The sequence below is a fragment of the Antechinus flavipes genome, chromosome 1, assembly GCF_016432865.1.
Source record: "Antechinus flavipes isolate AdamAnt ecotype Samford, QLD, Australia chromosome 1, AdamAnt_v2, whole genome shotgun sequence".
Classification (NCBI taxonomy): domain Eukaryota; kingdom Metazoa; phylum Chordata; class Mammalia; order Dasyuromorphia; family Dasyuridae; genus Antechinus; species Antechinus flavipes.
Genome location: NC_067398.1, coordinates 697,009,060 through 697,139,108, shown reverse-complemented (window position 1 = coordinate 697,139,108; position 130,049 = coordinate 697,009,060). Strand labels below are relative to the sequence as shown.

At 41.6% G+C, this 130,049-nt stretch overlaps 5 protein-coding genes across 6 annotated transcripts; 2 read left to right on the top strand and 3 right to left on the bottom strand.

Annotated features, from left to right (window-relative positions):
- The first annotated feature begins 16,935 nt into the window (after positions 1–16,935).
- Positions 16,936–78,305, top strand: TMEM116 (transmembrane protein 116). Of its 2 annotated transcripts, XM_051972802.1 has the most exons (11): positions 16,937–17,037; positions 19,625–19,671; positions 20,995–21,058; positions 45,328–45,459; positions 65,054–65,158; positions 67,979–68,022; positions 68,400–68,483; positions 71,641–71,779; positions 75,108–75,252; positions 76,079–76,152; positions 77,629–78,305. In XM_051972802.1, the coding sequence occupies exons 1-11, from the start codon at positions 16,990–16,992 to the stop codon at positions 77,833–77,835; spliced, it is 1,089 nt and encodes a 362-aa protein (XP_051828762.1). In that variant the 5' UTR covers positions 16,937–16,989; the 3' UTR covers positions 77,836–78,305. The 2 variants fall into 2 exon arrangements, with proteins under 2 accessions (XP_051828763.1, XP_051828762.1); XM_051972803.1 differs by lacking the exon at positions 76,079–76,152 and having other exon boundaries at positions 16,936–17,037.
- Positions 78,306–80,561: 2,256 nt separating this feature from the next.
- Positions 80,562–85,537, bottom strand: LOC127545481 (disintegrin and metalloproteinase domain-containing protein 1-like). The gene has a single exon (XM_051972800.1). It carries the CDS (start codon positions 83,147–83,149, stop codon positions 80,957–80,959), a length of 2,193 nt encoding a protein of 730 aa, XP_051828760.1. The 5' UTR covers positions 83,150–85,537; the 3' UTR covers positions 80,562–80,956.
- Positions 85,538–91,269: 5,732 nt separating this feature from the next.
- Positions 91,270–103,232, top strand: LOC127548511 (disintegrin and metalloproteinase domain-containing protein 1a-like). The gene is made up of 2 exons (XM_051975958.1): positions 91,270–93,343; positions 103,024–103,232. The coding sequence occupies exons 1-2, from the start codon at positions 91,270–91,272 to the stop codon at positions 103,230–103,232; spliced, it is 2,283 nt and encodes a 760-aa protein (XP_051831918.1).
- Positions 103,233–103,313: 81 nt separating this feature from the next.
- On the bottom strand, positions 103,314–111,318 carry LOC127548503 (disintegrin and metalloproteinase domain-containing protein 1a-like). The gene is made up of 3 exons (XM_051975947.1): positions 111,300–111,318; positions 103,695–105,973; positions 103,314–103,554 (listed from the first exon to the last, which is right to left on the bottom strand). Exons 1-3 carry the CDS (start codon positions 111,316–111,318, stop codon positions 103,531–103,533), a joined length of 2,322 nt encoding a protein of 773 aa, XP_051831907.1. The 3' UTR covers positions 103,314–103,530.
- An 832-nt stretch (positions 111,319–112,150) lies between these two features.
- LOC127548498 (disintegrin and metalloproteinase domain-containing protein 1a-like) lies at positions 112,151–114,622 on the bottom strand. Its single transcript, XM_051975938.1, has one exon. The coding sequence runs from the start codon at positions 114,620–114,622 to the stop codon at positions 112,151–112,153; it is 2,472 nt and encodes an 823-aa protein (XP_051831898.1).
- Positions 114,623–130,049: the final 15,427 nt, after the last annotated feature.

Genomic DNA, 130,049 nt, shown 5'->3' with positions numbered 1-130,049 from the left:
ATCCTGGAGAGGGAGGGGGCGGTGCAACCTGGGGGAAGGGGAAATGGGGTCTGGAGGAGAGGAGAAGGGGGAACAGGAGGGAGGAGGGGCGTCCTGGAGAGGGAGGGGGAAAGGGGGCAGAACAGCTTCTAGAGGGAAGCCACCTGGGGAGGGATGGGAAGAGGGGAGGAGCCTGGAGGGATGAGGAGGGGTGGGGGCAGAGCAGCCTAGAGAGGGAGGGGGAGGAGTGGGAAGAACAGCCTAGAAAGCTGGAGGGGCGGGGGGGAGGAGCAGTCTGGTGAGCCTAGGAGGGCGGAGTTCCAGTCGGAGGGTCCGCCCCTTCCCCCTCTCAAACACGCAGTCAGCCCCTCTCTTAAGAAAAGCTGGAGGGGCAGGAGGCCCGCTGACTTCCGGGGTGGCAGAGATCCGGACCTCGGTGCCCGGACCCCAGAGCAAAGGGGGCTTCCCCGGGAGCGGCTCCTAGCTCTGGCTCCGCTCGCCTTCAGGCCGCTCTCAGCCAGGCAGGCCGCAGCCAGCCTGGTTCAGCGCAGGCTATAATTTAATGCAGTAAATACAGCGTTAGAATGACAGCCCCCAGCAGAAGGCCATCATTCCTTCATTCATTCTAGGTAGCTAGGTGATGGAAGTGTACAGAGCTCTGGGCTTGGAGTCAGGAATTATTAATCATTATTAATATCAAACTCATACATTTTTAACATTCATTTTAAACTTTTGAGTTCCAAAAGAACTGAGCTTAAATCCGACCTCAGAGACTTTTTTTCCCTGAGGCAATTGGGTTAAGCGACTTGCCCAGGGTCACACAGCCAGGAAGTGTTAAGTGTCTGAGGCTGGATTTGAACTCAGGTCCTCCTGACTTCAGGCTGGTGCTGTATCCACTTCGCCCCCTAGCGGCCCCTCAGAGACATTTTTCAGTGTGTACTCCTGGGCAGCTCATTTAATCACTGACCACCTCAGTTTCCTCAGCTATAGAATGGAGGAAATAGTAGCATTTATTTCCCAGGGTTGATGTGGAGATTAAATGAGATTGTAACTGTATAGTGATTAGCGTAGTACCTGCACATAGTAGGTCCCATATAAATGTGACATTATTATTATTATTATTATTATTATTGTTATTATTATAGCATCTACCTCCCAAGGTTATTGTGAGAATTAAATGAGATGTTTGTAAAGTGCTTTGCAAACGTTATGTAAATGCTCATAAGTGTATTATGTATAATTCCATATGCTTACATTTTTATATATTATATAATTATATATTATATATAATATAAATATAAATAATTTATAAATTACATAAAATTTTATATATAATATATAATAAAATAATATATGATTGTATATAAAATATAATTTTATATAAATCACATTAACTGTTCTTTTATTTAACAAGCTAGAAACCCCTACCCTGGGCCAGGTATACCCCTAATGTGCTGGGTGCTTTGGATAGGAGACAAAAATGAACCAGTTCCCTGTTCTCGGGCAGCTTACCTTCCATTGGAGGGCAGACACGGCTTCATTTTTGCTCACAGAACCTGACATTCAGCTGACATTGAATGAATTCTTTCTGGATTGTACTTTGGGAGAATTTTGAGCGTAGAAAAGTTTCCAGGAAGGGCATTGTGGGAGAATCACTATTACTATTTGTGGATAATGAACCCAAAATTCAGAGGTAAAAGAAGTTACTTACCTGGGTTACACATCTGGACTCTAACTTGAGTCGAACCTTATATATACCATTTAATTAAATAGACATGTATAGGTATTTACAATAAGTCGTTCCTATCTGTCTACTATGGACAAAGGGAGAGACAGGGTGGTAGAATGGACTCAAAGGTCTCTATAATCCCTTCCAGCTCCATTATCCTATGTTGCTGTCGTCTAGGGATATGTAGTCTAATTAGGAGGAAGGCAAATAACTATCATGCAGAGCAGAATGAGATCTATACCAAGGAGAGATCCAGACAAAGGATTTAAGAAATACGATGAGGGAGAGATCACTTTGACTTGATGCTGGCCACAATCAGAGAACCAGTTGGTCAGTATGTATTAAGTAAGTTCCTACTAGGTGCAGGTACTAGAGATGCCCAGAGAAAAACTAAACAGACTCTGCCCTCAAAAAACTTGCATTCTAACAGGGGAGACAAGGTTTATTTGTGTAAGACACATGTGTCTTGGGAGGCTGGCCAACGAGTCCCGTCCTGATGAGCTTAAAGAGCAGGCTCATCTTCACGTGGACTTGAACTACAAACAGTTCCAGTCTGTAGCAGGAATCTTGGCGCCGGGAGTCTGCCTTCTCCCAAGTAGGAGCCTGGCTCCAGGGGCCGAATTCTCGGCTCTTTTTGCTGGCTCAATTTAATTCCAGCTGGACTATGCTCCAGCGGATGCTGCCAAGTGCCTTTATGCCAAGTTGTCATAGCACTTAGCAAAGTGCCTGGGTGTGAGGTGATACCTCAAAGTTGTTTTGATCTCCATTTTTCTACTTAGAGTATTTTCATATGGTTATTGGTTGTTGGATTTCTTCCTCAGAAAAGTGTCTATTCATATTCTTTGGCCATTTGTCATTTGGAATCAATTGGGAAATAGCTCTTGTTCTATTATATATTTATATACATATTCATTGTATATAAATATATAATAGAACAAGAGCTATATTTCATTATATCATATATATCATTATTATATTAAACATTAAATATATTAAATATACAATTATATAATATATCATTATATTAATGATTACTAAATATTAAATTATATTAAATAATCATTATATATAATATATACTAATACTTTGTATTATATATTTATAATATGATTCAGTTCCCCTATATCTTAGAAATGATACCTTTGTCAGAGAAACTTGCTGGAAAGATTTTTTTCCCCCTGTGTACCTGCTTGCTTTTTAACTTTAGCTGAATTGATTTTGTTTGTGCAAAACCTTTTTAATTTGATATAGGTAAAATCATACCTTCTTTCATCTTCTCTATGTCTTACTTGTCATTTCCCTTAGCTAGAGATCTGTCAGGTAATTTCTTCCTGGATCCCCCAATTTATTTATGATGTCAGGCTTTTATTTAAGTCACACATCCACTTGAAGTATGTGTGTGTGTGTGTGTGTGTGTTGAATGTTGTATTATCTAGTGTGAGTTGCTGGTCTAGATCTAGTTTCTGCTGGATTACTTTCAAGTTTTCCCAGTAGCTTTTGTCTTGACCCGGTAACTGGAATCTTTGGGTTATCAAACCCTGTGTTACTATGTGCCTTATCTGTTCCATTAATCCCACCTCTATATTTTTTACTCACTTCCAAATTATTTTGAGGATTACAAGCTTTGTAGCATAGTTTGAGATCTGGTATCGCTAGGTTTCCTTCCTGTAAATTGAAGATAATCAGTTCCAATGGAGCAGTAATGCACTGAACCAGCTACACCCAGCAAAAGAACTCTGGGAGATGACTAAGAACCATTACATCGAATTCCCAATCCCTCTATTTTTGCCCGCCTGCATTTTTGATTTCCTTCACAGGCGAATAGTACACTATTTCAAAGTCCGATTCTTTTTGTACAGCAAAATATCAGACAAAATAAAGGGATGCAATAGACACCAGGAATGGTAAATATGAAAGAGAGTTGGGAGAGCATATATAAGACCAGTTCCTCAGTGGAACTCACAGTTACCCAGGGTGCAACCCAAGAAGTTGGGTCATGTCCTTAGCTGCCAGGCTAAATCCTGAAAGGGACTTAGTCCCCTAAAAAGAGTTAGTTAGCTGTGAGGAGAAGTGGGGTTGGGAAGCATAATGGAGTTAGGAGAGAGACTCCAGGACATAGTGGAAGGGGAAGGGGAAAGACACCACAAGGAAGAGTGCCATGGAGGATTGATCCAAAGGAGAGCAGCAGCCATGGGATGGGCCATAAGTAAATTTATAGGGAGAATTTTAATTTCAGGGAAACGACTCTCACAGAGGGTAGGTCTCAGGGGTTTGACATTGCTTCGATTTCTGACTGGGTGAGCTCCCCAGAGGGTGGGACCTGGGAGCTAAAATGAACCCTATCAGTGCTTTCTCCCATCTTGCCACAGGGATCAATTTTTCAGCTTCTCGCTGCCCAACAATTAGAACCCATGAGCTGTAGTTTTAGAAAAGTGGGCTCCAAAGGGTCCTCTTTAGAATTATGTAATTCTGGATTTTGGGTGTGAGTATTGACTTAAGGAGGTAAGCCAGAGGACGTGCAGCATGTAAGAAATTTAAGGTGATTTTTTTTTTTTTTTTAAGGGAGCTAGAAAAATCAAAAAGAGCCTCAGGGAGGAGATAGCCAGTAGCAGACCAGCTTGTATGGATTCCAAGAGCCAATTCTTAAATTGGAAATCGCTAAATGTCACAAACTGGGACTTGGTCTGTTGTTTTCTTGATCATCCAGACCTAAAAAAGGGGTGTGTATAATGCAAATTAACCTTAAAAGTATGTGGCGCTTTTTGGAGAGCATGTTGTAACACATTTACCAGCACACTCTTGGAGGTGTCTGGTGCTGAGCTTTGAAAGAAAGAAGAAATTTTAAGAAGTAGAAGTAAGGGCACGTCCAGATATGAGGGACAGCCTATGCAAAGGCACAGAGGTGAGAGATGAACCGCAAGAAGGTCAGGTAGGCTGGCCTTTAGGCTTCCTGAAATGGAACACTGAATAATAAGCCAAGAAAAGGAGGCTAAAGCCAAGTTTTGCAGGGTTTTAAATGGGGAACAGGGGTAGCTAGGTGATACAGTGGAGAGCGCAACCAGCCTTAGGCACTTAGCAACTTGTGACTGCAGGCAAGTCATTTTACCCTGTTTATCTCAGTTTCCCCTTTTATAAAATGAGCTGGAGAAGGAAAGGGCCAATCACTCCAGTATCTTTGTCAAGAAAATATCCAATCTGATCTCACACTGGGCAATCACTTCACCCTATTTGCCTCAGTTTCCCCTTCTGTAAAATGAGCAGGAGAAGGAAATGGCCAACTACTTCAGTATTTCTGCCAAGAAAGTCCAAAATAGGGTTCAAAAGAGTTGATTTTAATATCAACAACAATAAAATGACAAGCAGGGTTTCTAAGAGAAAAACCTGGAGATTGTTCAGCTAACTAGGAAGATAAATGAAAGAGAAGAGGGCTGTGAAAAGCTAGAGAGGAGAGGGTATGGAGGAGACTGGAGTGTCCACTGTGTTGAATATTGACCAGAAGGAGCCAAAACCCAGTTATCTAGTCCTGATCTTGGGGACGTTATGAGCAAAGGTAGTGAGTAAGACAGCAAGGGTGGCAGGCGATAGACTCCTGAGTTTAAATCTTTCCCAGTGTACTTTAATGTGTGATCCTAAGCAAGTCACAATCTCTTAGGCTTTTAGCTTCCTCACTTATAAAAAGAAATGGCGGTCTCCAAGAAGCTTCTGGCTCTAAATGAAGGAAGGCCCTTAGGGCAATAATGTTTAGAGGTTAGAAAAGAATCCTGAGATTTAGCTCTGAAACAAAAGAGAACATGAATTCCAGTGTCATCATGTTGTTGCTGAGTTGTTTGTCACTCACGTCCCCATGACCCCATTAGGGGTTTTCTTGGCAGATTCTGGAGTGGTTTGCCATTTCCTTTTCCAGATCATTTTACAGATGGGGAAACTGAAGCACACAGATAAAGTAACTTGCTCGTGGGCCCCCAAATTTGATTGGCAGCCAAGAAAACGTGGACATGCCGGGGCTACCTAGAAAAGTTCTTAAACTCTAGTTGATGTCTCAGTCAAGAACATGGCAGGTGTAAACTGTCCCGATCTGGCCACTCTTTGAACAATCTGAGGCCTTGTTCTCGGCAGAGACAAAAGAGATCTTTGTCTGAAGGCATCTTTCATCAGTTGGCAATGGTTATTAGCGCTCTCACTCTTATTATAGACCTGATGAGCTCTTCCCGTGGGAATCACTGACTCAGGAACTTTGCCCATGGCAGATATATACCCCTATAATGAACATTTAGGATCCCCTTTTCTCCCAACAGTCTTCCTCACTTTTGTGTGTCGTACAGCTAAAAATACACTGAATTTGGAAGCTATCAGGAGAAATGGGTTTACATTCTGGCTCTGCTAGGATAAGTCCCTTACCCTGGCTTACCCGCAGTTTCCTTGTCTGAAAAAGAAGGAAACTGGATTGGATAACCTCTAGATCCTTCCAGTTCAAAATTCCATGAATAATCATGACAACAAAAACAAAGAAATTGGATTGGATAACCTCTAGATTCTTCCAATTCAGTATCCCATGAATCATTATGATAATAAAAATAAGGAGATTGGACTGGATAAAATTTAGATCCTTCTAGTTCAATATTCCATGAATAATAGTCATGATAATAAAAATAAGGAGATTGGATTGGATAACCTCTAAATCCTTCCAGTTCAATATTCCACGAATAATCGTGATAATAAAAATAAAGAGATTGGATTGGATAACCTCTAGATTCTTCCAATTCAGTATCCCATGAATCATTATGATAATAAAAATAAGGAGATTGGACTGGATAAAATTTAGATCCTTCTAGTTCAATATTCCATGAATAGTCATGATAATAAAAATAAGGAGATTGGATTGGATAACCTCTAGATCCTTCCAGTTCAATATTCCATAAATAGTTATGATAATAAACATAAAAATAGTTAATATTTAAGTAGCACCTACTATGTGTCAGCCTCTGTGCTAAGCACTTTACAAATATCTCATTTGATCCCCTTGTTCATTTTTCCTAGATTATTTTGAATTCGATGCAGCAGACATTTGGGTGCCATATCTTGGGGGACAATCTCTCACAGGACTTGGTTTAAGAGTAGAGTATGATCTCCATGTAAATAAGCAGAGAATAATAAGAGCCAGGAACTTCTTCCATTCTCCCCTATAGCAAGAGTTCTGGGACTGGTAGATAAGTGTTAGGAAGTTGTCTGTGGATCACAGGACTTGGCCTGTAGCTAAACAGCACACACTTGAACCCAGGTCTTCTTGAGTCTAAAGCTAGCCCTCTTTCTATTTCCCTCACAAACAACTGGTACAATAGAAGGTGCACTGGATCTGGAATGGATTCTGGCCTCGATTTTCTCATCTGTAAAATGGAGAGATTGGATTTGATGTCCTTTAAAGACTAAATATTGGGGCAGCTAGATGGTGCAGTGGATAGAGTACCTCCGTACTGATGTCAGGAGTTCAAATCCAGCCTTAGAAACTTAATATTTCTCAGCTGGGTGACCCTAGGCAAGTCACTTTACCCCAATTGCCTCAGCAAAAAAGAAAAATAAAATTGGTAAAATGGATAGAATCAGGGAAACATCTTCCTCAGTTCAAATCTGGCCTCAGATGCATACTAACTATATAACCCTAGGCAAGTCACTTAACCCAGTTTGCCTCAGTTTCCCCATCTGTAAAATAAGCCAGAGAGGGAAATGGGAAACCAATCCAGTATCTTGGCCAAGAAACCCTAAATGGTTCATGAACAGTGAGACATGACTGAAAATGACTGTACAACAACAAAGTCTTGTCTCTTAATCTGTGCTCCTAGGTAAAGAGCAAATGACATTTATTGAGTATGTCATAGTAAGGATTCCTTTTGCAGCTGGATTGGACTAGGTGGCCACTGAGGTGCCTTCCAACCCCAAATTCTGGGATTTGGGGACTTGTCTCAGTTACCTAAACTCAGCCCCAGTTTCCTCTTTAAAATGATAGAGTTAAACTTAATGATCGCTGCAATTATCTTCCACTTCTAAGTTTATGGTCCTTGATAGTGTAATTTGAATTTTATAAAATATTTCTAGGTTTGAGAAATGCTGTCTTTATGTAAAGTGTGTGTATTACACTATTAACTCTAATCCCCTGCTGTCCTACCTCAATCAATGTACAAGAGCGAAGGAAGACCTACACATATCTATTGAATCAATCCATCAGAAGCATAAACCAAATGTGACAAAGGTTTCGATATTTGTATGGACTAATCAAAAGTATACAACTAGGTGTAATTACCTCGGGAGAACTGAAATCCTTTTTAAATAATTGGATGAACCTGAAAGGGCCATTGGGATTGGCCAAAAGATTGATGCTCACTGACACTAATGCATTGTTGGTGGAGTTGTGAACTGATCTGGCCAAAGGGCTGTCAAACTTGTGCATACCCTTTGATCCAGCAGTGTCTCTACTGGGTTTGTATCCCAAAGAGATCTTAAAGAAAGGAAAGGGACCCACATGTGCAAAAATGTTTGTGGCAGCCCCTTTTGTAGCGGAAAGTGAGTGGATGCTCATTAATTGGAGAATAGCTCAACAAGTTATGGTATATAGCAGGATGATTTCAGAAAGGCCTGGAGAGACTTACATGAACTGATGCTGAGTGAAATGAGCAGAATCAGGAGATCATTATGTTTCATAATATATTTCAACAACAATACTATATGATGATCAATTCTGATGGACATGGCCCTCTTCAACAATGAGATGAACCAAATCAGTTCCAATAGAACAGTAATGAACTGAACCAGCTACACCCAGGGAAAGAACTCTGGGAGATGACTATGAACCATTACATCAAATTCCCAATCCCTATATTTTTGTTCACCTGCATTTTTGATTTCTTTCACAGGCTAATTGTACACTATTTCAAAGTCCAATTCTTTTTGTACAGCAAAATAACTGTATGGACATGTATACATATATTGTATTTAACTTATACGTTAACATTTAACATGTATTGGTCAACCAGCCATCTAAAGGAGGGGGTGGGAGGAAGGAGGGGAAAAACTGGAACAAAAGGTTTGGCAATTGTCAATGCTGTAAAATTGCCCATGCATATATCTTGTAAATAAAAAGCTATAATAATAATATAAAAAAAACAAGTTATGGTATAGGAATATTATGGAATATTATTGTTCTATAAGAAATGCTCAGGAGGATGATTTCAGAAAAGTCTGGAAAGACTAACATGAACTGATACCAAGGGAAGTGAGCGGAATCAGGAGAATACTATGTATAGTAACAATAAGATTAGGTGATGATCAACTATGATAGATCTGGCTCTTCTCATAATGTGGTGATCCAAGACAATTCCAATAGACTTGGGATCGTATCCAGAGAGAGTGAGCTATGGAGTCTGAAAGCAGATTGAAGCACCTTATTTTCATCTTTGTGTTTGTTTGTTTGCTTGCTTTTTCTTTCTCATGGCTTTTCCTTTTTGATCTGAGTTTTCTTTCATTACATGACTAATGATTAAAATTAAATTATTTTGCATTAGATTTTATATTACATGATTCTACATTACATGACTAATAATTAAAATTAAAATGATATAAAATGATTGTACATGTATAACCTATATCAGATTAATTGCTATCTTGGGGATGAAGAAAGAAAGGGAGGGAGAAAAATTTGGAACTCAAAATCTTGTACAAATGAATGTACATGTAATTAGAAAAAAAAATACTATTGAAAAGTGAAAAAAAATGCTCAACTTTGGATTTCTGTCTCTGTTAGAGAAGGGATTCTTGCAGGAAGGCAAATAAAGCTTAAGGAGAGGAGCCTTGACAAGATAGAATCTCCCTTCCAGCCCCCCCACTCTTGTGTTTGTTCTTTGGGACAGCAAAGTAAAAAAGGATTATATACACCACTTTCAAATTTACCCTATTGGCCAAGTGACAATTTTATGAACTTCTGAATATTGGCAGATTTGGGATTCTGAGTCAATAGGTTCCTCTGAGCCAATGGCAGGGAGCCTCCAAGCAGCAATGCATGATGGGAATAGCATCTGCACCGGGATCTGAGAGGTACCCTAAAGACAACTAGACACATATAGAAAAAAGCAATTCTGGAATTCTATAGGGAAAATGCCTCTTAGAGTCCAGTGGAAAGCTACACCCAAGGGAGAAAAGGACTTCCAGTAATCTGAAGCTGTTAATTTACCTCTTAGCTACATGAACTTTCTAAATCTGAATCCATCTTGAATAGAGACTTTGGATATGCAAGGGAAGAGAGTGCCCTAGTTGGGGAGGATGTTTCTATGATAATTGCTATTATACTTGCTTAGTAAATACCCCTTTCTAAAAAATGAAATCTGGCTGGCTAATTAAAAACTATCAGGGAGCATATCAGATGGGGGCTTGTAAGTAACAATAGAGGATAAGGGAAAGGAGTAAGCATTTATATAGTACCTACTATATACCAGGCACTGTGCTAACAGTTTTTACAAATAGTCTCCCAGATCATTATATACCTCAATAACGATACTGTTTGAGGATGTATTCTGATGGAAGTGGATCTCTTCGATAAAGAGAGCTAATTCAGTTTCAATTGATCAAGGATGGACAGAAGCAGCTACACCCAAAGAAAGAACACTGGGAAATGAACATAAACTGTTTGCATTTTTGTTTTTCTTCCCGGGTTATTTCTACCTTCTGAATCCAATTCTCCCTGTGCAACAAGAAAACGGTTCGGTTCTGCAAACATATATTGTATCTAGGATATACTGTAACGTATTTAACATGTAAAGGACTGCTTGCCATCTCGGGGAGGGGGTGGAGGGAGGGAGGGGTAAAATCGGAACAGAAGTGAATGCAAGGGATAATGCTGTAAAAAATTACCCTGGCATGGGTTCTGTCAATAAAAAGTTATTTAAAAAAAGAGAGAGAGAGAGAAAAGAAAGAGGATAAAGATTTAAAAAACAACAACAACAAAAAACAAACAAACAAAAAAACAGGTTCAGCTGAATGATTAGACTGAAAACCAAATTGCAGAGGTTTAAAAATGAATAAAAGAAGTGAAAATGAATGTAGGTTTTTTTTTTATCCAAGAAGAAGAGAAGAGATGTAGGAAGTTAATTACTAGGGATAGTAGGACTAAGTGAAGATTTTTATTTTTTTTTAATTAAGATGGAGGAGACATGCATGGTAGGAGAGAAGTTAGGAGATGCAGAAATATTGTAATTTTATTCATTTATATTTAGGTGCACATAAATAATTTTTCACTTAAAAGTATAAATATTGGAGATTTTTTAAAAAAGAGTATGAATGAAAGATATGAAATCTGCAAGAGAAGACAGAAAGGAAAGTGATCAAGGATGTCTGTATATGTGTTTGTCTTGTCAAGTAAAAGGGCCACTTCTTCAGAAGAAAAAAAAAACAAATAGTCTCCCATCTGATGCTCATAACAACCTTGAAAAATAGATGCTACTGTTATCCCCGTTATGTAGCTGCTGAAAACGAGGCAAACAGATTAATGATTTGCTCAGTGTGGTGTCTGAGGGCAGATTTGAACTCAGAACATATCCACTTCAAGCCCAGTGCTATATCCCCAAACCCTTAAGAGTTATCCCTTGACCCCTGAGGGCAGATGTAGTTTACCACTGTTTGGGGATCCAGCCTTTAAATATTAATGATAATCTGGGGAAAGGAAGCTCAGTTTAAAACATCTTGGTAATTATTCATTCTTTGTATTTCCATCCTCATTTTACACATGAGCAAACTGAGACCCAGAGAAATTAAGTGATTTGTCCAATATTATAGTTGGTAAGCAACTTGTAGCATCATTCGAACCTAGCTGGCCTGATTCTAAATCTAGAAATCCTTTCACTGTGCCACAAGACCTGCTTCTTTCCTACTTTTCCAGTTTTATTCCTTTATGTGTATTCTATAATCCAGGTCTACTGCCCTACTGGTTGTTCTTCAAAAAGAATCCTTCATTTCCCATCTCCACACTTTTGCTCTGGCTGTTCCCTACACCTGGAATGCCATCCCTCTGCCTCCTGGTTTCCCTGGCTTCCTCCAAGACTCAGCTCAAGCAGGACCTTCTCCGGGAGTTCTTTCCCTATGTCCTCAGGTGCTAGTGTTACCTCCTCTGCACTAACCTTCCTACTACTCTGTATCTTTGTGTTGTCTTTCACTTTAGAATAGCACCGATGTTCATTCCATTAGAGTGGAAGCGGTTTTGCATTTGTTTTTATCCACCTAAAATTTAGCCCATTTAGTAAATCTAAAGGATTTCAACAGGTAGAGGAAAGAAGAGGGAAAAGAGAGTGATCAGAGGCCAGAGAATAAACATATTTAAGGGTGACTAGCATGTTCAACCAGATTTTAATAAAGCCTGAGTTCAAATGCTGCTTCACTTATTAACTGTCACCCAAGTCACTTGGGTATCTAGGGGAAATCATAATGCACAGATCATCAACCTCGAGTCAAGGAGGCTCAGTTTCCTGAGTTCAAATACTGTCTCAGACATTTACTAGCTGTGTGACCCTGGGCAGTTCCTTCACCCTGTTTGCCTCAGTTTCCTCATCTGTAAAATGAACTGGAGAAGGAAATGGCAAACCACTCCGGTGTCTCTGCCAAGAAAACCCAGTGGGCTCACGGAGATTGGACATGACTGAAAGAACTGAACCACAGCAATCAAATCACTTAACTGCTGCCTGTCTCAGTTTCCTAATCTGAAAAATAGGAATAATAAGATCACCTACCTCTCAAGGTTGTTAGACTGTTATGAGGATGAATCGAGATAACATTTGTAAAATCTTCTGCAAATCTTAAAACATCATATAAATACTCCATATTATTATTGTTGTTGTAAGAATCAACTCGAGAAATCTGTAAGAGGAATGGAGGAGAAGTAGGGTAGTTTTTGACTGCAGAATTAAGGAATTCTGACAAACAGAGTAGTTTAAACTTTGTAGTTAGGTAATGGGGAGCCATGGAAGATGCTTGAGTAGTCAGGAAATGAACTTAAGCAATGAATGTATAAGGAAGAAGAGTTTGACAAACGAAGAGTAAACACAGAGAAGCAAGACCTGTTGTATATCTTTTGATTGAGGGGTCCTTGCAGGTAGGATTTTAAGATCACAGATTTAGAGATAGAAGAGCAGTCAGTCCATCCCCCTCATTTTAGATTTAAGGATGCAGATCTAGAATCCCCAAGTCCCCTCAAAAAGTCACCAGCGAAACCAGTTTTTTGACTTCCTCCTGCTTTCCACTGTTCCAAGGAGTAATGGACACCTAGGCTAGAGTGATGGTAATGAGACCAGTGAGAAGGGATCTGAGGCAAGAGAGATTGCTGGAATCAGAGCCAATTAGCTATAACAGGGGAGGGAGAATGAAGGGTTAAAAATAGCATGAACTCAGGGTAGCTAGGTTGCATCGTGAATAGAGCACCAGCCCTGAAGTCAGGAGGACCTGAGTTCAAATCTGATCTCAGACACTTAACACTTCCTAGCTGTGTGACCCTGGGCAAGTCACTTAACCCCAATTGCCCCGGGGGGGGGGGGAAGCATGAACTCAAATATGAGTCCCTGGGTGATGGGATGTTGGCAACAGAAGGTGGAACAAGTGGGAAGGGAAGGCATTCAAGGCAGAGGAAAGGAGTGAAAAAATGCAAGGAAGCAGGAAATCCCAGGATGTGTTTGGGGAGCAGATTAATCCAGCTTGGTTTTATCTGAAAATCATGAAGGAGGGTCAGAGGAGCTGATCTCTGAGGGCCTTGAATGGCAAGCCCCCCAAAAAACAACTAGATTTTATTCCATTTAGAAGAAAAGAAGTAATCATTTATTAAGCACTTACTATATACAGGGAACTGTGCTAGGCTCTTTATGACTATCACCTCATTTGATTCTGGTAACAACCCCAGAGAAGTAGGTGCTATTTTAATCCTCTTGTCACAGTTGAGGAAACTGAGGCAGACAAAAATAAAGTGTTTTGTCAGGGACACATGCTATTATTATTCTTATTTGACAGATGAGGAAACTGAGGCTAAGAGCAGTTAAATGACTTGCCAAGGGTCACACAGATATTAAGCTAGCAAGAAAGAGAAATGGGATTCAAACTCAAGTGTACCTGATCCCAGGTGCAGGGCAGCATCGGCTGAACTACTCAGCTGCCTCTGCACAGGGACGATCACTATGATTGGTATAAGGATGTCCTAATTAAGGAATATTGCAAAACGCACCTTCTTTACAATTTATAACCTTCGCAACGCTTTCTAGGGCACTGAGATATTAAGCAAGGGTCAGGTTACATGGGATCTGTCACAATTAGGATTTGAACGCAAGTCTTCCCGGCATTGAGGCCTGCTAATTAGCATCAGTTAATTTTTTGGAGAGGGCGGGGGCAATTGGGTGGCTCGGGAATATTTTCATGTGGAAAATGGCACTTGTGCCGAATTTCTAAGGGATTTTGAGAGGCGAAGTGAGGTGAGGATACATTGTAGGCATGGGGTAGAACAGTGTAGATGGGAAATGGAGAAGCTTGTGTGAGGAATAGTACGAAAGACATGACGCCCATTCTGCCGGCGCAAGAGGTGAGCTGGGACAGGGAAACAGAGGCTCAAATCTCCTGCCCTCAGGGAGCATCACTTCCATTTATTTATTCCCCAAACAAGATAATTCTTTCTTTTTTCCCCCAGTTTTTGTTTATTATAGCTTTTTATTTACAAGATATCTGCATGGGTCATTTTTCAACATTGACCCTTGCAAAGCATTCTGTTCCAACTTTTCCCCTCCTTCCCCCCAGCTCTCCCCTCAATGACAGACAGTCCCATACATGTTAAATACAATATATGTATACATATCCATAGTTATTTTGCTGCTTATCTTGCTACAAGAAGAATTGGACTTAGAAATAAGGTAAAAGTAACCTGAGAAGGAAATCAAAAATGCAGGTGGACAAAAACAGAGGGATTGGAAATCTATGTAGTGGGCCACACTCATTTCCCAGAGTTCTTTCACCGGGTGTAGCTGGTTTTATTTATTATTGAATAAATGGGACTGATACGGTTCCTCTCACTGTTGAAGAGAGCCACGGCCATCAAAATTGATCATCATATAGTCTTGTTGAAGTGCATGATTCCAGTCTCTTTCTTCTACTGAACCTCACATTCTGCATTAAAATTATTTTTCTATTTGTCATATCTCCCCTAGTGGGCTGGCTATAAGCTGCTGCTTCTTTTTGAGACGATCAGCATGAAGTGACTTGTCCAGGATCACACATCTTGTTAAGTGTCTGAGGCTGGGTTTGAATTCAGCTCTTCCAGACTCCAGGGCCAGGGCTCTCTCCACTGCTCCACTGACCGTAAGCTTCTCGAAGGCAGGGACATGCCCAATTTTTTAAATACCCCCCACAATGCCTGGTCTAGAGTAGATGCTCCATAAATATTTATCCAACTGATGTGTCTTTTCTCTCACTCTTCACTCACCTTTATTCCGATCCCCAAATTCAGAGTGTTGACCTCCCTCCTTCAGCGAGGAGCAAGGACTGAGCTCAGAGACCAGTTCTGGTACCCAGGTGCCCCTACCTCGTCCCATCTTGGTCACACGGGCGATGGGCAGGATGCGAATTCGGCAGCTGCTGTCTCCAGAGCCAGCGTCCATCCCCTAATACCATGATGAGGTCTGTTCCTCCAGCTATCCCCATGCTACAGAAACACATCCTTCCAGATGTGGACAGGACTGGGGGCGGCCGGAGCCCAACAAAGGAGGCTAGAAAAGAGTCAGGAATGAAACAAGTTTAATTTCAAAGTTCGGAAACTGCTTGCAAGCAGAGGCTCGTACTGGAGCCTGCTTCTAGTGGGGATGGAGGTGAAGAGGTTGGGGGGGGGGTAGGACCTGGGAGAGGGAGGAAATGAGGCAGAGTTGGGGAGACCTTGATACTTATCCCAATGACTGTGTTTTTGAGCCCTAACCCCGACATTGAGGGTAACAGCAATATTGTAACAACTTTGATTCCTGACAGGGCTTCCCGACCAAAACAATTCTGGCTTTTTGCTGTGGCCAAAATCATCCTGAGGGGAGCGCAGAGGATTGTTGTTATGTCAAATTCAGGGAAACCCATTTTCTCCCTCACTTGTGCCTTGGCTCTGGAAAACAGGGTATCCCCTACTATCTTGCCAGTAGTCTCCATGAGATATCCTTGTCTTCATGGGTTAGAACTGGAACTCTTAACTCCTCCTCATATTTCAGAAAGAGAAACTGAGGCACAAAGAAGGGAAATGACTGGTGAAAGTCACTCAGGCTATTGGGTCAGAGGAAAATTTGAACTCTGGCCTTCTGACTTCAAAGCCAATGTTCTTTCCCTTCTTCCTGCTTCAGGGCTCAGCTTGGGGGCCACTTCTTCCATGAAGCTTTCCCTGATCCACCCCTTTCCTCTTCGAACTTGACAAGGTAGAAATGTATAGGGCTTGCAATCCGAGGTCTTGGGTTCTAATTCTGCTTCTCAAATTTATTCCCTTGGATCTAACAACTATGTTCTGGGGTCTCTGCCTTTCCACTGTAGGGGAATATTCCATGGATTCAGCCTCTCCAGGGGGCCTGATGTCCCCAGATCCAACTTCTCTGCACCTCCTTTCCCTGATTTGAATTTGGAGCAACAAAAAACCTTGCCTGCTTCTGAGTCCTGGTGACTCTCTTTTTAGGGTTTCCACTGAGCATGAGCGCTCTCAGTTGTGGGAGCTCTGTCACTGCAGCAGGCTCCCTCTCTGGTGCTGCCTTCTTTCCTAGTGATCTACCCCTCCCCCTCCCACTTGAGATTTCATTTTTTCCATTCAGTTTGTCTCCTCTTATTCCCTCTTCCCTCCCCCTCCTCCGATCCCACTCTTCTCACTATCTTTCATCCCTCTTCCCTGAGTCTTTGTTCTCCTTTTACTTACTCTCCTAGACTCAGTTATTTAGATGAGTTACAAGAGGTCTACTCTGAGCCTCAGGCTCCTTATCTGTAAAGGGAAGGATATTGGATGGCCTTATCTCCAGGGCCCATGAACAATTCTACCATATTGTGCATCAAAGAAATCAGAACTCAAGTGAGGGAGAAAATGGGTTTACCTGTGCTTTCCTCCTCCCCTTCCTCCACACTCTCTCTTTGACCTCAAGGAGCCTGGCTGGAGGGGTAGGGGAGGAGCTCTCCAGGGCTGGACTAGGGGTGGAGTCAGCTGGCTGAGGCTTCGAGGACTCAGAGCCAGGGGAACTTGACCAGAGAACGCTGGGACCCGGGGCCCCATGGCCCTCCCATCCGAGGCCAGCTATCTGGAAGACAAATGGGACGTGGTAAGGACGCCGAGGGGACCCTGAGGGAAGTGCAAACTCTCTCCTTTTTTCCTTTCCTTCCTCTTCTCTTCATCCTCCTCTTCCTCCTTCTTCCCTCAGTTTCCTTTTTTTCTCTATTCTCTATTCTTTCCCCACCCTTTAGAACTGTGGCAATTGAACTCTATTCAGTGTCTCAGAAGCCCCCCTCCCATTCTTTTTCATTTCTCTTGTTAGTGGTCTTACATTTCTTTTCTTTTCTCTTCTCCCCTCCTCTCTTCTTTTTTTCTGTCTCTATTTCTCTTTCCCTCTTCTATCTTATACTCTTTCTCATCCATTTTTCTCCCATCTCTCTCCTTCTATTTCCCTTTCCTCTCTCCCTGTCTCTCCTCTATATCTTTCACTTTTTTCCCCATCTCTCTCCTCTCTGTCACAGTCTCTCTCTGGCTCCCCTTTTCTCTTTCTCTTTCACCCTCCTTCCTTTCTCTCTCTGTCTCTCTCATTCTTCTTCCCATCTGTGTCTCCTCTCTTTTTCTCCCAGTCTCCCTCTGTTTCTGTCTCTGTCTCTCTCAGCCTCTCTCTTATTCTCTTACTCTTTTTCCTCCCTGTCTTTCTCTCTCTCTTTTTCTTTCTCCCTTCCTCCCTTTTCCCTCCCTCCCTCCCTTCTCCCTCCCTCTTCTCTCCCCTTCCTCCCTTTCTTTCTCTTTCCCTCTCCCCTCTCTCCTTCCTGCTTCCTTCCCTCTTTCTTTCTCTTTCCCCCTTTCTTCCCTCCCTTCCTTTCTTCCCCCCCTCTCTTATCTTATTCCTCTCCAGTGGTTCTCAAACTTTACTTCTCATGTCTTCATGTTGTTAAAAAACTATTGAGGATCTGCTCAAAGAGTTTTTGTTCACATGGGTTATATTTATAACTATTTACTATATTAGAAATAAAAAATAACTTTGAATTTGTAGACCCTCTGAAAGGGTTTCAGAGACCCCAATAATTCTTCGGACTACACTTTGAGGACCACTGCCTCCCCCCATCTGTCTCTCTCCCATCTCTTTCTGTCTCTCTTCTCAGTTTCTCTCTATCCTTCACTCTTTCCCATCTCTTTGTCTCTGTCATACCTCTTCTTCTCTTTTCCTCTTACCTTCTATCCATTTTCTCACTTATTTCTCCCTTTTTCTTTTTCCCTCTTCCTCTGTTCTTTCCATTTCCCTCCTCCATCTCTTAGGCATAAATGGGCTTCCCAAAGATGATGCAGGAATTTGGGCATTTTGAAGAAATCAAGTTATCCAGTCTCCAGTGTGGGGTTTTTACCCCTTTAACTTTAGGACCCTTTGAGCTCTCAGAGAGAAGGGAAAGCCCCTGGTTTAGCAGCTATTTCTCCACCTTTCTGTTCTGTTCCCCTTCTTCTCATCTTCATCCCTTCTATTCAGTCTTCATTTGCTATGGAATTTCATAGAACTAAGTCAAAGACCATGTTCTACCACCAGCCTTTACCGATCCCCCAGCTCCTAGTGTCCTCCCTCCCCAAATTGTTGCTATTCATGTTGAGTCATTTCAGTTGTGATCAACTCTTCATGACCCTATTTGTGTTTTTCTTGGAAAAGATACTGGAGTGGTTGGCCATTTCCTTTTCCGGTCCATTTTACAGATGAGGAAACTGAGACAAATGGTGAAGGGCTTCCCAGGGTTACAGAACTAGTAACTATCTGAGGCCAGAATTGAACTCAAGAAGATAAGTCTTCTTGATCAGTTCCAGCTCTCTATGAACTATGGTGGTTTCTAGCCTTCCTCCACTACCTTACTTTTAGCTGTCTTGTATTTATTTAGGTCTGTTTTCTTTATATTTATTCTATGTATTTGTGCTTATCTCCTTGATTAGAATGTAAACTCATTGAAGAGATTGTTTCATGTTTGATATTTGTATCTCCAAATGCCTAGCAGAATATCTGGCACATAGTAGGCACTTAATAAACGCTTATGGTTTGAGTAATTAGAAATGCCTTTTGGTTAGACAGTTGTGTGCTAAGTGACATTGGAAGCAGACTTCTGGTCAGAGGACTTGGGTTCAAATCTCAACTCTGCCTCCTTGTACTTTGTATGACCTCTCTGGGCAAAGCTTCCTCATCCATAAAACGAGAGAGTTGGGTTAGATGATCTCTAAGGTTCCTTCTAGCGAGAATTCTTAACCTATTTTTGGTCATAGATCCCTTTGGTAGTGTGGTGAAACCTCTGAACCCTTCTCAGAATTGTGTTATTAAATGCATAAAATAAAATATATAGGGTTACAAAAGAAACTTGATTATAACATATAGTTATTAAAATGTTTTAAAACATCAAGTTAATGGACCCCAGATAAGAATTAGTGTCTTAGTGCTATGATCCAGTGATTTTAGGCAAGTTACTTTAACTTTCTAGTTCTCAGTTTCCTCATTTATAACATGAGTAATGTCCCTTGCAGCTCTAAATCTGTAATCCTATGATCTCAAGGCTTCAGTTTCTCTATCTGGAAAACGAAGAAATTGGATCAGAACTCTAGTCTCTTCTAGTTCTTAGGTTTTTGTTTTTGTTTTTTTCCCATTGAAAACCTCACTTCCATATTTCTCCTTTTCTTTCCCTGCTCAGGTTTTTTCTTCAATACAATGGATTCAGTTTGTCATGGCCACTCTCAGGTATGTCCGTTTCACCTGGCTGAGGTAGGGCAGACTTTGCTGAGTCTTAGCAAAGCCAGACCTGTTTTGTCGTAATGTTCTTCCCTTTAGAATGGTCTAGTGTTCTTTCCCCTAATGATATCTCAAAAGTAAAGCATGATGCAACCAAGTGGAGACTCCCCTCCCCCCCTCCCCCCCCAATGGAATGGTTGACGTTTAAAGTATTAGCTGAAATATGTAAAGTACTTTAAGGTTTGTGGACCTATTTGACTTATGTCTACCAACCTATTTGATCCTCACAATAATCCTGGGAAGTTGTTGCTATTATTATCATTCCTATTTTATAGATGAGCAAACTGAGGCAGACAGAAGTTAAGCTAGCTAATAAGTTGCATTATAGGAGCAGAGTGTCATATGAAAAGCTAGAGGAAAATTCCCAGGCACAACCCCATCATTTAAAAGAGGAGAAACCTAAAGTTACCCAAGAGCACACAGCTATTTATTTAAGTATAGGATTCGAATCCAGGTCTTTTTGACTCCAAATTCAACATTCTAGTCATTTCTTTTCTTTCTTCTTTCTTTCTTTCTTTCTTTCTTTCTTTCTTTCTTTCTTTCTTTCTTTCTTTCTTTCTTTCTTTCTTTCTTCTTTCTTTCTCTTTCTTTCTTTCTTTTCTTTCTTTTTCTTCTTTCTTTCTTCTTTCTTTCTCTTTCTTTCTTTCTTTCTTTCTTTCTTTCTTTCTTTCTTTTTCTCTTTCTTTCTTCTTTCTCTTTCTTTCTTCTTTCTTTCTTTCTTTTCTTTCTTTCTTTCTTTCTTTCTTTCTTTCTTTCTTTCTTTCTTTCTTTTTCTTTCTTTCTTTCTTTCTTTCTTTCTTCTTTCTTTCTTTCTTTCTTTCTTTCTTTCTTTCTTTCTTTCTTTCTTTCTTTCTTTCTTTCTTTCTTTCTTTCTTTCCTTCCTTCCTTCCCAAGGTCACACAGCTAGGAAGTATTAAGTGTCTGAGACCAGCTGGTGCTCTATCCACTACACCATCTAGCTGCCCCATTCTAGTTATTTCTTGCAAAACCTCCTTACAGTCATGCTTGCTGGCCAAACAAGGCCACTTACTTTTTAATTAGTCATGTCCTGATATAGCCTCACCCCCACTTAGAATCCTCTCTTGTAACAAAGAAAAACTGTTAAGAAAATCTAACTACACAGTGCCCACATCTGAGGGTACGTACACTATTCTGTGCTAATAGCTCTCCACTGTTTTACTCAGAGGGAAAAAATGTGTTTCTTCACTGATCCTCTGGATCAATATCTTTAAATGGCTCTTGATTAATGAATGGCTCTTTTCTTTCTCCCAGCATTATAGGATCAAGTTCAATCATTGCCTATACGATCTTCCAGAATATAATGAAGTCCCCAGAGGTAAGCAAACCTTTACTTTTGTTTAGGTTCTGAGTATTTTTACGATTGAGCTCTTGGAATGATAAAATCATAGAGCTAGGTTTGGAAAGGACCCAGAAGCCAAATAGTCTAATCCCCTCATTTTTACAGTTAGGGAAACAGCTAGCTAGCTAGCATTTATGGAATGAAATACTTTACAAATATTATTTCCTTTTATCTGCACAACAACTCTGGGAGGTCACTGCTTTTATTATTCCCATTTTTCAGCAAAGAAACTGAGGCTGATAGAAATGTGACAGGATTCCTGAGGAATCTTGAGGCAGAATTAGAATTCAGGTGTGCCTGTCTCCAGGTCACCTGGCCGCTTAGGGAGATTAAGTTATTTGTTTAAGGTCAAATGGCAGCCAATGGGCAGATACTTACCTGTGTGTATACAATCAGCTTGTTAGTTGGTCAATGCTAATTACGTGGCACTCATGATATATGGAGTCTTATGTCAGGTCTAGTGAGGATGAGGAAAAATCTGTCTCTAGTTCAGCTAAAACTAGATGTAAATTCAGACCAGCTTGCCCTAACAGCTCAAGAAAAACATTAGAAGAACAGTAGTAATATTAATAATAACAGTGGCTCATATTCTTTTTTTTAATAATTATATAGCAACGGAATTCTCTATTTTACTTTTATTTCTCTTCTCCAGATGCCAGGTTATGAGCTATCATTTCTACTTTTGTCATGGTACTTTTTTCCTCTTGTGATTTTATTTCATTTTTTAAAAAATAATTTTATTTTCAAAATATATGCCAAAATAGTTTTCAACATTCACTCTTTTTTTTTCTTTTTTCTTTTTTTTATAATAACTTTTTATTGACAGAACCCATGCCAGGGTAATTTTTTACAGCATTATCCCTTGCACTCACTTATGTTCCGATTTTTCCCCTCCCTCCCTCCATCCCCTCCCCCAGATGGCAAACAGTCCTATATATCAACATTCACGCTTACAAAACCTTGTATTCCAGATTTTCCTCCCTCCCTTCTCCCACCCCCTCTCTAGATAGCAAGTAATCCAACTTATGTTAAACATGAAATTCTTCTATACATATTTCCACAATTATCATGCTGCACAAGAAAAATCAGATCAAAAAATGAGAAAGAAAAAAAAAAAACAAGCAAACAATAAGAAAAAAATGAAAATTCTGTGTTGTGATCCACATTAAGCCCCATAGTTCCCTTTCTGGATGTAGATGGTTCTCTCCATCACAAGTCTGTTGGAACTGGCCTGGATCACCTCATTGTTGAAAAGAACTATGCCCATCAGTATTGATCATCTCATAATATCAATGTTTCCATGTGCAATGATGTCCTGGTTCTGCTCATTTCATTTAGCATCAGTTCATGTGAGTCTCCCCAGGCCTCTCTGAAATCAGCCTGTTGGTCATTTGTTTTTAGAACATTAATATCCATAACATTCATAGACCATAACTCATTCAGCCATTCCCCAGCTGATGGGCATCCATTCAGTTTCCACTTCCTTGAGTGGCTCATATTCTTACAGCCTTCTATACTTTCCCAAAGCCCGTCCCTACAACACCCTGGAAGGCTAGCACTAGACTTGGATACAGTTGTAACCCCAGTTCTGCTAATGTTCTGGCTGTGTGATTCTGGGAAAAGTCACCACCTGTGAGCCTGCTTCCTCATCTGTTAAATGAGGGAACTGAACCAGATGAGTTCAAAGATCCTTTCCAGCTCAAACTCACCAGGATGTTGATTTAGAACTGGAAGGGATATTAGAGATCATTTGGCCCAACTCCTGCGTTATACAAAGGAGAAAAATAAGGTACTGTTGAGATCATTCAACCATAGAAACAGCGGAAGAATACTGGATAGAGCAAGGGAGTTGGAGTTGGGAAGAGCTAAGTTCAAATTTTGCTGTAGACACTGATTAGTTTTGTGACACTGGGTAAGTTGTATAAACTTTCTGAGCCTCAGTTTCCTCATTTGTTAAATCAGAATTAATAATGGGGCAGCTAGATTGTACAATGGATAGAGCACCAACCCTGGAGTCAGGAGAGCCCAAGTTCAAATCTGACCTCACACTTGACACGTTTTTAGTTATGTGAGCCTGTGCAAGTCACTTAACCCTTATTCCCTTGAAAAGAAAAAAAAAGAAAAAAGAAATATGAGAATCAGAATCAGTAAATAACTATTAAGGACCCGTTGTGTGTCAGGCACTGTGCTAAGTGTTAGAATACAAAAAAGGCATTAGATAGTCCTTATCCTCAAGGAGCTTACAATCTAATACAGAAGTCAAGACATAAAAAGGATTGGGAGGAAGGGGGAAGGGAAGTGATACCCAAGCTAGGGATATGATGAATTTATGAAGAGGGAGAGGGAAATGATCTGAGGAGGTGTGAGTTTCCAAGTTGATTTCATCTTTCAGAATGATGGGTTTCTGGCCAACTCATAACTCATAAGGTCATATTCCTTCAAGTGGGGATCCAATAAAATAATGAATCAATTGCTTTGCAAACTTCTGGGCAATATAAATGTTACCATTATTTTTGTTGTCATTATTGCTGTCCTAGATCACACAGGAGGAGTTGGAATTTGAACTCAGGCCCTCTGATCCCAAATCTTTGAGGTCAGCTGTTATTCACTGTACCATAGGGCCTTATTGGGAGGCCTAGATTCAAATTCTGCCTCAAACAAGTGGCAGAGCTGGGATTCGAACCCCAGGTCCTCTCATTCTAAGTCTAGCACTCTCTTCTTTACATCGAGATAATCTATGATTCTATTGTTACTAATTTTTTTACTAATTTAATTTGCTAATTTTTACTAATGAAGAAATTGCAGGATGGAAGTTATAGAGATGCAAATTGAGACTCGGCATCTAGGTGGTGCCATAGTGCATACTCTGAGCCTGGAGACAAAAGTTATACAGGAGTCATGTTTACATTCTAGCTGTGTGACCCTGGGCAAGTCGTTTCACCCTGTTTGCCTCAGTTTCCCCATCTGTAAAATGATATGGAGAAGGAAATGGGAAACCAATCCAGTAGCTTGGCCAAGAAACCCTAAATGGATCATGAATAGTCAGACATGACTAAAATGACTGAACAACTACAAATTGATACTTGATGCAAGGGAATTTTTAAAAAATAACTAGAATTACTTAATAAATGGGCTTTGACCCATTTGTTTGTGGTCTAAGGATCAGTTGGGCTAAGTTCAGAGACATTTATTCCCATGTTGACTTTAGGGTATTGACCTTTTTGACCACAGCAGCTCTTGAAGATCATCTCACAAGCTTTAGGAGGATGTAGGAGCCATATCACAGAGAGGCAACCTAGGCCGATGAAATCTAGGATTCTTAACATACTCAGATATTGATAGGATATAGCCAGGAGTTAGGTCAGTTCTATTAATTCAAGTCAAACAGCATTATAAATCCCCAGCTATGTGCCAGGGGCCCAGGCTGCCAAAAAACCTGGCTCGGTCCTGCTACCATCATAAAGCCTGCATTGTATTAAGGGAAAATAATATTTTGCAGTATAAGTAAATATGAAATACATTCATATGAATAAATAAAATGTAGAAAGTAAACAGAGAAATTTCAGTCATGTCTTCAAATATTTCCCTATTTGAGATTTTCTTGATAGAGATAATGAAGTGGTTTGACATTTCCTTCTCCAGATCATTTTACAGATAAGGAAACTGAGGCAAACAGAGTGAAGTGATTTACCTAGGGTCACAAAGCTCGTAAATGTCTATGGCTGGATTTGAACTCATGTCTTTCTAACTCCATGGCCTGAACTCTGTCCGCTACATCGCCTAGCTGCCCTTCAATGCCAGGTTAGGTAGAGGGGGCTAACAACAGGTGGGATCAACAATTAGCTCCCGGAGAAGGGGGCTGGTGTGTGTATCTTGCTTGACACTCTAGGTAGAGGTGAAGAGTAAAGTATTTTGAACCTGGAGGCCAGGCCTTGAAAAGGAATGGATAGAGGAAGATGGAATATCAAGGAGAGGACCAATTTCCCTGGGATATAGAAAACACTTGGGGCAGGGGTGTAGTAGGAAAACAGATTGGAAAGTTATGATCATATCAGATTGTGGGCAGGAAGAGTGATTAACCCAATCATTTTCCTGTATGAAGAAGAAATACCTTCTGCCAACAGGTTGGCATCTTTTATGCAATTTACTGACTCAGAACAGTGATTCTCAAACTTTTTGTCCTCAGGATCCCTTCATGACTTTAAGTATCATTGTGGAACCTAAAGAACTTTTTTTTTTATGTGGGTTATATCAATCAATAGTTGCCATAGTAGAAGTTACAATATCTTACTTATCATTAGGAAAATAGTTTTGAGCTCATTGGACCTCCTAAAAGGTCTTGGGGAATCCCAGAAGTCCCTGCTCTATACGCTGAGAACCATTGGCTTTCAGAGTTACTTTAAACTGGGTTACTGAAAAGTTAGGTAACTTGCCCAGTGTCACATGGTTGATAGATGGCAGATGTGGGACTCACAGGCTTTGAGGCTGCCCACTTCTGTAATGCTTCCACAGAAGCTGGAATCTGGTCAAGAAAGGCTTTAACTGCCAAAAAGATTCTCGTGTCTTGTCTTAGAGGTAATAGAGAGCCAGGAAAGGTGTTTGAGTGTGAATATAGCAGATATATCAGAGCAATCAATGAAGGCTCTGCTGACAACTTCAAGGGAAGATTTTGTGGAGGGTCCCTGAAACTCATCCTGATGGAAACAGGAAACTGGGGGGATTAGAAAATGACCCTAGGATGGGAGAATCTTCTACTTCTATGGGTCAATGATTGCCTATGACTAAAATCTGACTCAAACTTTCCTAATGTTCCTTTCCATTGTGGGAGTTTGAGTCCTGAGGTAGGTCAAGGATTGTGAAAGCGTGATTCAGGGAAGGCTGAAGTGCCCTTCAGAAGGAAAGAGGGAACATGACCTTCTGATCCAGTGTGGGGCTAAGGCTAAGGAGGCACCAAACAATGCAGAGATTGCTGGATTTGGAGGCCATGGGCCTCGGTTTGAATCTTTGCTCTCTCAAGTCCGAACAGCTTGTTTCTTCATTTGGCACATGTTGGTTCTGTTCCCTCGGTTAGATTATAAAATGTGGGAGGACGGGATTTCTCTCCTATTTCCTTTGTATCATCTTGCCTTTCTTGAGCGCAGTTTCTGATTCTGAAAAGTGAGGAAGTTGGATTTGATCAATCAACAAGGGTTTTTAAAACTATTTATTTCCAACGATCAAACATTTATTTTTCTTCCCTTCAATCCTCTCTCAGGGAGAAAAAATCCAAAACAAACTTCAACAAGCATTCATTAAGTGCCTACTATGTACCGAGCACTTTGCTAGCTGCTGGGGACAAAAAGACTGTAGTGAATCCATTCCAGGAGTTTATAATCTAACCAAAGAGTTAACTTTCCACACATAGTTTAGATAGAATAGATATATCTATATATCTATAGATATAATATATACTATGTACATATACTATATATATAAATAATAGCTACCATAATCCATATGTCTATAGATACAATGTATACTGTGTATATATAAAATATATGTGTGTATATATATCATCTATAGCATACATAATATATAATAGATACAATATATTCATATATCTAAAAATATGATAATATATACTATGTATATATACAATATATGTATATATAATTTATATACAATTTATAGTATGCAATATATACTAGATACAATATATACTACATCTACTATAGCTACAATACATACTACATCTACTAATATGCAACATATAGTAGATACAATATGTCTATAGATCTATAGATACAATATATATTATGTACATATGCTATATATAATAGATAAAATATATTCATATATCTATAGATATAGTATATACTATGTATATATAATATGTATATAATTTATAGTATACACAATATATACTAGATACAATATATCTATAGATACAATATATACTGTGTACACATACAATATATATAATAGATATAACATGTCCATACATCTATAGATATAATATATATTATGTGCATATACTATATATATAATAGATACAGTGTATCCATATATCTATAGACACAACATATACTTTGTATATATAATATATAATACAATTTATATTATACACAATATATAATAAATATTATATGTTTATATACTTATAGATACAATATATTATATATACCAATATACAATATATACTATATAATGATACAATATATTTATATGTATAGATATAGTGTAATTGTAGGGCATTAGTAGTTGGGAAAGGGAATCCCGTAAGGCCTTATGTAGGTGATGACTGTTATTTGAATAATGAAGAAAACTATGAATTCAAGAATGAGGAATGGCATTTCAGGCAGGAGGAACAGCCAGTGCAAAGGTATGGAGAAGGGAGATGTGTTCTATATGAGGAACAGTTTGTCTGGACTATAGAATAAGGATAGGTGGATCTGGAAAGGTAATTTTGGTCAAGCTGTGAAAACTTTTGAATGACCCTTGGAAGGGTTTCTATTTGATCCCAGATGTAATAAGAAGCCATTGGAGTTTAGTGAATATGACTGGGTGACATGGTTAGATATAAACTTTAGAGAAGTCATCTTTGATTGTCTATAAGGTCCTTCCTGATGTAAAGCCATGATCCTTTGTTAAAGAAAGATCAGTGCCTAGACTGGATGTTTTTCAAGAATTAGATGTTACAGGGCAGTTAGTTGGTGCACTGGATAGAGCACAACCCTGAAGTTAGGAGGACTTGAGTTCAAATCTGGCCTCAGACACTTAATACTTCCTAGCTGTGTGACCCTGGGCAAGTCACTTGATCCCAATCGCCTCAACAATAATAATAATAATAAATTAATTAATTATTTTAAAAAAAGAATTAGATGGTACTGTGTCACTTGCTAACTGGATTGTGACTCAGAAGTTAGCTAGATGGAAAGAAGGAAGTGGCAAGATACTTAACTCTCCAGCTTTCCTATTAAGGCTACTTAAATTCCAAGGGCATACAGGATTTTTTTTTTTTTGGGGGGGGGAGGCAAGGCAATCAGAGTTAGGTCATACAGCTAGTAAGAGTCAAGTTTCTAAGGCTGGATTTGAACTCACATCCTCCTGACTCCAAGGCTGATCCTCTATTCACTTGACATCCACTGATTTTTCTTTTCTGTCCCAAACCTTCTACACTATCTTCTCCCATCTGTTTCACTGAAAAAATTGAGACCATCCATTGGGAGTTCCCTTCTCTCTCCAATTCTAGACTCTCTCAGTATGTCCCCATTCTCTCTTCCTTTGCTTCAGTGTCAGAGGAAAGTGTGATTTTTTTTCTTTTCCAATGGCAGGTTGTCTACTTGTGTCTTTGATCCCATTGTTTCTCTTTTCTTCCTCTAGCTTATCCCTTCCTAATTTTTAATCTCTTTTTATTCACTGGCTGCTTTGCTACTGCCCATGATCATTCCAAGGGCTCCTCCATTCTGCTGAATAGCTTCAGTAGAACCTGGATATCTTCAGGTTGCCACCTTTCTTTTCACAGCCAGCTGGAGTACTCAATTTGGAGATAGAAGACATGAGTTTGAATTCTGCCCTCTGAGTTTTGAATTTATTTATTTGTCACCTCTATGAGTTTGAATAAGTTATTGGATTACTCTGGGTCCCAGTTTTCTCAAATGTAAAATGAAGTTTGGCTAAATGATGTCTAAGATTACTTCTAATTGTAAATCAATGGTTTTAAGATTATAGAAAAAGCTGTCTACTTTTGTGCAACTCACCATTTCTCCATTCCCTGCAATCTGGCCTTCATTTTCACAAATCAGCTGAAATTATTCTTTCAGACATGACCAATGATGTCTTTTTTTTTTATTGAGACAATTGGAGTTAAATGACTTGCCCAGGGTCACACAGCTAAGAAGTGTTAAGTCTGAGACCACAATGATGTCTTTATTGCTAAATCCAAGGGCTTTTTCTCAGTCTTCTTGATTTCTCTCTAGTTTCTAACCTTATCCACCAGCCTCTCCTCTTGGCTAGTCTTCTATGACATTATTCTGTCCTACTTGTCTGAACTTTCCTTCTCAGTGGTCTTTGAGGCTTATTGCCCATATCCCTATCTCCAGGGCCATGTCCTCTCTCCTCTCTCCTCATTAGCTCCCATGGTTCAATTCTCCTCATCATTCAGACACTTCCCAAATCCACGTAACTTTCATTTCCTTCCCAAGTTCTGATGCCAAATCTCCAACAAACTTGTTGGACATTTACCCAATGGATTTCCAGAGGTGTCCCAAATTAATACAAACAAAACAGAATCTTTCTCCATGAATCCTCTCACCTCTTTCCTTTTCTCATCCAAACCCTCTCCATCCTTCCCAGATACCCAGGTTTGCAACCTAGGAGTCATCCATGTTTCCTTTCCCTCACTCCTCTGATGACCAATCAGCCAAGTCTGGTTGCTTTTATCTCCATGATATTTCTTGTATCTCTAGATTTTTTTCTATGTACACTACAGCTCTCTTCGTTTTGACCCCTATTCTTCCCTGATGATTGAAATACCTCCAAACTGGTCCCCTCTACTCCATCCTCCATACTTGCCAACATGACATTTCTACAATACTTCTAAGTAATCTGGTCAATCCCTTACTGAATAAACTTCAGGGGCTCCCTATTGCCTCTCTGAAGGAATGAAAACTGGATAGGGCATTGGACTTAGAGGCAGGAAAACTTGGGTTCAAACACTGCCCCCGATGCAATTTAACTGTGGGCAAGTCAGAGCTTAACCTCTCAATGTCCAAGTTTCCTCATCACACATTGATGAACTTCTAAGGTTTCTTCCAGCTCTAAATCTATTATCCTTTGATGACAAAGCTTCCACAATCTGCCCTAGCCCAGACTGATTTTTATATTATTCTTAATTTATCCTATTTCTAGCCAAATTGTCCTAGTTGTTCTCAGAGCATGGAATCTCACCTCCAACCTTTGGACTGTTGTCCTGACTGTTCCCTCCTCTTGGAAATTCCTCTTTTCTCATTTCTTTTTCTTAGTGCATAGTCTGTCACAAGTACCACTTCCTTCAAGACCCTTTTCCTGCTTGCTCTAGTTGTTAATCCCTCTCCCCCTACCCCTTCCCCCCCCACTATCTCTCTCTCTCTCTCTCTCTCTCTCTCTCTCTCTCTCTCTCTTCCTCTCTCTTCCTCACTCCCTCTCTCTCTCTTTTGGTGATTTTTTTGGTACATATTGTGAATAGATTGTACCCTCCAGTAGAATATAAGCTCCTCCAGGACAGGAGCAAGCTCATTTTAGTCTTTGTGTTCCCAGCACTAGATATTTCTTGTTATTGAGGCATTTCAGTTCTGTCCAATTCATTGTGACCCCATTTGGAGTTTTCTTGGCAAAGATACTGGAATGGTTCGACATTTCCCTCTCCAGCTCATTTTACAGATGAGGAAACTGAGGCAAACAGGGTGAAATGACTTGCCCAGGGTCACTCAGCTAGTAACTCTCTGAGGTCAGATTTGAACTCAGGAAGATGAGTTTTTCTAACTCCTATTTATGCACTATAGCACTACATAGATGAGCACACTAAATACTTAGTAGGTGCTTAATAACTATAAAAGTTGAAAGGATCATAGAATCCCAGATTTAGAGTTAGAAGAGAACTTAGAAACCATTCAGTCCAATCTTCTCTGTTTGCAGATGAGGAAACCAAAAGCCTGGATGGGAGAAGGAGATTAGGGGGGTGATTGGTAATGATTTGACCAAGATCAGATAATAGATAATATAGAATTTGAATCCACATCTTCTGGCTGCAGAGTCAGTGCTTATATATCATACTACTTTAAAAGTCATTTGGTCCAATCCCTTCATTTTACAGGTAGAAAATCTGAAACCCGTTAACTTTTCAGTGGGAACATTTATCCCTCAGAAATCACTCTAATTGAGGCCTGATTTATTGCCTGTCTAGAATTTAGACTTTGTGAAGTTTATTTAAGAAAGTATTCATAATGTAATTAAGCTCAAAAGTGTGGGTGCTTATATTTTCCATACTGGAGAGGACCTGATTGTTAAACATTTACCAGCATGCTTTTGGCCAGAGGAAAGAAGATAATGACTTATTTAATGTCATTTGGAGAGAAAGTAGCAGAGCTGGACGTGGAGTCCAATCATAGTCAGAACTCTGATTCCGAAGTCCAAAAGGGAGCATTCCTATAGCTGCCTTGGCAGGGAGGGAAATCTCTGATGTCTACAAAGCAAAGTATGGATGAGCATTTGTCGATAATATATTATAGAGGGGTCTTTGGTTTATTTATGACTGGACTCAGTGATCTCTGGGATTCTTCAATTAAAGCACAGCCATTTTTTGATTCTACCATGTTTAATTTTTAGCCTGAATTTATCCAGAGAAAAATGTTCCAAAGGGTACGGGTAGAGGGCCAGATTTCACTCAGATTGGTACCATACCTTTCTGTCCTCTCTGCCCTTACTCAAGAGATGGCTCCGGGCCCAAACCCTTCTGGGATACATCCCTGGGACACATTTATGCAGATTTCCTGTTCCCTTAATTCCTAACATTGTTCTCAGCTTAAAATAAGGGGCTATGCAAACATTCTATTGCCTTCAGAATTTAAGTTTTTCTTTAGTATTTTCATGGTTTTCCCTTTTGACTGTGTTTTCTCCTCCTTTGCACCTGTTCTCCCCAGGGTAAGGATGGTACAAACTGTAGGAATTCAATAAATACTTGTTGATGGTTTGGCAGATTCTTATCTCCAGTTTACAGAGCACATGGTTTTCCACTTGAGCACAGCCGGGCACTTTCCTTACCCCCTCCCGTCCTTGCCTGAGGCTTCTGGTACATTTCTCTTCCCAGCAACTCCCAGGACAAACAGAGCTGTTTCCTGGAGCTGTGACCACTCATGTTTTTGTTCACAGAAGCCTCACCCCTCATCCGCCCCCTCCACCTCACACTTTATTATTTGGTTTTAATTTTTCATCTATTAACAGTAGCGAGCTCAGGGCAGGTCACAACTCAGTGGGATCTGTGAATGTGTTTGTTGTCTCTTCAGGCTCAGTCAGGCCAGAAGGCACGTGAGGTTACACATGCAAGTTGGCCAAGGTCACAACCAAGTTGCAAAAAGGAAAACATTTTTTTTTTTTTTCTGGATGGAAGAAAAGCTTCTTAACAATTACTCTGAGAGTTTTCCCCACTGGAATGAAAGTAATGATGTGTTCAAGGTAGCCATACTAGTTTGAAATAGACATGTGACAAATTCACAATGGCCATTTTCTGCCAAAAGAAAAGTTTACTTGGGAGAAGAGTTTACAGACAAAATAAGAGATAAAATAGAGTGGTAAATATGAAATAAAATTGGGAGAGCATATAGTTAATAAGGAAAAGACAAGTTCCCCTAGGGAACTCAGAAATAGGAGAAAAGAAGTCCTCCAGGAAGTGGAAGAAAGCCATTGATTGGTGGGTTAGATTAAGCAGAGTTAGTAGGTAGAGAAAGGACCCATTGAAAGGAAGGCACTATGAGAAAGATCCTCAGAGTGGGCTCTTTGTGAAGAGAATTTAGAAAAGATCAAATCCTTTGTAAGAGAAATATGATCTTGTGTTGTGATCTTTTTCTTCTCAAAACACAGCCAGGTGATAAAAGTTCAGATCTTTTATTATCCCAATATAGCCCGGTTAGCTTAGAGGCCTATCTCTCTGCTTGGTTCCAAGAGCTCTCTCCGAATGTCTTTAAATCCAAAGGTCTGGTCCTTCAGCCTCTGCCTCTGCTTTCTTCAGCCTCCCCAGCTCCAGTCTTCATGTCATTCCGGTGAAATCTCGACTTATAGCGTCTTCCTCTCTCCAACTCTCCGACTGGCCCATTGGCCTATTTATGCTCCTTCCAGAGAGAGGGATTATGGGTAGTTCTACTTAGTACCTTGTTTCAGGTTCTGCCCAAAACATCTTTTTGTAAGATTAGATCAACTCTAACTACTTAGTAGTTAGTAAGGATTCCAACATCTCCCCCTTTCTTTTGTTTTAAAACATAGGGGGTTCCTGAGGGGGTACACATAAATCCATCAATATGGGCCAGAACTTTGTAACAGATATACATGGTATACATAAATCCATCAATATGGGAGGCATTATACATAATTTACAAAAGCACACCGCAATATAACACAGGCTAGTGGTAATGTAACAAATAACATGAATCAACATGAAAATTTAACTACTGCAAAAAGTCTCATCAACAATCTTTCATCTCAAGAAATCCAATGATTCTTGCAATTGCTTAAAATACATAAGCACATAGTAATATAACACAGGCTAGTAGTAATGTAACAACATAAATCGACCTGAAAATTTACAAATGTCCATAAGTCCTAGAAATAGTCCATAAGGAATCCATTGTTCATTAGTTCATGCGCCAGGAATCTAATAATTCCTGTAAGCTCTGAAGTACTGCAAAAAGTCTTATCAACAATTTTTCATCTCAGGGAATCCAGTGATTCTTGCTGTTTTTTCAGGAACTGAAAGCTGAAGATTTTAAAGTTCTTTTGACAGTCTCATTGTTAGCCATCTGATTCCTTTTCCACCTGTGGAAATATAAGCAGATCCTCTTCCCCAAGCAGTTAACCTATCTAATTCTCTTCTGTTTACCACTTTTGGGATTTCTCCTCATCATCTGGTAATTACATTGGAGCTGTTTGCATTGGATATTGTCTTGTTGTCTTAAAAGGCCTGTATTCTTCCCAACTGTAATCCTGATTGCTTTTCTGTTGGTTGATGACATCAGAGTTCTGAATTTCTAAAGTCTCTCTGGGTGTAACCTCAGCTGCTATCATGCCCCACCTGTCCTTTGATTGATACTTTGGAGCTGGGCCTTGCCTCTCATTCTTCTGGGTCAATATACATTTAGAAGCCCAGTGAAAGCCTTGGTTACATTTTGGACATGGGGTTTTGGGTTTTCTCTCACCCTGTCTTCTCACTTTATCTCCATTTCTACATTGGGCTCTCAAATGTCCAACTTTTCTGCAGTGAAAACATCGACGAGTTTCTCTAGAATTCCCCTGCCAAGAAGGACCTTGTCTTTCCATGTTCATCATAGTCTGGGCATAATAAGCATTTGTGCCCACTGTGGCACAGCATCTAATGATTTCCTCTAAAGGAGCATCTTTGTCTAGCCCCCATATAATTCTTTTGCAAACCTCATTGGCATTTTCCTTAGCCAAATGTTTAGTCATTATTTCTGTTGCTGCATTGTCTCCGATGGTTCTTATTACAGCTGTTTGTAAACGTCCCACAAAATCTGCAAAAGGTTCATTGGGACCTTGCTCTATTTTTGTGAAAGCATTATTTCCATCTTTCTGTCCAGGGAGAGAATTCCAAGCTTTTATGGCAGCCTTAGAAATTTGCTCATAGACTGTTATGGGATAATAAATCTGTTCTGAACTCTCTGCATACTGACCTTCACCAGCTAGTTGGTCAAAAGTGATTTGTACAACAGCTCCTTTTTGCCTATTGCGTTGGGCTTGAATCCTACATAATTCATGAAACTCCGAAAGCCACAATAAATTTTGTCCCGGTTCTAGACAAGTTTTTGTTATGGATTTCCAGTCATTCGGGGTTAGGATTTCATTAGACAAATTATCCAGTAACATCTTCACATAAGATGATGTAGCCCCATAAAGAGTGCAACCCTTTTTCAAATCTTTAATTTTTCCCAAATTAAAAGGAGTGTATTTTCTCTCTTTTTGACCTGAGGAGTTGAGCTCTTCAATCACAGGATATGCATTTATAAAATCAGATATATCTTCTCCTTCATTTTTTGCTTTAATTAATGCTTTTTCTAATCTTGTCAAATTCTGCTTTACAGGAGAAGCTGACTGTGTTTCTGTCTCTCTCCCTCCCCCTTGTTCCACCCATGAAGGGTTAATTGCGGGGGGAGGGTCATGAGATGTGGAATCACCTAATTCCTCCTGCTGTGAAGTATCATACTCAGAATTGTAATTAACTCCATTCTCATCTGATTCGTCCTCCTTTTCACCTAGTAAAGTTGGCACTTTTTCCTCCTGTACTTTCCTTTTCATCATTCTATCACTTAAATAACTTCTTATAGCCAATTGTATTACATTATATGTATTAATTATTGAGTTAGGCCCATTTTTATCATAGAATTGACAAAGATCCTCTCCAACCAATTTCCATTCATTTAGATCTAATTCCTTATCAAGAGAGAAACAAGGACATATGTCCTTTACAGTTTGTAAAAATTCAGTGATTTGCTGTAAACTTATAATTAAACCTTGGCTTTCCATAACATTAATAATGCTCTCTAAACATTTTCCTTGAACAGAAACAGGCTGTTTTCTAAATATCTGTCCCATCTTAGCTGAAATTCTACTTTAACTCTTCTAACAAAATTTCTTTGTTGCACTCACCCTAATTTCTGGGTTGAAGTTTTTTCCACTGGATCAGGATCAGAGGCTTTTCCACTTGAATCAGGATCGGAGCTTTTCCACTGAAATCCACTGAGGGGTCTGTTTGCCCCACGTTGGGCGCCAAAATGTTGTGATCTTTTTCTTCTCAAAACACAGCCAGGTGATAAAAGTTCAGATCTTTTATTATCCCAATATAGCCCGGTTAGCTTAGAGGCCTATCTCTCTGCTTGGTTCCAAGAGCTCTCTCCGAATGTCTTTAAATCCAAAGGTCTGGTCCTTCAGCCTCTGCCTCTGCTTTCTTCAGCCTCCCCAGCTCCAGTCTTCATGTCATTCCGGTGAAATCTCGACTTATAGCGTCTTCCTCTCTCCAACTCTCCGACTGGCCCATTGGCCTATTTATGCTCCTTCCAGAGAGAGGGATTATGGGTAGTTCTACTTAGTACCTTGTTTCAGGTTCTGCCCAAAACATCTTTTTGTAAGATTAGATCAACTCTAACTACTTAGCAGTTAGTAAGGATTCCAACAATCTTGGGGTTTCTCCGGTACAAAGGAGGGAAATCAAGAGGGAGTCAGAGAGCTAGGTGGAATACACTGGCAAATCGATCAAGAAATATCAATCAAGATAGTCTGAGAAGAAAGTTCTTCCTTTCTGTTTGCAATTATGGATGATAGTTTATCACTTCTTGTGATGGTCTTAACTTTTAAAAAAATTATTATTATAGCTTTTTATTTACAAGATATATGCATGGGTAATTTTTCAGCATTGACAATTGCAAAAATTTTATTCCAACTTTTCCCCTACTTCCCCCACTCCCCTCCCCCCATGGCAGGTTGGCCAATGCATGTCAAATATGTTAAAGTATATGTTAAATACAATATATGTATACATGCCCATACAGTTATTTTGCTGCCCAAGAAGAATTAGACTTAGAAATGAGGTAAAATTAACCTGAGAAGGAAATCAAAATTGCAGGTGGACAAAAATATAGGGATTGGGAATTCTATGTAATGGTTCTTAGTCATCTCCCAGAGTTCTTTCTCTGGATGTAGCTGGTTCAGTTCATTACTGCTCTAGTGGAACTGATTTGGTTCATCTCATTGTCGAAGAGGGCCACGTCGTGATAGTCTTAACTTAATAAGACAGTCTGGGAAAGCTAAGTTCCCATCAAGGTTGTCTCAAAAGTTGCTGCGAATGTCTATAAAATGCTAACTAGATTGGAGACTGGATGGACGAATTAACAATAGATTGACTTCACATTATTTTATACAAACAGAATTCGGGCTTCTTCCTGATGGGAAGAGAGTAAATCATATCAATAGGATCATAGATTTGGATTTGGAAGGGATCCGCAGAGACCAGCTAGTCCAACCCCCTGATTTTTCAGAGGAGGAAACTGAGACCTAAAATGGTAAACTGATTTAAGTTGGGTCATACTAAGGTCATACTTATTATAAATAGCAGAGGTGGATTTGAATCCAGGACCTCTGATTTCAATCACCATCTTTCAACTCAGTCAAGGTGCCTATTTTTAAATTTGGTTCCTCGTTGCCTAAGGGGGTGACTGATACAGAATCTTGTTGAATGAATGAAATAGTGAGCTTACACACACACACACACACACACACACACACACACACACACACACACACACTGGAGGTCTCTCCAGTTGGATGAACACTTACTTCTGGGTGTGGGATTCCTTTCAGGGCTGGGTTGGGTTGGATGGTCACTGGTATAGTGTTTAATTCTGAGATTCTGTATTTGTGTGGTTGTATGGTGTGGAAATGCATCAACCTAGAAGTAAATGTAATTCCTTCACATCATGAGGGCATTTACTCAATCCCTTTTCATCTCCAGCAAAAAATAGATAGGTTGGCAAATTATTTTCCACAAGTGGGATAACTGAGTTTTTTTTTTTTTTTGTTTTGTTGAGGCAATTGGAGTTAAGTGACTTGACCAGGGTCACACAGCTAGGAAATGTTAAGTGTAACTTACTTCTTTGAGTAAGAAGCTAAAGAGATGAATGTTTTCCTGAACAAAAAAAGCACCAGAATCACACAAAATGGTCAGTCAGCCTTTGAGTGAAGACCTCTAGTGAGGGAGGAGCTCACTGCTTCCTGAGTAGATTCTTGGGAAATTTCTGCTTACATTAAACCTATCTATAATGAAATTTGCCTCTAGTTTACCATTCCAGGCCTGTTATATACTTAATATATATCGTGTATAATTTTTATATACATCTCCTATTTCCATATCTTTGTCCAAGCTGTGCCTCTAAGTCCATGCCTGATATGCATTTCATCAGAGAGTCCCTAGCTTCCCCTGAGGCTTAGGTCAAAGGTTATCACCAATAGGAACTGCTTAGCACAGTGCCTGGCACATAGTAGGTACTCAATGACTATTTTCTTCCTTCCTCTCCTGATACCCACAGTTGTTAGTATTCTTTCCCCACCAAATTACTTCATATTTATACTGTGCTTACTTTCCAAGTCTGGAAAAAATATACTTAATTTGCTGTGTAGATTTGTTTTTCCTTAATGATTCAGTTTGATAAATAAACATTTATTAAACACCTATTCTATATCAAGTTTGATAAATAAATATTTATTAAACACCAACTATGTATCAAGCTTGATAAATAAACATTTATTAAATACCAACTATATATCAGGCTTGATAAATAAACATTTATTAAATACCAACTATATATCAGGCTTGATAAATAAACATTTATTAAACACCAATTATGTATCAAGTTTGATAAATAAATATTTGTTAAACATCAACTATGTAACAAGCATTGGGGATAAAAATAAAAAAAACATTAGCTACTCTCAAAGAATTTACAATCTAATGGAGGAATACAACATGCAAAAGAAAGTTGATAAGGGGAGGAATACAAAGGTGCACCTGGCACAGGGGTGGGGGATGAGTATGGCCAAGGAGTCAAAACCAAGCAGGGCAGCTGAGAGTCAGCTGGAAAGTTCAGATCTGAGTCTTCTCTGAGAGAAAGATTTGGGAAGAGTTTATTGCTCTGCCCTCCAGCCCACCAGTCAGAGAGGAGAGGCAACTGAGGCAGTTCAGAAAATATCAAAAACTGAATCAATTTCCTGAATAGTTAGAGCCAAGAGACAGCTTTGTATCACCAGCTCTTAGCATGACGGATGGAATGCCATAGCATTTATATAGTCTGTGAAAGATTGCAAAGTGCTTGATATATAGTTGGTGTTTAATAAGTATTAATATATTTAATTGAATTTAAATTTAAAATTAATTTTTAAAAGTAAAAAAATAATTTTTACATAAAATTAAATATAAGATATTTCTTCCAGACTTAGAAAATAAACACAATATAAATATCAAGTAATTTGATGGGGAAAGGGTACCGATAAGTGTGGGGATAAGGAGAGGAAGGAAGAAAATAATCATTGAGTAATTTTATCTCATTTGAACCTCATGCCAATCTTGGAAGATAGATGCTATTATTAATTTTATTTTATAGGTGAGAAAACTGAGGCAGACAAGTTAAGACTTGTCCAGGGCCATATAGCTAGTAAGTGGCTGAGACTGAATTGGTCTTCCTTGTCTCCAGATTCAAAACTCTAACTACTGTACCACTTAACAGCTTTTTTGAAAAGTGAATTAATAAAGGAACCAACTACCAGCCATTCTTCCTAGTTCTTGCCTCTGGGTTCAAGGAGAACAAGAGTTTTCCAAATGACAATCTTTCAGATATTTGAAGGTAGGTCTCATGTCCCCCAGAGCTTTCCTTTCTTCAGGATAAAAATCCCCGATTCTTTTTCTTTTTTCTTTCTTTTTTTTTTTAGCTTCTTATTTTATTTTATTTTATAATAACTTTATATTGACAGAATCCATGCCAGGGTGATTTTTTTTACAACATTATCCCTTGCACTCACTTCTGTTCCGATTTTTCCCCTCCCTCCCTCCACCCCCTCCCCTAGATGGCAAGCAGTCCTATATATGTTAAATATGTTGCAGTATATCCTAGATACAATATATGTGTGCAGAACCGAGCAGTTCTCCTGTTGCACAGGGAGAATTGGATTCAGAAGGTAAAAATAACCTGGGAAGAAAATCAAAAATGCAAATAGTTCACATTCGTTTCCCAGTGTTCTTTCTTTGGGTGTAGCTGCTTCTGTCCATCATTTATCAAAAATCCCCGATTCTTTCAAGTGATACTCACAGTCTCCTATCTGTTCCCCAACCTAGTCCCTTTCCTGACTATGCTCCAGTTTGTACTTATTCTTCCAGAAGTACTGAGCTGAGCACAGTGTTCTAAATGTCTCACTAGGGGAGAGGACGATGAGATTCTCGTCTCTACCGACCAGGAAATTGTGTCCCTAGGCAGCTTAAGACAACATGAACCATATGAGCCAGTTTTTGAGGGATCATGGGCAAGTGGAAAACTACTGCAGGATTGGAGAAGGCAGATGTTGTTCCAATGTTCCAAAAAGCAAGAGAATGAAATTTGCAGACTAGAGACCAGCAAACTTGACTTTGATTCTTGCCAGGACAGGTTATGGAAAGGATTGTTAGTGAACACTGAGAAAAGGAAGCACTGATCACAGACCGGTGAGCACATGGCTCCATTAATTACAGGTCATGGCAGCCGAATTTCATTTTCTGCCTTAACAGGCAGGGTTATTAGACAGGTAGATCAGGGAAAGGCTGTGGGTGTAGATTGTAGCAAACATTTGATAAAAACTTTGATGAAATTCTTGTGAAAAAGACGAGGAGGGAACAGGAAAGGGAGCAAGCGTTTATTAAACTCTTACTGTGTGCCAGGAATTATAGTTAGTATTTTCTAAATGTTAACTCATTTGATCCTTACAACAATTCTGAGAGATAGGTGTTGTTATTATCCCCATTTTACAGATGAGAAAACTGAAGCAAAGAGAGATCCAGAGCTACACAGCCGATTTGAGACCAGATTTGAACCTAATTTAGTCTAGATGAGTAGATTGAGACCCAGAGAAATTAAGTGTTCTGCCCAAAGTTGCACAGTAAATATCAGAACCAAGATTTTAATCCAGGTCCTAGGAATCTAAATCCAGCTTTTTTTTCCAATATACCATATTTCTCCTCATGACAGCAAACTTGCAAAAAATAAAATTTCCAAGCAAAAACACTGGCTTTAATCAACTAAAAAAGAAATTTACTTTAATATAAAATTTTATAGTTGGTTTTAGAAAATTAATTTCATGAGTACAAAATGGAGGACAACCGTTCATGGGTTGTTAAAGGCTGGCAAACTCAACCCTCTGACCAAGCAGCCAGATAGTCAATCCATTAGGCTACCTTAAGAAAACCATAGTATCTGGGGTAAGGAATGATAGGCCCTCTGCACTTTGCCTTGGTCAGAGCCCATTGGGAGTACTAAGTCTAGTCCTGAGTGCCACATTTCAGGAAGGGCTTTTTTTCCCTTCCTTCCTTTCTTTCTTTCTTTTCTTTTCTTTTTTTTTTCCCTGAGGCAATTGGGGTTATGTGACTTGCCTAGGGTCATACAGCTAAGACGTGTTAAGTGTCTGAAGTCAGATTTGAACTCAAGACGTCCTGACTTCAGGGCTGGGGCTCTATCCACTGTGCCACCTAGCGGCCCCTCAGGAAGGGTTTTGATAAGTTCACAGGAAAGGGGCCAGAATGGTGAAAGTCCTTAAGTCCACATCATTTGAAGATACTAGGAATGGAACATGAAAGGCAGCTTCATTATTTGTGGGGCTATCATGTGGGATTATTCTTATTCTCTTTGACCCCAAAGGGCAAAAACAGGAACAGGGAATGGAAGGTTCAAAGAGGGAAATTTTAGGCTTGAAATGATGGAAAAAATCCTAATAATGAGAATTGTGAGAAGTAGAATGGACTGCCTTGGGATGTTGTGGATGGTTCTCACTAAAGTCTTGAAAAGGAGTCTAGAGGTAAGAAGTGGAGATTCCTTTTAGGGGTATGAGTTGGATGAGATGGCCACTGAGCTTCCTTTCAGCCTAAAATTCTATGAATGCCCAGAGGAGAACAAGTAGCAAATCAATTAGCTATCAGGTATTCATTAAGTATCTACTATGTGCCATCCAGAATGGTAAAGGGATTCATGTTTTTGCCATAGAAAAATCGGTTGAAAGAATTAGAGATGTCAAAGAAGAAAAGCTAGGGAGTGATGGTAGGGCATGATAGTGATCTTTAGGTCTGTTATATTGAAAAGGGATTACCTTCGTTCAGTTCAATGAAGCAGATTTAATCTTTGAAAAACTTTTTAATGCTTAGAACAATCCCATGCTGCCCTTGGGAGGCAAGAAAGGACCACGAGATTGTGGCTATAGAAAGATTGGATCTTTGCCCACTAAATGTGAGTCTTTTAAGGAAGGCTCTGCCTAAATAGTATAGAATATAATTTAGTTTGCTGATCTCATCACCTGCCATGGATTCAGTTATCATCTCTATGCTGATGATTCTCATATCTGTCTAGCCCTAACCTCTCTCTTAGCCTTCAAGTGCCTATTGGGCCTCTCAAATTGGATGTTGCATAGATATCTCAAACTCAACATGTCCAAAACTAAACCCATTATTCTTCTCCTTTTCCTAATTTTCTATCACTATAAGGGTATCACCATTAACCCGTACTAGCAACTGAAATGTCCTGGAGTCCCCATTCTCTTTCAGTCCCCTTATCTAACATAATAATATTGCCAAATCTTGAGGAGTCTGCCTTCTCCCCTGTCACAGCCACCAATCTCTCCCCCTTCTCTCCACTCAACTGTCAAGTTGATTTTCCCATAGATCATATCACTTCAGTAGCTCCAAGATCAAATATAAAAAACTCTCTGTTTCTGTTCAAAGCTCCTTGTAACTTGTCTCCTCCTTCTGGTCTTCTTACATCTTCTTCCTGCCTTCCTACTCTGTAATTTTATGACAATGGCCTTCTTTGGTCAAGACACGCCACCTCCCAACATCGGGGTATTTGCCCTGGCTGTATCTCGTATCTGGAATGTCCTTCCTCCTCATCTCTGCCTCCAGGTCTCCTTCAATTCCTTCAAGTTTCAGCTAAAATCCCACCTTCTACAGGAAGTCTTTTTCAACTTTTTGTAAGTCTCTCGAATTAATTTTTGGAAAATGTTACTCCAACACTATATTATTTTTCCAATAATGTGCAAAGATAGTTTTCAAGGGGGAGGATTCTGGAAAGATGGCAGAGTAGGTTGGTAAATTTCAAACTCTCCAGATTTCCCCCACAATTAGAACTAATTCGCACCTCAGGGAGAACATACATTGGTGAAAATTAAGAAAATTTGGAATAGAAGTAGGTCCTCCCTGAAGAACCCAACTAGATCTGAAGAAAGATCCCATGCTGGGGATTAACCTGAAGTGTAAACACCTCAGGGCTAGTTCTGCAGAAATACCAAGTGGAGACCCCAGGGGCTAGCAGGGTGAGGCTGGAGCCTCCCCAACTGTTTGTGGAGTCCGAGTGTAAGGACTGGAAGACAGCATGAACCTTGGCTGATCAAGGAACACCAGGCCTACCTATGCTACAGAGCTGAGGCCTTCAACGAGAAGGAACCAGCACAGCAGGAGTGCAAAGGTAGTAGGGCAGGAACATAGCTGTGTGCAGGAGGGGTGATTTTTTGGTTTGGGGTTCCTGGTCAGAGTGGTGAGCTGAAGTGATGCTAGAAGCACCCATCTCCTCACTCTATGATTAGACTAATTACACGAATACTTCTTATTTTTAAAAAATGGACAAAGAAGAAAGAACCTCACCATAGAAACTTACTATGGGAACAGGGAAGACCAGGGTTCATCTTCAGAGGAGGACATTGAGTAAAAAAAGCTTGTAACCCAAAGAGTAATATAAAATGGCTCCCTGCCCAGAGAGAATTTATGGAACTCAAAAAATAATTTAAAAGTAAATGAAAAGACATTGAGGAAAAAATAAAAATAAAAAAATAAAAACCATTTAAAAAACCCAAGATTAGTTTTAAAAAGTTAACCAACTAGAAAAGGAGATACAGAGTCTCAAAGATGAAAATAATTCTTTGAAAATTAGAATCAGGCAAGGGGAAGCCAGTGGAGTTATGAGAGATCAAAAATAACAAAATAGATTATAAAGAATGAGAAAATAGAATATGAAATATATTATAAGAAAAACAACAGATCTGGAGAACAGATTGAGAGAATATAAGAATAATTGGACTGCCAGAAATTGTAACCAAAAAGAGAACATTGACACAGTAATGCAGGAAATAATCCAAGAAAATTGTCCTGGAGCGATAGGACATAAGAGAAATTGAAAAAAAATCCATCGATCACTACCTCACAGAGATCCTTTGTGGAAAACACACAGGAATAATATTGCCAAATTTCAAAATCCCCAGATCAAAGAGAAAAATTTGCAAGAAACAAGAAAAAATCAATTCAGATACACTAGAGCTACAATTAGAATTGTACAGGACTTATCAGCATCTACAATAAAAGACTGCAGGTCCTGGAATCCTATCTACCAAAAATCAAAAGAACTATATCTTAGGCCAAAAAATATCATATCCAGAAAAATTATTTTGGATGAGAAAAAAATTGAATATTTAAGGAACTTGCAGATTTTCAGGACTATCAACCAAGCCCAAACTTAACAGAAAATTTAATATATGAGTCAATATCAGATCAATTTCAAGGAACTCAACATGGACAATTTGTTGAAACATGGACAAATTGTTTTTTTTTACATGGGAAATATTTAATATATGTTTAAAATTCACATCAACAATAGGGTAGCTCAAAATACAAATTGGTTTTTCAGCATTCACTTTTGTAAGATTTTGAGTTCCAATTTTTTTCTCTAATTAATTTTTAATAAATAAATTCTCTCTCTTAATTCTTTCTAACTTCCCTCTAGGGTTTATTTCTGATTTATCTATGTATATCTTGTTTGCATATAGTGGCTATTAGACTGTAGGCTCCTTGAGAGCAGGGACTGTTTTTTGCCGTTCTTTGCATCCCCACTGCTAAACACAGTGCCTGGCATACAGTAGGTGCTTACTAAATGCCCAATGGCTTGCTTTCTGATCTCTGGGCAAGTCACTTAACCTACCTGTGTGAACCCCAGTTTCTTTACTTCCTCTCTATGTTAACCAGTGTCCTGTCTCCCATCTCTCAGATTTCACCCTGCTATCTAAGGACTCTTCCTTAGGTTCAGAGCTGATCGTTTCATGTTCAATCAATTTCGATGCTTTCCCATAGTCTCTAGGATCAAAGATAACTTTTTCAGTTTAGCTATAAAGTTCTGACCAGTATGGCCCCAAACTCTCTCTGCAGCATCATTATTTATTATTCCTCTTCTCTTACTTTAGCCATACTGGCCTTCTCCCTCTTCCTTGGACAGAGCACCGAATCTCCTCCCATCATGCATTTGCACTAGCTGTGCTCCATGCTTGCAATGTCCTCCCTTCTCACCTGTGCCTCTTGGAGCTTCTGTCTTCCTTTAACCCCATCTTCTGCATTAAACTTTTCTTGATTCCCTCCAACTGCTGGTGTTCTCCCTGCCTAAGCACCTTGTATTTAACTGCTTTGAGTGTGTTTATATTTATTCCCTTTTATATATCTTTGTTGACCCTGTAAGGTCCTAGCATTTAAATTCTGTTCTTTGTACTTCTGTTTCCAGGGCCTAGACCATAGTAACTGCTTAATAAATACTTTTTGAATAATGGTTTGGTCCGTTATAATGGATAATTGAATAGTGGATGTGAGACCTCAAAGGTGAACTAATCCAACCCAAACCTTACTGGAAACCCTTCTGCAGGTTTCAGAAGCTCTTCCCTTCCTGCATAAACACTGCCTCCCTTTGCTTTGACAGGTGAGACCCCTTCTGTGCTTGAGTTTCTCGGACCTGCTTCTGGGGATGTGCTGGCTCCTGGGAGCTCTGTTGTATGGAACCCCGATGGCCGATGAGGATGTGATCTGTTATAACCTTCAAGCCACAGGTCAGGTGAGTCTCCCCAGGGGGCCACCAAGGCAGGATTTCCGACTGGGTCAGGATGACACCTTCTAGGGGGCTTCTCCCATTTGGAGCTCAAAGCTCGTTTTCTTCTTTCTGGGCCTGGTCTATTCTTCACATCCATTTCTAATGGGGACAGGCCCCACCAGACCACCAGGTGGGCCACCTGGATAGCACCCTCATCCTGCTCAGCATTCTGTGGATGGAGTGAATCTTTTGTGTGTCCAAGATCCGTAGACTGAGGGTGTCTGACATGGGTAATAAAGCTGAAACTTTTCATAGCCAGCATCTCTATAGCATTTTAAGGTTTGCAAAGGGCTTTACACAAGTAATATGTTTCATGTGATCTCTATGATAACTTTGGGAGATGGGGGATGTTATAATTCCTAACTAAGCAAGGTTAGAGCTCAAGTCTACCTTACTCCAAGTCCAGTGCTCTACCCCATGTGCTGGAAGGTGACATTGAAGAAAGTCTGAAGTTGCAGCTAAGAGTTGGATGGAGAACAGGGAAAGTGTAAGGTCCCTAAAATCAGAAGAAGGAGAAAAAGACAGAGACAGAGAGAGACCAATACAGAGACATAGGGTGGGGAGAGAGACAGAGAGAGATAGACACACACAATGAGAGAGAGAGAGAAAGAGAGAGAGAGAGGGAGAGAGGGAGAGAGAGAGAGAAAGAAACAGAGAAGGAAGAAAGAAAGAGAAAAGAGACACTGAAATGGACACAGGGACATACAGAGAGTGGGGAGAGACAGTGAGAGAAGGAGAGAGAGAAAGAAAAAAGAGAGAAATAGAGAGAGAGAAAGAGAGGAGAGATACACAGAGAGATAGAAATAGAGAGGAAACAGACACAGAGACATGGGGTGGGGAAAGAGAGACAAAGAGGGGGAAAGAGAGAGACACAGAGAGGGGAACAGAGACAGTGGAGAGAGGGAGAAAGAAAGAGAAAAGAGAGACATAGAAAGACAGAAAGACACAGGGACACACAGAAAGTAGGGAGAGACAGTAGAGAGGAAGAGAGAAAAAGAGATACAGAGAGAGGAAGAAAAATACAGAGAGGAGAGAGAGACAGAGAAAGAGAGATAGAAAGAGAAAGGGAAGATAGAGAGAGGAAGAGAAACAGAGAGAGAATTAGAAGGAGGAAAGGTGGACAAGTAGCCAAGGCTTCACAGAGGGAAGGAAGATGGTCGCTGGATTGGATGATTCAAAGGACATCTTAATAATAATGATGATGACAATAATAAAAACTAACTTTTCCACAGCACCTACTATGTGCAGGGCACTGTGCTAAGCACTTTACAAATATCATCTTATCTGATCTCCACCACAACCCTATTATTTTACAGATGAGGAAACTGAGGTAAACAGTGACTTTCACGCAGTTAGGAAGTATCTGAGACTGCTGCCCCTATGAGATGGACTTTTGAAGGCAAAACAGGAGTTTTTACTCCTTTTATAGTTGAAAAAATCCCCATCAATCTGTGGGGAAGAGACATTTTACAGCAATTAGGGTTAAAAATGAGTACTTCGGTTTTTTAAGCAGGGCTGCTGTTGAAGGCCTGCCAATACTTTCACCTGTTCCTATCCAATGGAATAATGATACACCAGTGTGGATAGAACAGTGGCCCTTAGGTAGCAATAAAATTCAGGCCTTATTAGATATAGTACAGGATCAGCTTGAACAAGGCACTTACAACCTTCTCTAAGTCCTTGGAATTCCCCAGTGTTCATTGTAAAAAAGAAATCTGGAAAATGGAGGATGCTCACTGATTTAAGAAAAATGAATGAACAGATGGAAACTATGGGAACTCTTCAGCCTGGGCTTCCATCTCCTACTCAATTGCCTAGAGAACAGCCTCTTTGGGTCATAGACATTAAGGATTGTTTCTATTCTATCCCTCTGGATAAGGAGGATATGAAAAGATTTTCCTTTTCAGTGCCCAGCGTTAACTTAGCTGAGCCTTATAAAAGATATGAATGGACAGTTTTGCCACAGGGAATGAAAAACAGCCTCACGTTGGGCGCCAAATGTGATGACTATATATTTAAAATCAGCTGGAGTCAGGAATTCAGGTTAAGGGGAAAATCTTCAATCTTTATTCTTTTTGAGGTGAAGGGGGATTGTGATAGCAATATGGGCAGCTGAGACAGGAAGCCAGCTAGCAGAGGTGAAGGGGGATTGCAGGTGAATGGGGGATTGGAGGTGAAAGGGGGTCTCGATAGCAATGCGAGCAGCTGTGACAAGACGCCAGCCAGCAGTCTCTCTTTCCGCTTCCCTTTCCACTCCCCTGCCTCCACCCACCAAAATCGGCATTTCCTATACAACACATCAGGACTTGCACAAAGAATGGGCAGGAACCATTCTTTCTCCAAGCATATATATTAATAGAGTATGGTCCAATTAACTATTTAGCTTCACGTGCTTGGGACCTCAGTGCATCAACTCAAGCCTCAGCCCATTACACGAGACCAGATTTGATTCCGGTCTTCCAGGTTTGGTGCTCTGTGCACTGGCCCACCCAACCACTTCTTTAAATAAATAATAAAAATGATAATAGCTAACATTTTTGTAGCATTTACTATGTGCCTGTCACTGTGCTTTGCAATTACGATCTCATCCAATCCTCACAATAATCCTGCAAGGAAAGTGCTGTTATTGTCCCCTTTTTACAGTTGAAGAAACTGAGGTTAAATGTACCCACAGAGCCTCCCAGCTGCTTTGGGAGAACTGTTTCGATAGATTGGGAAGGTAACAGAAGCATGGGGAAGAATGTGGTCATGGAGCTCTGGAGGCCTTGGAGTAGATAATTCTTTTAAGAGACTGAGCAGAGAAGGGGGGAAGGGTCACTGGACGGTTCTATTAATTATGGTTGAGCAGAGCAATTCAGAGCAGATGAGAGAGAGGAGCCCTGGCTGGGAAGAGCAGCCACACGAGGCTGGCTCACTGAACTGGAAAACAGGAAAACAATCATTGGCCAAAGTCAGCATTCCCCAGGAGGGGCACAGATGGGGCAGACGAGGCCGCCGGGGTCCCTGGCCCGGCCGCATCCCGGAGCTGCTCTCCTCGGGCGGGGAGCTCAGGTCTGAAGGGGCTTTCAGAGAGTAGGGGTCATACTGGGCTCTGGGAATACAGAGAACACGGTGACTCCGTCTGCCCTTCCTGAGCTTCCACTCTTTGGGGAGAGATGGTGTGTGCATGATAATAGATATGACAAAGTGGAAAGGTGAATGGAGAGAGGGGCTGGCAGAGCTTTATGCAGGAAGAGGGCCGTGTCTGGGTGGACGCTGAAGGACAGGAAAGATGCTCTGAGGCAGGGGCAGGGAGTGGGGGACAGTCCAGGCCCAGGGAGCTACCAGGGCCCGCATGGAGGGTTATGTTGGAGCAGTGACAAAAGCTCATCCACATTGTAGAGGGAGAATAAAGAGGGGAGAGAGACTGAGCCTGGGAGTTAGATGGAGGGGGCCGCCTGCCATCCCAGAGGCCCCTGGGGTTTATGGCTGGAGAAGTAACCTGGGCAGAAACTCATTTGGGCTCTGAATGGAGGATGGAGCCCCAGTGGAAGCTGGGAGACCAGGAGGCTGAGGTGTGCTGAAGCCCCAAGCTGGGGAGGATCAGTGCTAAACCTGGCCAGTGCTACCATTTCAGTTAAATGGGGACAGCAGCACTCATGTACTTCTTTTATAATCTACCTTTACTGAGGGCCCATGATGTGCCAGGGCCTGTGTCAGAGGCTAGAGTTTACCAAAGGAAAATGAAAGATAGCCTGTGTCCTGCAGAGACAGAGAGAGACAGAGAGAGAGAGAGAGAGAGAGAGAGAGAGAGAGAGAGAGAGAGAGAGAAAGAGAGAGAGAGAGAGAGAGAGACAAAGACAGAGAGAGACAGAGAGAGAGACAGAGAGACAGAGAGACAGAGACAGAGAGAGACAGAGAGAGACAGAGACAGAGACAGAGAGACAGAGACAGAGACAGAGACACAGACACATTCAGAGAAAGAGACATGCACAGACAGAAGAGACAGAGAAAGAAAGAGACAGGGAGACACAGAGAGACAGAGACAGAGAGGAGACTGAGGGGGATAGACAGACAGAGACAGAGAGATAGAGAGCGACAGAGACAAATACACATACAGAGACAGAGGCAGAACTGGGTTGGCAGCATCAGGTGAGCCTTAGATGGCAGATGGCGGCTGAGCTGGTTTGAAGGAAGGCGGATTCCTCTGCGTGGCCTCGGTCAGTGTGGGGTCATTTGTTCTGTGCCACGTCCAGGCTTGATCTGAGAATCCCACCAGCAGCTCCCTCAGAGGAGCAAAGCAGCTTAGTCACAATGGAATCTGTAGCCTCTGGCAGGGCTAGTTCTGGCTGTGAGAGCCAGTTGTTAAATTTTCCATGTGACAACTGAGGAAGTTTTCCAGTGCTGCCAAAGTAAGGTTTGATTTCTTGTTTTGCTGATTGGCTAGATTGAAAGTGATGGAGAAAACATGAAAAAGAGAGATTAAACTTCACAGTGGGCTCTGTACCACTTTTCCCCCCTTGGAAAGTAGTTGTTAAACATTGAGCAGCACGAGGACACTGAGCCTGGGGTCAGGAAGCTCTGAGTTCAAAATTGGGGAACTTCCTAATCATGTGACCCTGGGCAAGTCACTTAACCCTGTGTTCCTCAGTTTCCTCATGTGTAAAATGAGGATTATAATACCGGAGCGCCTCCCCTCCAGGGTTGTTGTGAGAATCAAATGAAATAATGACTGTCAAGTGCTCAGCACAGGACCTGGTACATTGGTGCCTTAGCCAGCGCTATCATATGTTAGCTATTTTGCTCCTGCCTTAAGAGTTAGGAGCTCACCTAAACCTCCCAAGACAAATACTGGCTTATTTTAAAAGATCTTGTGCATCATTTCAGTCGTGTCTAACACTCCTTGACCCCTTTGGGGTTTTCTTGGAAAAGATAGTAGAGCAGTTTGCCATTTCCTTCTCTAGATGAGGAAACTTCTTTTATAACCTACCTTTACTGAGGGCCCATGATGTGCCAGGGCCTGTGTCAGAGGCTAGAGTTTACCTAGGTGTTCCTGACTGTGGGCCTGATGCGCTACCCATTGAGCTATCTAGCTGCCTTCAGTGATTAAGATAAGGGTGTGAAATACCTCTCTTCTAAAGAGATATTGTATGATAGAAACCATAAGTAATTGATTAGATAGATGGGGCAAATGAGTGTGAGAAATGAAAGATAACCAAAATCTTATTTATTTCTTTTTCTAATCATTTTAATAATATCTTCCCAGCTACATGCAAAGATAGTTTTTTCAGCACTCACCTTTGCAAAACCTTGTGTTCCACACTTTTCTCCCCCTCCCCTAGACTGCAGGTGATCCAATATAAGGGATAGTCAAATTTTTAAAAAATCTTAAAAATTGTTTTTCCACGTAATTGGCAAAATTAAATATTTTCAAAAGAGAAATAATATAAAAGAAAACTGGAAATTGTAAATTAAAAAATAGTAATCCAGCTTCCACCAGAAAAATACATATTTTACAAATTTAAATTTACAATTTTACAATTTATAATTTTAAAGATGATATCAAGGTAGCAAGTGTGGAGAGTGGTTCATTTAACAAATGTGTTAGGATTCTTACAAGGTGCTAAGTCACTGGAATTGGCAGGCACTCTGGGAGATTCACAAGTCAGGATTCAGTTGGGAGATTCACAAGTTCAGGGGAGGAGATTCACAAGTCACAGCTCCCACAATCCCACTCTCAGAGGAGGAGTCAACCTTTGAGTTCACACCTTTAAGAGATCATATATAAGGAGCTCCCACAAGCCAACTAGAGACTTTGGGGAGATCGAGAAGCCAGGAGTCAGTTGGGCAGAACGAAGGATTCAGAGAGAGCTGGAGGCTGAAGCTGGCAGAGGCAAAGGACTAGCGGCAAGAGCTCTTGGAACCAAGGAGAGAGATAGGCCTCTAAGAAAGCTAACCGGGCTATTTTGGAAGAGACAATAAAGGACTGAACTTTTAACAGCTGGCTATATTTGAGGTGATTATTGGTCTGAACTGAAACGAAGGCTGCTCCCAGAAGCCCCCCGAGAAACCTGCTCCCAGAGAACGATTATATTTTAGAGAAGAAGAGAACATTACACAAATGAGAGAAATTTGGAAGTGAGGAGGATTTTGACAGAAATATGAGTTCTAAGTTCATGTTGAACTTGAGACACCTATAGGATAAGATCCAGTTCAAAATGTCCATAAGGCAATTGAGGGTTCATGAGCTCAGGAGAAAGACCAGGACTGGATATGGAAAGCTGGGAGTCATTTGCATAGAAATAGTCATAGCAACCTTGGGGAGTTAGTAAGAGGTTTCTAAAGGAAAGAAAAGAGGGTCCATGAAGGAGGCCCCGGGGCCCTGGGCTTGGCTCTGTGGAAACAAATACACAAAAAATACAATCTTTGCTATAACTAATTTGTCTTTTCTTCCCTTAAAAAGTGAACAACGGGAGCAGCTAGGTGGTGCAGTGGATAGAGCCCCAGCCCTGAAGTCAGGAGGACTTGAGTTCAAATCTGGCTTCAGATATTTAACACTTCCTGGCCGTGTGACCCTGGGCAAGTCACTTAATTCCAATTGCCTCTGCAAAAAAAAAATAATAATAATAAATATAATATAATAATATATTATAGTATATATAACATATTAATATAATCAATATATTTATATAGTATGTATAAATATATAATAAATAATAATTAAAAATAAAAAAATTTAAAAAGTGAACAATTAAACAAAAGCTCAAATCTTTAAAATATAATATTTATGTTTTTCCTTTTTTATGGCTCGGCTGCATTAGTTGCTTGATTTCTCCGTACTCTATGGGAAAATGTGCACTCTAAAACAGGGCAGGATTTTCATTTTTTTCTGTCCATTTCCTTGACTATTAAGGCTTTTCCTTTCCCCATAAAATTTTTTCCTTTTTTTTCCTTTTGAGAGACATTTGGGGTTAAGCAACTGAGATAGCTAGTAAGTGTCTAGAATCTGAGGCTGGATTTGAATTCAGGTCTTCCTAATTCCAGGGCCGATGCTGTATCCACTGCTTCCCCTAAGACATTTTAAGAAATTGTATTAATTTTGCAGGTAGCTAGTACTGTGGATAGAGCCCCAGGCCTGGAGTCAGAGATGTTTATCTTCCTGATACCTATTAGTTGAGTGACTCTGGGCAAGTCACTTTACCCTCTTTGCCTCAGTTTCCCCATCTATAAAATGATATGGAGAAGGAAATGGCCAACTATATCCTGCGAAGAAAATCCCAAATGGGGTCAGGAAGAGTTAGACATGACTGAAATGATGAATAATAACAATCAGTTTATGTCATGTGGAAGCGGGATTACTTGGCTTGGCCCCAGCGGGATCGGTGGGAGGTATATGAAGGCAAACTCGAGCTTAATGGCAGAAAGAAACTTCCTGACCAAGAGTTATCCCCATATGGTGCAGGCTGCCCTGTAGAGCTACGAGTCGCCCCTTTCCTGGAAGCCTTTGAGCGGATGGCTAACTTAGGATCATAGACTCCAAATCCAGAACTGGAGGGGACCCAGAGGCATCTAGTTCAGTCCCCCTACCTTTTTTTTTTTTTTTTTTAGCAGATGAAGAAACTGAGGGCCAGAGAAGTCCTAGCACCAAAGTTTTACAATTCTGGTAAGGAAAGGATTTTTAGAAGTCCCCTAGTCCACCACTTCATTTTACAGGTGAGAAAACGAAGGTTCAAGGATGTTACTTGTTTGGGACATCCTAATGGGCTGAGTTATCCCTTCCAGTTCTAGGATTATGATCTTTTTCCAAGGTCTCAGTTTCCTCATTTGTAAAATGAATCAGATGGCTTCTGAAGTCCCTTCCAATTTAGAGATTCTGGGGCTCCACTGCCTTTTGGGGTGAGGGGGAAGATGGAGAAGAAAAAAGGTTAGGCAAAGAATGGTCTAGAAAATTGACAATTTTAGTTTAAAAACTGAACCCCAGAGAAAGTTCTTGGATGGAATCCTGAAAGTTACCTAACTGCCAGAGAGGCTCAAATGAGGCAGAATGACCCCAGAGCCCTGGCAAAGTTTGGATCAGCCTCCCTGCTTCCAGGCCAGCCCACTCTGCTCTTGAGAAGAAATAGGGCTGACTCATCCAGCTTAGCATCAGGTGATCAGCCACGCAAAGAGTGCCTTGTTTCTACGAGTGGATGATGGAGAGGTCCTCGACCCGGAGGCAGCAGGAAAGCTTCTTAAACCTAAACATCCTGCATTAAGGGAGCAGAACGGGGAAGGTTTTGAACATCAGTACTACCTCTCTGTAGCCCTTTGATCCTCTGTTTGCCTCAGTTTCCTCATCTGGAAAATAGCAACAATAATACCTACTTCCCAGAGGTTCTAGGTTGTCATGAGGATAAAATGAGATATTTTTAAAAACCACTGCAAATCTTCAAATGCTATCTAAATGTGATTTTGTGGTGGAGTCCTCGCTGACTCCCTCTGACCCCATTTGGGGTTTTCTTGGCAGACACTGGAGCAGTTTGCCATTTCCTTCTCCAGTTCATTTTACAGATGAGGAAACTGAGGCAAACAGGGTGAAGTGACTTGCCTAGGGTCACATAGCTAGTCTGTGTCTGAGGCTAGATTTGAATTCAGATCTTTTTGATTCCAGACCCAACACTTTATTCACTGCACCACCTAGTTGTCCATAGTAGGGTTTATGGAACTTTTTTTTTTAATTTTCCCAAATACATGTAAAGATGGTTTTCACCATTCATTTTTTGGTAAGATTTTGAGTTCCAATTTTTTTCTTCCTCCCTCTCTTCCCTTGAGCAATCTGCTATGTAAGATCCTTTTAAGTAAATTTCCATATTTGTCATGTTCTACAAGAAAAATCAGAACAAAAGAGGGAAAAAAACGAGAAAGAAAAAACAAACAAAAACGCTTAAAATTCCATGCTCTGATCCACATTCAGCCTCCATGGTTCTCTCTGGGGATGCGGATGACACTTTCTACCCCAAGTCCATTGGAATTGCCTTGGATCATTGCATTGCAGGGAGAGCCAAGTCTGTCATAGCTGATCATCACATGATCTGACTATTACTGTGTACAATGTTTTCCTGGTTCTGCTCACCTCCCTCAGCATCCAGTGAACATTTTTTTTTAAAGATTAGTACTTGAAAGCAGTGAGAAAAGCACAGCTGATAAATAAAGACTGAAGATTTTGGGTTCAGGGATGGAAGAATTGGGAAGGATAATCTGCTGGAAAAGATAAGAAGGGATAGGATTTAATACACATGTAGGGGGCCATCTCCTTATCAGAAAGAAGGTAGAAGCCCAAGAAAATGGGAGACAATGTCAAGAAACTTTAAGATGAAGAGAATGAGGAAGGGGAGATAGGGAAGTCACTTAACTTCCATTTCCTCCAAGTGTAGAATGAGAAGATTAGGCCAGATTCATGTTTCTATGTCCCAGAGTCTCAGTTTCCCTATCTGTACAATGAGAATAAGAACAGCACCAGCCTCACAGGATGACTGTGAAGATCAAATGAGATGTCATGTACAAAGTCCTGTATAAATCTAAGCTATTATTTTTGTAACTAAAAGAACTTGGTCATTCAGTGTCACATTTTGTAAATAAAGAAACTGAGGACTGAGAAGTAAAATGAGTTCTCCAAAGACCTCTGGCTAAAAAGTGGCAGAGCTGGGATTTGAAGCCCATTGCTCTTTAAAAAATAAAATAACTTTTTATTTTTCAAAATACCTGCAAAGAGTTTTCAACATTCACCCTTGCAAAACTTTGTGTTCCAAATTTTTCTGCTTCTTCTTCCTTCCCCTGGTGAGCAAGTAATCCATTATAGGTTAAATATGTGCAATTCTTCTAAACATATTTCCACATTTATTATGTAGCTTTTTATTTTTCAAAATCCACGCGAAGATAGTTTCCAACATTCACCTTGCAAAACCTTGTGTTCCATATTTTTCTCCTTCTTTCCTCCCCTTCCTTAGATAGCAAGAAACAATATAGGTTAAATATGTGCAATTCTTCTAAACTTCTTTCCACATTTATTATGTAGCTTTTTATTTTTCAAAATCCACGCGAAGATAGTTTCCAACATTCACCCTTGCAAACCTTGTGTTCCATATTTTTCTCCTTCTTTCCTCCCCTTCCTTAGATAGCAAGAAACAATATAGGTTAAATATGTGCAATTCTTCTAAACTTCTTTCCACATTTATCATGTAACTTTTTATTTTCAAAATACAAGCATTCACCCTTGCAAAACCTTGTCTTCCATATTTTTCTTCCTCTCTTTCTTTTACCTCTCTCCCCTAGACAGCAAGTAATCCAATATAGATTAAATATGTACAATTCTTCTAAACATATTTCCACTTTTATTATGTAGCCTTTTATTTTTCAAAATCCATGCAAAGATAGTTTCCAGCATTCACCCTTGCAAAACCTTGTGTTTCATATTTTTCTCCTCTGCTCCCCTTCCCTAGATAGTAAGAAACAATATAGGTTAAAAACATGCACTTCTTCTAAACATATTTCTACATTTATCATGTAGCTATTTATTTTTCAAAATCCATGCAAAGATAATTTCCAGCATTCACCCTTGTAAAACCTTGTGTTCCATATTTTTCTCCTTCCCTCCCCCTCCCCTAAACAGCAAGTAATCCAATATAGGTTAAATCTGTGCAGTTCTTCTAACCATATTTCCACATTTATCATGCAGCACAAGAAAAAAAATCAGGTCATCATTGCTCTGTGTGTGACACTATACTGCCTCCCTTAGAATATCATTAAATAAAAGGACATGTCACCCAGTAAACTTGTAATTTCCTTTCTTAAGGTTCCAAAAAAGAATAACTTCTCATCTCATGACATCTCAACTTGAACACCAAATACTCACTTTTGTGGGTTATACAAGTACAAGATGGAAGGAAGAGGTCATGGCTAGATCACGGTTAATTCTGAAAAAGATCTGGGGTTTTCAATGAACTACAAGCTGAACATGACTGAATAGTATGATGAGGCAGTCAGTACAGTCTTGATCTGAATTGAGAGCTGCAGAGAAGGGGAGGGATCGACCCCTGCAGGGGTGGGTGGATAACAGAGTGGATAGAGCGCTGCACTTGGAATCAGGAAGATTCACCTTCCTGAGTTCAAATTTGGCCTTTGACACTTACTAGCTTCGTGACCCTGAACAAACTACTTACCCCTGTTTGCCTCAGTTTCCTCATCTGTAAAATGAGTTGGAGGAAGAAATGGCAAACCACTCCAGTATCTTTGCCAAAAAACCTCACCAAATTACCAAATGGGGTCATGGAGAGTTGGCTATGACTGAAAAACGACTGGACAATAAACAACACAACAATCAGTCCCTCAGCATTTCACCCTCCTCAGACCCCGTCTAGAGTATTGTGTTCAGTTCTGAGAACCATGATTTGAGAGAAACGTTGATAAGTTGAAGAACGTCCCCAAGAGGGGATGGCCAAGAGTTTTGAGACTTTGTCATTTGAGGATTAGATAAAGGAAGATTACCCTGGAGAAGAAAAGAGTGAAGGGCCAAGGTTGTCAGTGTCTGAGCCCTCGGAAAGACCCCATTTAGGAAGACCAAGGTCCCTCCCTGCATTCTGGGTCATTGCCAGTTGTCTTGCTACTGAACTTGACTGACTCTGGAGGAAGGGGTGAGCCTGATGATTTTGTGCCGCTCTGTTTCACTTGAATCCAATTCACAAGCAAGTCAAAACATCATCTTGTGATGTCCTCCCTCCTCTTCAAAAATGAAGCTCTATAACAAGAACAACATGGAGGAGAAATTAGATTTTTTCTATTTGCAATGGGTAGGACAGGGGATCAGTGGGTAGAAATTGTGAGGAGTTCTTTTAGGCTGGATGTCAGGAAAAATTTCTCAACAATTAAGAGCTGTGCTTCAAGAGGGGATGAGTTCCCCCTTCTTGCACGACTTGAAGTAGAGGCTAGCTGTCTCATCGTCAGCTGTGTCACAGTGGGGACTCTGCTTATGGGTTACTGAGGTCCCGACATCACTCAAACTCTGATTCTTCTCTAGGATGGTTTCTTTGCAGGGTGTCTATTGACAGGAGCTGGATGAAGGGTCAAGGTTCTGTCTCTATCTGGAATTCTAAGACATTTACTCTCCTTTTCCATTTGCTCAAGACTTTTCTTTTCTTTTCTTTTTTTTTTTGCTGAGCCAATTGGGGTTGTGACTTGCCCAGGGTCACACAGCCAGGAAGTATTAAGTGTCTGAGTTCCAGATTTGAACTCAGGTCCTCCTGACTTCAAGGTTGGTGCTCTATCCATTGCACCACCTAGCTGTCCTCAAAGCTTTTCTTGAATGGGGAAACTCTTTGCCTTGGGGAAATGGATAAATCTGACCCAGGACTACTCTCTCTCTGCTTTTTCATTGTCTACATCATGGCTTCCAATCCCTCCTTCAACTGAAACTCTTATCTCCAAAGTTTACCAGTGATCCATGAATCACCAGACTCAATGGCCTTTTCTCAGTCCTCATCTTTCCTGATCTCTCTACAATCTTTGGAACTATAGCCCCCTTTTCTTGCTACTTTCTTCTCTCCAGGTTTCCCTGATAACATATTCTCTTGATTCTCTTCCTATCTATCTAACCATCTCCTTTGCTAAACCTTCATTCTTCTATCACTAATGGTGAGTGTCCTCCAAGTTCTCCTGCTATTCCATTTTGCTTCGTGACCTCATCCGTTCTTACAGATTCAATAAAATCTCTATACTGACGGTTCCCAGCCCTAACTTGTTTCCTGATATCCGGTCTTCTGTCTCTCGGAGATCTCAAACATCTTAAATTCAATATCTCCAAAACTAAACTTGTTATTTTTTCCCCAACTCCTCCCATCTTCCTGACTTCCATACTGAGGCAACTCCCATCTTCCCAGTTACCCAGACTTCAATCTAGGTGTCATATTCTCCTCCTCATTCTCTCTCACTCCACCCCTATCCAATCAGTTAGCAAATCTGGTACAGCCCCTTATCACCTCATAACTGGATTATGGCCACCAGCTGGTGGTTGGTCTTCCTGCCTCAAGTCTCTCCCACTCCAGTTCTTCCATTTAGCTGATCTTCCTAATGTGAAAATTTGACCAAATCACTCCCAAATCAATCAGCTCCAGTAGCTCCTTATTGTCTCCTGGATCAAATATAAAAGTTTCAGTTTGGCATTCAAAGCCCTTCACAACATGGCCAACTCCACCTTCCCAGACTTCCTGCTCTCTCCCTTTTCTTGACTTCAAGTTTCAGTTAAAGTTTTGCCTTCTGCAAGAAGTTTTTCACAATCTTCTTTAATCTTATTGCACTCCTCCCAAATTTATTTTGTATATAGTTTATTTATATAATTGTTTTCCTTCTGTCTCCCTCATTAGACTGGGAATTTCCTGAGAACAGGATTATTTTCTTTGTATTTCCCCCATTTACCTGACTTTTGAAAATGCTTGTTGACTTGACTTACTTGTCTTTCCTAGATTATCCCAACATTGCCTATTCCCATCCCATGACATCTTTGCCCAGTTTCCTGACTCCAGGGCTTTAGTTCTACTAAGTACCACGATATCTCCTGGAAAACCTACCATCGGTCATTTCCTGACAAAGGGTTCACTTGGCAAGTCTCCACCACAGTAACTTTATCTGATTTCTACACTATAGCTTGAGACTCGGAGATCACTGTGAGTTCAGCTGACTACCCAATAAGCTGGTGAGTGGCCATAGTGGTGACAGTGTAGAAAGAGAGAAGGACCTAGCGTTCAAGTGCTACCTCTGCCTCTTAGTGACATTAGGGAAGTCACTTCATCTCTATGGTCTCAGTTTCCCCATCTGTAAAACAAGGAGATTGGACAAGATGGTCTCCTTTCCAGTTCTAAATCTATGATCCTATGATGGGTGTGTGACATCTTCATTGGAAAGTGCTGCTGGGACCATCTGGCTTTGACAGATTCGTTCTGATTAATCCTCCTAGCCATTGCTATTCCTGGATTCTCCCATGCTATAGCTCTGCATAAATCAAAACTGTGGGGCCTCAAGATTTGTAGAGCTTGATCTAGTCCCTGGAATTATAGTTGAACTACTCTAGTAGAACTAGGACTGGGGGATGCTGCTAGAATGAGAAGAGGGATCAGGTAAGAGGAGAGTCTCGTTTTGGGCTTCTAAAATCTCACTGTGAGAAATCCCAGGATTTTTCCTTCTGTAGCTAAGCTAAATTGGAATGTGGATGCTCCAGGGAGACAAGGTATGAAGAAATAGCAATGCATTCTGTCTTTCTTTTTTTAAATATTGTTTGACCCCCTCCAAATACATGTAAAGAGAGTTTTCAACATTCACCTTTGCAAAACTTTGTGTTCCAAATTTTTCTTCCTCCCTCCCTCTCCAACCCCCTCTCATAGTCAGCAAGCAATATAATATAGGTTAAACATGTGCAATTCTTCTAAACATATTTCGGCATTCTATATATCAGATCAAAAGATGAAAGAAAAAAACCAAGCAAACAAACAATAACAAAGTGAAAATACTATTCTTTGATTCATGTTCAGTCACCATAGTTCTCTCTCTGGATACAGATGGCCCTCTCCATCTTGGAATTGCCTTCAATCACCTCATTGTTGAAAAGAGCCATGTCTATCAGAATTGATCATCACATAATCTTGTTGTTGTGTAAAATATTTTCTTGATTCTACTCACTTCACTTAGCTTCAGTTCATGCAAGTCTTTCCAGCCTTTCTGAAATCAGCGTGCTCATCATTTCTTTGTATTTTTTCCCAGTTGTTTAACTTTTTTAAAAAATAAAGTCTTTTATTGTCAAAACATATACATAAATAATTTTCAACATTCACCCTTGCAAAATCTTATGTTCCAATTTTTTTCTCCTTATCTTCCCCCCACATTCTCCCCTAGACAGCAAGTAGTCCAATATATACTAAATATGGACAATTCTATCCATATTTCCACATTTATCATGTTGAAGAAGAAAAATCAGATCAAAAAGGGAAAAAATGAGAAAGAAAGCAAAATGCAAGCAAACAACAAAAAAGTAAAAATACTAGGTTGATTTACATTTAGTCCCCACAGTCCTCTCTCTGGGTGCAGATGGCTCTCTTCATCACAAGATCATTGGAACTGGCTGAATCATCTCATTGTTGAAAAGAGCCACATACATCACAGTTGATCATCACATAATCTTATTGCTATATGCAATGTTCTCTTGGTTCTACTTACTTCATTTTGCATCAGTTCATGTGTCTCTTCAGGCCTTTCTGAAATCATCCTGCTGATCATTTCTTATAGAACAATAATATTCCATAACTTATTCAGCCCTTCCCCAACCGATAGGCATCCATTCAGTTTCCAGTTCTTTGCCACTACAAAAAGAGCTGCTATGAACATTTTTGCACATGTGGGTCCTTTTTCCCTCTTTTATGATCTCTTTGGGAAACCGATCCAGTAGAGACACTGCTGGATCAAAGGATATGTATAGTTTGATAGCACTTTGAGCATAGTTCCAAACTGCTCTCCAGAATGTTGGCTCACAACTCCACCAATAATACCTTAGTGTTCTAGTTTTTCCACATCCCCTTCAGCATTTATCATTACCTTTTCCGGTCATCTTAGCCAATCTGAGAGATATGAAATGATATCTCAGAGTTGTCTTAATTTGCATTTCTCTGATCAATAGTGATTGAGCATTTTTTCATATGACTAGAAATCACTTTAATTTCATCATCTGAAAATTGTCTGTTCATATCATTTGACAGTTTATCAACTGAGGAATGGCTTATATTCTTACAAACTTGAGTCAATTCTCTATATATTTTAGAAATGAGGCCTTTATCAGAAAGGATGTAAAAATTTTTCCCAGTTTTCATACAATGTTTTCTTTCTCAAAGCTTTGTTGACTCAAAGCTGTTTACTTTGAGGATTGGATGAAACATATGCAACCTTCCTTTCTTAATATCACTTGGCAAAATGCTTTACATGTATTACATCATCTGAACTTCCCAGTACCATGAAATGCCTATAAGGATAAGAATTGGATTTATGATTTCATTGATCTAGAACTCTCAAATGAAGAAATTCCTTCTACCAATACAGATAGTCACCTTCTATGCAGTTTATAAGTTAAGTGACTTCCTCTTATAGCTTCCCTGTTATCTCCATTTTTTCAGATGAAGAAGTTGAGGCAGAGAAATGTAATGACTTAGGACTGTTGAGTGATATGGTGGACAAAACACTGGCTTTGAATTCAGAGTAGCTGGTTTTAGATCTAAGCTGATGGGAAACCTGAGGCAGATAGGGGTTAAATGACCTGACCAGAGTCACTAATCAGCATCTGAGGCTAAATTGATCGGTCTTCCTGATTCCAGGTCCAGTACTCTATTCACCACGCCACCCACTGCTCACAGATGCCTGGTCACCATTCTAGCCCACTCTTCCCCACCTCCTTTCACAGACAATGAAACTGAAACCCAGAGAAATTAAGTCTCATGTACAAGATCATAGATGGTAAGGGGCAAGAGTCTGAGAGCTTGGTAATCTGGACCAGAAGCCAGCAAAGGAGGAAGAATGCAGCTGGAGAAAGTATCTGTCCCAGGGACATATAATAATCACAGTATGATCTTGTGTCTATTAGCCAATCATGTGATCATAAAGATCTGATGTACTCCAGGGAATCATTTATGAAAATATGTCTGCTTCAATTTCAGTCAGTCAACAAGCATTTATTAAGCACCTATTATGTGCCAAGCTTAGATTGTTTTTATTGTTTGTCCTTTGTTCTTGAAGTTCATGACATCAGGAAGGTGACTTGCATGACTTGCAGGTGAATTGGATTTGAGTGAAGGGGAGGGCTGTGCAAGGTCACCAGCCTCACTTTCCCCTCCAGAGCAATCTGGTCCCGTAGCCAGAGATGGATTAGGACGACTGGAGGTGGCCCTGGATGTAGTGGAGGAGCTTGGCATTTTTAGCTAAGCCCTACTAATACAAAGGCAAAAGCCCAGTCTCTACTCTCAAGGAGCTCACAATCTAATGGAGGAAGTCAACATTTAAACAAATATGCACAAATTTTCTACAGGATAAAGAGGAAATAATCATCAGAGGGAAGTCACTCGAATTAAGAAGAGTTGGGGAAGGCTTCCTGTAGAGAGTGAGATTTTAACTGGGACTTCAAAGGATCCACAGAAGCCAGGAGGTGGAGATGAAGAGGAACTTAATGGATGGCCAGAGAAAATGCCCAGACTTGAGAGATGTAGTGTCTTGTGTGAGGGAGAGCTAGGAAACCAGTGTCACTGGATGGTTGAATTACTGTGTAGAACGTTGCCAAAAAGATTTTTTTTTAACTTTTAAAATTTATTTTTATTATTCATTCATTTATTTACTTGCTTATTTATTTATTTTCCCAGATAAATTTAAAAACAACATTTTTTTTTGGTTACATATGGACATTCTTTTTTTACATATTTCCTTATGAATCATATTGGGAGAGAAAAATCAGAACAAAAGGGACAAACCACGGGAGAGAAAAAAAAAACAGAAGAAAAAAAAAATGAACAGAGAATGTGTTGATCTGTATTCAGTCTTCACAGTTCTCTTTCTGGAGGCGGATGGTGTTTTCCATCCAAAGTTTATTGGGATTGGAATAAAGCCATTCAGTATCTTTGTCAAGGAAATCCCAAATTAGATCATGAAGAGTTAGAGGTGACTGAAAAATGAATGAACAGCAACCAATATTTCTCACTCTACCCCTCTCTTTCTCCCTATGCAATGAGCCACCTCTTATAAGAAAAGATGAAAAAAGAAAATGCAAATTCCATTCTAGAGAACACTTAGTCTGACAGCATAGGCAGAGTTCTACACTCAGAGCCCCTCATCTCTGCAGGGAACAGGATATATTTTCTCACTTCTCTGTTGTCCACCTTGGTCATTATAATTCCACAATAGTCACTCTCTCAATTACATTTATGGGCTCTTGAGAAACTCACCATTTAGAAGGGAAAAACATCTAAAGATTTTTGTTATTGTTTAAAATGTGAAAATTCCCCCCCCCCTTTTTTTTTTAAAATCTGGATCTGCGAGTCTCAGAATATTGATTTCAATTAGGGGGATAGCAGTTAAAGAAGAAAATCCAGCATCACCTTCAGTGTCAGGAATCTCTGACACATATTGGCTATGTGACTGTGGGCATGTAATTTGCTTCCCTAAACCTCAATATCTTTATCTCTAAAATGAGGGAGTTGGACTAAATGATGTCTAAGGTCCCCTTCAGTTGTATGTTTTTCTAAGATGTTGTGATCTGCATTGGTGGAATTTTTTCCATGCTGGGAGGTCCCTACACTGGTAAAATCACAAATCCAGACTCCATTGCCCACCACTTCTCACTCCCTCCAAAACTGACAAATTGGAGCATGACCAGGCCTAGAAACCATCATCTGATAAGAGTTGAAGAAACTAGAGCAGTCTAAAGCAAGAAGAGAACATTTAAGGTGCACACAAAAGCAAAGGGATTTTATCCAAGAGAGGAAACACACTGTCCCTGTAGTTGTGGAGGGAAGAACTAGACTCAATGATTGAAAATTATAGAGAAGGGGAATTTTATTAAGAGCTAGAAAGAACTTTCCAACAACTTGAGTTGGAAGGAGTTGAGAAAGGAGTTAAGAAATAGAAGGAATTCCCTTCGCCTCAATAAACACTTATTAGGCTCTTATTATGAGCAAGAAGTAGTCTACAATGTCCTGGACTCAAAATCAAAACTTGGGTTCAAATCCCACCTCTTGTACTAGTTGTGAGACCACTGGCAAATCATTGAACCACTGTTTGTTTCAGACAGTTCCCTAGAACATAATTACTCAGTTATGGTTGAGTTGCAATGCATGTTGGTGAAGTGAGTTTCCATACAGGACATCCCCCCATACTGGCAAAATCCCAGATTCTTCATGTATTCATTTATATTTAAAGCTGTGCTCGGCTTTGGGATAGGCTGTTTTGTGAGGAGCAATGAGCCCTACTGCAAATATTTAAGCAGAGTCTTCATGACTGCTTATCCAGAATCCTCTCTAGGACTGTAACATTTGTGCATTGAATGGGAATTTGGATTAAGTAACTTCCAAGATTTTTTTTTAACTCCAAAGAATTTCTGTGCTATATCAGGTTGGCTAGAAGTATAATATATCCAAGGAGGTGTTAGAGCCAATTGTTAAATTTTCATCATAAGCATGGAGAAAACGTTAATGGTACAAATTAAACTTAAAAGTGTATTATGGGTTGGTTTGTTCGTCTGGAAAGCTGGTTGTTAAACTTTACCATAACACTCTTGGAAACAGCTGTAAACTCTCTGTAGGGGCAGCTGCTTCTGGTATTGTGAATGTAAAGCGGTAGATCTCAACAACCTCAAAATTCACTATAGAGGCTAGAGCTGGGTACTAGTTGGGTTGAGTCACAGACTGGCTTTAAAGTGCACCCCATCCTGGTGAATCAGTAAATGGTTAGTATCATTAGGAGAATTTGGGAGGCCAAGGGAATGAATGGGCCAGTGGACAGATTTGACTGACTGTCTGACTTTTCCTAGATCTTCTACATCTCGTCCTTTCTCTACACTGTCAACTACACGTGGCACCTTTACATGGACCTGAAGGTGAAATACAACCAGAATATTTACTCAGCCTCCACAATGGTAAAGTCTTTTTAATCCTTTCTTGAGAGAGAAGGTGGGGGGCTACTGGTGAGGAATGGAGTTTATGCTGTCAGGCTTGGCTGCTAAACTGTTTTAATCTGGTCCAAGATGGGACTCACTGGGGTGGAGTGGGGCATATTAGGAAATATCTATAGTGTAAAAATGAAAAGCATTGATAACACTTTTCTAAAAGTTAATTTATGGGGAAGCTAGATGGTTTAGTGAATAGAGGCACTGGCCCTAGAGGCAGGAGAACCTGGGTTCAAATCCAGCATCAGACACCTAACACGTACTAGCAGGGGGACCTAGGCAAGTTAATTAACCCCAATCGCTTCACAGCCCCCCAAAAAAACAACAATTGAGGCTATCTCTAGTTGGGATAAGCTCCTCCTTCTTGAAGGTCTTCAAGTAGAACCTGGAAGACCACATATCATTTGGATTTTTAAGAGGATTCTTGTTCTTGCATGGACTTCACATAGTGATCACTGAGGTTCCTTTTAGCTGTCTAAATCAAAAGAAGGGTTATGGGACAGAGGCATCTTTGGGGGAAATAGTGGAGAGATTGAGAGCGAGTTTTGAGGCTGGTTCTCTCTCCAGGATGCTGTGCTGCCCATGACATTTATTTTGTATATAATTTGTATCTAAAATCATATATATATATAATATAATTTGTATCTAATATCATATATACATATATATAATATAATTTGTATCTAATATATAATATAATTTGTATCTAGTATATAATATATATTAGATGTGTGTATCACACCCAAAGAAAGGACACTGGAAAATGAATATAAACTGCTTGCATTTTTGTTTTTCTTCCTGGGTTATTTCTACCTTCTGAATCCAATTCTCCCTGTGCAACAAGAGAACTGTTCAGTTCTGCACACCTATATTGTATCTAGGATATACTGTGACATATTTAAGATGTATAGGACTGCTTGCCATCTGGGAGAGGGGGTGGAGGGAGGGAGGGGAAAAATCGGAACAGAAGAGAGTGCAAGGGATAATGTTGTAAAAAATTACCCCGGCATGGGTTCTGTCAATAAAAAGTTATTAAAAATAAATAAAATAAAATAAAAAATTTAAAATGTGTGTATCAGTCTGTCAATTAGCATTTATTAAGTGCCCATAGTATGCCAGATATTGTGATAAGGCCTGAGAATACAGAAAGAGGCACTTTGGAAACCAGAGATATATAAGTGAAAGATTACTACTGGTGGGTAGTTCTAGTGGATAGATAGAGTACTGAGCCTGGAGTCACAAACAATCATCTTTATGAGTTGAAATCTGAACTCAGACATTTGCTAGCTGTGTGACCTTGAACATGTAGTCACTTTATCCTATTTGCCTCAGTTTCTCATCTGTAAATGGTCTTTTCTAGTCCTAAGCCAGTCCTTTTGACTTATGTCTTGTCACCTTGCTCTCTGAAGAAAGAGAGCAGCTGACTTCTCAAATCTCTGTTTCACTTAAATCCAGTTCACATGCGAGTCCAAACATTACCCATCTTGCCACTGGTTCTCTTCAAAAAGGAAGAACAATATCTGTTTTCTGTAATAAATACTTATTGATTGATTTCTTCTGTGTGTCCTGAGCTCAGCCTAGTGGCCCGCCCGGAGTAAATGATTATAAATGTCTCGCATTTAATTGAAAGGCAGGGGTACTTAATAACTGTTATTGAAGCCAGCCTCTTTCCTGAGGCTCCATAACACAATTCTGGCCCATGTCTGCTTTATTCTCTAATTACAGCTTTTTTCCATGTCCTATTGATAACTGGATAAGGAGGGAATTTGAGTTACAGGCTTTCCACTCTCTGCCTTCCTGGTTTAAATACGCCTGTGTCTTTTGACAATAGCCAAGAGTGAGAATAAGATGCAGAAGAAGCAGGAAATGCAGAGAATAAAGGGGTTCAACAAAGGGCCTTAAAGAGAGAAAGCATGAACTCCTTCCATTTCCCTCAGTTTTATTGCTCAAAATGATCTGGATCCGCAAGTTGGCCCACAACCTGGAAGCTTAGAAGAGGGCTTGCACTAGGTCAACCCTTCCCTAAACATGTATCCCCTATATAATACTAGACCAGGCATCCCGATATGTCCAAAAAGCACTGGATATATAGGCAGAGGGTCTAGGTTTATATCCCAGCTATGATACTTATTAATTCACTTTATTTCTCTGGGCCTCAGTTTTTCCATCTGTAAAAATGAGAGAATTGTACTTGAAGCCTCTGAGACAGCTTCCAGTTCCAGTTCATAGCTCTTGGGATCCTTGATTAGTGTCATCCAGCTTTAGTTTGAAAGCTTCTAGGGAAGAAGAATCCACTACTTTGGGGGATGGTCCATTGCATTTTGGGGGCAGTCCTAATTGTTAGGAGGGTATTCATCTACGTTGTTCCTAAAATTTCTTCTTTGTACTATCCATTACTCTTGGGTCCGCCCCACAGAGTCAATTAACTATCTTTTATTTGTTGTTAAATCATTCTTCAGTCGTGTCTGGCGCTCTGTGAGTCTGAAGCTTTCTCAGAAAAAATACCGGAGTGGATTGTCATTTCCTTCTCCAGAATTATTTTGCAGATGAGGAAACTGAGGCAAACAAGGTTAAGTGCCTTGCCCAGAGAGTGTCACAAACCTAGTAGGTGTATGTGGCAGGATTTGAACTCAGAGCTTCCTCCTACAAACACCTAAAAGGCAAGGATTGTGCCTCCATTCCCTTAACCTGTGGATCCCTCGGGCACTGCAGTGGCAGGGAGGTATTGATTATCACCTTGGGATCTTTCCCATGAGGCAGCAGGAAACTGATCCCATTTGTCACTCCCAGGACTACAGCTCCAGAGCCCGGTGGATAGCCGTTGTTTTGTCCAGGTGAGATTCTGCCCCTCCTTCCTCTTCCCGAAAGTGTTTGAATTCTCTGGATGCTGCAGACCAGGTACAAAGAAACAGGAGAGTCATTATGGCCCTTAAATGGTGGGGAATACTGACGGCTGTAAAAGAATGGACGTGATGAATCTGGAGAAGCAGGGAAGACTTAGAGGGATTCAGAGGGAGCAAGAGCAGAACAAAATAAACAGAGACAAAGTTCTCGGACAATTATGAGAGCGAGAGAAAAGAGGGTGTGTGTGTGTGTGTGTGTGTGTGTGTGTGTGTGTGTGTGTGTGTGTGTTATGGGGAGAGAAGGCAGTCTGGAGGGAAGGAAAGTTTACAAAACGCTACATTCCTAAGGTTGTGTGTTCTCTTTCCAGCCTAATCCCTCTGCTGTTGGTGGTCCCTGTATTCTGCCTGGGAAACAGCAATGAATGTTTCCGTAACTTCAGCCAGAGTCATAGGTATGTAAAGCTCAGCTTTTTATTCTGCTCTTTCTCCTTTTATCTTCTTCAATCAGAACCATTCTCTTTCTCACCTCTCTTTCCAGTCTTATTTTATATTAATTCCCCATTCATGCACTTTCTGTTCTAGTCAAATTGACTTCATATTAATTTCATCTCTCTGTCTCTGTCTCTGTCTCTCTTTATAGCCTCTCTTCTTCTCTTTCTGTATCTGTCTCTCTGTCCCTCTCTGTCTCCCTTTTTCCTTCCCCCCTCTCTCTGTCTCTCTACTTCTCCCTTCTCTGTCTGTCTCTTTCTCTCTCTCTTTATATCCTCTCCTCTTCTCTTTCTGTCTCTGTCTCTCTGTCTCCCTCCCTCCCCTCCTCTGTCTCTCTCCCCCTTCCTTTCTCCTTCCTTCCCCCCTCCTCTCTGTCTCTCTTTCTCTCATCTCCTTCCCTTCCTCTTTGTTTGTTTGTTTCTTTCTTTCTCTCTCTTTCTCTCCTCTCTTTCCCTCTTTCTTTCTCTCTCTTTTTCTTTCTTGTTTCTTTCTTTCCATCTTTTTCTTTCTTTTTTCTTTTTTCTTTCTCTTGTTCTTTCTTTCTTTCTTCTTTCTTTCTTTCTTTCTTTCTTTCTTTCTTTCTTTCTTTCTTTCTTTCTTTCTTTCTTTCTCTTCTCTCCCTCCCTTCCCTCTCTCTCTCTGTCTCTCTCTGTGTGTCTATCTGTCTTCCTGTCTCTCTCCCTCTCTCTCTCCCTCCCTCTCCATCTCTCTTTCTCTCTCATTTGATCTCTGCTCCTCCTGACCCTCTGCCTAATGTTCCATCCACTGCACCCCTTGCTGCCCCTCCCTCTTGCTCTCTAGGAATCTCTAGCTTTCTTTGCACACCCAGCTGATCTTACCCCTAATCCTTCTCTCTCCTTCTCTCTTTCTAGAAGTTATTCCATCTTATTCATGTTGCATTTGGTTGCTTATGTACACTTCGTATCTCTTGGCAGAATATAAACTACTCGAGGGCAGGAAATGGTTCATTGTTATCTTTGGATCCTCCTGGGGCCCAGTATACAGCAGGCACTTCATAAATGCACTCTGATTTGGTAACTTTGTTCCCAGGGCCTAACTAAATGCCCATGGTAACTAAATGCCAATTAATTCTTGGTTGTTTGGTGGTAGCTGCAGGGTATGAGCTATGATCCTTGGCTAGAGAAGAAGTTGACTCAGTCCTAATTATTAATGACAATAATTATTGAAAAAAAGGGGCAGCTAGGTGGCACAGTAGTTAGAGCAGCAGCCCTGAAGTCAGGAGGACCTGAGTTCAAATCTGATTTCAGACATTTAACACTGGCCGTGTGACCCTGGGCAAGTCACTTAACCCCAATTGCATCAGCAAAAAAGAAAAAAGAAAAAAAAAAAAAGACAATTACTGAAAGACACTGGGACGTAGTAAATCAAGAGTGGGGACTTTGAAGCTAAGAAGACCTGATCTAAATGCCCCTGGCGCAGAGTGACTTCGACTCTGGGCAACTCACTCAACCGTTCAGTGCCAGGGGCGACTCTAAGAACACAGAGAGAAGCCCGCCTGAAATGGCAGAAGTTTTCTCATCTGGGCATTCTCTATATAGGAGGTAGGTGAGGTATCAGAGAAGGAAGATGGATACAGAATTGTTTCCTGCCGCCTCCTTTGGGAGACTAGATTCCTCCCTTTACGGGAGAGCTGTGGCTGAGTGCTCGCTTCTCCATGCTCCTCCCATCTCTCACTCTATAGGGCTGGAATTACTTCTCACACACCATTTATTTGATGTCTAGGTTCAGGATCACTTTTTGTTTGTTTTTTGGAGGGGGAGATTCTTATAAAAGCCATTTTCCTTGGAAATAGTTCCTTATCAAACCTGGAGAAACAGCTGTGGATTTAATCTTGGCTGGTTCGTACCAAACATGTATTACACAAAAGAATCATGGGTACCGGGCAGACATCAAAGCAAGCAGTAAAGCAGTAACTGGGGAAGCCAGTCATGTTCTTTTAGGGGATGGAATACTCAGGAGGCGGGCCCTGTGATCCCAGAGAGATGAGATCTCAGTGCCGCCAAGGAGAGAATGACCCTACCCGCTAAGTCCATCTTAGGGGTCTCTGGAGAAGCAGATGCCAGAACTCCAAGTACCAGCTCTTCCCCCCATGGCTGTGGTTTGGGGGTCTCAGAGTCTGTGCCTCTCCTTCTCTATTCCCCCCTGTGTCTCTCTCTGCCTCTGTTTCTCTATCTCTGTTTTTCTCTTTCTTTCTTACTCTATCTCTTTCTGTTTGATTCTATTTCTCTGTCTCTGTCTCTGTTTTTCTCTTTCTTTCTTACTCTATCTCTTTCTGTTTGATTCTATTTCTCTGTCTCTGTCTCTGTTTTTCTCTTTCTTTCTTACTCTATCTCTTTCTGTTTGATTCTATTTCTCTGTCTCTGTCTCTGTTTTTCTCTTTCTTTCTTACTCTATCTCTTTCTGTTTGATTCTATTTCTCTGTCTCTCTCTTTTTGTTTCTCTGTCTCTGTCTCTGTTTTTCTCTTTCTTTCTTACTCTATCTCTTTCTGTTTGATTCTATTTCTCTGTCTCTGTTTTTCTCTTTCTTTCTTACTCTCTCTTTCTGTTTGATTCTATTTCTCTGTCTCTCTCTTTTTGTTTCTCTGTCTCTGTCTCTCTGTCTCTCATCTCCTAATGCACCAGAAGTCTTATTTCCCTGAAAGCAGGAAGCATCCTTCAGGGGACCACAAAGCTTGCCTGGAGATGGGGCTACGTCCGCATCAGTGAAACCATAGGCCCAGTTCCCGTCGCCTACCACTGATTAAAAACAAGATTAGCTAACGCGCACATAGGGATTTGTTTTGTAGACACTGCCTCCTTTAACTCTTCTAATAGCCCTGTGAGATAGATGCTGTCATTATGCTATTGGGACTGAGGCATGTATTTGTGTGTATGTATATGTGGTGTACATATGTGTGTTTGTATGTTTTTGCGCAAATGTGAGTGTGAGTGTGTGTGTGTGAGTGGGCAGTGGCATTGGCAGTGAACAGGGACCGCAAAGCACCCTGGACATTTCGAGGGGTCTCAGAGCAACACATTCATTTCTCCACTTTAGCCATCGACACCTCCTGGATCACAGCTGCTCTGCCCCCCTGACTCCCCTTCCTTCATCCCTCCCAGGTGTCTGCTGATGCACTCGCCACCCCCGGCCATGGCTGAACTCCTGCCCTCCACCAGCACCTCCGTCTGCAGGACTCTCTACTTTTACGGGCTCATCGCCTTCCTGACCAGCTTCCTGCTCAGTCTCCTCACTATTGTGGTACACTGCCAGCTTGCTTTGGGGGGCCAGTGGTCCAGAGGGCCAGGACTGGGTGCGGTTTCGGATCTGGGATAATTTACATAACAAAAATCCTTCCCTAAATACTCCACATCCTCATCTCAGAGTTGGAAGGTTCCTCGGTATCATGAAGCAAAATGACATTGTGGATAGAATTCTGGACTGGTATTTGGGAAGACCTGGATTCAAATCCAGCTTTTTATACTTGTTACTTCAATTCATCATTTATTGGACAAATTGAGTATGGCTGTGATGAAATTTGCTCTTTTACCCTTTGCACATTTCTTTTTTCTTTTTTTTTTCTTTTGCTGAGGCAATTGGGGTTAAGTGACTTGCCCAGGATCACACTGCTAGGAAGTGTTAAGTATCTGAGAACAGATTTGAATTCAGGTCCTCCTGATGTCAGCGCTGGTGCTCTATCCACTGCTCCTCCTAGCTGCCCACCCTTTGCACATTTCAAAACCCATTGGTGTCATCCACCATTCTCTCTTCCTCTACTCCAGGGTCTGATGAAGAGGGGCCCCTTCTCCTCTCCCGGGACAACCCTTCTACATATTCCCTAATCTCACCCTTCCCATTTCCTTCACCTTCCCCATGACCATCACACCCTCTCCAACCTTCAGTCTCTCTTTGGATTCCTTCCCTGCTGACGACAAATACTCTCCTGTTTACTCTATCCTTAAAAACCCCTTAACTTCTCGAGACCCAGCCAGCCCCCCACATTATCATCCCATGTTCTCCCTCTCTTTTGAAACCAAACTCCCAGAAGTTTTATTTCTTGTCTTTTCCCTCTCTTCTAAGACTTTATTCTGGTTTCCAACTTTATTATTTAAATGAGTGAACTCTTCTCTCCGAAATCACAGTGACCTGTTAGCTGATTTTAATGGCTCTTTTTCCCTCTTCATTCTTCTTGATCTCTCTGCAACATTTGACAATACTAATCACCCTCTCTTCTCAAGGACGCTCTCTTCTGGCTTTCTCGGCCATTTTTTCTTGTATGTCCCCATTTTCTCAAGTCCTCTTTGATGATTCATTCATGATAATGGTTTTCATTCATATCAAGCCCCCAGTTATGCTATACCACAAAATTCTATTCTGGGACCTATTTTCTTTTCCCTCTATGCTATGTCCCTTAATGACCTCATTAGTTCCCACAGGTTTAATTCTTTCTCTCTCTCCCTCTTTCTCTCTTTCTCTTTCTCTGTTTCTGTTTCTCTCTTTTTCTTACTCTCTCTATATTTATATGTTATGTACATAATATATATAATATATATTTCTCTCTATAAATATATATTATATATATAATCTATATATCTTTCTGTTTCTGTCTCTGTCTCTCTATATATTTATATATTATATATGTATATATCATTCTCTCTCTGTGTCTCTCTGTCTCAGTCACTGTCTCTGGGTGTATCTATATATTATATACGTATATATCTTTCTCTCTTTCTGTCTCTGTTTCTGTCTTTCTTCTCTTTTCCTCTTTCCTTTCCTCCCTCTTTCTTTCTCTCTCTCCCCTTCTCCCTCCCCCTCCCTTTGTCTCCCTCTTCTCTAAATATATAGTATGTGCATATGCACATATATAAAATGCACCTATAAATTATATATAAATTTATTTATCAATCCTAGAGTCTCTTCTGGGGTAACTTGGTGGCACAGTACATAGAATTCTCAATCTGGAGTCAGGAAGTTTCATCTTCTTGAGTTCAAATTATGGCTTCAGATACTGTGTGATCCTGAACAATTCACTTTACCCTATTTGCCTCAGTTTCCTCAACAGTAAAATGAGCCAGAAAAGGAAACTGCAAACTACCCTATATCTCTACCAAGAAAACCCCAAATGGGATGAAGGAGACATGACTAAAATCACTGAGATACATGTGTCTTTTCTGAATTACAATAATCCATCATCAACCGCCTATTGAACTTCTTAAACTCAACATGTCCAAAACAGAGCTCATCATCTTTGCTGTCCAACTCTGTCCTCTTTCTAACTGCTTTATTTCTGTTGAAGTCTCCGTCTTCCTTCCAATCAGCTGAGTTCCCCTCCTTCACCCCACAGATCCACTTTGTTGTCGATTTACCTCTCTGTCATCGCATCTCTCCTCTGTTCCCCCTTCTCTCCTCTCACTTTTTGAGCTTTTCTTCACCTCTCACCTGGATGACTGCAACAACCTCCTGATTGTTCTTCCCACCTCAGGCCTCTGTCCACTCTAGTCCATACTCCAAGTAGTGCTAAAGTGATCTTCCCAAAATGCAGATCTGATCAAGTCACTAATCTCACCATATAAGCTCCAGTGGCTCCCTATGATCTCAAGAATAGCATATAAACTACTGTTGGGCCTTTAAAGCCCTTTACAAACTGGCCCAAGTACCCTTTTCATCTCATTGTACATTCCTTCCCTTTTCATCTAAGAAAATGTGACCTTCCTACTTTTCCACTGGCCACTCCCCTAGCTGAAATCCTTCTTTAAATTCCTAGTTTCTCTCAAGTTGCTCAGTTCAAGATCCACATTCTACATATTGCCTGACTTGAGCCTCCCAATGGCTTGAGCTCTCCCAAAATTTGAATAAATCTGATATACATGTATATGTATATTATTGAATATATTGATATAAATGTACATGATGTACATTTTCTTGAATGTAGGTACCTTGAATCTCCATTACACAACACAAAGTAGGTGCTTAATAAATGCTTATTGACTTACTGATGGAGGAAAGGCTGGAAAGGTAGGTTAGAGGCCAGTATTGAAGAGTTTTAAATGTCAAACAGAAGAAATTGTATTTGATTCCAGTTTCCTAGCCATTGGAGTTTGTCTTGAGGAACCAGGATATTTTTTGCCTTGGTTGTTTTCAGTTAAATTTTAAATGAACAAAAATCTAGTTTCTCTCCTTCCCCTGAGTGTAAATCCCTTGTAACAAACATTCATAATCAAACGAAACAAATTCCCACATTGGTCATGTCCACAAGTGTATGATTGACATGATATTGATCATTGGCTTCAGATTTGTGGTTGGTCATCATGTTGATCAGAGTTCTTAAGTCTCAGAGTTGATTGTTTTGTGTGTTGTTGTATAAATTGTTCTCTTGGTTCCGCTCCCTTCACACTGCATCTGTTGTTCATACAAATCTTCCTAGTCTCTCTAAAACTATCTTCTTCCCTTTTGTTATGACACAATCATATTCCATTACATATATATATATATATATATCCTCCATATTGGATCCTCCACATTGCTTCCATTTACCCTCCACATTGGACTCTCCACATTGCCTCCATTTACTTTCCTCTTCCTCCTCCAGATCCTACTCATCCGGGCTCAGATGCTATATAAGAAGTTTGTGAAATCCACTGGCTTCCTGGGAGACGAGCAGTGGGCTGTGATCCGCGTGGTCGAGCAGCGAGTGTGTTTCTATCCAGCCGCCTTCTTTTGCTGCTGGGGTCCAGGTGAGCAGCAGAGGGTTAGGAATCACAGGGAAAGAGGCGTTCCAGCCCAGAAAAGGGTCTGGGAGAACCAGCCTGTCAAACTACCAAAGCCTGTTGTTCTCCAGTTCTGTCTAGCACTTTGTGACCTCTTTCAGGGTTTTTCTTGGCAGAGATACTGGTTTACCATTTTCTTCTTCAGCTCATTTTACATGAGGAAACTGAGGGTGATTCTTTAGTTTTAGGTCTCTAACCCTAAAACTCTGACATCCCAACAAGAGATCACTCAGCTTTGGGTTGGTAAACTTAGATTGAGAGAATAGCATCTTCTTCCAGCAGATCTGTCTACCATTAATGCCTAAACTCCAATAAAATCCATCAGAAATGGAAGCAGAAATGAGACCCAGAAATTATCTGTCCTTTCAGACTTGAGGCTGCATGTCCACCAATCTCTGAGTTTCATTTCCAGCAATCCCGGCCACAGTTTTGTGCTATGGTGCACAAGGAAGGCCATGGAAATTTACCCCAAGTCAGAATGGAAAGGAGCCCAGGTGGCCATCATGTCCAGTGTCTCCCTGAGCAAGGTTTCCATCTCCAGCCTCCGACCAACAGCCATTGTCTTTGTTTGAAGTCTTGGGGTGCAGACCAGAGACTTCTCCTTCCCCCTTCTCAGGCAGTTGCCTCACTTGGGATGGTTCTCGCTCTTAGGAAGTTTTCCCCAACATTAAACCCAAATTTATTTGTGTTTTTATTTTGGGGGGATTTCCACTCGATTTGGAAGCCCTAAAAGCTTCAAAATTCTTAAAGTCATGATGCTAGAGCTCTCTAAGCTCGCCCTCTACATTCACAGCCGTCATCTTAGTGATCATAAAACTGACCAGGCCGGAGAGCACCCAGCTGCACATGGCCCTCTACATTCTCCAGGTAACTCATTCCTTGCCTTTGACCTCTGCCCCCCCTTCATCCAACCTCTGGCCTCCTACCTCCCTCAGCCCCTATAATTAAACATTTCCCACTGGCTACATGGAAGCAAGAATCAATGAGGAAACTGTTGCCAGAATGCTCAGAGACATGCGAGAGTGCAGGGCTCTAGGTGGCTTCAGATGGGATACCTTGCTAGAAGCATGATGGAGTAAAGGGAGAGCCAGCCTTGGAGTCAGGAGGTTCTGGATTCAGATCTTACCCCTGACATATCCTTACTAGACTTCTGGCAAGTCATTTAGCTTCTCGGTGATCTAGGCAACTTTCTAAAACTATAAGCAGCTGATTTGCATCAAGGCAAAGACATTTACATCTCGAATTTCTAAACCATAAACCTGGATCCCAAAAGGGGAGTCAAAAACAAAAAACAAAAAAACAATGAAATTACAGATCTGAACCCCAAAAGAAAAAATTAAAAATACCAATGAAATAATAAGTCTGGAAAAATTAAAAACTATCAACGAAATCACAAGTCTGGACAACAAAAGAAAAAAATTAAATGTCAATGAAATTACAAAAGAAAAATTAAAAAACACCAATAAAATCACAAATATGGACTAAAAATTTTTTTAGTGGGGAGGCAATTGGGGTTAAGTGATTTGCCCAGGGTCACACAGCTATCCTGTATTAAGTGGCTGAGGTCAAAGTCCTCCTGATTTCCAGCCCTGAAGAAAGAAGGAGGTGATTTCTTATCCATGGATCTGTCAGGGACGGGACCTGAATCCAGTTCTTCTGGGCTGCTCAGCTGGCCCTCTTGCTCTGTCTTTTTGCTTTTATGTACAGCCTGGGAAATAATCGTCCCTGAGAAGACTCAGGTTGGTACAGAGAAAGTTAAGAAGTCATTGAGAAATAGGCAAAGCCCACGGAAGGCTGCTCTTTAAATTTATGAAGCCCGGGATGGGATGTGGCTGCCAGAGAGAGGTCTCTTGCCTCTGACCAGTGTCCTGGTGGCACCGAGGTGGCCACAGGCATGTTAGGACAGGGGACTGATGCTAGAATCAATGAGGGAACCTGAGCAAACATAAGACTGTAACAAGGGTAAGACAACCTGAGTATGGTCTCTGGGTGCTGACTTTTAGAGGGCATCAACTGCAGTAACCTTCTCCTGGGAAGCTGTATCTCCATCCCTTGGCTCACCTCCCCCTGCCTTTTCAGCAATGAGCAGTTTTGCAACACCGTAGAAATCTTGAGGTGTCCTAAGGCAAGCTATCTTTCTCCCCTTGTCGGTTATTCCCTGAGCGATCTCTACTCTTACTTCTGTGCCCCAAAACATCCTAGTTATGGTTCTAAGAAGTAGCAATATCCTCTGAAAAGGCAAAGACTGATGGGTGGCTGAGAAAGGGATGGCCCTCTTCCTTGGGGAAGGGGTCCTTGTGGGGGGCTGCAAAGTGGACATCATCAGCTCTCTGCTTCCTCCAGGCTCTGACAGCAGCATCTCAGGGGCTGCTCAACTGTGGGGTCTACGGCTGGACACAACACAGATTCCACAGGCTGAGGCGGGAGACCCGGAGGGACGTGGACACCCAGACCCCCCTGCTTCGCTCCCAGAAAAGGTTTTACACGGGAAGTCTGGCTGCCCCAGAATCTAGACCCACTTCAGCAAATGCTGCCTCTACTGTTCTCTGAAATTTGAGTGGAGCCAGCAAGACAGGGACAGTGTGCAGGACTTTCCCGGGCAGTGATGGGGAAAAGGGCTGTGGGATGCAGCTGCCAAGAGTTGCTCGGAACTCTGTTTATCCCCATTGTTCTCCTCCTCTCCCAGTCCCCCCAGCGTTTCAGGCCTCTGAAGGTTATTGGAGTCTGGAGAGCAGTGACTTGGGTCATCGTAACATTCTATTTCCCCTTCAATCAGTCCCGTTCATTTCTAGTTGTGAAGATCTCTGTTCAGGGAGATGTGTCCACTTTCACCTCTTGGGATGGCTATTATTACCTCAGGAAGGCTCCGAATTGGGGAACTCTCTTTAGGAAACAATAAAGCCCCAGAGAATTATTTATAGATGTTATTGTTAGATGTACAACTCTGTTCCCTTGGATAAGGGGAGGAATAAACACTTACTTCCTCCAACACCTTGTTGGAGATTAACCACAACAAAGAACTGAGTTTCCTTGTCTTAGGGGTGGGATATTGGGGGGTATTGGGAAGCCCTGAAAAAAAAAAGAGCAAAGTCAAGATTAATCTGATTTTCGTGGAATCAAAGGGCTTTCAAACACTCATCTTTCTGCTTTCTTATTTGCTCTACTCTGAGTCTCTCAAAGTCACCACATGCTGGCGGGACAGGAGTTTGAAGGCAAACTAAACTCAAGAGATCAGGAGCACCAAAGTATCAATAACTGGCCCTCATTTCTGGGCAAGTCAGTTTTGTATCACAGAATTATAGGACTGGTGATCTAGAGTTGTAAGGGGCCTCCAGAAACCTCTAGTCCAAGACCTTCATTTTATTGTTATTCAGACATCTCTGTAGTGCCCGGCTCTTCATGAGCCCATTTGGGCTTTTCTTGGCAAAGTGGAGTGGTTGGCCGTTTCCTTCTCCAACTCATTTTACAGATGAGGAAACTGAGGCAAACAGAGTGAAGTGACTTGTCCAGGATCATGAAGCTAGGAAGAGTCTGAGCTAGTATCAGGTCTCTCTGTCTCCAAGTCTGATACTAAGCATCATGCTATCTAAGGAGATACTTTACTTTTTTAGGGCTTCAGATGAAAAAGTTGGACTTTAAAAGCCTCTGAATCTTGGGATGGGGTGAGGGAGCAAGAAAAAGATGGAGTTAAGTCTTCTGAGACCTATCAGGTGCTGCATTTGTTTTGCCCACCTTCTCCTGAGCTTCCCAGGGACTTGAGTGCGGTCTCTCCAGCTGCAGGGTCACTTTGGCTCAAAAGACAAACTGGCGCTGGGGCAGATCACCCCACAGCCTTGCAGTTAGTGGGAGAGTGAGCTGGACAACTGGCAGAGGAGTGTGGGAACTCCTGGAGTTAGGAGCTTACAAAGGCACCTGAGATCCCCTGCCAGGGGAATTAATAGAGGTTGAAAAGTCTCCATATTAATAAGTCCTTGGGAGAAGGTGGGGAAAATTCAGAAGTGGTTCTTAAGAGTCCTAGGCAGTGCAATCCACCCCCTATTCTACATTGTCTGAGCAGGGCATTAGAAAAAAGTTAAATATATGTATGTCTGGTGCATGGATGTGTATACATGTATACATTTACATGCATACACATGCATATATACATGCAGACACAAACATCAGACTCGAATTGTACACACATGCATATAGATAGATACAGACATAAACACAGACACAGACAAATCAGACATGGATTCTACACACATGCATAGATAGATACAGACATGGACACAGACACAGACATATCAGACACAGATTCTACACACATGCATATAGATAGATACAAACACAGACATAGACACAGACACAGACATATCAGACACGGATTCTACACACATGCATATAGATAGATACAAACACAGACATAGACACAGACACAGACATATCAGACACGGATTCTACACACATGCATATAGATAGATACAAACACAGACATAGACACAGACACAGACATATCAGACACAGATTCTACACACATGCATATAGATAGATACACAGACATAGACACAGACACAGACATATCAGACACAGATTCTACACACATGCATATAGATAGATACAAACACAGACATAGACACAGACACAGACATATCAGACATGGATTCTACATACATGCATAGATAGATAGATACTGACATAGACACAGACATGGACATAGACATAGACACGGATTCTACACACATGCATAGATAGATACAGACACAGACATATCAGACACGGATTCTACACACATGTATAGATAGATAGATACTGACATAGACACAGACACAGACATAGACACAAACACAGACGTATCAGGCACACTATGGACCCCTTCTCAGAACTGGGTTTTTAAATAACTAAGGTCAGTGTTAGCTTTCAGTTGGAGGTTAATAAGATACAGATGTTATTTGTTTTCCCATATCTCCCTCTTCCCCCCAAATCTACCCACAGACCCTGATCTGGAAATGAAAGGGTCATCTGCTTCAATCCCCTCACTTTACAGATGAGGAAACTGAGGCAGGCACAGTTGAAGTGACTTGCACCAGTAGTATCATAGATGGGATTTGAGTACTCATACTGTAGAAAAGAGCTTAGCACTGTGCCAAGCGCACAGTCAGTGCTTCATTAGTACTTCTGGATTGACAGAGGTGAAGGGCTATTTGCTCAGGGTCCCATAGCCAGGGACGGAGTGAAGATGGATTTGAATTCAAGTTTTCCTGATTCCTGCTGGCTGCTAGGTGCCCAACCTGAAGCTCCCATCTGGCCTTAGACAGTTTCAGGTTGTGTCAGCCAGCCTGCCTCAGTTTCCTCATCTGTAAAAGGAGCAGGAGAGGGAAATGGCAAACTAACTCTGCCAAGAAAACCCCAGGTGGTTTACACTAAAGAGCTTAACTTCCTGCCTTCCAGGCTATGTAGCAGCCCTGCTCTCTAAATGATTGAGGAGAACTGAAAACTCTCTGCCAGTCTCATATGCACCCCATGAGGTCTGAATAGGACTTCTGTGGAAGTGACATTCATTCATTTTTAATTAAAAAAGAAACCGGGAGCTCCAGCGATTTCCTGGCAGGCCCGGTCCCTAGGGAGGAGGCTGGGGACCCACAACCTTGCTTTTGCCAGACTGTTACAGAACTGAACCAGGGGCTCAGGCCTATGCACCTTCTCTGCCCACCGGGCCAGCCTGAATCGCCAGCTCTTTGCCCCGCGCCCCCTTCATCTTCCACCAGAAGCAAATCCCCACCAAGACAAAGGACATGAGCAGCAAGAAGGCGGCAGTCAGGGACCAGAGCAGCACAGCCAGCTTCTGGTGGAGGACCCCAGCCCTGGGGGAGGGCCCGCTATCCAGGCTGCCACCGGGGCCCTGCAGCTCGCAGGTGGGCGGGCGGTAGCCAGGGTGGCAGTGGCAGTTCTGCAGGTTGTTGCAGACCCCTCTGTGGCGACATCGGAGCGGGCTGCAGTCGGAAGGCAGCGCGACCTCGACGTCCAGGCAGGACTGGTTGATGCAGATCTTGTGGGGGCCGCACGATGTGCCGTCCTTGACCAGGCCGCCGTTGGGGGCATCCAGGGCGCTGGGCAGGTCTGCCCCCCAGCACCATGTGCCTCCTTCCAGGAACTGGACCAGAGTCTCGTGGCTTCTGATGCTGGGCAGCCTCCAGACGTCCTTACAGTACAGGCTCCCGCACAGGGTGTCCTCCGGGTGGCACTTGGTAAATACGCGGACCTGCCCTTGCCACTCACTGCCACAGTTCCCGAAGCGGTCCCCCAGGGTGTTCATGCGGTAGCAGGGTGCGGGGGCCGCCTGAGAGCCCGCCCCGAACAGCTCCTGGCACTGGCCCTGCAGGCTCCGGCACCGGCCGCGGTAGCAGCGGCCCTCGCCCTGGCAGGGGGTACCATCCTGCTTGTAGCTGTCGGGCGGGCAGCGCGGGGACGCGCCGTCACAGTACTCGGGGAGGTCGCACTCGTCGGCGCTGGGCCGGCAGGGCGTGGTGGCTTTGGCCAGCCTGCACTTGCTGCAGCAGGGCCCAGAGGCACAGTCGGAGCCCTTCTTCAGGTGGCAGGAGGGCAGGCAGCAGGGGCACCCCGGGCTGTTGCCGCAGTCGCACTCCTCCCCTTCCTCCACGACCTTGTTCCCGCAGTAGTGCCTCCCGAAGGGGCTCCTCGGCTCGGGCTTGCGGTCCAGGCACGTCCCCCGGCCCCGGCCCAGCATCTCATGGAAGCTCCACAGGCTGCAGTTGCTGAAGCCCCCCTCCAAGGGCACGGACTTGTGCATGAAACAGGGTGGCGGGTTAGGGCACCGGCAGCCGGGGTGGTCATGCTTTAGGCCCAGGTTGTGGCCCAGCTCGTGGGCCAGGAGGGCCGCAAAGCGGGGCACGTCTTCGTGGGGGAAGGCTTCCACCCCCGCGGTGTTGCCAGGGCTGCAGACACTCCCCACGAAAGCCTGGCCCTGGTGGCTCCCCAGATCCTGCCCGGTGACCAGGTGAGCGGTGTCGTGTCTCACCCTTTGGGGCAGCTGCAAAGCTCGCCATTGATTAAAGCCGTCAAGCGTCTCCTGGAGGTCCCAGGAGATCCGGACCAGGTCCCTCTCGGACCAGATCTCCACCCCGGCCAGCACTACCTCCAGGCTCACCTGCTTCATGTGCTGGTTGACCAGAGCCAGGGCGTCCATGAGGGTCTGGATGGTGGTGGTCACGTTCCTGTCCCACATCTGGAAGCGGGCGTTGTCCACCACCAGAAAGAGCTCCAGGTACTTGGGGTGGGTCCAGGCGAAGGGGAAGTGGGGCCCCGTCGGGCCCAGGCCTTTCATGCTTGCCCAGAACTCCGGGCTTTCCCTCTCCTTGACCCCACAGGCGTCCCGCGCCACCTTGGACAGGCGGTACACGATGTGCTCAAACTTTCTGGAGGCATTGACTGGCAGGATGCCGAAGGCCATGGTCTGGATGATCAGAATCCCCTTGAGCCCTGAGCAGGTGCTGATGGATGCAAAGGAGCCCTGGTCCCCTACCAGGTACCCATCGTAATAGCAGTCATCGCGGATAAAAGGCGCGTCCAGCCTTGGGATCCCGTCGGAGTAGGTGTAGACGGGGAAATTCTGGACAAAGAGCCCCTTTTTGCGCTTCAGGCGGATGACGTACCATCTCCTCCTCATGGAGAATGAGTAGTGCATCTCATCTGCTGGGTCTCCCCTCCTCCAGCCCCTCAGCCTCTTGGGGATGATGATTTCGTAGAAAGAGAAATACACTGATTTCTGGGTGCAGCACACGTGGGGAAGCAGGGCCTCCACCAACAGCAAGAACACCCCCAATTTGACATGGGAGGAACTGAGTCCAAACCCTGAACTTTCCATCTGGGGACCCCGGGTGGAAACTCTCTCTCCTCATCCATGGCCCCTTGACTCTCCAGATGGGAGCACAGCTGGATCCACAGCCACAGACATGACCTGAGAGAAGCTGCTAAGGATGCTGGGCTCCCAGTTCTCCAGATGACATCCCCAGATCTCGATAAGCTGCCTGCAGAGGACCCCCAGGATTCCCAATGACCCTCCTCCTCTGCCTGTGATCCCAAGGCAGGATCTGATTGTGTGATGTCCCTATGACAACAGCTGCCCAGGGCTCTCTGAAGGTCCTCCCCAAATGAGTTTTTTCTGCCCTTACATTGGGGGGGGAGTCCCACCACTGCACCCTAACCTTGGATGGAACACGGTGTCAAAATAAAAATCTTGTCTCCTCCTTCCTTCACCCACAGAACTATGGGAAAACCCCTCCCCCGACACACTGGACCATCCGTTGCTCTGCTGGCTTTGAATCCAAGAGTTCCAGGGCTGTGTTGGTGGGAACTAGAGCTCTGCTCTGTCTCCCAAAGCAAGGCCGTTCCTTGGTCTGCACCACCGCGTTTCTCTCTAGCCTCCTCTCCGGCCACTGATGGACCAAAGGTTTTGGACCTTGCCTCAGAGCAGCCTGGACACATGCTAGCCTTCTCACCATGGGACCAAGTTCTGCCATGAAGACGGCCTCCAAAGCAAGGAATCGACCTCCTCCCTCTCCCCACTTCTCCTCTTCTCCCACCCTCTGAGAGCCTGCCCTCTGTTCCCTGGTGAGCTCTCCACAGGTTCATAAATCGAGATCTCCAGTCCAACTCCCTCCTTTTACAGATGAGTAAACTGAGGCACAGGAGGCTACCAGACTTTCCCGAGGTTATACAGTTAGTAAGCGTTGATGGAGCTGAAAGGGGCCATCTAGTCCAACCTCCTCACGCAACAGATGAGCAAACTGAAGCCCCGAGAGTTGGAATAATTTGCCCAAGTAGCAGGATGGATGTTCAGATCCAGGTTCTTTACTTTCAAAGTCAATGCTCTTGTCTGCAACACCATGGAGGACAGTGGATGTCCATCCTGTTTGACAGATGTCACCAATTATGATGTTGACACTTGGGGGAAACTAAATAAATATAGAAGGTCTGGGGTATAGCAAGGTCTTCTCAGGCAGTCCCAGATAGGAAGAACATGGGATGGGGTCAGGGAAGAAATCAGACAGGGATTTGGTGCTTTGGTACAGGAGGAATAGAATTGTCTCTGGCGATCAAAAATGTAGACTTCCTCCATCCAGTGCTCATCTGTATTCTGAGCCTTGTGCAAATTGTCCTCAAAGGTCCTGTGTTCTGAACTTTGTGCTAATTGCCTGAACCGGCCCTGTCCAAGGAGCATCATTTGCTTTCCTTTTCGTTTTTTTAATGTTTTGCGAATGCCTTTTGTTTTTATACCACAACTAACTCCTGAGATGTTTCTTTTCTCCACCTATCAACAACCGTCTCCATTTCTCAACTCTGGGTATTTTCACTAGCTGTCCTTCAAGTCTGGAACATTCTCCCTCCTTATCTCCTCTTGTTGGATTTTCTGGCTTCCTTCTAGTCCCAGCTAAAATCTCACCTTCTACTGGGAGCTTTTCCTGATCCCTCTTAATTCTAGAGCCTACGTATGTTAATGTTTTGCTATTAATCCTGTACATTACTTGTTATCTCCCTCATTTGATTGTGAGCTGCTCAAGAGAAGGGACCATTTTTTGTTTGTGTTTGTATCCCAATACTTAGCATAGCTCGGCACTTAATAAATGCTTATTGACTGGCACATAGTTGGTGCTTAGTAAGTGCTTATTTTCTAATGAGGAATTGACCCATAAAAGCTCAGGTCTTAAGAAGATACACAGTATGCTCTCCTGATGCGGTCCCCCACATGAATACTTGCTGGTTCTGCTTCCAGGCCTATACCATGATGGGTCCTGCTCTCTGTTTCAGAGTAGATGCACGTATTCTATTTCCTGTTCCCTCATTGGGTGGTGAAAAGGAGCCTTTTTAATTGACCACTGAATCAAGACTGGGTGGGTGGACTTCAGTGACTCACCCTCTCATTCTTTCTTCTTTGGCTCTGCTGTAGTGAGGAGGATGAACTTCTGGGGTCCTCCTGTGGGGAGTGGCCAGTGAGGACATGGTCTCCTAGGTAGGCAGCTGTCTAGGAAGGGGCTTCTTCCTGTTTGGATCCCCTTTCCTTCATTACCTGGCTTTGTGAAATCTTGAAATATCCAGGAATTGGTATCCATACCAGAGCTCGCAGACAGCTGAATTTAGCAAGGAAGTTTACAATATCCAGTGTCCTGTAAGCCAGAGAGTAACTCCATGCCTATTCCATTCAAAAATGAGCCCCTTCTCCCTAGGGATCCATGTAGATGAGAGAGGGATTTGCTCCTGCTGTTGGGGGAAATATTTCTTGGACTTCTGTTCTAGTGATGTCTTGTCAGCAAATATCCCTTTATAACAGCTATTTTGTGTTCATTGGTTAAATAGACAGAGGGAGAAATGACTGAATAAGTTATGGCATATGAAAGTATTTGAAAGAATATTATTGTTCTATAAAAATAATGAACAAACTGATTTTAGAAAGACCTGGAAAGATTTACATAAGCTGATGCTGAGCGAAACAAGCAGAACCAAGAAGACCTTGTACACAAAAACAGTAAGAATGTTGCAATGACCAACTATGAAAGACTTGATTCTTCTCAGTGGTTCAGTGATCCAAGGCAATCCCAATAAACTTTGGATCCAGATAAACATCTGCATCCAGAAGATGAAGACTGAATGAAAGGTAAAGGTCTGCATTTAGATTTAATTTTTTTAATTTTAGATTATATATTTACATTCATTTTTTATGTATTTCCATATAAATCATGGTGGGAGAGAAAAATCAGAACAAAAGGGAAAAACCAGACAAAGAAAAAAAAGTGAAAATAATGTACATTGATCCACATTCCGTCTCCATATTTCTTTTTCTGGATGTTTATTGGGATTGCCTTGGATTACTGAATTGCTGAGATAAACCAAATCTATCATAGTTGATCATCATATAATCTTTTTATTGCTGTATACAGAAGGCTTGCATTTTGACTGGCACTTAGCCCCTTTCCAGCTCACAGAAAGAAAAAAGGTCTGTGTCAATCAGGAAACAACCAAAAAGTAATCGGGATTGATTGCACCATCTACTAGTATTTAGGGAATCTCACAAACTAAAGTTAAATATTTGTCAATTTTAAAATATTTTAAATGAATATGTGTTATTCCTACTCATTTTTGTGATAAATTATGCTTTATCTGAATTTTAAAAATTGTCTTGTTTCTTCCCCAAATCAAAAGGGAAATCCATTTGAGGGAACAGAAGGGAGAATCCCAAGCTCTCCTCTAGGAACTCCCAGAATTAAAATAACTTGGGAAAAGTAAAACCTACTAGTGCATCTATGAGACTCAGTAAATATTAATTGATAAGTATTGGGTTCTTTTTGAGATTGTAGAATTGATATTTGGCCCGTCATCCAATACCCTGAATTAGAGTATGAACTGAACAACTAAATTTTTGGAACAAACTAATTTTTGGAGTTGTTGTCATAACAATTTTGACTAAAGCTGGGAATCACTGTGTGGAAAAGAGGGGATGAGATGAAAACCTTAGTGGATTGTTTTTGCTTTTTAGAGCAATTCACCTTAGGATCTGAGGATATGAAGTAGCCTTCCCCTCTTTACAAAGTGTCAAGGAGCATAGACCACAAGGACAGCAGGGGTGAGCAGGTAGGAGCTACAAGTTCAGCTCTTTCTCTGGGGTTTCTGTACACTTCCTTAATTTGTAAGCTTTTCGGATTTCTTGAAACTACCTTGTGAGCAGGATGATCAGCTTTGGGGAAAGAACTTGTTTGGGTTTTATAATTCTTGAACAAGGAATGTATTGTAAATCTACAAGTTTGTTACATAGAAATGATTTCTAATAATTGGATTTTACACTAGGATAGGTTTAAATTCAAGAAGAAGAAAGGAAAAACATGTGAAAGATGTTAAGTGAAATTTCCTGTATGTATGTATATCAGGCCTGGTAAACTTTGTTATTGTGATAAGGCTAATTTAATTGGTTGTACTGAAGTCACCTTAAAGATGTTGCCACTGTTTAAAGGATTTCTAGGAATAGTAGTTTATGTTTTATGTCCCTTTGAACATTGTTAATAATAACTGAACATGTTTTACTAGAAACAGTTTCATAATATTTGTGGTTTTTTTAATACAATTTATAATTTTTATAATTCTACATTCCAAATCTTTGATTGCTGGTTATTGAACATATTAAAAACAAAATCAATTCTGTAATGTTGAACTTAAAACTGTGATTAGTGAAACTTGCTATTTGAATTGAAATCTCTTGGAACTATTATAACTGCTATTGTTTTGAGTTTTAAATTTAGGTATGATTGTTTGACAGAGCATTAAGTCAGTAATCTAGCATTAGAGAGAAATGCCACAAGCTACTCAGAGGGAATGTGATCCTGGAATGTTAGAGATGGAGGCAAGAGCTGAGAGGACAACCTTGAGTCTAAGGTTTGAGCTCTGGCTCAATTTTTCCACTGTGTCCTGTGCTTCTGATTATTCTTGAATATAGCTATGGGATGGAACTGTTACTGTATATTTGGTTGTCAACTATGACTCTTACCTGAAGAAAAACAAAGCTGATGATGCTTTTTGTTATAATCATATTCCTTCTTCCTTTTATAGCAAATTTCTATAATCAGAGCAAATGGTCTAGAAGCTAATCTTCTAAATTAGCTAGTCAGAGCTAATGGTATAGAAGCCATGAACACAATGCAAGCTATGGAAGATCTTGCTGTTTTCTATTTGAAAACATGTAATCATAACAATAATAATAATATCCTGAACAGTCAGGTAAATGAGTATTTGGCCTAGTCATCTGCCTGTTATTAGATATATATCTATAGATATATATCTGTATTAAATAAGGTCTTTAAATCTTTCAAAATGATGTAAGAATCACTGGATTAACACAACTGTTTGTGGGATCCCACTTTTATTCTATTGATTATTGAAACTAAATCTGAAATATCTTCAGTGTAGTTTGGAGAAAAGAATTTTAGTGCAATCAGTTTTCTTGGAGGGACGCAACTCATGGAATATTTTGTGTTACATCACTGAAAAAGTCGATTTTATTCAACTTGATGACTAGTATGGAAATAACATGTTTGTACTGTGTATCCTGGGGTACAAACATATTATTTTTTTATTAAAACTTTTTATTGATAGTACATATGCATGGGTAATTTTTTACATTATCCCTTGTACTCACTTCTGTTCTGACTTTTCCCCTCCCTCTTTCCAAACCCCCCCCCCCAAGATGGCAGGCAGTCCTATACATGTTAAATATGTCACAGTATATCCTAGATACAATATATGTGTGCAGAATCAAATAGTTCTCTTGTTGCACAGGGAGAATAACATGGGAAGAAAAACAAAAATGCAAACAGTTTACACTCATTTCCCAGTATTCCTTCTCTGGGTATAGCTGATTCTGTCCATCATTGGTTAATTGGAACTGAATTGGATCTTCTCTTTGTCGAAGAAATCCACTTCGATCAGAATAAATCCTCATACAGTATCGTTGAAATATATAATGAGCTTCTGGTTCTGCTCATTTCACTCAGTATCAGTTCAAAACATGTTTTCTTATAAACAACTTATGTCAAATCATAATCTTCTCTGGCTGTAAGGCCCTTGCAAAAGAGAGGGAATATATTCTTTCACCCTCCAGGTGGTTTTAAACACTCCTAGGCCAGCTTCAAATCCCCAGAGGCAGGCCTGTGAAAACATCTCTTCAGCTTATAGCAAACTAAAGAGGACCCTCCAGTCCCTTGTGAAAACTATTTCCACTGGTCACAAACTAGGAAAAACCATTAGGTGGGTTTGTCAGGTCTGCCCAATTTGTGGCCAAGCGAATCCTGAAGGTTCTGTTAAACCCTCTTCTTTTAAAATCTGTTCAGAGGAGAAGTACCTGTCCAGAAAACTGGCAGATAGATCATACATGAAGGGGTTTCAAATTATTTTTGTTTTTTACTGACACCTTGGGTGGAAATCTTTCCTTGCATGTTAACAAAGGTTCTGTTAAAAGAGATTATACCTTGTTTTGGTCTTCCCAGCCCTTTATAGCGTGACAATGCCCATTTTCATATTGCAAATGACCCAAACTGTGGCTGAGACACTTAAAATTAATTATCTCCACTTTTCCTGACATCCTTAATTTTCATGGAAAGTGGAGAAAATTGACTATACTCTTTTCAGATCAATAGCTTTCTCCCACATGTCTTGAACCAATTTTTTTTTTGCCCCTTTCACCCCATATCCCAAGGATGAAGTCTCTACTCTTAGTGGTCTCTCTTCACCTCTCCCTGTCCCATGTGGGGAGTTCCTACCATTGGGGGGAAAACTCCTGAATCAGGTTAGGACAAAGCCCAACTTCAAGTACCATCTGTGCCCCAAGAGATCTGAAGAACCTATCACGAGAAATGTCTATAATTGGGGACTCCCTCAACCAGTCATCCTTTCTACCCAATGCCTTATAAACACTTTAGCACATGTACCCTTGGCCATCTAAGTGACCTTTTACTGTTTGCAATGTTACCATCCCTAACCCCCTGCTTGCTAGATTTATTTCCTCTAGGCCAGATCCCAAAATAAAATGAGAAAGAAAGGGGAAAAAAGCAAACAAACAATGACAAAAAAGGTGAAAATATATGTTGTGATCTACATTCAGTTTCTGTAGTTCCTCTTCTGGGTACAGATGGCACTCTCCATCACAAGTCTTTTTGGAATTGTCTTGAATTACCCTCACTGTAGAAAAAAGCCACATCCATCAGAATTGATCATCCTATAATCTTCTTGTTGCCATGTACAATGTTCTCCTCCTTCTAATCACCTCATTTAGCATCAGTTCATGTAAGTCTCTCTCCAGGCCTTTCTGACACCCTGTCCCATTCTACCCCTGGAACCCAAGAGAAACTGCCCAGATTCTGCTGTTCCCACTCTATGCCCTCCCAGGACCATGCTGTCTGTTCTTTATATTGGCAAGTGACATCGGTCAAGTAGGATGGTACTCTCTGCATGTAGCCATCATTCCAAAGAAAGGGGCAGTGGACAATCTCGAATTCTTGAATAGCATAAATAGTCACCCAATCTGAACTCCTCAGACATAATGGCCTGGCTGCCCCTTGATAAGGGTCAGGCCAAAAACTTTTGGCCAGGAGAAAGGTCTGAATCAGAGACCTCATTAAGAATGTGAGACCAAAGGAAAAATAATACTGGCTTTGGACAAAGGGAAAGCAAGCAGACTGAGCCCCACCCACTCCCTCACTCCCCCACCTAGATGTCTTGGATTCAAAGGGTGGGGTGGGGTTTCCATTGTGATGGAGGATAAAAGGGAAGGGAGAGATTTTTTTTTCACCAAGTGCTGTCCAGGAACAAGATACTAAGACATGTGCAGTCAGTATACCTACTGTGAGGGCAGAAGAAATTGATCTCAGATACCACAGAGATTTGGAGAGGGCTGAGACTGCCCACTGCCATAGGAGAACGCAGACTGGAACCCTAAGAGCCAAAGAGGGGGGGAGTCAGAGGGCCCCTTGAAATCCTAAGAAATCTCTGAGAGGGGAATAAACAGCCTACAGAGCTTCAAGGTCATGTCTTTGAGAGGACCAGAATCCAAAGTGAGGAGTTAAGGGCAGAAGCCCAACATTATCAGCTGCTTCCCTCAGGTCATGTCTGGGGATATAGCCTGAATTATGCCCCCTGACTCCCCTCCTGGGGAGCCAAGTGGCCATGGATGAGGAAGAGAGAGAGGTTTCTTTCAGAGTGCCCTGGATGTGGGAGTGGGGTCTTGGGCTGGAGTCCTCCCATTTCAGTCTAGGATTCTTCTCTCTATTGATAGTGGTTCTCCTTCCGGGCATTCTTTGTGCCTTAGGGCCAGTCAATTATTCTTCCTATGAAATAGTCATCCCCAAGAGATTAACGCCCAGGGAAGGGGAAAGAGCAGCAAAAATCTCCTATTCGCTATTTATGAGGGGCAAGAGGCAGGTGATCCATCTGAAGCAAAAGAGAGGGATGTTTGCCAAGAACTTCCCCGTGTACACCTATTACGATGGCAAGCTGGGGCTGGACATGCCTTTTCTCCCCGATGACTGTTACTATGACGGATATGTGGAAAGCAACGTGGGGTCCCTCGTGTCTCTTAGTACCTGCTCGGGCCTCAAGGGTACAATAACCATGGAGAAAACTGTCTATAACATTGAGCCCATTGACACTTCAAATAAGTTTGAGCACGTCCTGTACCAAATGAAAAGGGGCCCATCGGATTCCTGCAAGGGACCTGAAAAAGACCATCTCCAATTCAGTCGCCATTTAGAAGGGAAACAAGATGGCTTGGACACTGATGACTCTGGGGAGGATGCTCCGGCAAAATCTTTGAATTACGTCTGGTCCCACACCAAGTACGTGGAGATGTTTGTGGTGGTGGACAACAACAGGTTCCAAAAGTGGAACAGAAACACGAGCAAGACCACCCAGATGGTGATGGACGTCATCTCGCAGGTCAACACCTACACGCGCAAAGTCAACATCAAAGTCGTGCTGATCGGCCTGGAGATCTGGACGCAGAGAAATCTGATCGATCTCCCGAGCCAGATGAGACCGGCCCTTCTCGTTTTCAACAGGTGGAGGATTCAGACGCTCTTCAGGAGGGCGGTCCACGATGTGGCCCATCTGATCGTGGGGCATAATCCCGGCAACGTGGTGGGCAACGCTTACTTCGAAGGAGCCTGTGTGTACGGGAACGCTGCGGCCGTGGAATCCTTCTATCACGAAGACGTGGCCCGCTTCGCTACCCTCATGGCCCACGAGCTGGGCCACAACTTAGGGATGGAGCACGACCACAGAGGCTGTTTGTGCGGGGAATTCTTTTTTTGCATCATGCATGAGTTGATTGCCCATGAGAAGCGCTTCAGCAACTGTAGCACTAGCAACCTGTACGAGTATCTGCGGGTACACAAAGGGGCCTGCCTCCACGACAAGCCGGACCCTCGGCACGTAATGACACTGTCTATCTGTGGGAACCGAGTGTTAGACAGAGGGGAGGAGTGTGACTGCGGCAGCGAAGCGACCTGTGCCCGGGACCCTTGCTGCCTGCCCACCTGTAGGATGACCCGATATTCTGCGTGCGCTTTTGGGCCCTGCTGTGAAGGCTGCAGGTTTCAATTAAGCGGCAGGGTCTGCCGTCCCAGGAAGAATGAGTGCGACCTCCCTGAGTACTGCAACGGGACCTCCATGTGGTGCCAGCCGGACGTCTACAAACAAGATGGCACCCCGTGCGCGGGGCAAGGGTTTTGCTATCGGGGGCGTTGCCGGAGTCTGGATCGACAGTGTGCCGAGGTCTTCGGTAAAGGCTCTCGGGCCGCCCGGGAGAGCTGTTACCGGCTCCTGAACACCCAGGGCGACCGGTTTGGGCACTGTGGCGGTGAATCTCCTAGGCTGTACCAGGTCTTTTCAAAGTGTGAGGAAAAAGACATCAAGTGTGGGAGACTCATGTGTGAGAACGTGCAGAGGCTGCCCCGGACTCGGAAGCACCACACCTTGATCCAGGTGCGCCACGAGGACACGTGGTGCTGGGGGGCGGACCTCTACGTGGGGGAGGAAGTCTCTGACGGAGGAGGGGTGGCCAGTGGGACCGTGTGCGGCCCGAACAAGGTCTGCCTCAACCACACGTGCTCTGATACCAGGTTGCCTGGCCCGGAGTGCGACGCGGCTGCCAGATGTCACAGGAGGGGGGTGTGCAACAACTTGAGACATTGCCACTGCGATGCTGGCTATGCCCCCCCAACTTGCGAAGCAAGAGGTAACGGGGGGAGTGTGGACAGCGGCCCGCCTCCTACTCCTAGAACCCACATTTCTGCTCCCTGGACTACAGTCAGCCGCGGCACAATGCGCCCCCCCACCCCCACGAGCAGCCCGGCTCCCATTCTCGCCCCCACCGTCAGCCCTGCCCCTGCCCCTACCACCGTCACTGCCAAAATTTCCACCGCCACCACCGCTCCCGTCCCCACCACCAGCATCCTTCCCCCTGCAGTCAGCCCTTCCCCATCACAGCAGGCCAGTCCCCCAGGGATTATCATCACTCCTTCAGGCAAGGTCCTAAGAAAAGGAAACAAGGAAAAAATACTGGCTATTTTCTTGTTCTTGGTTACCCTTATCCTCCTTGTGAACAGTATAATCTGGTACCTTGTCATCCTGGCCTATGCCCAAAAAAGGGCTGTGATCAGAAAAATGAGAAAAAAGAAATATCCCCGAAAAAAGACCCCCAAAAATGCACTGAGAGCTCAACGCGGCAGAAGGATCTGAGGGAGAAGGAATGGGACTGACTGTCCAAAAAGGAAGTGCCCTGTCCTAGACCTGTTGAATGATACCAAGCCATGCCTTGGACGCATGAGCGTTCTTTGAAACAGGGATCATTTGAATAAAAGGATAAGTGAAAATACAACCGTTCCCAGGTGAGATATGGGTTTGAGCTTGGGGCTGGACAGAACTGGGTTCTCAATCTGTGCGAACACATTGGTACTCAATGAAAATACTGGGAGCTAGACTTCTCTGAGAGAGCTGGGATCTTTGACAGACAGGAAAAGCAACTTCCGGCTTAGGTTTTGACATAGAGAGGACAGAGTGACTTCAGGAACAGGACAGGGCATCTAAGGTCAGGATGCTACATTTTCTCTTTTTCCTTGGGACCTGTTCGGTGTAGTCCTAATTTCTCTGGATTGGTCACCAGTGAGGTCTTCCCACCTTTCAGACCTAAGGGAAAAATTATTCTCCTTTCCAGTATGCCCCTGGACCCTTGGCTTCCTTCCTATCCTCCTCCTTCCCCTTAAAAAAAGTGTCTGAGCTTGAGGAATTTTGGCCTAGGGAAAGGCTTAGGTGATCTGAACCCAACAACCTATGATCTCAAGCATTCACGCTTCAGCAGAATACATGAGACCCAACATATTCATCCAGCCCGATTTCCAACTACAGGGAGGTCATTCCCTCCAGAGGCAGCCCTCATTGCTCTGGGATAGCTCTCATTGTTAGGAATATAGTTTCCTTTGCCATCAGGGTTCAAAACGTTCTTTGTAGCTTTCTATCCACCAGTAGAACTGATACTATCTCCTGGGTCCAAGCTTCCACATAACATTCAGAAGATAATGCATCCCATCCTCACCTTCAAGTCATCCCTATGACCAAAGAACTTAGCTCTCTCATGGGATCTTAGAACCAGAACAGGAAAGGCTATCAAAGGCAATCTAGTATGCTCCATTTAAAACAGAAGCCTAAACAGACTAGCTTTCTTGCCCAAAGTAACAAGGGAATAAGCACAAGAATCAGATTTGAACCCAAGATCAGTTTTCCCCTCCCACAAAGCTTTCCTTCCATCCTCACACACCATGCTATCCTTCCCGAGATATGACTTGAAGTGTGATGGGGGGAGGTTGTACACAGGCAACTAACTCTGTAATATATGTTCCAAGAGAAACTGAAATTCTTGACAATTGATTTAAAAACAGGCTACTAAATGCTGCTCAGATTCTTATCCTCTCATGTGTGGATGGAGGCTGAAGTTTTCAAGTCAGTTTCCCTGCCCCTGTTTTCTCCCCTCCCAATCATCTATGTACAAATCCCCACTGCTAGATTATTTTTCCATGTTTCAATGCTTCCCACATGGGTGCCTTCCCCAGTGGAGATACTCTTTCCAACAAAGACTCTAGATCCTCAGTGAACATTTTGCAAGAGTCACATTGGCCAATATAACCCATCACCTTGTAACCATGTCACATGAGCAGTATTCATCTTCCTAAACAGCAACTTTTATTATTTAAGTCTCCTGGTCAACAATCTTTACTGATTCTTCATCTAGAGGTTAAGGAGGGAGGGGAAAAGGGAACAGGCATTTATTAAGCACTGATTATGTTCCAGGGACTGTGCTAAACAGTTTACAAATATCTTCACAACTCTTAAGAGGCAGGTGCTATAATGACCCCCATTTGAAGAAACCATGGCAAACAGCAGCCAAATGATTTGTCCATAATTCATACAGGACCTTGGCTAAGTGTCCGAGGTCATCAGATTTTAACTCCTCATTCCATCACAACCCTTGTTATCAGTGCTTTCCAAGGTCTACTTGACTTCATTCTCCAATCTGACTCTAAATCAGTAAGCACACCATCATGGTATCCAAGACATTAAGAGCTTTCTTGTATAATTTTTGTGTGTCTTCTTGTCACCTCTTTTTAATCTCATCTGCTTTTGTTAAATTCCTACCATTTTTATCTTTTATCACAATGAAAGTTTCCCTTGATATCTCTAATTTTCTTGTCTCTCGATCTCGTTTTTCCCATTTTATCATTTTTCTATTTCTTTTTTTTTTAATTTTTAATTTTTTTCCCCTCAAGTGACTTGTCACACAGCTAGGAAGTGTTAAGTGTCTTGAGATCAAATTTGAACTCAGGTCCTCCTGACTTCAGGGATGGTGCTCTATCCACAGCACCACCTAGCTGCTGCCTCCATTTTCTTCTGTTTCTTTAAATTGCTCAGAGTTGTATGCTTGCTCCCACATTTTTAATCAGCAAATGTTGTCAGACACCTTCAATGAAGACAAATACAGCATCAACGTCAGTTGCTGCATTGACAGTAAATTATTTAAAGTAGAGGGAGAGTTGGAATGTGATTTTTTTTTTGTTCAAAAGTGATTGTGCTCTCCGTGCATTCTCTGAAGGTCTAGATGCAACAAAACATGGATTGATTCTCGATTGCTTGTGCTAATTTTGGCCCAACAATTAATACCAAGAAAACTGAGGTTCCCCACCAGTCAACACCACTCCATCCATCCAAGGAACCATTTGTTATAGCAAATGGAGAGATTTTGAATGTTGTGAATAAGTTCACTTAACTCAGCAGTATACTTTCCAGGGATGTACACATAGCTGATGAGGTTGATAGCTTGATATTTGGGAAGTTGTGAAAGAAAGTGTGGGAGAAGAGAGTGTAGGTCGTCACAGACAGTGGAGGAACTCTGGGTGAGGTATAAGACCCTTCAGCCAAAAGGAACCTGCTGACAATGTCTGATTCAGCTCCCCGTCTCTCCTAAGGACTCTTGGCCTTCCTGAGAAATCAGGGCAGTGATAACCTGCAATGTAATTGAAGCAGAGTGATAAAAAGTGGCAAAGAGACATCTACATACAATAGCAAGTTGTGTGCTCCTGCATGAGCAGTGTTGCTTTGGTTATATAAGAGTATTGGGATATATAAGGGGGAGAAAATTTGGAATAAATGGATTCTGGATTTCCACCATTCTCACTGGTCACTCCTCCACTAACACCAAGGACTCGGGCTGGCTCCGAGGTCCTCTAGAGAGCTATATTTTGATGGTATATTTTGGCACCCCAGCATGGAGACTCTAGAAAGCACATTACAGGAGAAGTAGTAAAATGATTACCAAACTGAAGGTCTACAGAGCCATCATGCTGACCCTCATTGTCATATACCTGTGAAATCTGGACAGAATACCAACACAATGGCAGGAAAACCAAATCACTTCCATTTGAATTGATTTAGTTAGATTATGAAGTTCATCTGGCAAGATAAGGTACCAGACACTGAAGTCCTTTCTTGAGCTGAAGAGTTCAAATTCTACTGCAGAGAATGCAACTCAGTCTGGCCAGGTTGTTCAAACACCAAACACTTCTTTCCCTTTTGCTTTATTTTATTTTTTGGCTATTTGTAAAGCTTCACCAGATAACTGTTTTAATCTTTTGCTCTTTTTCTTTGGGATGTTTTCTGTTGTCTCTTGTACGATATTGTAAACATCTGTTCATAGTTCTTCAGGCACTCTCATCTACCAGATCTAATTCCTTAAATCTATTAATTACTTCCACTATACCTATATGGTCTGAAAAAAAATAAAAAATAAAAAAACACCAGTGACCACTGGGATTGGAAAAGATTAGTTTATGTCACAGCTCTAAAGAAGGGTGTTGCCAAAGAATGCTGAAATCACCAAATAATTGAATTCATTTCACATACCCAGTAAGTGCTTGTGATTCTGCAAGCTAGACTTTAGCAATATGCAAACTAAGAATCACCAGAAGAGCAGGCTGGTTTTTGAAGAGGCAGAGGAATTAGAGACCAAATTGCCAGTATTCACTGGATTATGGAGAAAGCAAGGAGTTCCAGGAAAACATCTGGTTCTGCTTCATTAATTGCTTTTTAAAAAGGAAAGGAGAAAAAAAATTATGCTTTTAAGTTTTTTTTAAAGAATGCATAAAAGAGAACAGAAAGAAAAAATACACATAAGCAAGAAGCTTTGAAAGCCATAGGTTGAATTAATCATGTTCTTAAATAGAAAAGTAAGTGTTCATTGAGATTCATTGACTACTTTAAAGCTCTTAACTGTGTGGGAGACAGCAAAATGTGACAAATCCTCAAAGAGATCAGAATACTAGATCATTAGTTGTCTCTCAAGAAACCTGCAAAGAAGCAAGAATTAGAACTGAACATGAAACAACTTGTTGGTTTAAGATTGGAAGAGGAGGATGACAAGCTGTATAGTCCCCTTATTTAACTTATATGCAGAATATATCATGGAAAATGCTAGGCAGGATAAATCAAAAGCTGGAATTAAGGTTACTAGGAGAAATAATAAACAATGTCAAATATATAGACAACATCATTCTGGTGGCAGAAAATAAAGAATAATTAAGAAGCTTCTTGGTGAGGATGAAAGAAGAGATTATAAAAGCTGCTTGAAACTTAATTAAAATCTTAGCCTCCCATCACCACCTGGCAAATAGAAGCAAAAGGAATGGAAGCAGTGTCAGTTTTTTATGTTGTTAGTCTCAAAGATCATTTCAGATGGAGAGTGGAACCATGAAATTATATACTTTCATAATTACATGCTGAAATTATGTGCTTGCTCCTTGGAAGGAAAGCTTTGGCAAATCCAGATCACATACTGAAAAGCAGATATCGCCTTGCTGATACCAGATCCATAATGTCAAAGCTGTTTTTTTTCCCAGTAATGTATGTCTATGAGAATTGAATTATAAGGAAAACCAAGCACTGCAGGATTGATGCTTTTGAATCGTAATGCTAGAGAAGACTTCTGAGAGTCCCTTGGCAATCAAGGAAATCAAATCTATCAATACTTAAATTACTTTAGACTACTCATTGGAAGGTCAAATGCTGATGCTAAAGCTTAAATATAGAATGAGAAGATGAATCTCATTGGAAAATACCCTGGTGTTGGGAAAAATTAAAAAAGATTAAAAGATTAAGAAAAAGGAGATATAACAGAGGATGAGATGGATGGTGTCATGGAAACAAATATGAACTTGGAGATAGTGAACAGAAGGGTCTTGTGAGCTGTGATCCATGGAGTCATGAAAAGGGGACATTTTAAATCAGATGTTCCTCTATCTTCTTAGTATATATCCCCTCCTAAAATCAAATTGATATTGCTTATTGCTGATTATCAAGGAGATATCATAATCTTGAAGGGGATACTTTTAACCCTCTATCCTACTATAACTTCTCAGAATATATCTCCTTCTAAAATCAAATTGACATTGCTTGTTTCTGATCTCAAGAAGGTATTAGTTATATTTAAATGATATTGAAGAGACAATAACTCGAATAGGCAATCAATACTAGGAAAAACTAGGAGAAGGCCATATTTGAAAGATGAGTCCATCACTCTATGCATTATGATGCTATTGACTCCATGGCACTTGGCAGCTATGGCATTTAGTATTGGCTCCTTAAATTTTGTCTCCTGCGAATTTCTGGATTTTGTCATCATGATACACTGCATTTTATGCTGGATATGTTTGAAACAGGGATTATTTTAGGGATATTGTTTGTACCACATGGTCTTGGAAGTCCCATCTCTGCAATTTGGAGATTTTTTTTTCTGAGACAATTGGGATTAAGTGACTTGCCCAGGGTCACACAGCTAGAAAGTGTTAAGTGTCTGAGACCATATTTGAACTCAGCTCTTCCTGAATTCAGGGCTGACTATCCCTAGCTGCCCCAGTTTGGGGATTCTGATTAAATTCCATGCAGGCGATCCCCAAAACTCCTTTAGCTCAATTTTCACTCTTGAATCTCCTGTCCTATATTTTTAGCCCTCCATAGGATATCTCTACCTGGATATCCTAAACTAAAATCATTAGCTTCTTTGCAAACTTTATTCCTCTTCCATTTTTCTTTGTTTTTCTTGAGGGCATCACCCGTTCTCAATCATCAAGACTCAAAACTTGCAAGCTATCTTGATTTTTTCATTCTTTGTCATATTCAGTGATTGGATAGTTGCACAGTTGATGGACTATACTTCTGAAATATCTCTCAAATTTGTTCCCTTCTCTTCACTCCTATGGCTAATACCTGTTTTAAGCCTCTCATCATACCTTGTCTATACTCTTGGAATATGTACTTTAATGGTTTCCCTACCTCCTGCAATTCTTCTTTCCAATCCATCCTTCACATGGAGATCAAATAAGCTTTCTGATATTTCTATATCAAACCAATCATGTTTGGGCTTATATTATTAATATTAGGGAAGTGAATTAAGAGCACTGGATCTGTAGTTAGAAAGACTGAATTCAAAACTATTCCTAGCTGTGTGGTACTGGGCAAATCACTTAATCTCTATAGGCTGAACAAGTTGTTGTATATAATTATCATGGAATACTATTTTGCTTTAAGAAATTGAGCAGGATACTCTTAGAAAAATCTGGTAAGACTTGCAAAATGAAATGAGCAGAAACGGAACATTGTATGCAGTAACAGCAATATTGAATGATGTCTTAGCTGCTCTCAGTATTCCAAAGATCCAAGACAATTTTGAAGGACTTATGAAAAATACTATTCACCTTCAGAAAAAGGACTAATGGAGTTTGAATGAAGATTGAAACATATTTTTTATTTTTTCTTGGGGTTTTTTGGGTATTTTCTTTCACAACATAACATGAAAATTTTATGACTGTACAATTAAAATTGCTTGCCTTCTCATGGTGGGAGAAGAGAAAGCAAGGTGAGAGATTTTAGAATTAAAAAATATCTTAAATGAATGTTAAAAATTGTTTTTACATGTAATTGAAGAAATATAAATTTTTTAAAATCTTTTCCTGCCAGATGTCTCCTAAATGTCACCTTTTTTTCTCTCAACAGTATTGTATTTTTCCAAATACTCATATCATATAGTTTTCAACATTTATTTTTATAAGATTTTTGTGTTACAAGTTTTTCTCCTTCCTTTACCTCCCCCTCCCCAAAACAGCAAGCAATCTGATATAGTTTATACATGTAAAATCCCTTTCAAGCACATTTTTGTCATATTGTGTAAGAAAAATCTGGCCAAAGAAGGAAAAAAAATACAAGAAAGAAAACAAAGGTGAAAATACTATGCTTTGATTCATATTTGGTCTCCATAACTCTCTCTGGATGTAGATGGCTTTTCCAGCCCAAGTCTAATAGGATTGTCTTGGACCACTGAATTGCTGACAAGAGTTAAGTCTATCATAGTTGATCATTACACAATGTTGCTGTTACCGTGTACAATGTTCTCCTGGCCCTGCTCATTTCACTCAGCATCAGTTCATGTAAGTCTTTCCAGGTTTTTCTGAAATCATCCTGCTGATTGTTTTTTATAGAACCATAATATTCCATTACATTCATATACCATAATTTATTCAGCCATTTCCCAACTGATGGACATCCACCCAATTTCAATTTCCTTTGACACCACAAAAAGAGCTGCTGCAAATATTTTTGCACATGTGGGTAAGATCTTTCCTTTTATATTCTCTTTGGGATATAGACTCAGTACTCACCTTCTATTAAATGCCTGTCTTGAATATCTCAAGCTCAAAATAATCCTTTACTCCTCAACACTCTCACACAACTGGCTTTGACTAAGCAAAATTCAAAAGTTCTTTTCACAAATGAATTCAGCTGGGATATGGTTCATGGGTTTAGACCTGGAAAGGATTGTCCAAATCTCATTTTACAGAAGAGGAAATATTCATCCACAGAGGTTAAGGGTATTGTTTAAAAATCACACAAACAAGAGGCAGAGCTAAAGTTTGAACTCAAGGCCCCTTGATTTTAGTCCTGAACTCTATCCACCGTTTCCTACTCTCTTCCCACAGGATGTGAGATCATTTCTGGGAACTGTAAGCTCTTTTTTTTGGGGGTGAGGCAATTCAGGTTAAATGACTTGCTCAGAGTCACACAACTAGTAAGGGTTAAGTGTCTGAGGCCACATTTGAACTTGGGTCCTTCTGATTCCAGGGCCAGTGTCCCTTTATGCTCTTTCTTAAAATCAATCAAGCTTCTGGGTAAGGGATTTGGAGTTTTACCCCAGGATGATCCAACATCTCCCAGGCTCTAAATAGATATTATACCTGGGACCACAGACCAGTCACTGAATGTCATAGTTTCCTCATTTGTTAATTTGTGATGGAGTGTGTATTGGGGGCGGGGTGTAAGTTCTTTATTATATTAAAGGTCCTTTCTAGTTCTAAATTTTGTGATCTTTGGAAAGGAAGCTTTACCAAGAAGTAATAAAAGAAACTACTTGACTTTATATAAGTCTCCAGATTTCTCCCTGAGAAAGCTTAACTTTACTTCCTCTGAAGTCATAAAAGAAAGTAGCTTTGGGTTTCTCCAGTTGTGGGGCCACCCCGAGCAAATATAATAAAGATGACAATACTCCCTAAACTAATCTATTTATTTAGTGCTATACCAATCAGACTTCCAAGAAAATATTTTAATGATCTAGAAAAAATAACAAAATTCATATGGAACAATAAAAAGTCGAGAATCTCAAGGGAATTAATGAAAAAAAAATCAAACGAAGGTGGTCTACCTGTACCTGATCTAAAATTATATTGTAAAGCAGCAGTCACCAAAACCATTTGGTATTGGCTAAGAAATAGATCAGTGGATCAGTGGAAAAGGTTAGGTTCACAAGACAGAATAGTCAACTATAGCAATCTAGTGTTTGATAAACCCAAAGATGCTAACTTTTGGGATAAGAATTCATTATTCGAAAAAACTGCTGGGATAACTGGAAATTAGTATGGCAGAAATTAGGCATGGACCCACACTTAACACCATATACCAAGATAAGATCAAAATGGGTCCATGACTTAGGCATAAAGAACGAGATTATAAATAAATTGGAGGAACATAGGATAGTTTATCTCTCAGACTTGTGGAGGAGAAAGAAATTTGTGACCAAAGATGAACTAGAGACTATTACCGATCACAAAATAGAAAATGTTGATTATATCAAATTAAAAAGCCTTTGTACAAACAAAACTAATGCAGTTGTGGGGCCACCATGGCTTAAAGACAAGGCTGAGTCTGGAACCAGAGAGAGCATCGGAGCTCCAGAAGCAAAGACAAATCATTATCAGCCAGTTGAGTGGGAATTAGCTGAGTGTGTCTCATATTCCTGATGGCTGAATGCAGCTCTCCTGGTCTGTGAGTCCCTGGTATATCAAAAAGTCAAGACATCTGCAGGTTGGAAGACTGTCTAGGGGATAATATAAGCAGAAGAGTGAGGCATTGGGCTTAGAAAGATGACGTTAGAAACATCAGTCAATTGGTCAGAAAATCTATGACAGCTGATCCAAGGAACTTCAGTGCTGTGTCCCAAGTGGATTCAGGGAGGCCATTTGGAGGAAGGTCAGCAATGGGGCTAGGCAGATAGGCCACGGAAGGGTCTCTGGCCTCTCTATGATTGACTGAATCGGGAACTGCGGCCGCGGCCAGCCCGGCTTACTTCAGGCCTTCGTGGGCTGCGAGCCCAGCACGTCCTGTGCGGGAAGCTGCTGTGTGAGCACGTGCGCAGGCTGCCCCGGATGCGGAAGCACCACACCCTGATCCAGGTCCCCCTGGGGGACGCGTGGTGCTGGGCGGCAGACCTCTTCGAGGGGACACCCTGTCCCCTTCCAGGCCACCCTTCCAGAGTTATCCTGTAATTTTAAGTCACTAGCAAATATCAAGTTAGGGACACCATTGAATTTATTCTTTTATTCATACCCTCTCTCTCTCAGGGAAAACAAAAGAGACGTTTTTCTGGGACAGCCGTCCCACTTCCATTTCCATGGTATGTCCCATTCTTCGTGCCCTGACCAGGCCATGGGGACCACTTACTCCCAGGAAGGCAGGTGACCCAGAAGGCCATACGGGCAGCCCATGGCAGACTGAGCACATGGGTCCCCTTATGGATGAGGTGGATTCACTTTTTCAGAAGCTTCACAAATTTCAGTACAATTTTCATCCGTGATTGGCCAAGGGATACTTTGGGAGAAAAAAAGCACAAAAACAATAGCGAGCAGACTCATGAGGAGGATGATATTGACAATCAAAGCTGAGATTACGACAATGATGGCTGGGATTTTTTTGTATTTATTAGGACACTCTGGAGAGCTTGTACTCACTGGAAGGGCGCTCTCAAAGGTGGGACTGAGGCTGAGAAGGGGCGATTCAGAACCCTCATATGTGTCCGATTTGGCTCCAGGGGTAACAGCTCCAGGCGCAGCTGAGCGGACAGCGTGAGTAGGAGGGAGGTTTTTAGTAGACATCGGGACTCTGACCGCCAGAGTGACAATGTGGTCCTCCGGAGGGGGCCCGCTGTCCACGCTGCCCCCCGGGCCCTCGGCCTCGCACGCGGGAGGAGCGTAGCCGGCGTCACAGTGGCAATGCTGCAGGTTGTTGCAGACCCCTCGGCCGTGACACGTGGTCCCGGGCTCGCACTCGGCCCGCGGCCCCCCCACATCGGAGCACGTGTGGTTCACACAGACCTGGCGGGGGCCGCACCAGGTGCCCGCCTGCACGGCCCCTCCCTCGGGCTCAGCCGCCTCCTCGAAGAGGTCTGCCGCCCAGCACCACGCGTCCCCCAGGGGGACCTGGATCAGGGTGTGGTGCTTCCGCATCCGGGGCAGCCTGCGCACGTGCTCACACAGCAGCTTCCCGCACAGGACGTGCTGGGGCTCGCAGCCCACGAAGGCCTGAAGTAAGCCGGGCTGGCCGCGGCCGCAGTTCCCGAAGCGGTCCCCCCGCGTGTTCAGGTGGCGGTAGCAGCTGGGCGGGGCCGCTCGGGAGCCCGCCCCGAACAGCGCCTCGCACTGGCTGCGCAGGCTCCGGCAGCGGCCGCGGTAGCAGCGGCCCTCGGCCCGGCAGGGGGCGCCGTCTTGCTTGTAGCTGTCGGGCGGGCAGCGCGGGGACGCGCCGTCGCAGTACTCGGGGAGGTCACACTCGTCCACGCTGGGGCGGCAGGGCGTGGCGGCCTCCAGCAGCCTGCACTCGCTGCAGCAGGGCCCGGAGGCGCAGGCGGAGCCCGGCCGCCTCTGGCACGAGGGCAGGCAGCAGGCCTCCTCCGGGCAGGCGCCGGGATCGCCGCAGTCACACTCCTCCCCTGCGTCCACCACGCCGTCCCCGCACCTGGGCTTCCTGGGCACCGGCCGGGCCGCGGGCTTGTCGTAGAGGCAGGAGCCGTGCGGGGGGCGCACAAAGGCGTAGAGATCCCCCAAGCTGCAGTTGCTGAAACTGCCCTGCAGGCTCACCGGGTCCCCCATGAGGCAGGAGGGCCGGTCCGGGCAGAGGCAGGCCGCGTGGTCGTGCCTCATGCCCAGGTTGTGGCCCAGCTCGTGGGCCAGCAGCGCCGCGAAGGCGGCGGGATCTTCGTGCGAGAAAGCCTCGACTCCTGCCGCGCGCCCGGGCACGCAGGCCCCGCCAAGAAATGCTGCCCCCGCGCGCTCCCCCGGATCGGAGCCCACGATGAGATGGGCCGCGTCGTGCCTCGCCCGCCCGGCCAGCTCCCCTTCCCGCCAGCGGTTGAAGGCCCGCAGGACTTCCCCCAGGTCCCCAGACACCCTCACCCGGTCCCTCTCCGTCCAGATCTCCAGGCCGACCAGGACCACCCTGACCCGGAGTGCCCGGCTGTAGGTGTTAACGTGGGCGAGGGCGTCCATCACCGTGCGGACCGCCGTGGTCACGTTGCTGTTCCACATTAGGAAGCGCCTGTTGTCGACCACCAGAAACAGCTCCAGGTACTTGGTGTGGGACCAGATGTAGTTGACAGATTTGACGGGCTCTTCTTCCCCATGGCTATAATCCTCATTCGCTATTGGATACAAAGTGTCGGGGGATTTGGGGGTATTTTCTCCACTGACTTTACAGGAGCCTCTGACATGCCCATCCATGTAGTATACGACATGCTCAAACTCCTTCGAGGTGCCAATGGGCTCAATGCCGTAGACTAGTTTCTCTACAGCTATCATGCCTCTGAGGCCCGAGCAGGTGCTGACAGACACCAGGGATCGCAGCTCGCCTTCCACGTATCCATCATAAAAGCAGTCATCTTGGATAAAAGGCACATTCAGGTCTAAGGCCTCCTGGGTGTAGGTGTAGACAGGAAAGTCCTTGAGGAACAAGCCTCTTTTCAACCTCAGCTGAATTACGTGCCTTTTACCTCTCATTAATAGCATGTAGGACAGTTTTTCTGTTGATTGTTCCTTGCTTTTGAAAGTTACTAATTTCTTGGGGATGACTATTTCATAGTAAGAATAATGTTCCTGGGCACAACATGTGCCTGGGAGAAGGATGCCCACCCACAGAAAAATGATCTCCAGGCCAATGATGGACGAGCACAGTCCAAGACTTATCTGAGGCCCTTTGAAGGGATATTTTTTCCTCCTCTCATCCATGACCTGGCTCCCTGGAAGAGGGACCGGGGGATGTAACTGGTGAGACTAGAGTTGTAGCCACAGACATGGCCCACAGGAACCAGCTGGTGATGCCTGAGAATCTGTCCCTGAGTACCTCACCTTTGGTCTAATGACACTTGCCATGCAGGTGGCCTGCAAAGGATCCCAGGTCCTCCGGCCACTTTCTGACTCCCGCAAATTCCCCTTCTGGTCTTTGCCACAGCCTGATTCTGTGACCTTCCTAAGACAGCTACAGTTCTAGTGTTTCTTGGACCATTCCAGGCTCCATTCTTACTCTGATGTTGTCTCCTGAGAAGGCTTTACCAAAGAATACCTCAGTCCTGAACAAGGATCAGGATAAAAAGATTTAAAAAAAAAACAATTCTTACTCTTTCCTTAACTGGGCTCAACATGCTAAAACACCCCTCCCCCCCTGTGCCAGGCATCTGTTGCCCTGGCAACTCTAAGAATTCAACAGTTCCAGCCTCCTGTTCTCAAAGACCACACCATACCTTACTATGTTCCATGCTGTCCCTCTTGGCAGGCCAGTGCCTTGCCTCCTTGATCCCAAAGGCTCAGCTTCTAATGTGATGGTGACTTCAGAGAATACCTGAGTATTCACACTCTCTCTTCAAGGGGCCTCTGATGTCCCCCCTTTTCTCAGAGAACATGAATACTTTTTGTCCTCCTTGGCTGCCATATGCCAGTGACAACTGAAATTGCTGTTATGAGACCCCAGATGAAAACGGAATACCCTCAAATAGGGGGCACATAAGAATCTGAAAAATTGTAAGTGTTCCCTCCTTGTACCCAGAAAAACAAATGATTTAGCATCCAAATAATGTGCCCTCTGCTTCTACTAATACATGCTTTAAAACAAAGCTTTTTAAACTGTGAGTTGTGATCCCTGTCACATAACTGATTGTGAGGGTTCCAAAATTATAATTATCAGTCAATATTTGATTTGTGTACATATGTTAGATACCTATAATACCCGGGATCATGTAAAAATTTCTCAGGCAAAAAGGGATCACAAATGGAAAAAGTTTAAGAAATCCTGTAGTAGCTGGCAGATCATTTCTCCTGGGGGTCAGTGTTGGGCTTGAGGTCATGAAGTAACTTCTGACCGTCCATATATTTTTGGATAAAAGACCAATCATGCACAGAAAAATAGGCCAAAAATTAATTGGAAATTAAGTAACCTAATCCCAAAGAATAGGTGGGTCAAAAAACAAATCATAGACATAATTTCAACGAAGAGAAAGACAACATACCAAAACTTAAGGCATGCAACTAAAGTAGATCTTAGGAGAATTTTAGATCTCTAGATGGTTACATGAATAAAATAGAGAAAAAAAATCAATGAATTGGGCATGCAACTAAAAAAGCTAAAAACAAATTTCAACCCCCCCAATTAAGTAGCAAATTAGAAATTCTGAAAACCAGAAGAGATTAATAAAATTGTTAATAAGAAAACAGTTGAATAGAACTAAGAGTTAATTTTATTTAAAAAAATTAGATAAACCTTTGGTTAATTTGATTAGAAAAAAGTAAGAAATATTTAACATGTATGGGACTACCTGCCATCTAGGGGAGGGGGTGGGGAGAAGGAGGAAAAAAGTTGGAACAGAAGGTTTTGCAAGGGTCAGTGTTGAAAAATTACCCATGCATATGCTTTGTATATAAAAAGCTATAATAAAAATAACTTTTTTTAAAAAAAGAAAACCAAATTACTAGTATCAAAAATGAAAAGAGTAAACTTACCACCAATGAAGAGGAAACTAAGGAAATAATTAGGAGCTATTTTGCCCGATTATATACCAATAAATCTGACAATCTAAGTAGAATGAATGGATATTTACAAAAACGTAAATTGCTCAGATTAACAGAATAGGAAATAAAACACTTAAATAGCCCATTTTAGAAAAAGAAATTGAACAATCCATCAAGGAACTTCCTAAGAAAAAATCTCCAGGCCCACATATATTTGCCTGAATGATTAGCTACCAAACATTTAATGAACAATTAATTCCAATACCATATAAACCATTTGGAAAACAATGAAGAAGGAGTCCTATCAAATTACTTTTTGACACACCTATGTCAGGAATCAGGAAAAACAAAATAAAGAAAATTATAGACCAACTTCCCTAATGAATATTGATGCAAAAACCTTAAATAAAATATTAGCAAACAGATTACAGAAATTTGTCACCAGAATTATACACTATAACCAAGTAGGATTTATACCAGGAATACAAGGCTAATTCAATATAAAGAAAACTATTGGCATAATTGAGCATATCGATAATAAAACAGAAATCATATGATTATCCCAATAGATGCAGAAAAGGCATTTGATAAAATACAACTACACTAGAGCAAAAAAAATAGAGTTTTCCTTAAAATGATAAGTAACATCTATCTAAAACCATCAGCAAGTATTCTATATAGTGGGGATAAGCTTAGAAGGATTCCCAATACAGGGGTGAAACAAGCATGCTATTATTCAATATTGTACTAGAGATCACTGTTATCACTATTATTCAATATTGTATTTGAAATGTTAGCTTTAGCAATAAGAGAAGAAAAAGAAATAGAAGGAATTAGAGTAGGTAACAAGGAAACAAAATTATCACTTTGCAATTGACATGACAGCATATTTAGAGAATCCTAGAGAATCAACTAAAAAGTATTAGAAACAAGTAACAATTTTAGAAAAGTAGCAGGATATAAAATAAATACATAAAGAATATTTCTATATGTTACCAATAAAACCCAACAATGAGATAGAAAGATAACTCCCATTCAAAATTATTGTAGACAATATAAAATATCTGGGAGTTTACCTGCCAAGAAAAAGCTGGGAACTATATGAACACAAATTACAAAACATCTTTCACATAAAGTTAAATCTAAACAATTGGAAAAATATCAATTGCTCATGGAATAGGCTGAGTTAATATAATAAAAATGACAATTCTATTATTTTTTCAGTGCCATATCAGTCAAATTGCCAAAACTTCTTTATAGAGCTAGAAAAATAATTTTTAAAAGTCATCTGGAAAAACAGTCAAGAATATTGAAGGAATTAATGGAAAAAATGCAAAAGAAGGTGGTTAGTCATGTCAGAACTAAAACTATGTTATAAACAGCAGTCATCAAAACCACTTGGTACTAAAGAGTAGTGGATCAGTAGAATAGGGTAGGTACACAAAACACAATAGTTAATGACTATAGTAATTTACTGTTTGCTTAAACCCAAAGACTCCAGCTTCTAGAATAACAACAAAAAAAATTTCTGGGAAATCTAGAAAGCAATATAGCAGAAACCAGGAACTGACCAGCATCTCACATCTTATATACCAAGATAAGATCAAAATGGGCTCATGATTAGACATCATGGGTGATACTATATGCAAATTAGTAAAACAAGGGATAGTCTACTTATCAGCTTTGTGAAGAAGGGAGGAAATTATGGCCAAAGAAGAACTAGAGGGCTATCTAACCGTGTTTTGATCCAGCAATGTCACTTATCTCTGTATCCCAAAGAGATTAAAAAGAGGGAAAAGGACACATGTGTGCAAAAATGTTTGTAGCAGTCCTTGTTGTAGTAACAACAAATTGGAAATTTTGTGGATGCCCATCAACTGGGGAGTGGATGAATAAGTTATGGTATATGAATGTTAGAATATTATTCTATAAGAAATGATAAGCAAGCTGATTTTAAGAAAGCCTGGAAAGACTTAGATGAACTAATGCTGTGTGAAGTGAGCAGAATCAAAAGAACAATGGTACACAGTAACAGCAAGATTATGTGATGATCAACTTTGATAGAATTGGCTATTCTCAACAATATAGTGATCTAAGACAGTTCCAATAGATTTGGGCTGGAAAATGCCATCCACATCCAGAGAAAGAACAATGGAGACGCAATGTGGATCGAAGTATTAGTATTTTCACCTTTCTTTGCTTTTACTTTCCTGTGCTTTTTTCCTTTTGGTCTGATTTTTCTTATACAACATGACAATATGGAAATATGCATAATCTATAGCAGATTCCTTGCTGTCTTAGAAGGGGGGAGGTAAAGGAAGGAGGGAGAAAAATGTGTAACACAAAATCTTACAAAAATGAATGTTGGAAACTATTTTTATGTGTATTTGGAAAAATGAAATACTTTTGAGGGAAAAGAGGCAACATCTCATACAGAAAAATGTCTTAAATTGTCCAACTAATCCAAGATGAGTTCTTTCTCAAAGGAATAAAACAAAGTACTCACTCCAAAAGAGAGAGAACAAGCATGTATATAGTGCCTACTATATGCTTAGCTTTTATAAATAAGATCTAATTTTATTCTCACAACAATCTTGGGAGGTAGGTACTGTTATAATCCCCATTTAGAGCTGAGGAAACTAAGGCAGACAGAAAGGGTATGCAAGTTGCCAAGAATAATACTTGGGGAAGGATCTAAGCTAAATTTGAATTCAGGTCTTCTTGACTCCAAGACAAGTACTCTGTGCATGATGGTGCCCCCTGCCTGCAAGTTACATAACTTCTCTAAGGCTACATTTTCTTTTCTGTAATATGGGGTCCTTTGGAGCAGCTGGGTGGCACACTGGATAAGAGTGCCAGACCTGAAGTAAGGAAAATAGGAGTTCAAATTTAGCCTCAGATATTTCCTAGCTGTGTGACCCTGGACAAGTCCCTCAATCATATTTGCCTCAGTTTCCTTATCTGCAAAATGAGCTGGAGTAGGAAATGGCAAACCACTTCAGTATCTTTACCAATAAAACTCTATTATGGAATCACGAGAAGTTGGGAATGACCAAAAAACACATAAACATCTCACTCTCAGCTTCCTCATATTATTATGAAAGATATTAGTTAACTGTGAAGACCGAGTTATCACCCTCATACCTTAGAATCAGCTGGAGTCGGGATAAGCAAAAGTCCTTGGTCTTTATTCTTGGTTTTTAGGGATAGAAGTGAATTGGATGGATGCAGAATCTCCACAACCTCTCCTCTTCATCTCCTGCCTCAAAGTGATTCCAGCTACTCTTACTCCACCCCTAGTCCCTCCTACAATTCTCTGTATACACCAATTATCGAGTCAGCACAGAATAGTGGAAAGGGCCATTTTCCAATAATAATTTGGAGTATTATAGAGTATTGTCCAATTGGTAATTAGCCTTAAGTGCTGGTTGTCCATCCTCAATGCATCAACTCAAGAGTTTCAGCCCTTTACAAGTAACAATGCAGTTGATTTAATTTGGAATTGATAGAAAAGACTGAATCTAAGCAATGGAAGTCAACTTAATACTTTTATCAGTAACTTACGTTCAGGAATAGGTGACATGCCTACGCAATTTGTAAATTTCAGAAAGTCAGCCAGATGGAGCCATCTAATTGGAAATCAAAAGGACTTGAGATATTAATGATAGCTAATGTGTATATTGAACTTTAAAATTTAAGCTTTTTACACAGTCATCTCATTTGATCCTCACAACAGCCTTCTAAACTGAGGCCATTGTTGTTTCTATTTTACAAATGAGGAAATTGAGACAAGGGGAGATTAAGGAATGTTCTCAGGATCACATGGATCTTCTCTACCCAGTGGGCAACCTCATTGCCTATTCTAACTTATTGATTACTTGATCAAAAAAATTTAGACATAGGGGCAGCTAGGTGGCATCAGCCCTGAAATCAGGAGGACCTGAGTTCAAATCTGGCCTCAGACACTTAACACTTCTTAGCTGTGTGACCCTGGGCAAGTCACTTAACCACAATTGCCTCAGCAGGAAAAAGAAAAAATTAGACATGTGTCTAAAGTACCTCCAGTGAGGAAAGAGATGGAAGGTCAGTATTGGCCCCTCTAGTCATGCACTGTATTAGGATACTTATTCTTACAAGGGTGTTATGGCACCTCTGTGCCCAAATGTTGAGCCTTCTACAATATCCCAAATTCTGGGACCTCTTAGGAAATAAATCAAGTGTGGACAGTATTTTATTCATTTATTTAGACTCTTCCAACTCCAGATCGATAAGGTTGGAAAACTCCCAGTGTGCATTTTCATTTCCCAGCCATGGTCTTCTCCTGCTCCTCTAGAGGCCAGGAAGGCCAGTTACTTGGTGTAACTCCATTTGTCCCTACCTAGTGCCTTCCCTTTATGACATGCTCATCCTATGTCTCATTTTGTGTCTTCCTCTTTCTCTAACCCATTTAAGGACTCTTTTGCTGAGTGCCTGGATTTAGTCTTATAGAATAAATATAAGGAAACCAAAGTCAACAGGATGGCTAAGAAGATGATGGAAATCAAAATCCAGACAAAGAAAGTGTTTCCTGTGTTTTCTTCTTCATACATGGTAAGCATGGGAGGACAGGTGATGTCTGGGTAAGAGAGAGGGGTAAAGTTAGAAGTAGAGGAATCTTCAGGGGTAGGGGGCGCTAGAGAAGTTGCAAAAGGGTGTTCTTGAGCAGATAAGGCCGTTTCCTCCAGAAAACGGACACTGCTCTCAAAAGGAAAGGTTCTGATGTCCACATAAGGCACTCTGACATCCAGGAAAGTCCTGATCTCTGGAGGGGGCCCGCTGTCCACGCTGCCCCCCGGGCCCTCGGCCTCGCACGCGGGAGGAGCGTAGCCGGCGTCACAGTGGCAATGCTGCAGGTTGTTGCAGACCCCTCGGCCGTGACACGTGGTCTCGGGCTCGCACTCGGCCCGCGGCCCCCCCACGTCGGAGCACGTGTGGTTCACACAGACCTGGCGGGGGCCGCACCAGGTGCCCGCCTGCACGGCCCCTCCCTCGGGCTCAGCCGCCTCCTCGAAGAGGTCTGCCGCCCAGCACCAAGCGTCCCCCAGGGGCACCTGGATCAGGGTGTGGTGCTTCCGCATCCGGGGCAGCCTGCGCACGTGCTCACACAGCAGCTTCCCGCACAGGACGTGCTGGGGCTCGCAGCCCACGAAGGCCTGAAGTAAGCCGGGCTGGCCGCGGCCGCAGTTCCCGAAGCGGTCCCCCCGCGTGTTCAGGTGGCGGTAGCAGCTGGGCGGGGCCGCTCGGGAGCCCGCCCCGAACAGCGCCTCGCACTGGCTGCGCAGGCTCTGGCAGCGGCCGCGGTAGCAGCGGCCCTCGGCCCGGCAGGGGGCGCCGTCTTGCTTGTAGCTGTCGGGCGGGCAGCGCGGGGACGCGCCGTCGCAGTACTCGGGGAGGTCACACTCGTCCACGCTGGGGCGGCAGGGCGTGGCGGCCTCCAGCAGCCTGCACTCGCTGCAGCAGGGCCCGGAGGCGCAGGCGGAGCCCGGCCGCCTCTGGCACGAGGGCAGGCAGCAGGCCTCCTCCGGGCAGGCGCCGGGATCGCCGCAGTCACACTCCTCCCCTGCGTCCACCACGCCGTCCCCGCACCTGGGCTTCCTGGGCACCGGCCGGGCCGCGGGCTTGTCGTAGAGGCAGGAGCCGTGCGGGGGGCGCACAAAGGCGTAGAGATCCCCCAAGCTGCAGTTGCTGAAACTGCCCTGCAGGCTCACCGGGTCCCCCATGAGGCAGGAGGGCCGGTCCGGGCAGAGGCAGGCCGCGTGGTCGTGCCTCATGCCCAGGTTGTGGCCCAGCTCGTGGGCCAGCAGCGCCGCGAAGGCGGCGGGATCTTCGTGCGAGAAAGCCTCGACTCCTGCCGCGCGCCCGGGCACGCAGGCCCCGCCGAGAAATGCTGCCCCCGCGCGCTCCCCCGGATCGGAGCCCACGACGAGGTGGGCCGCGTCGTGCCTCGCCCGCCCGGCCAGCTCCCCTTCCCGCCAGCGGTTGAAGGCCCGCAGGACTTCCCCCAGGTCCCCAGACACCCTCACCCGGTCCCTCTCCGTCCAGATCTCCAGGCCGACCAGGACCACCCTGACCCGGAGTGCCCGGCTGTAGGTGTTAACGTGGGCGAGGGCGTCCATCACCGTGCGGACCGCCGTGGTCACGTTGCTGTTCCACATTAGGAAGCACCTGTTGTCGACCACCAGAAACAGCTCCAGGTACTTGGTGTGGGACCAGATGTAGCCGAGGGCCTCGGTTCCCACCGTCTCTCTGTCTTCCGCTCTCTCTTTCTGCCCCCGGCTTCGGGCTCTCGGGCCTTCCTCTGCCGTCCCTCTGCAGCAGCTTTGGAGCCGCCCCTCCCTGTGGTACAGGACGGGTTCAAAATGTCTTGATGTTTCAATGGGTTCAACGCCATAAACTGATTTCTGGAAGATCGTTATGCCCCTGAGGCCCCAACAAGTGCTGATGGACGCGAGAGACCCCGGCTCCCCTTCCACGGATCCATCATAGTGGCAGTCGTCCGGGACAATAGCAATGTCTACGTTGGGGACGCCTTTGGAGTAGGTGTAGACAGGGAAGTTCTTGACAAAAACCCCTCTTTTCAGCTTCAGGTGGATCACAAAGTTCTCGCCCCTCACGGGTAGCAGGTAGGCTACTTTTCTTTCTGGGTCCTCCCTTCCCTTGACTGCTATCTTCCTAGGGATGACTATTTCATAAGTGTAGTCCATTGGTCCTGGGGCACAGGAAATGCCGGGGAAAAGCATCCTGACCAATAATAAACTTCCCAAACTGATGAGGGAAAATCCCAGACCCACACCTAAGCCTTCCATCTTGGAAGCCTTCAGTGGGAACACTGTCTTGGGCTCACCCATAACCACTTGGTTCTCCAGGAGAGGGTGGGCAGACCTCAGTAGAGCTATGTCACAACCATAACCCAAGTGGGGGTACAGATGATGTTGGGGGATGATGTTGGGCCTCTGTCTGTCAGGTCTCTTCCTGCTGCTCTTTTCTTATAGACTTGTAGAGTGTATTGGTTCTCAACCCTAATGAATCCCGAGGTTTTCAGATGACCCATTGGATTCCCTCACTGCCACCATGCACCTCACTTTTGTCCTTCAGACTGTATGTATTTCTGTGACTTTCCTGAATAAGCTGTAAGCTCATTTCTCCTTGGGGTACCCTGAATGAGCAATAAAAGATTATTGCTATCACAATTGGGGTACTGTCTATCAATCCTCTTGCCCAAGACAATTCTTGGAGAAGAAAGAAAAATCATCTTTGATTCCATTACCAGCCCACAGTGGACACCTCACCTCCAGAGCAGCAGGCATCCATTCCTCTGCTAGATATTTGAATCCCACAATTCCACAGTTGGGGGTCACAAGGCCCTGGGCTTGGTTTCCAGGGATGATCAGGATTCCCAAGTAGAAAGTGGTCTCTTCAAAGAGACAAAATATTGGTTTTGTCTTTTTATTCTAGTACCTGGCACACAGGAGTTATTTCAATCAGTGTCCAAGGTCACACAGGTCCCAGGTATAGCAGGGACAGGTTTTAGATTCCCCCAATTCCAAATCCAGTGTACTTTCCAGTGACATATATTGTGACATCCCTCCATTGGCAGCCTCAGGAGAGTGATCTTTCATTGTCATGCATATACTGTAGTAGAAAGTTGATGCTCCTGTGATTTATAGGAGGAACCTTGTCACTCTATTGGACTCTAGTCCCCAAATTTTTTTTGAATTCACATGGATTTCACTCAAGGAAAACCAGCAGCAGCTCCCATGGCAGGGACTGGGGAGGATACTGTTAGAGCCATGTTCAAGACAGGATATGTCTACTCAAATAAGGGTCTGGGAAGATTAAGGGACACTTTCATGACATAAAGTGTGAAAAAAATGAACTCACTTCAGTCCCCTCCCCCATTATTCTCTTTGTTATTCTTTTTTCTTTGGGGATATTGATCAAAAGGATGGTCTCATCTGAGTTGTAACATGATAGAATGAGAGCTGGGTTCCCATCTACTTCTGACTTATATTTAGTGTATGACCCTAAAAATGTCACTTATTCTAAATGCCCCCAGGGAATTTTCCAAAACTTTGTTGAAACTGTGGTAATGCAGAAAATTCCTACAGGCATTCCCCCTTACCAATGAAATTATAGATTTGGATTTCCTTTCTCATTAATCAAAATAAAATAAAGCTCTTATTTAGCCCATGTTCTGGTTTTTAAAAATTCTCTTAGTGAGAAAAATTCTGCAGTTATTTTGTAAAGAGGCAAATTCGTTCCCCTGTTCTCAATGTTACGTTCAAAAATCAGAATACCTTCTGATAAGTAGCCTTTTTACATTCCATTATCATTTTCTACCTCAACTGATCATTCTAATATGAATGCCCCATAGGAATCTCAAAGTCAACATGTCTGAAACTGAATTCACTCTCCATCCAAAATGATCCCTCTCACAAACATCCCTGTTTTTGTCTAGGCAGTATCCTCCCAGCCATCCAGAGTCACAATTTTGGTGCTAATCCTAGCTTCTCACTCTCCCTCATCTCCCACATCTGATAATTTGCAAAATCTTGTGGATTCCGCCTTTCTTCGTGTTCTCTCACATCCAATGATCATCATCTCTCTTCTCACATAAACAATATCTTAGTTCACACTTACATCAGCACTTATCTTATCCATATTGCAATAACCTTCTAATTAGTCTTTCTACCTCAAATCTCTCCCTTCTTTTATTCGCACTCCACATCGCTATTATTTCCTTAAAGTGTAGATATGATTTTGTCATTCCAATTTTCAATAAACTCCAAAGATCAAATCTAAGTTTCTCTGTTGGGCAGTCCTACACCACCTGGCCATCCTTCCACAATATGGCCTCATCCGCCATCTTGGGGTATAGGATATGTTCAGGGAAGACTAGTATTTCTGGGAAAAGGGTTTTATAAGGTTGCTTTCTACCTTTGGTGTCCACCTGATCCACCTAACTCTCACCTAAGAAGCTGTAGCGTCCACTGCGGCCACACCGCATTAAACCAATTTGGCACTTGGGCTAAACAGGGTTGAGAATAACCAAACGGTCTCAAACTCTATGATAAGTTGGGGGGTGTCTACCCCAAACATGTAAAGGCTTATCCTGGTGGATTGAGTGGACAGAACAATTTGTTCCAATGGCCCTAAAGGCAGCTGAAGCAGGTGTTATGGAGGACTCTGAGCTTGGTTAAACATTGAAGATACCAAAGTCATCCCCTGCCTCTCCAATCATCATTAATCATCATGATTCTCTTTCCACTGGACAGTGGTGGCTCTGGAAGACAGAGTAAGGCTGATGATTTCATGCTTCACTTAAATCCAATCTACACATGAACCAAAAGACATTACACATACCATTTTACCATTTCTACCCTCAAAGCCCTGCGACGATGGGTGAGCGACAAAGCAGCAGATATGGATGCGCTGGGAGCTGTAGGCACACCTTTGCACACGGGTGATCCAAGTCATAGAGTCACCTTCCCATTGGGAGCAGCAGAGACATTTGGCAGCCTCCTGGGTGTCTGAGCAACCTTTTAAGGATTGCACTGCTCACCTCCATGTGTGAAGAAGGGGATAGCAAAGGTGCCCTAAAAATTGTGTGTTTACCCAATCCTGACCTGATTATCAGAGCAGATAAGGATCCCACTCTGTGAATGAGACACTAAAAAATCTTGCAGAAACTTTCCAACATTTAATTCTGCTCACCATCAGTATATGGAATGTGCACACACTTACAGACAACACAAAACCCAGTAGATCTGAAAGGAGAACTCAAGCATCACATCCAAATAGCAGCCCTGAGTGAAACGAGGCTGGCAAATGAAGGCTAGCTTACTGAAGTAGGAGCAGTGTTCTGGAGTGGTTGCAGTAAAAGGGAGTACTGTGAAGCTGGTGTAGGTTTTGCATTCAAAGCTAAACTAGTAAAACTCACCTAACTTCCTAAAGGAGTGAATGACAGGCTCATGACAATGCTATTTCCATTTGCAAGAAACACCCTTCCACCATCATCAGTACCTGTGCTCCCACCATGACAAATGCTGGTAAGGTCAAAGAAAATTTTTATGAAGACCTAAAGAGCTTTATCATCAATGTGCCTAAAGAGGAAGCTTATAATTCTGGGTGACTTTAGTGCTAGAGTAGGCTCAGACTACCAGACCAAGGGGGGAGACCTTGGGAGGAATGGTATTAAATATGGCAACAGCAGTGGTCACATGCTACTGAAGACTTGTGTTTCTCATGACTTTCTCCTCATCAACACTGTATTCCGTTTACCTAAATGCAATAAAACTTTGTGAATACAGCCTTACAGAAACCATTGGTATTTAATAGACTCTATAATTGTAAGAAAAGGAAGTCAGGATGGGAGAGTGACAAAGGCAATGTGTGATGCAGAATACTCAAATGATCATAGACTTCTCCTCTCAAAACTGAATATTCACCTTCAATAAAAGTAGCAGTCCAAGGCAAAAAGACAACTAGAAGAATTAATGTCAACAAATTAGAGCACTTCTTGGAGAGGGAACAGTTCTTGCCAATTCAAAAGGTAAGTTGAGTCAACATACAGTTGCAACAGTGGAGCAGAAAAGGAATGGGTAGCTTTCAGAGATTTGTTGTATAGCACTGCATTTGCTCTTCTAAGTGAGAAAACTCCAAACATCAAGACTGGTTTGATGAAAATGATGAGGAAATTCAAAAGCTACTAAATGAAAAACAAGAACTTCACAGGGTGTACCAGCAGGATAGTTCATCCATCTCTAAGAAAGTAGCATTCAATTCCATCAAAAGTAAAGTGCAATCAAAATAGAGATGCAGGATTCTTGGCTCAGTAAGAAGTCAGATGAAATTCAGTTTTATACTGATAGTAACAATCCAAAGCGTTTTTTATGATCCATTGAAAACTATTCATGGGTCTACCATGACCTGAGGGCACTACCTTAGTAGTGTGCTTTCCAGGGATGTCCACATTGATAAGATTGACACATGCATTGCCAGAGCTAGCTCAGAGTTTGGGAGGCTCCAAAGGAAAGTGTGGAAGAAGAGAGATATTAGACTATCAAACTAAAGGTTGCAGAGTCATTGTACAGACCTCATTGTTGTATGCCTGTGAAAACTGGACAGTCTGCCAGTGCCATGCCAGGAGACTGAATCTCTAACATTTGAATTGTCTTAAAAAGATTCTGAAGATCATCTGGCAGGATGATTCCAGGTGCTAAGGTCCTATCTCGAACTAAACTGGCAAGCTTTCCAACTCTACTGCAGAGAACACAACTTTACTGGGTTGGTCACATTGTTTGAATGCCAAGTGTATGCTTGCCAAAAAGACTATTTTATGAAAAACTCACACAGAGAAGTGCTCACAAGATGGTCAGAAAAAGCAATACTAGGATATCCTCAAAGGTCTCTCTTAAAAACTTTAGAATTGATTGTGTGAGCTTGGGGATATAGGCATAGGACTATTGCCCAGCATGGCATGCCCTCATCAGAGAAAGTGCTGTCCTCTATAAGCAAAGCAGAATTGAATTAGCTCAGAAGAAAACATTAGAGAAGTCACCCCAAATGTTCATAGGGACTATTTGTTTCTGACCTGTGGCAGAACTTTGTCTACTAAGTGTTACAACATGCTACCTACACCATGGTAAGAGCTAGGGATACAAAAAAAAAAAAAAAAAAAAAAAAAAAAAGGAAAAAGAGAGTCCCTGCTTCAAATAACTTACAATCAAATGGAGAAATAAACATGCAAACAGAACAAGTATACAGAACAAGTCTGGGAAACTCTTACACCAAAGCAAACACAAACTTGTCTCTATCAATATATATTTCTTTACATTTATTAACGTGTCCTCCTTTCTCCCCAACTCCCCCCCCAACACACACATATACACACACTCTTCTCTCTTTGCGTTTGCTCCTTGAATCCACATGCCTACCTTCCCACAACCATCCTCAAAGTTCCAGCTGTATCCTTTGGTACTATGTCCCTATTAACACCGTAGTTCCCAGCCCCAACCAGTTTACTTCCCAAAAGTGATAATGCCCACTGTTTCAATTAATTCTGACCAAAGGCAGAGCAGGTGTAAAGGACCAGGAGCTAAGAATCCATTTCAGGTTTTGAAACTTACAGTAACTTGATCCTCCGATTTCCCTTCCCCTTTACTATAGCAGAGACTGACCTACTTAAAACATTGATAAAGATCCTCGAGACTGAAGCAAAATGCAAACTCGGCTATATAATAGATCAAAGACATACCTTTGAGTTAGGACAGGAAAAGCAGCCCACAATGGAGACTAAAGCATTTGGGAGAAATGTACTTGAGGAAATTGGTAATTTTGTTCTGATGTGTATCACAACTGTTTACATTTCTGTCGAGCGACCAAAATCTGGGTTTAATCATTTGCATCTCAGTAGATTGGGCTTGTTAAAAAAGATACAGGAATATCAAAGAGTGTACTTTGAATTGACTCTATGAGCATTGGAATCATATATATATTTGCCTCTGTCTGTCAGTATATATATTGACCAATAAATTTGAAGATTTCATAATTCTTTCACCTGGCCCCTGATTCTCACACCTTTATTAAAGAGGGGACCTCAAAACTCTAAAACTCCTTGAAGTAGAAAATCTCCTTCAACTCTGCCTCAGTGAGGGACCCTGCCCAGAGGAAACAAGACAAACAATTTCATTCTGTTATCTAGAAAAGAATTCCAATCCTATTGACTTAAAGAAATTTATTGAATTCTATTCAAATTCCAGCTCAAGAGGAAACCCAGCTAGTAGATGAGCCAACTTGGAACTCCACCCACTAGTCCCCTTCAGCTTGTAGCCAAAGCTCCTATTATAAAAGAGCCAAATTAAAATCCTCTCTTTGCAGAGGTTCTAAATATGCTGTACTATGCCATGCTAGGCTATGCCAGACTTTATGCCTCTCTGTCTGGATTTCTCACCTTACTTCCCAATCCCTATAATAAACCTCTTTTATCAATCTAGGTTTTGGGTCTGTAAATTCCTTTACAGACAATCTGCACCACCAGAAAGGGGGGTCTCCAAAACTCCCTACCATTGTGCTGAATTCCAAGGGGGTGTAGGGGAGCCAAATCTCTCTATTTTGTTCCCTGAACCTCGAATCTACCACTAGACCTTATCATTTAACTCCCTGACTACCAGAAACCTTACTTTCATTTTGGTTCCCTACATCTAGACTTTATCATTTAATTCCCTATGAAAGGGAACCCCAAAATCTAAACTTCATCATAATCACTACTGGAGCAGGACTTCAACAAGCAGGTCTGATAATTGAATAACATTTTACCCCAAACTGTGGCGTGCTCTCTTTCTCCAATCCATACTGTATCCATAGAGGAAAGTGAGCACACAAGCTAAAATGGTATCATGGGGAAGTCCATAAGTAAGGAAAATATGTATCCAAGGCAACTCGAAATTCTGGAACTTTGGGCTTCAAAAGCCCTTTCTTTTTCTAGGACAATTAATCAATACAATTTCAAATTCACATCTCTACCAGCTATGCCATCACCAGGCAATATGCATTTGTCCAACAATAAATTGGGGTTGAGAGGTCTCCAGAGATTAACTTTAAAGTTCTTTTAAAGGTTATATGCAAACAAGCAACTAGAAAATGAGGCATTAAGGCCACTCTGTACCTCAGGTAGTTCACTGCCTGTGGGCTGCTTTATTAGTGTTTTTCAAACATAAGTTTCATATTTTTCTTTGTCTTTTCTCCCTTTCAGTCAGCAAAATTTCAAAAATCTGAAAGAAGAACAACTCTACACTTATATTTGCATATGTTATCTTCCCCTGACCTTTCCTAAATTAATTAAGGTCAGTCCTTGGCATTTAGGAAGACTGGAAAAAAGGAAGTAAACCTTTATTAAGCACCAACTATGTATTAGGTACTGTGGTAATTCCTTTACAAATATTATTCACTTGATCCTCATAACATCCTTGGCAAGTACTTAAATGCTTATTCATTGATAACAGTAATCATTAGCCATGGCAGACAAAATATGATTTCAATAGCATCATCATAATTACTGCTATTTAGTGCTTTGAAATGGGCAAAGCATTAGTCAAAGATTTTCTCAATTGAGTTGAATAACAGTCCCATGAAAAGTAGGTACTGCAGGGATTATTATCCCATTATACAGACTGAGGCTCACAGGAGATAAGTAATCTGGTAATCACATTGCTAATGATGTGAGAAGCAACATTTGAACCTGCCTTTCTGACTGCATCCCAGAACACTATCCACTAGAATCTCCAAGTGCTAAAACTCTGGGACTGTCGTGTGGTGATGATATTTTTGAAGATTTCTTCTACTCTTGGGGAAATAGACCTGACGCTGTTTTCATAATGAAAAAATTAACTCAATGAAATCATGACTTGATGCCTCTGGTAGGAATTTTTCCTAATCATCAGTGGGTGGTAAGGTCTTCTTGACTTGTACTATATTATTGGTGAAGTCTGGATATAAAGGAGAAAATATAGCACATGGAAGCATTCCCCAAGTCAGGGGGTGAGACTCCCAAAGTTCAAAGCAGTCACTTGGTGGTTCCATGTCTACTCAAAATCATGGCTCAAAGACTCCTACCCATGGATTTATCTTAAATAGACAGTGAAATGATTGTCAGTTTAACAAAAAGGGCATTGAATGAAATAGCATAGTAAGACAAATAATTTTCCTTTTAAATCATGGGTAAATTCTTCTAAAAATACACAAAATATCAATGAGAAGAGTAGAGATACATAAGGAACATATATGGGCAGGGCACATACATAGCTATGTTAGAGGGCACGCTTGAAGAGTTCATTGGTTTGTACAAGGACCATATGGAGTGATACACAACTAGGGAAAGCATGGTTAAGGCACAAGTATGAAGTACAACCCATGCTTCCCATGCTGCATCCATATTGTATTCCATTCAATTGATAATAATATTGACTTGGCATATTCAACATTATTTGATGTTTTCATTGGATTCAACCATGGCAAAAAGCTCTCTCTCTGTGGTGTTCCATGGTATTCATCGTGTTTGTAGCATTTGCATATCATTACTTCATTTTCTAAGTACTTTACAATTTCTGTTGCATTAGAAAATGCAGGACATAAAGGGCAGTTGTATTAATAGGCCTTATTTAAAAGCATCAGCTTATGCAGTTCTGCCTCAGTGATAATCACACTGCTCCATCATTCAGTTGAGTATTTTGTGTTTCAGTTTTGAAAATCTGGCTTTTAATTTCACTTTTGGAAAGTGTCCTGATGTCAGTCAGTCTGGGCAGCTCTGGAACACTTCCTATCCTGCAACATGTCATGTTCTCATCTTCTTATATGATTATATGATGAATGCTCCTAGCAGTGTCTGCAAGTACATGGTGCCGTTTGATACTGTTTTCCCAGAGGCATGATCTCAGGCAAATGTTGTTCTACTGGACACAAAAATCTCTACCAAACATTAGTAATGTGTGTGTCTGTTCCACAAATCACATAAGTCACCAAATGCTGTTTAGAATGACCCAGGATTCTAGAAAGATGACAGAGTAGGTTGGTAAATTTCAAGTTCTCCCAATTTTCCTCACAAATAGAACAAATTTGCACCTCAGGGCAAACACAGACTGATGAAAAAATCAAGATTTGAGGCAGAACAGGGGTCCTTCCTGTACAACTCAACAAGATCTGAAGAAAGCTCTCAGGCTGGGGATTAACCTTTCTGAAGTGCAAACCCCACTGGGCTAGCTCCACAAAAACACTAAATGGGGACCTCTTGGGCTAGCTGTGTGTGGCTGGAGCCTTAGTAGGAACCCCAGAGACTTTCATCTCCCAGACTGTTTGTCGAGCTGGGGTCTAAGTCTGGGAAGACTAAATGAACCTTAGCTGATTGGGAACCTCAGGGCTGCTGAGATGCAATCCTAGGAAAGAAGGAACGAGCTCCCAGTGAGTGCAGAAACAGCATGGAGGAGGTGCTACTAACTAAAGGTATTTGAAGGAAAGTAGAATTCTTGGTTTGGGGTTCTTGGTCAGAGGGGAGAGCAGAGGAGAAGCTTGAAGCACCATCCCCCTCCCATCCCACTATTAAAAGTGCTTACACCAATTCCTCTTATTAAAAAAAAAAAAGTGAACCAGCAAAGAAGAAAGAACTACCATTGAAACATATTATGGGAACAGGGGAGATTGGGGTTCATCTTCAGAGAAGGACACTAGAAAAAAAAACCTTTTACCCCAAAGAGTAATATGAATGGCTCCCCACTAAAAGAGAATTATAGAAGAACTCAAAAAAAGAATTTAAAAATCAAATGAGACACATTGAGGAAAAAATAAAAAATAAAAGCCATCCAAGAAAAACAAGATTATGGGAAAAAAGTTAACCAACTAGAAGAGGAGATACTGAATCCAATTTAAAAATTAGAATCAGGCAAAGGGAAGCCAATGAAGCTATGAGAGACCAAGAAATAACAAAACATTATAAAGAATGAGAAAATAGGATAGAATATGAAACATCTTAGAAGAAAAACAACAGATCTGGATAATGGATCAAGAGGAGAAAATATAAAAATAATTGGACTGACCGAAAATTTGTGACCAAAAAGAGAACATTGACACAGTAATGCAGGAAATAATCCAAGAAAATTTTCCTGGAGTGATAGAACATGAGGGGAAAGTAGAAAAAGAAAAAAAAAAAATCTATCAATCACCACCTCACAGAGATCTTTTGTGGAAAACACACAAGAATATTATTGCCAAATTTTAAAACACACAAATCAAAGAGAAAATTTTTCAAGAAACAAGAAAAAAACAATTCAAATATGCCGGAGCTACAATTAGAATGGTACTAGACTTATCAGCAACTATGATAAAAGACTGCATGTCCTGTAATCATATCTACTGACAATCAAAAGAACTAGGCCTGCAGCCAAAAATATCATATCCAAAGAAATTATAATTCTGAATGAGAAAAAATGGACATTCAATGAACTTGCAGATTCTCTGGACTTTCTATTAACCCAATCCCAAACTTAAGAGAAAATTTAACACATAAGAGCCAATATCAAAAATCAGTTTTTAAGGGACTCAACATGTACAAACTGTTTAAACATGGACAAATTGTGTTTTTTAAACATGGGATCACATCAACAATTGGGTAGTTCAAAAGAAAGAACTTTGCAGAGTTAAGGTAAAAATGGTAATCATGTTATACAAATGAGTTGCAGAGGAAGAATAGACACAGAGGCCTTAGATGGGGGAGTTCATAATTCTGAAAACCTACTCACATTGGGAATGGGTCAAATGGGCAACATTATATATATACCATGAAAGGTGTAGCACTCTCCAAATCTATAAAGAAATAAGGGGAAAGGAATGGACAAATGGGGAAGTAAAGGATGAGGGAAGAAGACAAGGGAAGGATCCTTGGATGGGAGCAAGGCAAGTTAAGGAGTAGAATTAAAGCAAAGAATCAGCAGGGATAGGAAAGATATGTGTGTGTATACATATATCTATATATGTCTACATAAATACATCTTAACTATAGCTTGCTTGGGTGTAGGGGGAATGAAAAGGGGGAAAAGAATGAAATAAATAAGATGCGCAGCAGAGAACAAAAGAATATTTTACAAGAAAGAAAAATGGTCATTCATAAATATAATTTCTTCTACTAATATATTTTCTTTCTTGCTTTGGTAATTTGTTGTTAAATATTTTGAATCCTCCCTGATGCTCTGCTAGGCACATGACAGTGCTCTCTTTTGTTTTGTTTTGTATTCCTTTTCCGTTTTTCTTTTTCTTACTGTTTTTTCAAATAAAATAAATTTTAATAATAAAAAAAATGACCCCATTACATATATGGCTACAGAACTTCTTTTTGCCCCCACTGGCCTAATCAGAAATATTTGACTGGGACCCACCTTCTCACTGTGATTTGTGACCCCAAATGAACTCTCATAACTGAATGTGGGGAATCATGAAATTGTAATTTATTACCAGTAAATGTTTGATTTGTGTATCTCTTTTTATGTACCTATAGACATGGAGTCATGTAAAATTTTCTCAAAAAAAAAGGGGGGGGGAATTAAAAGTAGAAAAAGTTTAAGAAGTTCTGGACCAGCATACTGTCTCTTCCTTATGAGAGTAATGGGACTAACCATGTTTATCTCTTTTGGAAAAATAGAAATACCTACCTTGGTCAGCACCTTCCTAGGTGGGGAAAAATGACAAATTTCTTAATTTTTTCCTTGAAGAAATGACTTGCTTTGTATCCTTCAGGGCATTGGATACAAGACCTTTACTTTCTAGGGAAATATAAACTCCCATTCCTTATATTTTGGTTTTGTCCCATATCACAAGGGAAATAGAACATACCACCTTCCCTTTCTCCAATCTCTAAACACGATGTTACATTTTTAATGTAAAATCTCTACCTCTGTTTATTTGGAGTGAGTACCTGATGGAAGACATATCTAAAGGATGATTCATTCTCTAATACAAATATGGAATAGTGGGGAAAGTGTTATCTCATTTGAGCTCCATAACAACCTAAGAGATGAATACTTGTTAATGAATTAATTATTAGCCAGGGTAGAAAAAGTATGATTTCAATAGCATAGTCCTGATTATTAATGGAGGAGAGAGTGAAGCTGATGACTTAGCACAGTTCTGTCTCCCTTAAATCCTCCTCTTCTTCCTCCTCCTCTTTTCTTCTGCTTTTTTAATATTTTATTTATTAAGAATTTAAGAATAAAACAAGCATTTTCATAACAAAATAGAAAAAAGGCTACTGCCTATAAAACTGCAAATCAATTATGTATAACTTGCTATTTAAAAAATATATATATTAAAATTATGTACTTTTTTCTTCTCTCCCCTGTCCTCCAAATAAGAGATTGGTATTATTAGACACAAATATGTACATACATATGTATATGTATATATACATATTTACATATATATGTGTGTATATATACATATTTACATATATATGTGTATATATACATATTTACATATATATATACACGGATGGATCATCCCAACATAATCCATCCTTCCAAGAATCTAAATTAAACTAATTCATCTGGATAGAGTCTGCATCAGTGAAACCCATGCTTCAGAAAGTACAAAGGGATGTCACTAAACCAACTGAATCATCTTGGAAGCAGCTGCAGGCACTGAGACTCAATTATCTATATTTTATCCAAAAGTTCCAAAGGGCATGTCCACACGGTCCATAGAAAGATACTTTCAAAAATTTCCAAACAAAAGTTTACTGTAACTTATTCTTGTTCAATTGAACATTGTCCAACTTAATTTCCTTCTGTTCCGTTTGTCTCCGATATACATAATTATAGACAAGATCTATCTTAAATTCTTGGAGGAAGCCAGACAAAAGATACTCTTCATTCACTTGCGCTTTCAAAGGCAGTGGTCAGGACAACTCTTGAGTGAATATTGTTGTTTACCCTTCATTTTTGAAGAGAACTAATGACATCATAGGGTGATGACTTATGTTTGAATTGGATTTAAGTGAGCACAGAGTCATCAGCTTTATTTTCTTCCTGAGTCATCAAAGTTCAGTAGCAAAAAAATAAAAATAAAAAGTCAATGGCCTGAGATGCATTGGATGACCTCAGCCTCTTTGATACTCTATCAAGCTCTACAGAACCTGCTACAGTTGCCTTCATGGGCATTGAAACAAATCATCCACCCATTCCATCAAGGAAAGTCTTCACATCTCCCTACCTCACTGACAAGTTCTGTCGCCCGCAACTCGGTTTAGTGCATTGGCCAAAATGATTTACCACAGTGTGGATGCTGGACTTGTTATAGCTTCTTGAAGTCATAGATGATAGTTGGTGAATCGGGTAGTCACCAAAGGTGGATGAGCAACCATGAAAAGGGCTCAGCAAGTCTTTAACCCCCGGGGTGTTAATCCTTCGAACATCCCCACACACCTCTGAGTGAATATAGAACTATTCTAGGAGACTCTGCAAGGTTCTCAGACCTGATGTAATCAATTTTTTATTTGCAAATGAGACTATTCAGTGGGCTTGATCATCCATAGGGAATCTCTTTTTAACTTTCTCCATCAAAATAGAAATGTCTTTGGCAAACATACCTCGCCTTGTTTTATGCCAAATCTGATATTAATAAATAGAGTGTAGAAGGTCAGGAAGTTCCTTATCTGGGATCACCAGTTCCTTCTAATAAACATTTGCAGAGACAAACCTGTTTGAACAATAAATCAGAGATGTACCTTAGGACAGGAGAAGGCATTCCTCTATATATCAAAGACATTTAGAAGGAATGGATCGAAGATAATGATATGATCATTTCTGCTCTGATGAATATTACAACTGTTTACAATTCTGTCAGAAGTTGCCAAATTGCATTTCACTAGATAGGCTTTTTGTTAAAGCTGATACAGGAATATCAAAGTGTGGGTTGTGTATTGACTCTAAAAAATTTGACTCTCGGATCTGATTCTCAGATCAATAAATTTGAAGACTGTATAGCCAATCTTCTGCCTGGCGCTTATTTTCATTTCACACCCTTGGTTACTCACTGGAGTTAGACTCTGACAATAGAGGATCATAGAATAAAGTTTTCATTGTTACATCTTTTTAAGGAATCTTGAATGTTTTTAATGTATGGGTGAGAGATTTCTTGTTGAAAGAGGGCCCAGCAAATCAGTGCTTTTCTCTTCTGAATGAAAAGCTTTTTTATAATCAGCAAACAATAAGCACAATGAAATCTTGTATTTTCTATACCTGTCGGTCAACTGTGAATTAGTAAAAGATGTAGTCCATTGTTGAATGACATTTTCAAGATTTTTCCTTCCTAAAAATATTTTCCTGAAGATGCTCCGTTTGACTACAGATAACTTGCATTGATATTTTATATAAAAGGCAGTATATATACATAATTTGGTAGTTAATGCTTTCTCAATTACTTTTTCAGCATTTGAAAATCTTGTCTAATTTTTCATGTCTTTAGCAACATCTCCTCCTTCAGAGACCATGTATATTGACTTTCAACACTTCATAATTGTGTCACTTCCCCTACAGATTTCTTTTACATCTCCTTAGTCTAATCCTTCTAGTTGTTTTTTTTTTTTTACCTTTATTTTAATGCCATTTCTTCATCTCCTAAAAGCACATTTGGGGCTGTGACAATAGGGTCCAAATGTGGTAGTTCCATTGTTCTTCATGGAAAAAAAGTGATAACAATTTTTATATTTTAAAAATTTTTCTCTTCTGAATTGTTCTTTTTCCATTTTCATCCTTAAATAGCCTTAGGATAACTTGGCCTATTTGGATCTGTTGATTAGCTTTATTTAAATTAGTTTTATCCTCCACTGATTTTTTACTTCATGAGAAGACACTGCTCATAATTGTCCATCATCTTTTTTTGTAAGCTTTTACAAATGAGTTTATATTTTGACCTGGAGTCACCCTCAACAGACATATTTCCATTTTGGGTTCCTTGTTGTGGCAGTCTATTTACATTAACTACATTTTTACATAGAATTAGCATAATTGGTGTTGTCATTTCCATTGGCCATTTCCAGTTTTGATTGTCACTTTGCTTGAATAGCTCAGGATTAATTTGTTTCAATTTTCTGTCTTTTTCTCATCATTATTCTTTCTTCTTGCTAGTCATGGTTTCTGATCTTAGCTCTGATAAGGTAGATTGATTGTCTATCAACAGAGAGAATACAAGGATAACTCTCACATCAATATCAAGTCTTTTTCTTGTCTCTTTAAATGTAACCAATTTCATTTTTTTTTTTTTGCAATGCTCTTTGGTATATAGCATGTCTAGTGCCTAACAATGCTTTTCTTTAAAAAAAGTATACATGATATAAAAGTGTGAACAGAATAATCTTACAAGTCTTTGGTCTCTCTCATTCCTTCCTGAAGCATGCTTTGATAGATAGATAGATAGATAGACAAACAGACATAAGATAGATGAATGGATAGTTGGATAGATAGACAGATATAAGCTAGATGGATGGATAGGTAGATAGATAGATATTAGATGAATGGATAGATAGATAGATAGATAGACATAAGATAGATGAATGGATAGACAGACAGACATGTGAAGACCAAGTTAGCACCCTGGATACCTTAGAATCAGTCAGAGTCAGGATAAGCAAAAGTCCTTGGTCTTTATTCTTGGTCTTTAAAGGTAGAAGTGAATTGGGATGGACGCAGAATCTCCATGACCTCCTTCTTCCTCATCTACTGCCAAAGTGACTCTGGC

Coding starts and splice junctions, on each gene's coding strand:
- LOC127548511 (XM_051975958.1), top strand. CDS start 91,270: ATGTTTGCCAAGAACTTCCCCGTGTACACCTATTACGATGGCAAGCTG. Junction 93,344..103,023: donor GATTATCATCACTCCTTCAG/GCAAGGTCCTAA, acceptor GGCCGCGGCCAG/CCCGGCTTACTTCAGGCCTT.
- TMEM116 (XM_051972802.1), top strand. CDS start 16,990: ATGGCCCTCCCATCCGAGGCCAGCTATCTGGAAGACAAATGGGACGTG. Junction 45,460..65,053: donor ACCTTCAAGCCACAGGTCAG/GTGAGTCTCCCC, acceptor GACTTTTCCTAG/ATCTTCTACATCTCGTCCTT. Junction 75,253..76,078: donor CTTTTGCTGCTGGGGTCCAG/GTGAGCAGCAGA, acceptor CTACATTCACAG/CCGTCATCTTAGTGATCATA.
- LOC127548498 (XM_051975938.1), bottom strand. CDS start 114,622: ATGGGTGAGCCCAAGACAGTGTTCCCACTGAAGGCTTCCAAGATGGAA.
- LOC127548503 (XM_051975947.1), bottom strand. Junction 103,555..103,694: donor CCTTTGAGAGCGCCCTTCCA/GTGAGTACAAGC, acceptor TTTCTCCCAAAG/TATCCCTTGGCCAATCACGG.
- LOC127545481 (XM_051972800.1), bottom strand. CDS start 83,149: ATGGAAAGTTCAGGGTTTGGACTCAGTTCCTCCCATGTCAAATTGGGG.